At 46.5% G+C, this 144,179-nt stretch overlaps 2 protein-coding genes and 1 pseudogene across 2 annotated transcripts; 1 reads left to right on the forward strand and 2 right to left on the reverse strand.

The window, feature by feature from the left end:
• Positions 1-11,314: 11,314 nt before the first annotated feature.
• Positions 11,315-77,131, forward strand: LOC8026853. Its single transcript, XM_029980455.4, has 15 exons — positions 11,315-11,555; positions 29,664-29,755; positions 29,823-29,897; positions 31,281-31,323; positions 31,390-31,694; positions 37,305-37,369; positions 41,192-41,243; positions 41,928-42,057; positions 44,420-44,510; positions 44,583-44,633; positions 45,084-45,279; positions 50,703-50,911; positions 55,176-55,379; positions 60,320-60,491; positions 75,765-77,131. Exons 1-15 carry the CDS (start codon positions 11,507-11,509, stop codon positions 75,765-75,767), a joined length of 1,737 nt encoding a protein of 578 aa, XP_029836315.1. The 5' UTR covers positions 11,315-11,506; the 3' UTR covers positions 75,768-77,131.
• Positions 77,132-77,756: 625 nt separating this feature from the next.
• On the reverse strand, positions 77,757-118,229 carry LOC115320353 (cell surface glycoprotein 1). Its single transcript, XM_029980457.3, has 2 exons — positions 118,117-118,229; positions 77,757-80,605 (listed from the first exon to the last, which is right to left on the reverse strand). The coding sequence occupies exons 1-2, from the start codon at positions 118,129-118,131 to the stop codon at positions 78,563-78,565; spliced, it is 2,058 nt and encodes a 685-aa protein (XP_029836317.2). The 5' UTR covers positions 118,132-118,229; the 3' UTR covers positions 77,757-78,562.
• Positions 118,230-128,137: 9,908 nt separating this feature from the next.
• LOC8026850 lies at positions 128,138-129,249 on the reverse strand (annotated as a pseudogene).
• Between the last annotated feature and the right edge of the window lie 14,930 nt (positions 129,250-144,179).

Genomic DNA, 144,179 nt, shown 5'->3' on the forward strand with positions numbered 1-144,179 from the left:
TGACGTGCTCTGTCCTAGTTCTCATGATGTTGCCTTCAATTTATACATCTTACATTGCCAAAGCACCTTTATTGATCGACCGAGGAATGTCCTAGGGTCTAATGTTTTAGAGTTCATTGGAAAGTAATTATGCCTGTTATAGGTTAACTACATTCTTTTAATAATATATAAAAACAAACAAAAAACTAGAGTACAGCCGTTAGTGTAAATCTCTTTTCAACTATACGCTCAAGTCAGTGCGCAATACGGGCTACGATTATCTGCCTCATTTGCCCTCATGTCTTTCGCTGCTTACTCGCCTTCCCTTGTAAGCATCGGGAAACGAAATTGGCAGAAATTACTCTAGCGCAGGCGAGCTGGGATGTATATAAATAATTTCGATGATTTGCCCCTAGACTGGGGCGAAGAAACAAAAAATATCAACCGTGGAAGAGAGATACCTCATTCTGTCCCTTCCACGGTCGATGTTTCTAGTTTTCTCGAACCAGGCTCCACTAATTTATCAAAATGGAAAATTGTCGGGCAAGAAAAGTAAGCTTGGTTCTCAAATTTAAGGTAAAAAAAATGGTAACTGCATATTCGGGTTTATTTTGTCGACAGCCACGGGGAACCATCGTAGGTATTACATTAGGAACATCCACCATTCCAAAACACGATCAAATTGGTCGACGCAGGGATGTTCTCGTATCTAATTTTGAGAGGCCTTTGGAAAGTAATTGTACCTGTTGTGGGATATCTACATCATTTTAATAATATATCGAAAAGCTAGAATACAGACGTTAATTTCTTTTCAATTATGCGTTCAAGTCAGTACGCAGTCGGGGCTACGATTATCTGCGTAATTTTTCCGAAAGTCTTTTACCGCTTACCCGCTTTCTGCAACAATACTTTAAAAAAAAAAAAAAAAGCGAGCTGGTGGTGATTCATGGTAATAAAAACCCCAGACTCAGGAACACAGACATTGTGTTGTGTTCGTCCCCTTCTGTGTTCCTGTGAGTCTCGGGTTTTTAATACCATGTACCCGCTTTCTCTTGTTAACAGCGCGGGGAACAAAATTGGCGGGCAAGCAAAGTAAGCTTGGTTCTCAAATTTAAAGTTTAAAAAAATGGTAACTGCATATTCGGGTTTCTTTTATCGACAGCCATGGGGAACCACCGTAGCTATTACATACGGGACTCATCGTAGAACGTCAGCATCGGATTGCGGGCACCACGGGCACCAGCTCAGTGCGGCCTCAAAGTGACGGCTCCCCCAAAATATAATAATAATAATAATAATATACTTCATTTTCTGGTGTCCAAAAACGGCCACGAAGGCCTACTTATATGACTGAATTAAAAACCTGCTAGAAGAAGCACGTCACTCAGTACACAGCTTGTGCCTCTAATTTTGTTCACGAGATTACTCTAACATGTGGGTGCATTTATAATACTGTGCGGTGTTTTAACGAAAGGGCGCGTGAACATCGTCTAGCGGTTCGTAACAAAGCGGGGAGACACCTTGCAGTACACGGCATGCGGTGCGTGTGCACGATCTTCTTTTAGAATTAACAAAATTTATTAAAAGAGCAAATAACAAGACAGAGGGAAATAGTTGAAGCGTATTTTATAAAGTCTTCGGGTGAGAACTGCGTTAGCACGCCTTCGATTTTACTAAATGACAAGGAAGTTTATTTTCTAGATGGTTGTGTGTAGTCATGTTGAACTGATACGATTGTTTAAATCAATGTCATCTCTCGTTTGCGTTTATAGGTTGCTTATATCACATGGGGTTTGCATGACGGGAAACAGTGTTTACACATGTGTGCTGGGTGGTTTGCCTAAATCCCCTAAATTCGTTTCTGAGCCCAGATACAATTTTTTTTTTTTTGCAATTTCTTTTTAATAACCAGGGGCTGTTACGTCAAATATGTGTGTTACGTTTCCAGATCGTTCCCTGAAGGGAGTGCGAAGTACAAATTCGTTCGCTTCAATAGGTACGTGTTTTGCGTTCGTAATGGGTCATTCCATGTCAAATGTCCCAGACGTTGCGCTCGGCCACCTTCGATTTCTAAAAAAAAAAAGTTCGTGGCCTTTTGCCGCAATGTTCTTAGCCATGCCCTGAAATATTTTTGATGAAAAAAAGAAATGTTTGATGGCGTGAGCGCGGTTTTAACTTTTAGAAAGAGCTTGAAACTAGGCATCACTCAATAATGGATGAAAAATCAGGTTTTTGATGAAACACCCAACAATATTTTTTTTTCTTAAATTTGCACAGCTTTTGACTTACAATGTGGTTGGGCTTGTGCAGTTTTGTTTAATTTAAATATTAAAAATAACTAAAAAAATTTGAAAATTTTAACATTTTTGTAATTTTATTAAAAATATATAATTGCTCCCGGGGCTTAATAGACCTTTTTACCGGCTGCCCTGCAGGTATATAATCTATAAAAAATGTTTAAGACCGCTCAATTAAATATGTTGCAGTAAACAAAAATCCTGAAGTTGCAATGCGTTTTGACGCATAAACAGCCGTTTATTTGACCTTGACGTGGTTCCAGTAAAAATACAAAATACCGTGGGTTTGATTGTCTTTTGATTTTGAAAGTTTAATCAACAATTTTTGAAGTTGAACTCTCGCACCACAACCGGGCGTCGCTTCTTAACGCCTCATCGCCGCACAGCACGCCACCTGCTACGATAGCTGACACGATTAGGTCCAAAGAAAGAAGGGAGTTGGCTGCCACTTCCTCTTGTCCGTCTTAAATTTCCGGCTGCAAGGGAAGAAACGGCGGGTATCGTGTAATAATCCGAGGTGCCGCCAGTGCGTAGCCAAGGCAGGCCCGTTGTGCCCTTTGTACCCGAAACGCGATGCCTAATACGGGCGACATCAGCTGACGTGGACTTCTCCTAAAAGGGAAACGCGATAATATCGCTGCGAAATCTAGCTGTCACGCGTACTGCAGTGAAAAGCGGAACTATTCAGCGACGAAACAATTTGCCGTTTCAAAGCCGATTTAAACACAAACGAAGCGCAAACGAGTCGTGAGCCTCCAACGGCCCGCATTCGTTCACACCACATCGCCTCGTCGTTTGACATTGCCCGTTCACGGGGCTTTGGCGTTGCTCTTTACATCTGTCCTGACGTTGACGAGAGAGAGCTTGATTGCGATGTGTACGTAAGATACAGCTAGCTTACTAGTGGATGCTCTGACCTGGCAGCGCTAAGCATTTGCTGATATCGAGAGTGGAAGACCTCAGAAGGACACCGCCGCGCAAAACAGTCGAAATAGGAAAAGTCATAAAGCAACAAGAGTGGAAAAAAAGCCACTTCCTAGAAAGATCTACCAGACAACTCGACGTCCTGCTGTTTACCTTCGTGCGCACACCGTGACACCGTCGCACGCTTTGCCGGGCTCGACGGTGGCGTGCTGTGCAGAGAAGAGGCGCAAGAAACGACGCCAAGTTGCGGCGCGAGAGCTCAACTTCAAAAGCTTTTTTTTTCTTTTTAGAACAAAATTATTTCAATTAAACTTTCAAGAAAAGAAGGCAATAAACTCTTCTGTAAAAATAATCATGTTTGGTATTTTTCTTTAGTCCACCTCAAGGCAGAATTGACGGCTCTTTAAACGGCAAAACACAAAATTCGCACAAATTGAGTTTTGTTTCTTTCTTTTTTTCTTCAAGAAATTTAGTTGTACGGCCTGAAACCTTTTTTTTTTTGTGTGTGCACAGTATACCTACAGGGCTGTCAATAATAATTTTTTCAGTAGCTTGCATGCAGCAAAGATATAGTTTGTAACAAAACTAAAAAATTGCTAAAAAGCTCATATATTCTTTATTTTTTAAAACTGCTTCGATACCAAATTCCATGAATTTGGTATGCTTGAAACTGAATCCAAAAAAGACAGTAGTAATGTCCCTTACCAGGAAGAAGGGGAGCATAGTCTTCGACTACACTATATTTGAAGATCAAGTGCTGCGGGTTGTCTATGTACGGGATCTTGGTGTCTTTGTGGACTCGAGATTGGATTTTCGCCTCCACGTCTCTCGCATTGTTGGCCAAGGACTTCGCCAACTGGGTGTAATTTCGCGGATGACAAAAAAATTTCGTCGCTCTGAGTGTTTTTTATGTCTGTATTGTGCATTGGTTAGATCACGCCTCGAGTTCGCGTCTGTGGTTTGGAACTCTGTAACGATGTTACATAGTAATCTTATTGAAAACGTTCAGAGTAAGTTCATAAGAATCTTTTACGACCGATATATCGGCCGCCGCCGTTTCTACAATTACCATTCCCTGCTCACTGACCTCGGTCTAGTGCCTCTGCACGATAGACGAATTGCAAGAGACCTGCATTTCCTGCGTCAAATTGTGCATGGTTCTCTCGATTGTGCCCAGCTGCTGATGTCGCTGAGGTTCCGGGTACCGTCAGGGAGGACATCAAAATGCAGAGGTACGTTTTACCCTGATGTGCAGGCCACTTGCCCAATGACACGTCGGCAACAGACTCACGATGCCTTTTTTGGTGAAACAGACATTTTCGCCTGATTGTGTTTTTATCTCATACTTTTATGTATCTGTGTGCACGGCAGTGCACTGCTGCTCAGGCCACTTGGCTGTTTGCAGGCACGCAAATAAACCCCATCTATCTATCTATGATCCTTATTGCATAACAATCCAAATACCGTATGGTTTTTACGCAAAAATATTCCAGTGTTCCGCAAAATAATCTTACTTTTTTATGAATTATTAAATGACTCTTAGTTTCACTCCCTTTTTACGAATTTAAACCGCCATCACCCTATGAAATTTGCTTTTCGTAAAAAAATATGTTAGGGTGGCACCACAAACATTACAGTGAAGAGACAATGTTATTTTAGGAATCGGAGGTGGCCGCGAGACGTTTGGCATGGCACGGAGAAGTCCACGTCGCCTGGTGCCGCCTGTCGTTTGGGCGCAACGGGCCTGCTATGGCTACGCGCTGGCGGCACCTACGATTATTACACGATACCCGCCGTTTCTTTCCTTGCAGCCGGAAAGACGGAAAAGGGGAAGCGACAGCAAACTCCGTTCTTTTTTTCGACCTAATCGTGTCAGCTATCATCGAAGTTGCATGCTGTGCGGAAGAGGCGTTAAGAACCGACGCCAGGTTGTGGTGCGAAAATTCAACTTCAAAAAATTGTTTTCTCACTTTAAACAAAAATTACTTTTATTTAACTTTCAGAATCAAAAGACAATCGATTGTTCTTCCAAACCCACCATATTTTGTATCTTTACTTGAACCACTTTTTTGCAACTTCAGGATTTTTATTTACTGCAAGATATTTGAACATTTTTTTACAGATTATATACCTGCAGGGCAGCCGGTAAAAAGTTTTATGAAGTCCCGGGAGCAATTAGATATTTTTTAATAAAATAACAAAAATGTTAAAATTTTCAAATATATTTTTTTAATATTTAAATTAAACAAAACTGCACAAGCACAACCACATAATCGAAAGCTGTGCAAATTTAAGAAAAAAAATATTGTTGGGTGTTTTATCAAAAACCTGATTTTTCATCAATTATTGAGTGATGCCTTGTTTCACGCTGTTTTTAAACGTTAAAACCACGCTCACGTCATCAAAATAATCTTTTCGTCAAAAATATTTCACGGCATGGCTACGGAAATTGCGGCAAAAGGCCATATGGAATGACCCTAATGTGATTAAAAATTCCGCTGGACGTCAGGGCCCACTCCTTGAACTTTAAATTGTGGTTTCCTCATACAGTTGGCTTCTTCAGAACCAATATGTCATTAGTGTTTGAGTGAGTTTCGATTGCATCTGCCAGATTTTGCAGTTCTTAGGATGCGGATTGAACGGCTATGCCGTTACGAATCTCTTTCATGTTGACCTCACCGAGACCGCTATGGGGTTTCAGTATTTCTTTAGTAGGATTGTTATGTCGTTAGAGGGATTTGCTGTCGGGCAGCTGACAGTCAGCACTAAGTTGTTTTTAAATGTATGGTTCCGAGCATGCACGTTTGAGGGTTCGTGTTTAAAACTGAAACCGATAGGAGGTGTTGCCATTATTGAATACAGTGATATATTTTTCCCAGTGGTGTACTGGCGTCTTATCATATATACACAAGTACTTTGCTGCGGTGAGTGAGTGCCTTTCCTCTCCAACTTTCTTATTGCTTGGCCTAATTAAAATAACAATGTTTTTAGTCTCTTATATTTGAACGGGCCCTGCGTTTTGCTGGCGACGATGCAAGGACAGAAGAGAAAGGATTACAGTCACAAAGAGGTGATTAGAAGTTTAGGGGAAATTATCTAGGGTAAATTGAATGATGCACAACTAACTAGCACAGCTGCAGGGGACAGGCGGGACAGAGAAAAATTGGGACTCTCTCCAGCGTGGCTCCGGCCCAAGGTCTCAATCCTGTCCCCAAGTGGGTCCGGTGCTGGGATAACGCCGACAAGGTTTAACGGAGGGAAAAGTGGCTATGCACAGGGGGAACAGCGCACCCGCAAAACAGTCATTCAAGTCCACATACACAAAAGAAAGTGACTCTAAAGCCTGGTTCAGACAGTTGCGTTTGACTGGACATCCCTGCTGCTTATATCGCGTGCCAAGATGATTCCTTGAATCGACCGATCTCACCAGCCAGTTTGACTACGCCACCGCTGCCGCATTGGATCGAGGGAGCTTTAGTCTTTCTGCACGTGCGACAACGTCACTGGAGCTCTGCGCGTGTGGAGCATGAGGCGGCACGAGCCGTCTTGTGCACTGCTGCCTGCCTCCTGCGAACTAAAGTTATGGCGGCGTCACGCATGCGCTGAACGCTTGGTGAGATCGGTCTATTGGATTCCACGCTTCATACGAAGCACAGATGTGCCGGTGACTTGCTTTCAGTTCTCGACGCAACGCAGTCAATCGCACTCAATTAAACGCAAGTGTCTGAACCGGCCTTTATGCAGCGCTGACCAGAGGTCGGCATTTTAGGTCGCCCTCACTCACCCTCACCCTCACAGCTACACTCACCTTCAGCCCCTCACTCACCCTCATCCTCACAGTCACACTCACCTTCAGCCCCTCACTCACCCTCATCCTCACAGTCACACTCACCTTCAGCCCTTCACTCACCCTCACTGAACCTCACGCCCCTCACACACTCATGGCCCTCACGCACTCACCGCCCTCACGGCCCTCACGCACTCATACCCCTCACGCACTCATGGCCCTCAAGCCACTCACCGCCCTCACTCCACTCACCGCCCTCAGGCCCTCACTCACTCATACCCCTCACGCCCCTCACGCATTCATGGCCCTCACACCACTCACTGCCCTCACGCCCCTCACTCACTCATGGTCCTCGCGCCCCTCACGCACTCACCGCCCTCACGGCCCTCACGCACTCATAACCCTCACGCTCTTCACGCACGCACCGCCCTCACGGCCCGCACGCACTCATACCCCTCACGGCCCTCACGCTACTCAGGCCCACTTCAGATGGGGCAATTTTGGCTAGAAACTTGACGTCGCAACACCAGCAACACGGGCCGCCTGCGTTCACACGCAGCAACCAATTGCAATTTGCCATCATCATCATGAAATTTTATTTTCCTTGCACAATTTAGACACACGATTACGCGCTATAAACGTGCTTTTATGCATTTAAATCTCGTTGAGAATACTAATGCATCTTTCTGAAACAGTTAATTTCCAAAAACAATCAATTTCAAATCAGAACCAAGTCTTTTGTTGTCATCGATCATCACCGGCACGAGGTATCACGTGAAAATATCGCGTCCCTGATTGGATGCGGCCACTTCAAACGTCTTCGAATTGCTCTGAGTTGCTCGCTTGTTTCGAGTCGGACCCGATCTCAGCGATTCGTGTCGACCTAGGGAAAACTAGGGAACAACCCACCAGCAACACCAAAATTGCTGAGAAAGTTGCTCTCTATGAAGGGGGCCTCACGCACGCACCGCCCTCACGTCCCTCACGCACTCATGGCCCTCACACCCCTCACGCACTCACCGCCCTCACGGCCCTCACACCCCTCACGCACTCATGGCCCTCACACCCCACACGCACTCACCGCCCTCACGGCCCTCATACCCCTCACGCACTCATGGCCCTCACGCCACTCACTGCCCTCACGCCCCTCACACACTCATGTCCCTCACGCCCCTCACGCACTCACCGCCCTCACGGCCCTCACGCACTCACGGTCCTCACAGCCCTCACAGCCCTCATCGGCCCTCACTCACCCTCACACTCATGAATTTTACTGATTCAGAAACTCACTCACCTTCACCTCACCTGTGAAGATGAGGGTGAATGAGGGTGAGTGAGGTTTGCCGAGGTATGACGCTGACTAACAACTCTCTAGTATTATTACTTTTTTCTCGCCTTCTTTTTGTTTGATGGACTAGGGTCAGAGAGAATAATTGGTCCTTTTCCGTTTCCAATGGATAGCTAAACAGTAAACTAACTAAAATTTAAAATAATGTAAGGCAGGTAGTCTAGTTCTTTTTGTGATAAGGTTAAAAGGATACTACAACGAAATTTCGGCGCTCATTTTTCAGTCTCTATGTGTTCAAAAAGGCAGCATCACCTCGAACATGCCGATATCTTGTTAAAAAAAGTCACGAAAAGGAATTTTAAAACGAATTAAACGATTAGCAAAGAGCACCTGGTGGATGTCGCTAACACCTCGCTTGTAATGCCCGTCTAGGAACCTTGACAGCTAGTGACGGAGGAGGAAGTGGCCGAGTGGGCTAACGCGTTTCAGCTCGGAGCGTGGAGCGAAAGCTTGCGCTAGGAACCTCCTGGGTTCGATCCCCGCCGCCCCCGCTTGTTTTGATCTGGATGAGTTTCGTACCGGCACGCGTTCGTGTGATCACTACTGCGTGATGCACGTTAAAAACCGCAGGTTAGCGGTTGTACCGCACGGGCTCAATAGGGAGTTTTCGTAGACCGCGCTACCCCCTCCGCTAAGCGTTCCGCAACGAAGAAGTTGCTACTGCGCCTGCGCGTCGATAGCCTTGACTGTGGAGTTCCGCTATCGTAGCGGGTTGCGGAGGGCCTTGCGGGACGGCGAAAACGATCTACGAAAACTCCCTAATTTCTCATCTACAGCTAAGAGACCGATTATCCGTTCAGGCGCATCTCCATCAAGGCTGTATAAACATAAATAGCAAACCAATTTTTTTGACAGCTAGTGACGGAGGTTGTCTCGTCTCCGGCCACGACGAGAGAAGAGGGAGAGGGGGAACTCCCCTCTTCCCGAGAGTGCCTTTTGTGTGTCGCAGAAGTCGCTATTGTCCCCCTACAAGATTACAGAAGATTAACCCGTCACTCAAAATTCGTACAAAAGCAGCCGCTTCGGTGGCTGGAACGTCTAGGCCATCCTCTCGACGTCAGTCTCGCCGTAGCTTTGCTCGTCCTGAGACGACCTACGTCACGATTGCGTTGGATGTCACGTGGTCTCCACTGGGCCTTCTCCGAGCGCTTGCCAGAGTGGGCCGTTTATAACGAAAAATACAGCCACCAGGCTCAAACTACAAACGTGCGATTGTCATTTACGGATATTGTGGATCATATTCAACCTATTTTTGAACACGACGGGAGTATTTCAAATTTCGTTGAAGTATCCCTTTAAAGACGGAGTACTAACACATCTATCGTTATGTTTTTTTGCGAAATTCTCTGCCTGCCTCAATGATATCTCTTGTTAGCTGGTTGTGGTTATTGCCAAGCCCGGCGCAGTTGCTCAGCAGAACTGAACAGCCAGGCTGCCAGAGTCTCGACAGTGGATGTCTAAATGTCCAGAGTCTTTGTTGGTAAAAGTGTTCTTATGTTCACGAACGCGATCGTTGAGACACCTTCCGGTCTTCGTGAACGTAAGAACACTTTTACCAACAAAGACACCGGACATTTAGGTATCCACTGTCGAGACTGTGGTTGCTCAGTTCTGATGAGCAACTGCGCCGTGCTTGGCAAGCACCACAACCAGTTCACAAGAGAGATCATGGAGGCAGAGAATATCGCAAAACATAACGATAGATGTGCTAGTACTCCGTCTTTAACCTTGTCACAAAAAGAACTAGACTACCTAGCCTTACATTAATTTCAATTTTAGTTAGTTTACTACTTAGCTATCCATTTTAAAAGGAAAAAAAAAGACAATTATTCCCCCTGACCCTAGCCCATAATACAAAAAGAAGACGAGAAAAAGTAATAATACCAGGGAGTTGTTAGCGCTGCGTAAGTGTCACTTTCTTTTGTGTGTGTGGACTTGATCAGTAACTGTTTTGCGAATGCGCTGTTCCCCCTATACATCATGAGCAACCAACTCGCCCGAGCCTCCGTGTTAGAAAATTGGCGACTCCCTCGCTGGGGTGAAGAGGCGGGGGCCATGTTTTTAGTCTCTTTTTGCCCGATCCCTAGGGTGACCATATTCCTCAAGGTAGAAAACGGGACATCCCAGCGGGCACTTGGAAAGGGCGGGGGGGGGGGGCGGGCGGCTCGTTGAGGGACTTTTCAAATATTGAGATTGGGATAAAAACTTTAATGAAATAACTGCTCCCATTTCAAAACGTTACCAAATTGCACTAAGCCCTAGGGCCTATAGCGAACAGTCCCATTCACGGTTCAGTTGCATGCACTCATTTGGAAGGTCCTGCTTTGGGTCCTTCGTTGGTGTGGGCGTATTTTGTCAACGACTGAAGTTTCCTAAGCAGGACTTTATCCTCCAATTAAGATTCGGCTGTAAAAGTCTGCTCTCATATATAAAAAAATCATGTCCCGAAAACGGGACATGATTTCTTATTGGGACAAAAAGACGGGGCAGCAGAAGCGGACCTCAAAAACGGGACTGTCCCGGCCAAAACGGGACGTCTGGTCACCCTACCGATCCCCCAAAGGTCATCCTGGTTAGAGTGCACATGAAGGCTCCCTAATCCTGGGGATATCCCACACTGTCTGGTGACAGGGAGAGAGGAATCATATGTTTGTCTCTTTAGACTTAGGCTAGGTGTCGCAAGCTACCGCCCATTAAAATGAGTATATCCGTTAACATTTATCTATTTATCTAAAGCGAAACTAAAAGCGGCACGAGATGGTATTTTAGCGGCAAGTTTTGAAATCACTGTTACGCTATTTAATTAAACTGCCTTAATTGTGTATACATTAATACATTGAAAATTAATAAAATATTACACAACGACTGCAAACGCGTCAAGGTGGTCAAACCCATCGCAACTCACAGGCATAGCTCATAGGCCTCATAGGTCAAACTTCAATGCACGACAACTTCTTTTTTCAAATCTGGCAACGCTGTACCACTTTCACTTTCGGCGGCACCACGGTGTGGCACCAGCATTCCCATTTTCGCATTTCAGCGATTTCTCTGGCGGTGTGGTGTTTGATTTGCATTGAAATGATGAAAAGACTTGTTTTAGGGCTGGCATAACAACTCAGCGTAATAGCCCGTTCTTTTTTTTTTTTTTTTTCATCGTAAAACTAGTTTGAAATGATTTCTAGGCGAAACGCCATCAGAATATTGGAGTTGGATGGAACAAGTGAGTATTGACAGCTTTTCCACGTCTCTCGCGAAGCTTATCTTGATGAGAAAAACGATTTATCGGTTGTGCGGTCCGAGTAGGTGGCTATTTTTGGTGTCTGCATACGAAATAAGAAGTGCATCGATTGTCACGGGAAGTTTTAAATATCCGAAGTTAGGGAGGCTTTTCCGAGCACGTGAAGACAAAAAAAAAAAAAAAAAAAAAGTCACGCCGACATGTTCAGACTGCCAACTGCTGCAGCGTATCAAACCCGCCATCCGGTCGCACTCGCACCGTCTCTAACCGCGGGTATAGGAGAAACCGCCACATATGTGACAGACACCAGTTTGGTGCTGTTCTGAGTTGCCCCGTTCGCGCTGTTTCCGGACACGTCTCCAAGTTCTTTTGTTTAGTTGCAGTCGGGCATCGTGTTTCCAGTAGATCCACGAGGTTTCGTATTAAACTAGTGGAAACGTGCCTTTTCTTTCATCTGTGCACTCCTGGCGCTTATTCGAATACAGGTAACCCGACAAAATAAGTTTAAAACAAAATGATCAGGTGTAGAACGACCGCAAACGTGTGGTTTGGCGTACTTTCGGAAACCGCCTTTGCATGTCGCGCTGCATTTTCTTTTCGAGTTTTCCCCATTTTCAACACCTCTAATTTGGGTGTGAACGAAGAATAACGTCGTCCTTGCTTCCTAACAGGCAGATACGGAGGCGCGGGGTGCTGATCTGTAAGAGCAAAACACCGGTGTTGGATGAGACCGAGCGGGTAGCGGCACTGCCCTGCATTGATGTCATATTCGATTGGGGTGCAATATTTTGCGCAAACTGCTTTCACAGTATTGCTTCCACGTAGTCCGATTGATCCTCGGAAGGCAATCACTTGCATTTATGATGCAGCTTGCAATATTATGAAGAATTAACATCTCCTGATAACAGCTGTGTGCTAAACTTTGTTCCTGTAACAAACCAGGTAGCATTAGAAAGAAATGTTTTGAGCCTAGAAAAGAAACGAGTTTCGTTGCTTCAATAATTTACCCATGACACGAACCATGAAGTGTCCATGATAATGTGGCACAAACAAACAAGAAAAATAACTTCGTACCAGGTGGGACCTGATCTTAGGGCAGTCTACTTAAAAATTACTGCTCCAGTTGTGCAGAGGGTCATCAATGTTTGCAGTGAGCAACTAGTGCTCTTTGGAACTTATATCCACCACATGCTGGCTAGAGCTTGTGTTGTTGGGTGGCATACATGATCTCTTTCACACGCAGAACAGAATCATACAGATGGGAGCGGTGAGCTTTTCATCACAGTTGTTTCTGAGCTCTGCCGATGCGCCTGGTCAGTGTTTAGGTGTTGGCACCACCCCCGAAATTTTACTTTGGTCTATATATATATATATATATATATTTATTTATTTATTTATTCTTAGATGGATAATGGAAGGTTGCTCTTAATGTATAACCGAGTGGGTTGAGGACCAGGTTCCAACTGATTCGGCCAGCATGCGCCGCGCGAGTCGATGACGATCACGGTGGTTGTGAATGAAGACGATGACGAAGTATGAACGTCAATCTTCTTAACATTTTCCCCCTCTATATGAAGGACGGCACATTGGCGTCATAGGGGTATCGCAGAGCTGCGGTTGGTGGGTAGTACTTTTTGAGTCTGGCGACGTGAACGGTGTCACGGTAACGATGGCGGTGGTCCACGGGAACCTCAAGAGCTTCTATGACGTAGTTCACTGGGGATGTTTGGGATATCACCCGATAAGGTCCGTCATTTTTATACAGGAGCTTTTCAGAGAGGCCTACTTGGCGTTGTGGGATCCAGAGCCACACTAAGTCTCCGGGATTAAATCTGTTTGGCTGATGACGAGAATCATATCAGCGCTTTTGTTCAGCCTGGGAGTTGATGGTTTGCAGACGCGCGATTTGCCGGCACTCTTCTGCATAGGAAGCCATTTCTGAAAGTGTCTGATTTTCAGTTGCGTCTGAACGGTATGGTAAGATTGTGTCCAGGGTAACAGAGGCTTCCCTGCCGAACAAGAGGAAAAATGGTGAAAAGTTGGTGGTGGCTTGGATGCTAGTATTGTAGGCGAAAGTTATGAATGGCAGAACCTTGTCCCAATTGGTTTGGTTGGCTTCGGTATACATGGCGAGCATGTCGAGAAGGGTTCTATTGAGTCTTTCAGTTAACCCGTTTGTCTGTGGATGATATGCAGTGGTTGTAGAATGAATGGTATTGCAAGCTGCGAGAAGTCCTTGAACTAGAGCAGAAAGAAATACGCGATCGCTGAGCAGTGTGTGTGGTGCGCCATGGCGGAGCAGTGTATTGGTTAGAAAGAAGGTTGCCACATCTTCTGCGGTCGCAGTTGGGAGGGCGGATGTCTCAGCATATCGGGTGAGATGGTCGATTGCAACTATAACCCAGCGATTTCCAGAAGATGAAGTGTGCAAAGGTACGATCAGGTCAATTCCAACTCGTTCGAAGGGTCGCAAGGGACAGGGTAAGTAAGGGCTGTAATAGTCCAGATGGCGCTTGCGTGGGACGCTTTCGTCTTTGGCACTCAGCGCATGCTTGTACGTAGCGCTGCACGCTGCGATAGAGTCCGGGCCAGAAGTATCGCTGGGAGATTCGAGTGTAGGTTTTTGCGAAGCCGGCATGGCCACATGTTGCGTCTGAATGCATGGAATTCAGTACTTCGCCGCGAAGGTGTTGGGGGATGTAAAGTAACCAACGTTGGCCATGAGGCAGGTAACTGCGTCGGTATACAAGACTGTCCCGTAGACAAAAATGCCGAACTTTTCTTGAAAACGTGCGATCCATAGATATTTGAGATCCGTTCAGGTGATTGATAATTTGAGTGATACTGGGATCTGACGCTTGATCGCGGGTCATATTTGTTAGGCTTAACGATTGAAGACAAAGAGGATCCTCATCAAATAAGGTGTTTGGTGACTCTTCGGGAAGAGGGCAACGGGATAAGCCGTCCGCGTCACCATGCTTCTTGCCGGACTTGTAGCAAACTGTGTAGTCGAACTCTTGGAGACATATATATATATATATATATATATTTTTTTTTTTTTATTGTGTGTGTGATTGCACCAGCACCTTGAAACACCCCCCGAAAATATTTTCTGGCTGCGCCACTGCGCCTGGTTACCATTGGTCTGCCCTAGCAATTAATGAATATTGTTGGTCAAGGATTGAAGTGGAACCATTTTTTAATTTGTGACAGCTCGGGTGGCTACCAAGGCATGCTGACACACCTTGAATACTTATTTCGTGGCCTAAAATTATAATGACTAAAAGAAAACTATGCTTTTGTGTTATGTTGCGGCTATTCCTAAACTGTTGGAGCATTTTCTCATGGCACATGTTTGTCCATTCTCCGTGGTGCTCGATGAACTTTGTCCTTCTGTTGCTTGAACATGCGTGCAAGTGTTGTGTGTTCCTGTTCCCAACTACTCGATGAATGTTTGCCTACAATCATTTGGATGCAACTAAATGCTTGGAAGAAAAAGCAAAGCATTGAATTGTGTGAATAGCAGCACATGTTGGCGAACTAATCAAGAACTTCTCCATTCTTTTTCTGTGCAGTAGCTGCTAGTGCATTTTTTTATTAGTTGAAAGCTTGAATAAGATTGCCCTTATTCTATTATTGTCACCTCTTGCCAGGGCTGGTGCTAGACAGTGCTGGGCACTGGGCAAAAAGTATGAAAGAGATTGTGTCCATGTATGAAGAAGTATGCATAAAAGTTTCATAAGGTAGCAAAAGATGCCCACTAATTCAGTAGTAAAGCAGAATCAGGGATCTGCCGCCTATGTGATGCCCATATTTGGTGTGTTTCTGTAATTCATAAGTAAGGCTGTGCACCTTTAATGCCTGTAGTGGGGAAAATAGAAAAAATTAATGCCTTCAGTTCTTTAGTTTGTAACTCAAGAAATGCACACTTTAGGATTGGGGGGTTTTCAAATCAAAACCAAATATCTTCAGCACATATTTGGCATTATTTAGGCACAATTAACTATCATTAAGCGGGTTAATTTTGGGAACTTCTGGATGTGGCATCAAGCATTTCAAATTAAGTTGCTCTCTACAGTTCTTGATATGCAATTCCTTAATCCAAAGACAGATCCACCTTGTCCAAGATATTGAAAAAGTTTGGGGATGCGGCCAGAAGTATCCACTTGCTGAAATTTCAATGACTGTAGCCTTGGTAGACATCATAACCAAAAATGCTTGTTACAGGCTGCTCATATCCTGCATTATTAAAAAAAAAAAAAAAATGGCAACCTCTAATAATAATAATGGGTTTGTGAAAATCAATCATCTTGCTGCAATTCTGTTTGCTGCTCCGGAGTCTTTCTCAAAGTGGATAAGATGTAGGGACCAATAAAATGCTACAATGTATCTGAAAAAAAAAAAAGCTGTATAAATTGAAGGTCAGATGAAGGACCACACAAGCACAGCACTGACTTGCAACTGAATTCTTGCATGAAACAGCAAGTGAACGAGAGACGGGAAAGATTGAAACGAAAACAACCAACCCGATAAAAAGCCCTAGCAAGCTGATGCATCTCGGCCTGCTGGTGGTGTTTTGTTGGGTTGTTCCTGTCTCTTGTTCACTTGCTGTTACGTGCAGGAAATAAAATTTTCAGTTGCCAAGCAGTGCTGTGTTTGTGTGCTCCTTCATCTAACCTTCCATCTATTTGCAACATTTTTTTCACTTGAAGGGGCAATGCAACTATTTTTGTACTTTGCACAAATACCGCTTTGAACGGATCCCTGACGTTAATGACCTATGAAACACGCGTTTGTTTTTCACCTCATGCATATGCTGCCAATGTTGATCATAGCCACGCGCTGGGGTTGGCAAAGCACAGGACACACGCTGAGTTCCAGACATTGTTATGGCTCGGCTATTGTCGTCGTTGCAGCGATTGGACACGGGCCACTACTCGAATGCTTCTCGAGCTAGTAATTATGACGAGCCCAAATCGAGTGCCCACGCAATGCTCGGGTCCAATCTACAAAACGCATTGAAATATCGTCATTGGGGTGTACTGCGATCCCCACGTTACGTTGTCAAATTTTGCAAAGGAGAGATTGAATGAAATGAGGGGGGGGGGGGGGGATCGCCTTTGTCCTTGAAATTACACCGCTACAAAGGAGTTTCTGGCCCAGTGGCGTAGCGTCCGAGTGTCCTTGAGTCCCACTAGTGCCAGTAAGCTCGTGTAAAGTGAAAAACATTCCAATTGAATATCGTTGCAACGCATAATGTTTAAGAAAAGTGGTGAAGGAATTTTCTCCAAGCATGTATTTTGACTTTTGAGAAGCACACACTTCCAGAGAAATCAAAACAGGGTACCTTAATTGCCACATCCGCCCTTATGTCCCCAACCCCCAGCGGTGCTTCTGTTAGCATTTTGGCCACTGATCGCGCAGCTGTCGAGAAAGAGAGACATGTGCAAAAAGTGGAAGTCAAGGCATGCGCGAAGGGCAGAAGTCAAGGCCACGTCTCCGACATATGCGAGGCTGTGGCCCATTGGCGCTAACTGTGGTGGACTACACCCCACTTACTACCGCAACTGTCCCTTCTTTCAGCAAGAAAAAGATATTCTTGCCATTAAACTTGAGGAAAACCTCACATACATAGAAGCAAAGAAGCATTTCTTCTTTTTGTCAAAGGGAAGTTACACTGAGGCGGTGAGCAGGGGCCCTGCACTGCGCTCGGGAATCGAGGGCCGGCCAGGTCTCCCTCGAGATCATGGCGGCCGACCTCGGGGCCCCGGCTCCCCGGCAGGGGTAGCAACAGCTTCCTCCAACCCCTGGGTCCATTTGCTCGATGCCGGTTAACTCTAACCGTGGTTAAAAGTGAACCGCATTTCCCTACGAGAGGGAATTTTTGGTCACGTGACCGGCAGAGTAATGGCGGCAGGGAAACATAGCGGTGCGTCGGTGAGTAAGCGCCGCTCGCTTTGGAACTAATACGTCGTCATAGCTGCAGTATTGGGCGCGTTAGTCAGCAACGAATGGTGCAGGAGGCTTTCGCTCTGCCTTACCTCACTTAAATCGCAAAGCATGAGCAATGACCTCGCCACATTTTTTAGATAATCTTTCTATTCTGGTCATTCCTAAGCTTAAATGAATGTAATAATTGTTGGCATGGCAACGTCGTTGGAAAGTGGATTGCCTTGACTCAATCGGCCAGGTATTGATAGCACACAAAAGCAGATAGCGTCCCAACAGACCTTTTGCTAAATTTCCTAAGCACCAAGGTGCATTCTACGAGTGTAGTTACACGCGCTGCACGTGCTGGCGTCTGCAGTAGTAACTGTTCTAAAGCAAAAAGCCTAAAACAAAATTTGCCTTGCACGAGCGTTCGTCAAAGCCTTTTTATGATTATTTACTTTGAATATTTTATAAGGGAAGGCCAGTGTGCGCGGACTGTAGAATTACACCTCCAGCGTTCTCCTTGATGCTCGGGTAATTTACTCATAGGTCTATTTTCACTGGAGCCGAGTTACAGGTTTTTCAATTTATGATGCTGTTATATACAGTTTTTACATGCTGGACAACCATGCTGCTAGTGTATTGCCCACCTTTCACTGCTTACTTCTTCCTTATCGTTTTTAAAACTGAACTTCGTCGTTCTCTTTCGAACTTGGAAGGAAATTTCAATGAGGCTTGTCTTATAGCAAGTTCGTTTCACGGCACTCGTGTCCATGCGTGCCCACTCGCGGCGTAAAGCAAGTTCGTTTCGGCAGGCACTCCACGAGTGGTCGCATTCTCAGAGTTCGTTTCAGCGGCGGCACCCCATGCGTGCATGCACTCGCTGCACCGAGAAAATCGGGCGTGCGCCGAAATGCAATCCCGCCATGCCTCGCTCCGGCCAAGCCGGCGAGGAGCAGAGCAGACGACGGGGGTTCGTCTGACGATGTGTCGCGGAACCGAAAGGGAAAAAAACTAGATTTTCTGATAGAAATCGCGTCCCGCGGGCAACGGAATCAAACGCGAGCTTGAATTGTGAGCGTCTGCTATTTCACGAAAGAAGCAATTGACAACCTGTGCTTTATTTGGAGGTTTTAAGTCGTTCTGTTTCCATACAAACGCTGAAATATACCAGTGTGTAAAGAAATGCTCAGAATAAACGCATCAGTGGCCCCCGAGATGTTTATTGCTATCCGTGTGCGGGTGAAAAATTGAACATTTGTCGACAAAACTCCCCCAGCAGAAACCTCTCACTGGCCAATGAGCATCAGAGAAAGCTAAACCTAGTGACTTTACCCGAGGATTGGGCAGCATCATCATGTTTAACATTTACCTTCGTCAGCTAACTTGCCCCGTCGTATTTCGGTCGAGAAAGCTCTCGTTGTCAACGCCCTCACCAAGGCTAAAATCTGATCCACCTGTAATGACAATCGAAATCGAAAGTCCCACGAAAAGTTCTGCTGGATATTCCAACAGACTAGTTTTAAGCCGTACCATCATCAGTTTTCTTTAGTGTCAGCAGTTATAAAGAGATTGCAACCAGCTGCTGTGTAGACAGCTGGTTGCGGAAATTTACGCCGTCTGTAACTATCTCTAAAACAACCGAGTTGCTTGAAGTCATCGCAGATATAAACTACAGGTTCCAGCGACTAACTTTTGTAGATAAACGTTGGTAGCGACTGCACTCTTGCATTCCCACCGATCACTCCAAACAGAAAGGCGCTAGTTTCGGTTTGAGGTCGGTACCTTTTCTACAACATAGATGGCGGCAGTATCAGTCTTCTGCACTCGGTGCATTTGGCGAGTCCGTTTTAATCCAGTTCTCCGTGCAACCCGTGCAACACTCTGCGAGTGGGGATGCATTCTGGGAGAAAACTCGGAACGGTGCCAGTGCGTGTGAAACGAACTCGCTATTAAATTCAGACAGCCAAGCATTTAGAATTTTCCAAACAAGGGTGAATTTAGTTTTACCTTGCCCAATATCTGTACTTTACGTGACTTTATTTGTGGTAAAAAGGAATTCACTTGCACGACTGCTACCTCCTTCTATCTCATATTCTCTTTACGCTGATGTACAGTTCTCGTCTTCCTCTTGTAATTTTGCCAGCTGTGAGTGCTTGTTGCAGATAGTCTTAAGCAAACCTTTCAAGTGTGCTGAGGAGAACTGGCTTAGGTTCTCTGCATCCAAAGCAGTCTTTTTGCCTTTTTCTTTGCGTCGTGGGCTGTCATTAGATCCATCGCTGGAACTAAATGGAAACTGTGCACCTGTCAGGAAAGAGCACAGATTTCTTAATGTGACATTTGAAAAAAAAAAAAAAAAAAAAAACAACTCAATTTTATTTTACACCTGAAAGCTTTGAAAACTAGATGTCTTTTGTCTAGACATCTTTTGAAAGTTCTACCTCAAAAGTCATGGGTTGTGACAGAAAATGTATTCTACAATTGTACAATGTCCTTGTAAGATCTCGTCTTGACTATGGTGTGGTAGTGTATGGATCGGCCCAGCCATCTGCCCTGAGGATGTTGGACCCAGTTCACCATCTTGGGTTGAGACTAGCAATTAGTGCTTTCTGGACGTCCCCTGTCCCCAGTTTATATGTGGAATGTAATGATTGAGCTATCACTGAACAAACAACATACATATCTTAGCCTAACATATGCTTACAAGATTCTAGCTGACCCTCAACACCCGACTTACTCTTTACTTACAACGTCGAGGTTTTCTTGTCTCTTTGACAACTAGTAAGCATCGTGACACCATTAAGCTCCCGCTTTGAAGACCTTTGCACTTCGCTGCATCTTTCGCTGGACCAGGTCGGCCTCGTTCGGAAAGCCGACGACGGTATTCCTCCCTGGAAGACACTGCCAGGTACCTGCGACTGGTCATTCACGAAATTTAACAAACATGGTATTTCCCATGCTGCAAATCAGCGAGAGTTTTGTGAAGTACAAATCAAATATGGTGGTTATCTTCATGTTTATACAGATGGCACCAAGACTTCATCTTTTGTTGACTGGGCTGTGTATTCAGAATGCTTCTCTAAAGTTAAGCGACTTCATTCGTTTGCCAGCATTTTTCCTGCAAAACTCTATGCAGTATCAATGGCGATTGACTACTTCATTCATAAAAAAAATAATAAGGGCTGTTCTGTTGGTTGATTCCCAGAATGTGATTGTTGCATTTGCTCTCCTAACGATATTAATACATGCTTGTACAACAAATTCAGCATAAACTCGACACTGCTCTACACGACAGTCAAAGCATAAGATTTTGTTGGGTACCTAGTCACGTTGACATAAAAGGCAACCAGAAGGCCAACAGGCTTGCAGGGTCAGCCTTCTCCAATCGTCTTCCTGTGCAATAATATCAGGATATAAAGTCTTTAGTAAATTCGTCGCTTTTTCGTTGTTGGCAATCGGAATGTGACAGGGAGTGTGAAAACAAGCTCCACGTTACTAAGCCTGCTCTTGGAGCTTGGGAAAGCTCTTCATGCAAGAGTCGTCTTTATGAAACCTTGCTGTGCCGTCTGAGAATTGGGCCTTCTATAAGTACCTACTTTTGGGAAAAAATCCACCACTTTGTGATCAGTGTGGTGATACTCTTGCTATTTTACATATCTTGTGGTCCTGTCCTGATCTAGAGCCAAAGTGTCGCGTTCATTTTCCTGAATTTTTTTGACAACAGGATCCCATTTCATTTGGCCCTCCTGCTGAGGGAGAATCCCATAGTCCCTTTTAGCAGAGTAAAGAACTTTCTTACTAGCATTGGCCTTTTACAGCAACTATAGTTTTACCAAGTTCTAGGTTGCACTTTTGTGAAACCCTTACCAAAGTATGTTGATCGTTACTTTTGTTTGGTGCAGATGGCCTCGTTTATACAAAAGTATGCATTTAGTTAGAAATTTTTTTTTTTTTTTAATTTTGACAGAAATAATGGAGAAAATGCAGGCGAACTGGTGAACTTTCAACATCTTGAGCACTCACAGTACGGGTTTGTTTCTAATCGAGGCACGCCATCCCTGCTGGTCGTGTTCTCAGATTCTTTGCATTCGTCGTTTGACAACCACTCTTGTGTCTGTGCACTTTTTCTTGATGTTGCAAAAAGCACTTGATTCAGTGAACCATGACATTTTATTAGATAAGCTGTTTCAACTTGGGTTCAGGGGTCCTTTTGCTTGTTTGCTTAGAAATTTTTTGTGCGCACGTTTTCAACTCGTATCTGTTGGAGAAGTTCAGAGCATTAAGGCCAAACTTGGCTCTAGAGTCCCACAAGGTTCCGTGTTATCCCCTCTTTTATTTAATGTATATGTTAACCTTTCTCAAGTGGTTACGTGTAACATATTGCAATATGCAGATGACACTCTGCTTTTTTATTGTCATACTGATATCGAACATGCTATCTTGGACCTGCAGAAAAATGCCATTACTGTCATGAATTGGTTTAGAAATAACAGAATAAGTGTAAACGCCTCTAAAACAAAGCTGGTATGTTTCCGCAGCCCGTGGAAAAAAGTCAAATTGTTTCCGCCTTTGTTTTTGCAAAACTCCAATTCTGTATCATGTTGCTGCAACCCTGTTCAATATGTCTCTCTTGTCAAGTATCTAGGAATATACTTTGATTCTGACCTGTCTTGGACTATGCGCCTCTCTTTTGTGTCGAAACGACTAAGTGTATCTTGTCAGCTCTATAACCTGAAAGTGTTCCTTCCATTTGCAAGTAGAAAAATGCTCATGCACTCTTTGGTGTAGTGTCCTTAGGTACAGTGCAGAGTTGGGCAGAAATACTCAAAAATGTATTTGGAAATACAAATACTGGGATACATTGAAATAGTAGCTAAAATACTGATACTAAAATATATCTGTAAAAATGTATCGCGATACATATCGAAAATACATATTAAATAAAGACAAAAAGTATTTGAAAATACAAATACAGAAATACTGATACTGCGATACATTTTTCAAATTTGTTTGAGATGCCAACTGAGATGAAGCTTGAAGTTTGAAGTGGAAGTTTTTGATCCCGAAATTACTTTTCCTTACGCTTGGCCCTTTGCCTTGAGGGTAGTGGTTTTGGACGACAAAAAGTCTTCAATGGGCTCAAAAAAAAAAAAAAAAAAAAACGTTCTATCAATGACAGACCATGGTCCCTTCGCTGGCTTTCTGTCTGTCTGACGAGGGATGCGAAAATACTTCGACCTCTAAATCAATTCAATGTCACCATAAATCCCATCAAAACGTCACCACGCCCCTGTCCAATAAGGACGCCCCTGTCAACATTGATCACGTGACGTCACGGTAGAATGAACTGGTATTCTTTATGTATAGGTGTGGCCTTGAACATGAAACTTTACCACGCTGCTGTATGAAAGTACAATACGTATTTTCGTTGTAGGTTACCTCGTTGAAGATCGTGCAGGCAGTGTCGTTTGGAATTTTTGAGAATAGTGGACCACCTAAAGAATCCTGGAACACGTCTTATCTTCTGTTATGGTTGAAAAAACAATACGGTGGCATCCCTGTTGTGAAGGTTCTTCTTGCCGACCCTCTGCCACTGACGCATGAATTGCAGTCGTCAAATCTCGCCTAGCATCATCCACGCAAAGACATCGTGGACTGCGACCTAACATTGCCGGCACAGGTGCGAGCTCCAAGAAACAGCGCGCTCGAGACAAGTCGCAAGTGTACGAAGTCTGGGTCGGCACCGCGAGGCCACGTCTGTCCTCCTTCCTGGGTTTTGGATCACCAAAGCAGCGGGTCACGTTCACGTCGACTGATGACGTACCCTTGACCCTTTCAATATTACGGGCGCAGCCGCAGACGCATTCAATTCTGTGTTGAACTTCACTGCGTGAGTCATGCGACTATTTCAAGTCAACCACTACCAGGCTCATGCTGCAACGGACTGTGACTCAGCTTTGCCACTGGGTGTACTGTGTACGCTAAAGCAAGAGAGACTGTTAGCAGTGGGATTGGATGTCAGAACACAATGACTCAAGAAATCCCTACCTAAGGACCTGCGACAGAGGATGCTCTGACTCCTCCGCTGGCACGCCACCTGGTTCGAATCCCCAACTACGCAACATTTCTCAGAAGAGAGAACAGGACGCATAGTAAAATAGTTTTGAGAATCGAAAGGAACCTTCGTCAGCATAGTCATAATGCCCCAGCAACACCTTGAACCTAATGCCCTCAAAAGCAAAAAAAAAAAAAAAAAAAGGGTTTGGACCTGTTTTTGTTTTTTCGGAGAAGGGGGGGGGGGTGACTAATCCTCAAGAAATGTAACGAAATACATTTCATCCTAATTGTATCGCGATACAAAGAAACTTTCCAAATGTATTTCGATACAGGAATACAGATACTGGTGAAAAAAATGTATCGCGATACAGAAATACAGATACGAAATGTATTTCTGAAATAGTATCGCAATACATTTGTATCGCGATACTGCCCAACCCTGGTACGGTGTTACTCTATTTTTTTACTGCTCTCGACAATGGCATGCCAGAATTGATAGCATTCTGAGGGGAATGTTAAAAAGTGTTGCTTACGGTTCAACACCTTCTTCAAATGATAACTTTAGTTTACTCAAATTGCCTTGTTTCTACTTGTTGTTTATTCAGACGGTCGTTTTTCGTCACTTTTGGTGCAGTGAATTTAAAACTGAGAGGGTGGCCCCACATACGTTTAGGAACACTACTCGCTATGAAATTCCTCGTATTTATGCTCATTATGGAGAAAGCATTGGGTCATTCTATGTACCAAAGATTTTTAATGAACTACCAGACTACTTATTCTTAACTAATTCTAACCATGGGCTCAAAAAGAATCTGAAAAAGTTATTTCACGATACCACCAAGTGATAGATCTACAGTTGATATTTCGTGAGTGTTTTCTACTTGGTTTTATCCTGTTGTGACCTGCAGTTTCTGTAAGGGTCGGGCTCTACTGCCAGGTCATGCCACACAAGCCTCCCTTGGCTTAGGAAGACCTGCATATGTATTTGTCTATTCCTATGAATAAAAATTTATTATTATTATTATTATTACTCGAGACTAGGATCAAAAAGTGGACATCATACACATACACCTGCGTGTTTAGTCCACTTTTTGTTTCTAGTCTCTGATGCTCAAGATATTTAACTTCCATGTAACTTTTTCCACTTTTTATCTTTAGAGGCTAACAGGTGATCATTTACTATGCCAAGTGTTGATGTTGGTGAGACTAATTTGAAAGGCAATTTGGTTGTTTAGCTGAACAGTTCCCTAATATTGCAAACAGTCGTCTTAAAGCATGCCCTCATTGTTGACATTTCCTCTTGGCATCAGTTTCAGCCGGCTTAAAGGAGCTGTGCAGCAATATTTGCGACTCGAGCTGTCTATTGGTGACTCCAGCGAAATCGATGCTGTGTAGCGGCAAGCAATGCCGTGTAGTGGTAGCGGCAAGCGAGAAGTTTAAGAGAAGAGGTTGTTTCGATTCTGTTGTCTGCTATGGCTGCTTGGTTCTCAGGCAGCATGAAACAAACATTGTTTCCAGTAAATATTTTTATGCTTCCGCTGTTGCATTCCTACGTACTGACTAGAAGAAGGTTTCTGCCATCAAAAAATTGCTTTGCTTTCATATGTAACACCAATTTTACGCTGCAGTGCAAAAAATTTATGGTGGTCCACGTGCTGAATGATGAAAACTACCTCCTTTTGTCCACCATTTTGCCTGCCCTGGCCTATAGCTTGCTTGAGTCGCGAATAGGTGGCACCACTAGTTTTTCAAAATGGCAGATATAGTGAAAGTCGGAGATGCATGATAGTATATCAGTTGCTGAGCCTGTCTGGTGCGCTGGCTTTACTGAGCGACACATTATTCCTGCATCTACGAGGAAGCTGGGCAGGTCAACTTTTTCTCCCCCCAAAAAAAAAAAAAAAGGTGTCTCGTAATATTTACGCCATGAGACATTGTCACTTTCAGGAGCGAAACCGAAGCTTCTATTTTGGAGTTAATGTCTCGCTATATACATTAATTTCAGTTTTACTGCTAATTCAAGACAGCGTAATTATTGAGCTAGAAAGGTTTTATTTGGGGCATGTTTATTTTTATGTTCATGTTTAGGGACATGGGCCTAAATTTCAAAATGTTATGAAAAAATTCATTTTTCAATTTTGAAGTTTTTGGTTTTAGAAACTAAATATACACCCTTACACTAAATTTCATAACCATGCGCCAAATAGTTACGCTGATATAGTATATTTTCAACACACTGTGAGGCAGTAACAAAGTAAAGGAGTTTAATGTTTGAATGCATTTTTCTCAGTTCTGCTTTTTGCTGCAAATTTCATACAAAGGAATCTTTTGTTCAAAGGTAAAAATATTCTGATACCACAATCAAGATGTTTCTGAACTGAAATTTACTGGGGAATCGGGCTATCTACTTTATTTTGTTTTACATTAAAGCCCTCATTGAGAAAATACTTTTCAAAAATTGACATAGGACCGATATGCATGTCATATTTTGAGGTAATCACTCTTCCTGAAATATTTACATTTGAGTTATAAAAACTACATAGCCCAAAGTCCCGCTTTGCCCGCTTTATATTCAAGCAGTTAAATGATGCTTAATAGCTTCATTTGCATATAATAGATTTCTTAACGAAGAGTGACACATCTTTTTATGTGGGTAGATTAAATTGTCCTAGAGAGCTGAAAGTTTGCACATGACACCTTCATCTGAAGTTAAATCTCCTATGCAAATTTCATTCCGATCACATGAGCAGTTAAGAAGTTCAACCTCTAGCCAGTGTCCCCCCTTAAGCACTAACAGATTTTTTTAATTTTTTTTTACTTTAGTGTTGGTTTTCTCACAGGGTTTTTCATACACCCAAGAGGCAACATGGGATGTTGTTTTAGAGCGCAGCATTTAGGTGCCCATTTCCGGCTTGAGTGGTGTCGCCGTCGGCGTAACCACGCGTTGCATTATGGGATGTTTCCCATAACGATGTCACATGTGACGTGACAAGGGTCGCAGCTTGAAAAATACCTACCCGCTTGCATGTCTCTTTGCTGCAGCATTTTTTGTTGGCCTTGGAAAACCGGTGAAACAGTAAGATTTAATCCCACACAGGCTGCAGCACTACATTGGTACTGTGAATAGTGTTGTTTGCCATCAGAAATGACTGTTTGTGAGCCATGATCACGAGCTGTTCTGCCGTGCCTGCTGAGCAGGAGGACCAGGGGTGCTCTGTGCTAGAACACTCCTATTCCTGCTGCTAGAGGGTGAGCAACGAGCTGGAGACGCAGACGGGGTTGAAATGTTTCTTGGCTTTTCAACCTTGTCTGCATATAAAACCTGAAGTATAAAATAAGTGAAAAAAATTTGATTGATGTGAAGCCAATATATGAGCATAGCAGGACTCTGAAATGTGCACCCTATGACAATCGCCAAAATCTCAGGATCTGCTTTCGGTCATTCGAAAGTTAACAACTCGAGAATACATTTTTTTTCTTCTTCAAAACCTTTTCCGATTTTGTTTTAATGAAGATTTTGCCTACAACATATCTTTTTTCCAGAATTTTTTGAAGACCCAACATTTTTTCTTGCACGATTTGAGGTGAATTCACCCGAATGCATTTACACTCCAGTTGTTATGCAGCTTTTGTGAGAGGCATGGACTCGAACGCACAGGTTCAGGTTTATGTGCTCTTTTGGCACATGTTTTTGTACAAAACTTAGCACGGTGCTGTGCCTGTGCATCCGGACCTTTGATGGCACTCTGCACGCAGCCTGTGCGAGTGTTCTCAAAGGGGAACTGTTGTATTCCGTAGTAGTGGTGAGCATACAAAGAAAGCACAAAACACATTGGGGTGGTCGCTCTTGCACAGTCGGAACATGTGTCTAAGTTTGTTGTTTGGTGGGAGCTCTCATGCAAATGATAAGTAGTTACACAGTCTCGTAGATGCACAGAAAACACTATTTACAATCAGATCTTCCAATTGGCTTGCTTTTCTCCACACATATATGCTTCCAACCACATTTGGTGGCTGCCTGCATCCCTTGATCCCTCTGACTTTTCACATTCCTTGTGCACCAAAAATAAAAGCAGCGAAAACATGGTCCTAATCGAAAACAGACCAATTTGTCTGTTCCCGTCGCTCTCTGATTGGCTCAAGTGCGCGCATTGAGGGAAAAATTGGGTCCAGAGACGATGTCCCCCGCTGGTAGTCCTCTTCGACGCATTACTTTTTTCAACACATGAACAAGCAAAAAATGCACCCCTCGACGTGCGTTTTCCCTCTGTGTGATTGCGTCGTAACGTTTGATGGTGCACAGCTATTTGTAAACACCAGTGATGTGATTGCTGCTCCAATTGTGCGAAACTGTGCCAATGGGCTAACCCTGCTACATCCTGCTACATTTTGCCAAAATATGGGTAATCTGTGCCAAGTCTGCGCCAAAGGACCAATTTTGGTCGCCTTTGAAAACCGAAACTAAACTGAGTACCGTAATCGAGCACACATGAGTTAGGTGGCGCAAGCGGCCGCCCAACACAAAGTACGCTGCATCAATCGTTCATCTGGTCTTGCATGGTTTTTCCCGCCGTCTCTCGTCTCGCGTCTTTTTAAAATTTTTTCAATAATAGACGTGGGCGTGTGCAGACACTCCGATGCTAGCGTGCGGGTACCAGCCATGCCGTCATGCTGTGAAACGAAACCATGTTTTTGCGCGGCGGGAGTTACTTTATGAGCTGAAGCACTCGCTCCTGGCAGCAACGGCCGTGGAAAAACTATTTGGTCCCTGCCTGCCTGTCACCGTGGTCGTGCGACGTCGGGTGTTGCCGTCCCCACGTCGCTGCAGAAATGGCGCTTTCTAAACTGAAATAAAAGGACTGTCGCATGTTCATCAACATTCCTGTTCTTGTTTAATACGCTACCACAAAAATCCCTTTAGCTCGAAGACTGCTGTGTCGAAGTATTGATTACCTAGGTTTCTCTCTGTAGGCTTTCTTTCGAGACAGACCCCGGTATGTGAAAAATCTGCCACGAAAGAAAGTTGGTGAAGAGAAATAAGCTAAAGCAAAGAAGGCAATGTCTGCACGCTGAACCCGCACAGTGTGCTTGTTTGTCTCGAGTTCAGTTGTTGCATAAAGCGCTCAAGAACTTTTTGACCCTGGCTCGCGATGTCTTGCATCAATGCGCTCAGGTTCTTTTTTTCTGTGTGTTTAGCTTGTACCTTGCCTGCCGGCCTGGCAAGCACGTGCCGATGGACTGTTTTTGCCGTATGCTGGACAGTTACATTTTGCGTACAATTTTGGAAACCAGTTGGCGACAAAGCGGAGTGGCATGGTTTTGATCAAACAGCCATCTTCGCTCGCGCGACAATTTCGCATTGCACGTCAGTAGTTACGTGTTTCATCAGTTGGAGAGTGCTTCCATTTATTTATTACTAACAACCTAATGCTGTGATTTTTACTACTAAGCTGGTCATTTTCAAAGAAATTTTAATATGTGCAGTTTGGTTTTTATTTACCTATAGCGGGTACATATATATGTATCATTTAACTGAAGCATTGCAAAATGTGTCATGTCATTGGCATTTCAGTTACATGTTAAAAGGCTCCCAGGTGGTCTAACTTCAAACTATAATTGGTTTATTGTGGCGAGCAATGTGTCCTTGGTTTGTCCACCACTTGAAATTAAAATTTTATTTTTCTAAGAATATCTGCTCCAAAAGCCACTTTTGCTGCTCCGACACACTGTTTTAGCTGCTCTAAAAGCCACTTTTGCTGCTCTAAAACACTGTTTTGGCTGCTCCAAAGGCCGCTTTTGCTGCTCTAAAACACTGTTTTCGCTGCCCCAAAATGTGCTCCAAAACGGCTTAAGCCAATCACATCACTGAAACACCTTTAGATGGTTTTTTGAAAAGGTCTCAGATAATTGACAGTTCATTGGAGTTTTCGTAAGGTGGAGTTTAGGCCAAGGAACCCTGCTAAAAGTGGTTCGTATTACATAAAGCAAAAAGATGTGAACGGCATTTTAAGGCAATTTTATGTAGCTCAATTTTTTATTGTTAAACCAGTTTGAGTTATAGATTTTTTTTTTCTTTCTTTTTGCCTTTTCCTTTTTTAACAGATCCATCACTGGATGACATCAAATTGAACTACCAAGAGTTGGCCTTGCAGTGGCACCCATCCAAGCATCGTGCTAACAAACCAACTATACAGGTATGTTGCTTTGGTACCTTAGTGCCACATGAGACCTCAGACTTGGCACTTCTCTTTGTCTTTTCAGAAGTTCGAGGAGCTCTCGCGGTCATACCTAGTACTCACAGAAGGACGAGAATCTATGGACACGATACTGAGTCCAGTAAGTTTTTTTTGGGGGGGCTAGGGGTGCTAGTTAGCTGCTTGGGTCCCGTATCGCTGTTAGACCTTTCATGTCCACAGGCAAAAGTTTTGCCCATAACCATCGTCGTAAAATTTATTTATGGATTGAGAAATATTTTGGCCTCAAATGCATCCCGTAGTATCCCGAGTCATCGCCCATCCCAGAGTCATCGCCCACCCTCTTTTTGGACGAATATCGACTTCCCAAAAAACGCCGAGTGATTGCCCACCCGTACAAATACCCCAACGCGAACTCTGCGATCACTCATCCTACCTGAATGATGCGGCCGCAGACCTTGCGGTTGGAGGACGTCCGTGACGAACTAAAACGAAGGAGGGAAAGACACTTCACTTTGTTTGCGCATTTCCTCCCCGATTTGCGTGACCCCGAAGTCTGAGTAGATGTGTGCAACAGGAAAATGATGGAGATAACAAATATAAACTTGTTTTGATTACAAAATAGTTTGTTCGGACAGAAAAAAAAGTCGGAAATATAGTACAAGCAGTAATCCATTCATGGATCGCGAGGTGAGCGAACACCTGATATCCTTGAATGTAACCACAAAGTGATATCCTTGAATGTAACCACAAACCTAATGTCACGAGAACTGATACTGCAGATTGCGGACGCAGCAGATTCACATTTTATGGTGCAACATACACGCGGGAGCAACTCGAGTGTTACAGGAGCCAATATCACGTGAGCAGCTTGTGGACAAAAACGGGGAAACCCGCTATGAACTTGCTTGTCAGACATGTTGGTACAGCAGATTGCGCGGTTGATGAGATTCCCGTTGGACATCGCGTGACATCCGAAGGGAATCGGGGGGGGGGGGGGCGGGCGGTCGGGCGGGCGGGCGGGCGGGCGATGATGTTTCAGAATTTTTATGTTAAAGATATTTGGCCAGAAAAACGGGATAGGCAATCTCTTGGGGGTGCGCATTCTCTCGGAACTTTACAGCATAAAGGGCATTACATTAGGGGGGATAATAATATACAAATAAAGAAAAAAGCAGAAAACACAGAACAAAGGTAAAATATATTCAGGAGAGCTCAGCAAACTTAAAAAGTGATAACAAATGCCATTAACAAGGAAAATAAACCTGTAAACTTCAATGAAAAACAATCTGATGCACAGTGGAGGATTGCAGACTGAGTTAGGTATGGTTTGAGGAAGCAAATATTTATTACATGCGTGGAGAAAAAGAAATATGTTTGACGATATAGGAGTTGTTCATGGTTGTCAAACAAGCAGAAAGGAGGAAACCGCCCATAAATGTCTTCTTTCTCTCCTAGAAGGATTTAAAGCTCATCCCCATTACTGGCTGTTTGAATTCTAAGGAGAGCCGCGCTTACTTTCTAGGCCAAGATGTGCGAGGTCTTCATCAAAGCTTTTGACCTGGAAGGTGAGTACCCTGGAGGTGTGGTCACGGTCACATGAACACTCTAATGGCCTCCTTGTTTTCGGGCAGACTGGTACAATGCAAACCCGTTAGAATGCTCATGCTCCAACACCTGCAACGACAATGTTGGCCAGGGGCGGGACACGGGGTGCCAAACCTCCAACTCAGCTGTAGCAGCCAGCCAGACCTCTCCTGTTAGAAACAACAAGGGCAAGAGCACGGCGGCCGTCCAGACCCTCCCTGTGGAAAACAGTAATGTGTGCAAGACCACGAATCACAACGAGGGTGCCACTGCTCCCGGCAGCCACACGGGAGCACTTCCCAAGAAGCCGCAAACCCCAAAGAAGCTCTCCAAGAAGGCTGCTAAGAAGCAAGTAAGGGCTTGTGAACTGGTAGTGTGCAGTTTGTCAGTCCTGACTGCAGGAACCAGGTATATATGAAGGACGGACTCCTGTTGTTGATGGGCTTCTGTGTCAAGCAGATAGAACTCAGTTCTATCTGCTTGACACACAAGCCCATCTGTTTGAAATCACTGAGGAGCTGGTAGAGGCTCTAGGGGATTTAAGTACACGTGTAATGACAGTGTGCATAGTGATAGGGTACAGTCACACATATCTTGGTAAGAAGCAGGGTGGAGAATACAAATCAAAATTATATAAATCATGATTTAAGTTGTGATTTAAATCATACCAGTTTTACTACGATGATTTAAATGATGTGTTTCCCGTAAAAATAATTTCGAAAGTAGTTTTTCTTAATTGTTTGTCTATCATTTGATGCTTTCTATGTGTATTTAATTTGCATGTAAATGAAAGAATTATCAAGCGAGAAAGATTATTATCATGCTGAACACAAGCAAAAAGCATTGCTCTTCCGAGCAAATTGGATCATGAAGGTTTCTTTCTACCTTCCACTTCGTTCATCAGTTACAAGCAAATCAAAACGTGAAGGAAACAAAAACTAGCAAGGTAATGTCTTGTTGCAAGAAATTAAATTGCAGAAAAAATCACAAAGGATTTTTAGCTAAATAGAAAAATCCAGCTGGTTTTGTTCTACTGAAAGGTTTTTAATTAAAATGTCCTTTAAATTTACAGTAATTCTGTCTTCTGCATTGTTATCAGTGATCGTATGGATTGGTCAATCAAATCTGCCATGTTTAAAAACACATGTAGTGATAAGGAGTCAGTAATTTTTGGCTACAGTGATTTAAGTCACATAAACCTACCGTAAAATACCGGTCAAGAGCCCACTCAAAATTTAGAAATAATCGCGAAAGATTGGGGGATGGGCGCTTGTCCGGTCATCAATTTCACATACAAATGTATTCTGCGTATTTCCTTGGATCTTACAAATTTGGGAATGGGCGCTTAATGTGTACTGGGCGGATGCCCGGTATTCTACGGTAAGTTATTTAATTTTTTGAATTTGGGATGTTCAGCTTCCTGGCTCTCACTTGAGGCCCCTCAATTGCTGAAGTTTTGCTGAACAGGGGAGAAACCTAGCCTCCGTATGGTCTTTTTGACACATATTGAGAGACGAGCTGTGTAGTGTCTTGCTTTTTAGATGCCGCTGGTGTGGAACCTTTGTCATACGATGGGAGAGCATTCCCTAAGGACAAACTGACCTACCAGGGTACGCTCTCGCCATTACATGAGCCGACCGGGAGAACTAGACTGTCAGTGCCTTCAGCGTTTAAAGTGACTGCATCTATACACCCCGTGCAGTGCGACCGGCGTGCCGCCGCGAGGCCGTTACTGAAGGTAGGCAGTGAGAACCCCAGCTAAACTGAGCAGGGGTTCTAGCTAAAGCTAGAACCCCTGCGAAGGTGCTAGTAGGCACCTTCGCAGAAGGTGCCTACTACACCTTAGGTGTTAGGTGCTTGGTGAGTGGCGTCATTGCGGACCCCAGCCACGTGGGTCACCATACCCGCACGCAGGGGGACTTGCTTTAGTAGGTGCTTGGTGAGTGGTGTCAGTATGAACCCTGAGCCGTGTGGGTTCGCCCACCCACGTCTGGCTGTGCATCGCTTAACCCCGGGGAAAGGGGGATCCTGGTGGTTGAGCTGAGCCTAAGATATATTGGACCCTTCAACCCCCCCTCCCCGGGCGAGACAATATACCACTTTGGCCCCTGCTTCTTGTAGACTGGTGTCCTGGCTTGGCCCGACCAGGATGATTCAGTCAGTCACCTTTTCTACCCTCGTCTTCCTTCTTTCACTTTTCCTTCCACCTCCCTCTTTTCTTCTACACTCTCTTCTTTCCTTTTTCACCTTCTTCGGCAGCAAGGGCCAACCTTGAGTGGAAACAGGTCCTGTCCCTGCAACCACACTTGCAGGGGTGGAACGGCTGTGCCATTTGCGCCATGTTGCGTAAACTGTACCACAGCCAATACCTTGTGCCATTATGCGCCAAATCGCAAAACGTGCGCCCAAAAAATTGTATTTTGTCTTGGTTTCGGTTTTTATCGACTTGATTGGCAACAATGAGCGTGTTTAGCTTTGTCGGCCTTGCAATCCTTTGTTCTGTTTATTCTTCTTGTGTCTCCCGAGTCGGAAGCGCACGAAAAAACTCGGGGGTCGGATTCCAAGCGCTACACAACCTGCGACTGGATTGTTATTCTTCAAGTATAAGCGGTTAAGCAAGTTGGCCGAGGTGAGGTCGAGTCGTTAAGCGTCAGATTGCCTGAGGCTCTGAGGCCCGGGATCCGGACGTCAGCCAGTTGAAAACAAATAAGCAAAAGATTCCTTTTAGTACTTCATCGTTAGAAGTTGGAACCACATTCTCGCAACCCAGGTGAAAATTTCTAACTGGGATCCAACCTGTCCCAGTTCAACTAGTTTAAGGAACAATTCCCAGTTGCAACTGGTCCCAGTTGGGTCCCAGTTAAACTAGGACCAGTTGGGTTCCAGTTGCAACTGGTCCCAGTTGGATCCCAGTTAGACTGGGACCAGTTTGGTCCCAGTTGGATGCCAGTTGCAGCTGGTTGCACTATAACGCTAGATTATGCTTCTGGGTCCCGTTGTGGTTCCCATTGGAACCACAAGCAGTTGTGTTTTGGAGCTCCCCAAATGGCATATACCAATTGGTATTTTTGCAACTGGAACCTCAGTGATACACACGTGACAAAATGTGCATACAGCGTGCAATGCATGACGAGTGTCAAAATGTTACTGTCGACGAAACGTATATCCATGAAAAGTTGTCCACAGCAAATGCACAAAATAGAACTGGAAAACGCATTGAGTACTTCACAGATTCCAATTAGAAACTGGTTTATTTTGTACTATCGGTACAATGGTAAACTACATATCTCATCAGCCTTCTCAGGTTTTTTTTTTTTTGTTTGCTTCTTTAAAAGGCCTTGGTACCTATTTGCATAACATTAGTCTCGTATTACTAACGATTGCACTTTTACACTCAACGAAAACATACTTTCTATCAGCACTAAAAAAGAAGGAACAGAGGGATCGGAGATAAAAATAGTTTCCACTTGCACAACTTCTGGGACCCGGGCGCACATGTAAACTAACATTAAAAACAAGCTCGACTACTAAAAAAACGCTGTTCAAGAAAAAAAAAAAAAAAAAAAAACCTTGTTATGTGTTGTTGAAGATGAGCTGTCGCCAGTCTGTTTCGGTCGGCGGCCCGATGCCTGGAAATCGAACGATCTAACCCGATGGAGGCGGCACTGGCGATGGCCACAAACAAAGGTGGTCGGTCTCGGCCACCAGTTTTTCACCTTGTAACCGCCTGGTCATAATCCGGACATCCCGCAAATGCCTGTAGATTCGCGAAGGCATCCGGCGCAGCTGCCCGACTGTCAGAAGGCATCGCAAAGTTACACGAGAGGTTCCGCTAAGGCTGGCCAGGCAGGCGGGAAGATCGGCGCCATGTAGATTTTGCAGCCGCATCATGATGGTAATCAGCTCCTCGGCTCTTGAAAAGGCATGCAAACGGCCGCGAAACGTACCGTGCGCCTTACTCGCACATTCATGAAGACTTCCAAGAACTTTTTGGTGATGGTTAGGGTAGTTTCCTGCTGAAAGACTCGGCTACAGCTGGCACGCCAGTGGCGGGAAGATGGCAGCCATGTTGAATCGGCCGTCACTTCACGACAGAAACGTGCACCTCAAAGCTTGAAAAGCTATATGCACGATGGAAAAACTTGTCGTATGCGTTTCTTGGAACAGTTATAAAGCACTTCAGGAACTTTGCAGCGAGGAGGCAGATGTTTCCCGGCCAAAGACGTGGAACTCGCGGGGTTAATGGTAGACAACAGACACCTTTAGATTGATGAACTACAGGGTGATACAAGGAGACGCCAGGCTCTTTAAATCGACCGGAAAATTCGGTTTCTTAACCTATCGCACTACGACTTTGTGCAGCGTTGCCCACAGATGGTGCATTTTTTTTGCAAAATTGGCAAAGAGGGAACTTACCTGAGGAAAAAGTAAAGAAAGAAAAAGGCTTAGCTCCTATGGAAACGAGGCTTTGTAGTCGCATGTGCTTTTTATGCTTCTTTCGATGCGAGCTGCGCTGCTTTCCCCCGGTGCTGCGCTTTTGTAGAACTTCCGCCGGGTCCTCAAGGATGGGGTTCACGCCGAGTTTCAAGAATCTGATTTGTCGAACAACTTCAATCAAGCATGAAATATCACCCACGGTACAGTGTACTAGAACCACGCTTACTTTATGGCAGCCTGCCGCCATTGCGCTGTCCGCCATATTACTATGATGGCTAGAGATAATATAACTCTACCAAAAAGATGGCCGACCGTGACCGCATTCCCGTCCATAGGCGGAGCTCGTCAAACGTGATCCAGCAAACAGACATAGAGATCAGTGGTCCCCTTAAAGTTCCCACATGGAGTGTATAGCCGACATCTACGCCACCATTTTCCAAAACACACTCAAAGTTGCAGACATGCACTACATGCTGCTACTGGACTCTGCTGCATGGTGAAAGTGAGGCTTAGCAGTTCGACCGTGTAAACAATGTTAGCAAGATTGGAGGACTGACTGTGTCATTTGTTGTAACTCAAGTAGTTGAAATGCCTTCCGTCTAAACGAGCAAACAAAATGCCTTCGAATCGCTATAAAGTATTAAAAACGAGCTGATAAGTTTTCTTATTGGGAGTATTTAATTTCTTGAAAGATTGTTTGCCTCCTACTATGATCAACGAGGGCAGAGAGATTTCCTAAAGCAGAAGACAGCGGAACTTCCAAATTAGGGAGAATCTAAGGGCTGTGGCGCTATTAGCCCTGCCTTTAATTCCTGAAATCATTTTCTTATGCCAAGAGTGTATTAGACAGCATGTCCATTTTTCATCAAACATTTAAATCTACACTTCTTAAGCATGCTGGAACTGCATTTTACTATGAGCCCGAATGTCTGTTAACTTCGGCACAGTGTGCACCAGTAATTTGTTACTCTGTGGTCAAGAACTAAAATAATAATTCTACAGTACAGTGAAACCCGTTTATAACGAACGGCACGGGGCGCTATGATTCGTTCAATATATCAAGTCGTTTGATATAGCAGTAACCGTGTACAACAGACTTCCGTGATAAGTTTGTTATACAGTCTCCAACCGTTTTTTCGGACGCCGATAATTCTGACTTGTCCTATATTTCGGACCTAAAGGAGGAACCATGACCTACCAGTTTCCATCCTGTGCTACTTTAGCACAGGATGCAATCTGGTATTCCTTTTATATTAAATGAGCCAAATAAAAAATTTTGTGCGAAAATAAATGTGTTTTCAGTGGAAAAATCTCCACAAACGCATGGTCGTGCGCCCAGAAAACTTCTCACTTAACGAGTTAAGGTAGCTACGAGCTCCTTGTATTGTGATAGTAGCCAATAATTATTTTCTGCATCTTTTTTAACTAGCTGTTTAATCATCCTCATGAAAGGAGGTTGGGGGCGGTGTCACTGTTTCAAAGTTAAGGGTATTTCGTTCATTTTGTGCAACATGTCTTTTTACAGCGCCGCAAACAGAGACAAAAGCAGCAGAATGCTGGGCATGAAGACAAAGACGACGACAAGAAGGGGTGAGTGCTCCCTCCCATATGGCGCGTTCACACTGGAAGCGGATCCGCGCATTCTCGACCGCAAAGCAGCTGGGGTCGAGCGGTTGGAGAGCGCTTTTGCCAACAGCATCGGGACCGCTTTACCCCAATCACTTTTACGAACCAATCGCAATGCGACGCTGATGTGACGTTGGTGGCTTTCGAAACAAGATGGCATCTGTCACTGGTGAGGCGTCCAAGGCGCTGTGCTCCTAGCATTACAGCAGACATATCAATGACAAAACGTGATGTTCACGCCTGTCACTTGTCACCTGTCACTCGGGCCCCATGCCCCCTCACACTGGATATGTGCCTGCCTCGAGTGTGTGCGTTCAGCCAAAGTACAGCGCAAGGCATGGTGTGCATCCAAAAGTCTGAGCATTCAGAAAACTCCGAGTTCTCATTCTGTTAGTGACTACTTCAGAACAACTTCCTCCAAAATTCCTGAAATTGGTATAATGTGCTTGGGCTTGCTTTTATTTCTGCTGGCACATCATTCAAAATTCTGAGAAGAAAATTAATGTGAACTCCAAACACTCTAGAATTTTTTCTGCGGCCCATGTTTTGCCACTGGTTCGTCATCAAAATAATTATTGGCATACATATTTATTGGGGTTTTTTTGGTATACAGTCTAGCCCGTTTATAACGAAGTCGGCGGGAATTGAAAATCACTTCGCTATATCCACTATTTCGTTATGTCCAAACTAAAGAAAAAAAAAAAAAAAATTCACCTGGGGGAACGTGTTTATTCCTTCTGCAAGAAGCCATCTAGGGTTCCCTGCACGCTGTTCGCGAGCGAGCGTTTAACGATCGCGGCCTCAAACTTGTCAAACTGCAGATCAAAGCTCGGATCGGAACCTCCGAAGTACATTCGAAGCACGTCAACCGCAGCAACGGCTGCTCTCGAGGTCACTGGCTGCGAAATGCGACCGTCGTCACAATCGTCGTCGGAGGCAGTGTCATCGGCACTTTCGTCCACGACACTCTTGGCAAGGTCCTCGGTGGACACGTCCTCCGTAGCGACGATGTCGTCGTCGGCAAAGGCAAAGTCTATGTGATCCACGCCGGGAGGCACGAGGTCGACCTTGCTTGCCGTTTCCCAGAGCCGCCCCAAGCATGTCGCTGCTGCGTCACCATCAGCGGCTGCTGCTCCGTTTCCGGCAGGACTCTCGTCAGCACTGCTGCTCCTCGAAAAGCCACCTTTCTGGAAGCAGTGGAGGATGGTCTGTGGCTTAATGTCCCTCCAGGCTCCGCTCGCAAAGAATATGGCCTTCTCCAATGGGACCTTCAGGCTGGCTGGGTCAACGGCGGTGCGGATGTCAATCAGCAGGCGCTTGATCGCTCGGCGCCGGTAGAGGACTTTGAAGTTTGCAATGACCCCTTGGTCCATCGGCTGTAGCTTTGCGGTCGTGTTCGGGGGCAGGAACAGCACCTCGACAGCACTCAGATGAGCATTCACGTGATGAGCGCTGCAGTTGTCCAACAGAAGCAGCACGTTGCGCTTCTTTTTGTCCATCGCCTTGTCGAAGTCGGTGAGCCACTTTGTGAAGATGTCTCGCGTCATCCAGGCCTTCTTGTTATCACGGTACGCTACCGGCATGGACAGCACCTTAGCGAAGCCCCGTGGCTTCTTCGCCTTTCCTATGATCAGCAGATCGCGCTTGTCCGAGCCGTCCATGTTCGAACAAACGAGCACCGTAATGCGGTTCTTGCTATTCTTGCCTCCCACACACTTGTCAGTCTTGGCCGCCAGTGTTTTCGCTGGTAGCAGCTGAAAAAACAATCCGGTTTCATCGGCGTTATAGATATCCTTGTCGGTGTACGTTGCAAGGATGCGGTCCAGGTTCTTTTCCATCCACTTCTGGAGTGACGGATCGTCAACAGACGCGGCCTCACCGACAATGTTCTTGCACGTTATGTCGTGCCTGTCTTTGAACCGCTGCAGCCATCCAGTTCCTGGCTGGAAGTCGTCGTAGTGGAGAACGAAGCCCAAATCCCTTGCTTTTTGTAGCATGAGTGGTCCACTCAGCGGGATGTTCTTCGCGCGGGCATCCACGAACCACTTGTAAAGCGCCGCTTCTATGTCGGGGTAGGTGGCACCTCGGATTCATTTTCGGTCACCGCCACCAACGTCGCCATCCAGAACGGCGTCGATCTTGCCGGCCTTCTTGATAATCGTCGACAAAGTAGACTGCGCGATATCATACTTTCGCGCAATATCGGTCTTCTTGACGTTCCTACGGACGTCATCCAAAATGGCGCGCTTCAGCTTCAGGGACAGCACTTTCCTTTTTCCGGCCGACGTCCCGGGGCTCGCGGAACTCGACATGATCGACAAAGCGGTGATTCAGAAGAATCAAGGGGCAGTCAGAGTCTTTTCCGTGGAATTCTAACACTAGTGTAAGTCCGTTGTCCAAAAGTTGTCGGGGGGAAGTCAGGATGGCAGAAGCAGCGAAGCGGTCAGTACGATATGAAAAGCAGAGAACGAAGAAGAATGATAACTGTGATAACGACGAGCGCCTCGGCGCCCCCTTGCCCGTGTCGCGGTGTGTTCGAAACTCCAAGCGATGCGACTCTGGAGCTGGCATTGCACGACGCCTGCACCTTGCGCGAGAGTTACGAGTGTCACTCTCGAGTACACGAACGACGCTACTGTGCGTTAGCTACCCCAGCCGACTCCGAGTTAAACGGGCGGCTCCAGCGACTGTACCCGTCACGTGACAGCAAAGGGAGAGAGAGAGAGACAACGACGATTGGCCGCATGAAAGTGCTGTCGTCGGAAATTTTTTTTTTTTTTCTTTCTTGTTTGTTTTGAAAAGTTTCAAGGCCACGGCGGCGCATGAGGTGGTGCGGTGAAGCAATCTTATAGGAGCTACGCGATAGAGAGAGCAGACGACGCTGCGGAGGCTGCTGTTAGCCGAATTTTGACTAGTTTTTTACTCAAAATTTGCAAAAAAAAAAGGTCGTAAATTATTGTGATTGCTAGGTATTTTATCTGCTCGGCACGAAATTTGTCTTCGTATTACCCCCTGAGGCTGTTTTATTTACTTCGTTATAACTGAACCCAAATTGCATTAAAAATGCAGAAATGGGAATGGGAAATCCATATCCCTTCGTTATAACCGCTATTTCGCTATAAACGGGTTCGTTATAACCGGGCTAGACTGTATATCGAGAGCCTGCGTAGTATGATGCCTGCTATCTTCGAAATTATTTTTGTTCCTTGAGACTGTGGAAAAGCCAGCTCTCTTCCCTGTTACATTGCCTTCCTTACCAAGGTTTTGATTCACTGCAGGGTGGAGAATAAAAATTAAGATGATTTAAATTGCGATCTACATCAAACTAGTTTTACTATGATGATTTGAAACAAACTTTTCCCATAAAAATAATTCGGAAAATATTTTTTATTTAACATTTGTCTATCATTGGATGCATCCTATGTGCATTTGTTTTGTCTCTAAAAAAAAGGATCATCAAGTAAGAAAGGTGTATGTGACTCTGAAAACGAGCGAAACGCGTTGCTTTTCTGAGCATATTGGATAATTGAGCTTTGTTTCTACCTTTAGAAAAAATCTAGCTGTTTTTGTTCTAGAGAAACGTTAATTAAATGTGTTCTAAATTTGCAGTAATTCTTCTTCGTTATCAGTGATCGGACGGTTTGGTCAGCCAAATCTTCCACGTCACAAATTTTTAGCTACACTGATTTAAATCTAATAAATCAGATTTAAATTATATTTAAAAAAGTTGTTTTTTTTTGCTTTTATTTACTGTTGCTGACATATGAACTTTCTGTTTTCGCTTAGGTCGGGAAGCTCTAGTGACCTGGAAGATGAAAAGACAGAAGTGGAAGAAGAGGTAATACACGCTATAATGGGTCCCTCGGTTGCGTGAGCTGTACCTGTTCGGGCGTTCGCACACTTTTTGTAGTTCTTTCTTTTCTACCGTTTTGGGGGTGCCAAGACAATGTTCTCACAGGCTGTTGAAAAACCGTGAAAATTTTATTTTAACAGCCTTGCAAACTCTTCAGTCAAGACAGTGATTGGAGAGGGAAATACTTTTACGAAAACTGCAAAGTGTTAAAGTCAACAACTGTAAAACATTATTGGTGATATTAAAAAGAAGCTGCTACTCTAAACACCACTTCAGAAGGATGCTCCTCCTTGTCATGGCATGCAGTAATGCGTCTTTTCTCTTACAAGGATGAAATTGTATAAATTCTAGCTACATGAAAAAGTCTGCATGTCATGAAAACCCTCAGTTTTTTTCTTTTATCAATTTGGGGGCAGTCTACAAGGGGAATTCCACCCTTGTTCATTTCAATCTGGTTGAGCATCGTACCAGCTTGCAGTCGTGTATCACCACTGCCTGATGCACGGCCCCCAGACTAGCAGTGGTAATGCAATGGCTAAATTTCTCATCTACAGCGAAGATGGCAGATGCCCACTGGGTCTAATTTCCCACTGTCTAAACAAACACAAAATGCAATGATGACTTTTTTTCTTTTTTTTTCTTTTTTTTTTTTTCTCCTTTGTTTTTGAGGACTTGGATCTCAACAGTGCCTTTGTGGTGATGTCCCTTGCCCGGAAGGCTGCAAAGGCTAGTGGAGCAGTTCCCAAGAAATCTGTGAAAGTGCGAGAGGATGCTGTAGCGCAGAGCAGGAAACTGGCCGGTAGGTTTGACCTTGTGCTGTAAAATACGGAGCTGTCATGCCTGGTGCTCTATTACTAATAATGTTCTGGTGCCATGGCAGGAGGGCGCACAGGTTGGGGTATCTGTCGGTGACAGAGATTGGATTCCAGAGTAACTATTGTACTGTTTTAATGAGACTGCGTGAATCTAACCGACCCGACGTACGACACACAGTCTGACACCTTTATAACTAATTTAGCTGGACCGGCAGAAATATTTATTGTACGAGCTGCTTCGGTGATAGGCTTGAGTGGAAAATATCAAACGTGAGAAATTGAGTCATCGTGCACGACATGGCGCCGTTTCTGTGTGGTGCCGTCAGTTCCGCTTTGATGTTGGCATCACAGGAGGGAAGTTAGAGCTCGGTCGAGAACATGCTTGTCGTACTGCAGTCCCTAGATCTAGACCCGGGTGGAAGTGGGTGGATACGTTCATGCACTCTTTGACCAGTACCACTTGGAAAGAGTCGACAAAGTGACACGCTTGAGAAGCAGTTGCTCAAACGGGAAAGTGGTTGTGGCAGCCTGCAAAGAGTCTTGTCTCGTTAGAAAAAACTTTTTTTTTTTATGAGTGTGGGTGTTTCAAGACTGCCGAGTTGCATGCAAAATAAATTGCACAAGCATTTCTTCCCACATCTATTAGCCAGCATAGTGTGATTGGTTGTTACATTTACCCGGGTCGTATTTTTGTTTCGCAGTTTGTTGGAAAATCTAACGAGATTCTGTTGTGTGCCATTCTTTACAAATGCAAGAAGTTTGGCTATGCGATGTGCAACAGCAGTACTATAGTTTGAGTCACCTCAAGTCCAGATGCAGCCGACGCTACGAGCTGATAGGACCAATCGGACGATGTCAAAAGCGCACCATCATTTGTTTCCTCATGTTTTTGTATGTGGTCTATCATCGCGCCAATCATAAAATGGAAAGGCCCAGTGACTTGCACTTTTGACGCTGCTTGATTGGTCCCATTACCTTGTGGTGTCGGCTGCGTCTGGACTTAAAACTTAAACTGAAACGAAGTATAGCATGGAAATTGCGGTGACAGGGAAAACTTGTAGAACTCTGTCTTTTTTTTTTTCTCTCGAGCCGCTGTGTGGTTTTTACTGAAACTGACCTGATATGCTCAAAATGCACGATATGCTTTGTCAGCATTTCATCCATAGATGACAGAAATGATTCCAGCTATTCACACTGTCCGTTGCCTCAGTTGCTATTGGAACAGGTTCCCTCGGCTCTTCATTCCTGCATGTGTTTCCTGTCTTGCTTGTACTATGCTGGACCAGAGTCGCATTCCTGCATGTGTTTCCTGTCTTGCTTGTACTATGCTGGACCAGAGTCGAGCGACCGAGCATTAGCAAACAAAGCCATTGTTACTGTACCGAATAATGTTGAAACGAAGCACAAATGATACGAAGGTTATAAAAGGATGAGTGCACACGGATGCACATGCAGGAGCAAACTTGCCAATTGGCAGCTGCAGAATTTGGAGGCCAGCTAATTTCAGAGGGTGGCACCGAGAAACATCTCCTAGACTTGTCTGAAGTGTTGCTCTAAACGAATCTGTGATTGAGACATATGCATCTCGGAATAAACAAAAGAACATGATCCTGGAAAGAAGCAGAGAATCGAGGAGATGCCGATTTTTGTTACGGCTTGTCTTTATGAAGAAAAAATGCTTTGCGCAGCATCATGCATATCTTCATGCAGCTGTTACTCTGCACACGAAGCGGGCATGCTGCGAGACAAAGTTTGTTGGTTGTTCGCCGCTCATTAGACAAACTCAAATGGCCGGTCTCAGCTTATTGAGAGTTTGAGTTCAAAATGGTCACAGAAATAATATACATAGCTTGCACGTGACGTCAATTGTGGCCATGCCAGTATTTTATGCACTGCGAGTGTTCGGCTCGCTGTGTTTGTTTCACACCACAGAAGTGGTAGTTCGAAGAAACCAGTACATAAGTAGAAATAACCGTCAGCACCTAGCAATGGCAACACTTGCAAGCTACATATTCGTCCTGCTACAACTGCCTGAGCAAGGTACATTTCCTTCTGAATCTCAGTACTTCTGATCTCACCTGCTCAGCCTTTTGGCAAAAACCCAAGCATTTCCCATGACATTTTTTTCGGTTAAATTAAACTGCTTGTCATTATTATTTTAGAAATAAAAAATAAAGAATCCTAAGAAACAAAGCTCCTAATATGCCACCAAAACGTCGAAAGTACATTGTACTTTCGATGTTTTGGGGGCGTATTAGGAGCTTTGTTTCTTTGGATTCTTCACAGATGTTGCTTACTAAATACTATATGCCTGTAGTCCTATACATGTGTTGTCTTTTTTTTCAGAGGAGGGATTTGAGCTGTGTCACCTCTCCCGCTACAAGGATGCCATTAGCATGTTTAGCCAGGCCATCAAACTGTGTCCAGACGATCACACGTGCGTCTCACTGCAATGTCCGTTCTGTGCCGCAATAAACTCCGCTGCCAACTTTCTTCTTCTTTTTTTCAGTTCCTATGGCAATCGGTCTTTCTGCTACTGCATCTTGGAGAGATATGACAAGTAAGCTGGGGCTATTTTTCGCTTCCTTCCTTCTCCTTCATTCATTCCCGAGGCCGACTGCAGGCATCAGTAAAAAACAGACTGGACCAATCAATCGAGCACTGAGAATATAGCATTTGACTTCGTTTGCCCTGCCTGCTTTCTAGATTTTTCTAATTTCCATCATTTCAACACTGAAGGGGGTGTTTTTTGTTTTGTTGAATTCTTTCCTGACTGGATTTTTTTTTGCATTGCTCGGCGGATCTGTTATCTTTTTGCCTACAATCGCCAACTTGAAACTTACCATTGGAAGGTGGCCACAGTAGATATACATTACTAAAACATCATCTGGCTTTTTATTGCCTCCCCCTCTCCCTCCCCCTCCAAGAGAAATTTGGATAAAATATGCACCCAGAGGTGTGGGTGGAGAACTTCCTATTGTGGATGACAATGCCACACGTCTGGCTGCAGGGCCCTGTACGATGCCGAGAAGGCTGTGAGCCTGCAGCCCACCCTGGCCAAGGGGTACTTTCGCCGGGGCAAGGCCCAGCTGGGACTCCAGAAGTACCGCGAGGCCGCTGAGTCGTTCAAGACCGTGCTCAGCATCGACCCAGAGTGCCACGAGGCTTTCACCGAGCTACATAACGTGCACATCTATGAACTGATGGTAGGCATGCAAATGGGCATATGCTGCTGTTGATTCCTCTAGACCAATGGTGTGTTGTTAGCACAGAATGCATTATATGACTGGCACCAAACCATTTCTGGTTTTGCGCTCTTAAAACAGAAGAAGAAAATGCGAGTGCCAGCCGACGCAGTGTTCGTTTCTTCACTGAGTGGACACGAGTGCCAGCTGAACGTCTTGCTCGAGTAGATCGGAGTTACTCACTTGGGTCACGTCACATGATCAAACAAACAATGCCAGCGACACGCTCCACTCCTAGCAGGCGCTAAATGAGCAAGCTTCGGGCTTTCAGCATTCCCGCGAGTGGCCACGCTACGTCAAACGTGACATCATGTCTGACGTCACACGTGACCCTCTCCTGCATGCGCTCCTCTCCTCCTTAAGAGCTGCGCTTTAGTACAGCATTACAGAGAGTTGTAAACATCTTTTTTTTTTTTTTTCACTTTGGTGCGTTTAATGAATAGAGCTGTTCATTAGGAAGCCACAGCAGGGCGCGTCTCTTTCATCTTCTCTGTTCTGGTATGGCCTGTTCCCAGAGTTATGGTGCCGAAGTTGTCGTGGCACCAGAAATGGTGGCGCTGCGATTGTGTCTAGCTTGACGCTGCATCACATTTTGTGTTGCAGTTTCTTTATGGAGGGAGGGAGTGGGGGGGGGGGGGGGGGGGTTGTTTTGAGCTCTAATATTTTGGCCCATGATGTCTATGTGGGGAAGACCTGGGAAAAGAATTTTGTTTGTAGATTGGGCACATTTTCGGTACTATTGCTTGGAAGTTTGGCATGGGAGAAGACAGTCGGGTCAAGCTACAAAAATACAGTAGAACCTCGTTGATACGTTCTTGGTTGATACGTTTTCCTGTCCGTTGCGTTCAAAAACGCCGGTCCCGTTTTACTTCCATAGAGATACATGTATTAGTTTCCTGCCTGTTACGTTTGCTTTCCCGGTTGTTACGTCCAAAAGTGCCGGAATCGCGGCGCCTCGGCGCGCCGTGCGCCAAGGTGCCACGCAGCCGAACCACGCAGCGCGGATCGCGCGGCCGCGCGGCACGCGGGCGCCCCCCTTCCCTTTACCTTTACTACTTTCACCCTCTTTCCCGGTCTCCTCACTAGGCTTTGCTGAGCTCTGCGAAACGCTCGTTCTCTCTTGCTCTTTCTTTTCGTCTGTCCTCTCTCTCCGGCGCGAGTTGTTTACGCGCCGCACGCACGCCGGGACGCTGCACTTGCAGTTTCTGTTCCGCTCGACAGCTCGACTGCGTGAACAGTGCCGTTTCTGAGTGCGTGCGCGTTGACGACGGCCATGACATCCCGAAAAAGAAAAGCACTCTCTTTTAAAGAGAAGTTTGACATACTTCGCACGGTGGATCGAAATCCCAGCCGGAAGAGGTCTGAGGTCGCAAGAGAGCTTGGACTCGCGCCGTCAACTTAAACAGTGTCGTCGCGAGACGAAAGGAGATCGAGGCGAAGGCTCCTTTCTACCAACCAGGCTTTAAACAGGCTCGGGGGGCAAAACACGCAAAGTTAGAGGAGGCCCTGTTGGTATGGTTCAAACAAGCCCGGGCATCTTGTGTCAACATCGACGGAGGCATTCTGCGAGAGAAGGCGCAAGAGATTGCTGATCGTTCGGATATCGAGCATAGCGGACATTGTGGCCGACCTCACTACTGCCGACAACGAAGAAAGTGATGAAGAAGACGAACAAAAAACCAACGATTACGCTGCACCCACGTTTGCGGACGCGATCGCTGCGTTGGACACCTTGCGCCGCTACGTAAACGTTCATGACTGCGCGGAGAGAGAGGGGACTGCGGCTTCTGGAGAAACGACTTTTACTGCATACCATTAATTCGAAGCGGCAGGTGGATATTACGCGTTTTTGTGAACGTGTCTGAGTCCAAAAGAGTTCGGTAAGTGCATAAAATAAACCATTGCATAAGAGCTGCTTTCTATCTTATATAGAGTGCCTTTAAGTGCGTTATCGGTTGCTGCGCTTTCCCGGTTGATACGCTTTTTTTCCGCGGTCCCCTGAAAAACGTATCAACGAGGTTCTACTGTACGTAAGGATCATTGAGTGCTCTATTCTTGAATCCGGATTTTTTGTGACCACTCATCTCTATTGTAGTAGGCTGGATCGTTAATTGGTGGGCCTTTGGGGGCACCACAGACAGCCATTGCTTGACACCAGGACACGCAGGTTTTTGGAGGAAATGCATGAAAGTAGGGAAATTGAACCTTGTATGCAGTGCTCGACTGCAAATATTTTAGGATGCTTTGCGACCACTATATCGAATGTTTTGCTGTCAAATTGGTATTCGTCGAGCATTATAACTCCAATTTAAAAATAAAGTTTGATAGAACACCAACAGCTGTTCCGGCTTAGCTTGATCTTGTTGCAAAATAAATGGTATGTTTATCAAATAAATTACATGCTTTAAGTTTTAGTTTGTCACAGAAGCCCTCACTGAAGTTCAAAGCAAACACGTGCACCGAAAGCACTCAGCACAAGCATTTGAAATCGTCTAAATCTGCCAAGTTGCATTTCTTACCCTGGTGGCCACCAAATCAAGGATTGATAGAGGAAATTACTAGTAGGCATGTGCAAATAGTTATTAAACCGAATCAACTACAAACTTCGCTCACGCGTAGTGGCGGCACCATTGCAGCCAGTCATCAGTTTATAGACAAACACGTCGCCATGTTACACTTGCTGAAACTGCAAGTTTCAGCTTGCAGTTTCAACAAGTGTAACATGGCGAAAGTATGCAGTTAACCCTAGGTGTAGTCGTGGACAGGTGAAACAATACCATATGAATAGAGACAAAGCAGTACTGCTGATGATGGTCCTGCCTGGGAGGAGGTGACATCTTGTAGAATGCATGGCAGGCACATGGTAAAGCACCTGTGAAAGGGAACTTGCGGCGCTAAACCATTGCGACTTGAGTCGAGTCCCACTCTCTCGTCTCTGGTTTAAAAGGTTCTAAAGGGAAGAAACCTCGTGCTCTATGCTTTTTGTAAACTCCCAGTTGTGCTAGAGACATCTTTAGATTTGATTTGTTTATATGTCTACTTTGGGCCCTGACCTGATGTGATAAAAAGAAGTAAAATTATACTGCCCCGCCAACGTGCTTCCATTTTTTAATAGAACAAGAGAACAAGTACACTGTCGTTCCCGTTGCTCAATTCACTCGGGAATTAACCAAGCTCCACATGCCTCTAAAAAAACAGTCAGTTAATTTGCAGTTCTTGCTTTCCTGACGATTTTTCTTACAACGCTCTAAACAAATACTTGTCTTTTAATGGTGGTATTTCTTGAAGCCGAGAATTCTGAGCTCGTAGCTTTATCTTTAGCAGTCGCTCCTGCTGATCGAGAGTTTGCGCAGCCGAGATACATCTTTCAACGAATTGCTCGCGCTTGCAGCCTAGTAGCGGAATTGTTGTACATTACATAAACCTGGGAAGCAAAACATAAAACGAAACAAAAGGCAAATGAAAGCAGATAAGTATAAACAATGGGAATATGTTGAAAGAGCAGAGCTACTTTTTGAGCGAAAATGAATCAACGAGATGAGATCACTATGGCGCATGCTATTTCTAGCGCTCGAGACATTGCAACCGAACTCGTAGCCGGTTGCTTGCAGGCCTCATCTCAGCGAGTCGCGGGCCACGTGTTTGAGACCCCTGATTTGTAATATATTGTGTTTTGGTGTCGGTAGTCGTTTCTGGGTGTGGGTCAGGGAATTTAATTAAAATAGTCAGGGAAAACTTGGAAAAGTCGGGGAATTTGAAAAAAAAACAATTTGGTAGATGTTAACGTGCGCCCCCGTTATTCGCTAAAACGTCATTCGCTCTTGTGATATGGACCCGCAACTGCAAGCTGCCGAAGCTTCCCTCACGTGCATGCAAACATGATTGCACGACAGAGGCACCAGCCGTGACGCTTGCAATCCATTTCTTTACATTTGCTTACTTTTGACGAAAACCTGACACGTCAGGAACCAGTAAAGCGGTGGCAAGCGGTTTTTCGGAATCGCTCGGCGACGCCTACAGCACTGTACACTTGTGGGATGTTTCAATGTCTCTGTGGAGACATTGAAAGTGGGCATTCATTACTTGCCGAAGGCAAAGCAAGGCTTGCAGCAGCTTTGCAGAAAGTTTCGAAAAACAAAACGAAAAGCACCCGCTAGTCGTAATGCACCCTTGTGTACAATTTCGCATTGCACTGCAGTAGTTACGTGTTACATCAGTCGGAGAGTGCTTCAATTTCTTCTATAACTAGTCAACCTAATGCTGTGATATTTACTACTAAGCAGCTCATTTTCAAATAAATTTTAATATGTGCAGTTTGGTTCTTATTTATTTATAGTGGGTAAACATATATACGTATCATTTAACTGAAGCATTGCAAAATGTGTCATGTCCTTGGCGTTTCAGTTAACATGTTGAAAGACTCCCAGGTGGTCTAACTTGACCATAATTTGTTTATTGTGGTGAGCAAAGTGCTTTTCATTTGCCCAGCACTTAAAACAAAATTTTTTTTTTCTAAGAATCTGCTTTAAAAGTTACTTTTGCTGCTCCGAAACTCTGTTTTGGCTGCTCCAAAAGCCACGTTTACTGCTCCAAAACACTGTTTCGGCTTCTCCGAAAGGTGCTCCAAAACGGCTTCGGCCAATCGCATCACTGGAGCCTGAATGCAGCGCAAAGTTTCTCCTGTGTACATCAGTGTTGAAAGAAATTAGTTTTTATCCGAAACACAATGACATTGTTTAGGAAAATTATTGTTTTGAAACTAATGTGATACCCAACATTTTTCTTATTAGATACGCAGCAAATGCCTGGAGGGTGCAACTGTGATAACAGTTTCCAAAAAGTAATGTAGTTTATGCTAACATCGCACCGAAAAATAAATTTTTTCTCTTATATGTTGTAGAAAAAAACTTGTTGCCTTGCCCATTAAATTCCGGTTAGGAGAAACAATGAGTGAGCCTTTCTTTTTGACCTGTTACCAAATGATAGTTTTCCTAAAGTGAAGTAAGTTCATGCCAAAAAGTGGAACAGAGAAAAATGTGTTCAAGGTGCTCAAACATCTACCTTTTCTTTAACATCAATAGACTGAAAATAATTTATGAAAAACATAACTGTGCTGTGTAAACAAATGAAACTTTCTCTTGGAATACTCTGGTGTTGGTGGATAGTGTCCCCCCTTAAAAAGCTCGGAGTAATATTGCTAAAATTATGAATTGATTTTTCAGATGCAATTTGGGTGTCTTTAAAATCGTTCTGGTTCCTCCTGTTTGTGCAGATATGGCCATGTTTCTGTGCAAGCGATGGAAAAAGCGTGGCACGACTCCTACTGGATTCTACTTGTCTTCTTTTGGCTCGTAAAGCTCAGAAGGAAGTATATGTACTTGCAGGGCATGGGCTTCACCCAGGAACAAGCAGACTGGGCCCTCACGATGGGCGGCGAGGACATCCAGAGTGCTGTGGATGCCCTGTGTGGTAATGGGAATTACAAGGCGGACACCAAGATGAACCCGGGCAACCTGGACGGCCTTTGCTCGATCTGGGTGGGCAACGTCAGGCCAGAGGTCACGGAAAAAATGCTACGCAACCTTTTCCACAAGTGAGTCCACGCCTCTCAGTTGTTGTTAGGGAAAGACCCTTTTTGTAACGCGCATCATGAGGCCTTTTACGTGTGCTGGTGGGCAGAAGCAGAAGCCTCTGATTACCAAAATATGTGTTGGGGTAGGGGATGTGTAATCTATGCTCTTGGGGGTTGCCAACCTGGACCTCAAGTTTGCAATGTCTCATGTGGCGGGCCGTTCCCGTGTCTGACTGGCTGCTTAGGGTCCATCTCTTTACCATTCTTTCGACCCACTTTCGTTGGATAAAGGCCCGTTAACACACTTGTGTTTCACTCCGACCAACTGAGACAAGACCGGTTTTGAAGCCTCTTGCGACGGCTTACGTAAGCCATCGCAAGAGGTTTAAAAACCGGTCTCGCCTCAGTCGGTCGGAGTCAAACCAAGCTAAAAATGCCCATTGAGACCAATTGGCTTTTCAATTGGTACCAGTTTCCTGAAACCAGTTGTTTTTATTTATTTATTTATTGGAAGGATACCAATTGGTCCTTTTTCCCAACTGGAACACTAACCGTTCGTGTTTTGCACAGAGATTAGAAACTGGTTTATTTGTACACCGTTTGTGTTTTGACAGTTAGAAACTGGTTTATTTTGTACTATTGGTACAACGATAAACTATATCCCATCAGTCTTCTCAGGTTTTCTTCATTTTTTTTTTATACAAGGCCTTATATTTACACATTATTTGCATATCACTACAGAATGCACTTTTACGCTGATCAAAAGACTGGCACTTTCTACCCAACGCTCACACGTGCGGTGAAAAAAGAAACAGAAACGGAGATATCTAGTTGCACAGCTTCTGGGACACGGACGTCGCCCGGACGCACATGTAAACAAACCCAACTACTAAAAACACATAAAAAAAAATAAAAGAATAACGCTTGTCGTGTACTGTTCAAGATGAGCTGTTGTCAGTCTGTTTCGGTCGGCGGCCGATGCCTGGAAATCTAACCCAATGGAGGCGGATGAGCGTCCGGCACTGGTCATGGCCGTAACAAAGGTGGTTGGTCTTGGCCACCAGTTTTTCGCTTTGTAATCGCCTGGTCATTATCCGGACATCCCTCAAAGGCCTGTAGGTTCGCGAAGGCGTTCGGCACACCTGCTGACAGTCAGAGAGCAGTGCAAAGTTCCACGAGAAGTGCCGCTAAGGTTGGCCAGGCGGGCGGGAAGATCGGCGCCATGTTGATTTTGCAGCAGCATCATGACGGGAATCAGCTCCTCGGCTCTTGAAAAGGCACGCAAACGGCTGGGAAATGTATCGAGGGGCCTTACTCGTACATCTATAAGGACTTCCAAGAACTTTTCCGCAATGATTAGGCTCTTTTCCTGCTGAAGGACTCGGCTACAGCTGGCCGCCAGTGGCGGGCAGGGGCCAGCCCTGTTAACCCTATCACGGTCACTGACGTACCTGTACGTGAGTGCGGGTGCGTCCCGCATGGTTGCTGACGTACATGTACGTCCGCAACTGCTCATTCAAAAATTCCCGAATCTGCATGAACGGGCGCGCTCGCGGGGACGTGCTGCCTTCTGGTAGGTTTGTAGGAAACTACGACCACATATCTCCCGTCGTGTTTGTTTTGGAGGGGCTTTTGAAATTACGAAACTGGACGCTCTGTGCACTCGAAAACTTTCAAGATGGCTGCGTGTGCCGGCTGCTCCGGAAGTAGCGGAGATTGGAGCGATGGCTCTTCAAATTCAGAATTTGAACCCTTCTCGCGCTCTGAGTCGGATGACAGCTCGACATCCAACGAACAACTGCGATAATTCCCTTTGGACGCTGCAGGATAACTTTAATTCATAAATAAACTTTAATCAGTGGCATACCAACTGGCTTATGAGTGGGGGCAAAGCAGGGGGGGGGGGGCAAACCAAACCCCCCCCCCCCCCCCCCCCTTGGTGCCCTTAGTATCCCTTGGGCACCGCCGACCAGTGTTTGTCCTGCCCAGTGGCGGCTGTTTCTGGGGGGGGGAGGGGGGGGGGCAAAACATGCCCTGCCCCCCTCCCCCAACTCTGACAACTGGGGGGTTGGGGGGGGGGGGGGGGGTTTGGTTGGTACGCCCATAACTTCAATTCACCTTATGTGCGAGCAAAGTCAAAGCTATAAGTCCGGGAAAAAATTGGCATGTGAGGAGAGAAAAGAAAGTGCTTTCGTGATGCCTATAGAACCACCACATGCGAGCGGAAAATCTCATACCTGTGAATAGTTTATAAACATGGTGTTTATTCCAAGCTTAAGTAGTAGAACCATTTTACTGTGCCTGAAGAAACGTCTGTCATATTGAAACTTAGTGCCATTTCATTCCACAAGGAAGGACAAGTGCATGGCAGTCCTATAACCGCTCGGTAAATATCAACCTAACTCAAATAGCCAATTGGCTGCATCAGTACCATTTGGAAAGTGTATTGCTCCAATTGGGAAATGCACCCAATTGGAGCAGCCAATTGAAAAGTGTGGTTCTAATTGTAAACCAATTGGAAAATGCACCTAATTGAAATAGCCAATTGAAACCTATGGTTCCAATGAGACAACCAGCTGGAAAATATGCCCACTTGGGATAGCCAATTGGAAGTTATAGTTCCAATTGGTTCACCAATTGGAAAATGCACTCAATTATGATAGCCAATTAGAAATGCACTTTCCAGTGTGCCTAGCCAATTGGCTGCCTTAGTACCTATTGGAATCCACTAGATGCAACTGGCACCAACTAAAATTCCAATTGGTTTCAATGGGCATTTTTAACTGGGTACGAAGGTGTGTGAACAAGCCTTAACATATGGGCCTTAACGTCCCCCGTCCCACTTTGAGGTTTTTTTTCTGGAAAGCTTGGTGATAGCTGCACTGTCAATAGTTGCTTCCTTATTTTTTTCATGCGTGTTGTTTAAGCATCTTTTTTTTTCTTTTTTTTTTTTTTTTTAGCGAAATGCAGTGTCAGCATATGCTTCGTTGTCCGGGGTTGGTTGCTTAGTGGGGAGATTAGAATGTTTCATACAAAGTGCATGGTTGGTACATTTCTGTGTTTTTCTTGTTTTAGGCCTGCTTCAGATTGGCCGATTTTTCCACCTTTGATCTCGCAATACTAGCAACACAGGCCTTCTGCCTTCACAAAGAGTAACTGCTAAAACTCGAAGTGCCATGTTTTGTCATCATTATCATTAAAATTTTCATTTTATTGCACTATTTACATACAAAGTTTTGTGTTAATAACAGGTGTTTACATTTTAAATGGTGATGGCAGGACTAACTTATCTCCCTGAAACCATTTAGTTGCAAAATCACTCCATTGGAAACAAGAAGCAAGTTAGCCTCATGTTCAGTTATCATCATTACCCTCCCAAGGGGTTCACATGAGAATATCGCCCACCTGATTGGCTGCTTCCATTTCAAATGTTGGTGAATTGTAGGAGAGTCTCGCTTGTTCCAAGCCGGACATGACCCCAGCAATTCGTGTTGCAGCTTGAGGATCTAGGGAACAACTCGCTGGCAACCCTAAAATTTCTGGGGAAATTGGCCCATCTGAAGTAGGCCTTTCCTGTCAGGCATACGGCAGTGACATGAGTTTGGGAGGCTTTGACTCTTAGGCAGAATCCCGTTTGTTTTTACGAGGACCGCAAACTATGTGAAATGAAAAATACAGTTCGTGGAAATCAAATTGCTAAAAGCGCTACCAGCTTGAAGGCAATGCTGGGACAACTACTACCCCACAAATTTTGCATGGTTATTTCTTCGGCTGCGGAGATTTCTGACTGCTTGCCGTTGCATATTTGGTAAGTTGAGGGTACAGTACAGCCACACACAAAATTTTTTTTTAATTTTTTCATTAGAAAACTATTTCAGAGGTGGTAACAAATGTTCAAGAGTCACAAAGGGAGGTTTTAGGGATTTAAAATCTATACTTTACAAAGAAAATTCAAAAATCGCTTTACAGTTCCTTTGAGGAAAAAATGGGTAATTGTTCACAAATAGAGCAAAGTGTGTTGTGGGGCAGTGCAAAATGTGCTGGGGTGACAGTTGGGTGATTTGCACAGGGATAATATTCGGGTAAATGTACATTATCCAGGTACTTTCCTCGTCCATGGCTAGGTTTTCCTGCTTGTAGTTGACTCCTTGGATGTAAGAGTTTTTAAATGAGGAGCTTGCTTTAAGGGGGAGGGGGGGGCGGCGGCGGTGTAGAGGTCCTTTGGCGTTGAGTAGCGAGCAGTTTGTTATCACTCTGGCCTCAATTGAATGATGGGGTGGTGCAGGTATGGGGACATTCAGAGCATGCGGCTGCTGCGTGACAAGTTCTGTGCCTTCATCAACTATGGCAACAAGCTGTCGCCGAGCAAAGCCATGGAGGCTCTGCAGGGCTACGAGCTGTGCGGTTCCAACCTGCTCATCCGGTTTCCGGACAACCCCGTCACGGACAAGAACGGCCAGTTCACTGTGCTCAAAAAGTCCAGCTTCCGGTGAGCTTCATGTCACGTTAGGTCACTTGTGTGCAGGGTTCAGAGAGTTACTGTGGATAGGTACCTAAGGCTCTGTTACGCAGTGATGGAAATGCTGCACCCTTTGTGCCAAATTGTGCCATGAACAAAGGTTTGCTACATTTTGTGACAAAGTGCCATTTTTGCTAAGAATTGCGTTACACATGCGCTGAGATAAGCTTAAGCAAAGCAAAAAATAAAAGTATTTAATTGCTCGTCGAATTCAGAGAAGTAGGATGAAAGAAAAATTGTACAAATATGTATTTAACAGCATCTCTACTCAACATATAGTTTGTTTCATCTTAGGTCAGAGCACAGACAAAGGCTCGAACACATTCAACCACAAACACACATATTAAAAGCGCAAATCACGGGACATTCGCTGCACTTGATTGGTTTAGCCGGTGAAAGAACACATACAAGGAGATGACGAATGCCATGATGTCGCGCTTTGATGCTGTTTAGTTGGTCTCATTGATTCGTAGCATCAGCTGGGCTTTGAATTAAGGTGAAACGAAGTATTGAGATTGCTCATCAACCGCACTGGCCGGTTGATGAGCTGGCGAGTCGACCACGGATATCGTCTAAATTTCCAGATGATGTCAGCATTTCAAAGTCCCGAGAAAGCATTGTTAATTAGTAGGGTGGCAGCGGTACAGGTCTGAGACTCGTCGCACTACACCCGAGGAATGTGAATTATACAGTAAAACCTCGTTGATACGTGTTTCAGGGGACCGCGGAAAAAAAACAACGTATCATCCGGGAAAACATAACTGATAACGCTGTTGGTGGGGCTACAGATGTGACGGGAAGCAACCCTCACACTGGGATTTACTCCAGAATAACTTTTAGGGTTCGGAGAACCACCATTTATATTTGTTTGTGTTCTCGCACAAAGTCCATACTACCTTGGCAGTGAAAAACGAAAGAAAAAAAAAAAAATCCAGTGCTCTTGAGAACCGCCGTGTGTCGCTCCACAATGCTGCCCCGACATGGACACCGGGCTGTCTTTTGGGCGAAAACTGGATACAGCGCGATGCATTTGGAAAGATATTGTCACAGTTCAGGGTCCAACCGTTGGATAAAAAGAAAAGAGTGCACAATGATGAAATAGATAGAGGTATATTACATAAAGAGGGAAGCAAAAAGAGCACTAATAAACTAATCTACAAATGTACAAAAAATATCAATAGTCTCGCGTATTCGTATACACTCGACAATCTGGTGCTCGGTCTGGGCTGTTGATGGTAAGCCCAGGTCAGTCAGGTCAGTTTGCGTTTTGAAATACCCGGTGGTGGTCTCTTTTCATGTCACTGCCGGGATTCGCTGCCACTGGTTTTGGTCACCATCGAATCTGTCTCTTGTAGGTTCAACCCTTGTGGTTGCTCGGGTCGCTGTCGAGAGTGTGCCAGCGTCGCGTCAATGTTGGTGTCTCCTTTCCTTTTCTTCGGCGGTCGCTGAGGCTTCCCCGGGTCGTCGATAGGTTCCTTTCATTGGCTTTGGGGCACCTTCCCGAAGCTGCGCCTTTCTTCGGGTCGTCGCCGAAATCTGGGCTCCGCTGCTTCGGATGATCCTTTTTTCCTCCCGCCTCTTGTCTGCTTCTTTGTCCTTTAGCTTTCGGACTAGCAGTCCATACGTCAATGGCACCAACGGCAATCAGAGCGGCCGGATGGAGTGTCCCAGCGGTGCTGGAGCGTGGCCAGCCGCTGGTGCACTTGCCCCGGAGCGATGCCAAGGTCCAATCCTTGCGCAGAATGACCGCCTGCCGTTCTTCGATGCTCGCGCTTCTCTTCTTCTTTTTCTTCGTGAAACGTGACAGATATCCTTGCCGTACGTTGTCGAAACTCTAAACACTCAAGAAAAACACTTTTGCCAAATATAAAGCGTGCGTAAGCTATAACGAAACACACCTGCGAGCTCCTGTTGATGTCCAGGACCTTGGGCTGGAGTGTCGCTGTTAGAACTAAAATCTGACGACCCCGCATTGTTACTCGAGTCATCACTGCTGCTTGAGTCATAAAAATCAGCAACAGAAGCGGCCGAAGTGCTTGCTAGAGCCTTCCGCTTTTGCGGTGCGCGTGGCAAACGTGATGCTTGGCTCCCGACTATGCAGTTTTTTTTTTTTCGGTTTTGTTTCGTTTTTTTCAGCGCCGTCTCACATCAGAAGAGGAAAAACAAAACCGAAACTGAAAGAGTAGATTTTTATGAGCAAACTAGGTGCCCTTGTCTGTCTGTGACGCGCCAATTTTTATTTTTCCAGATGCTTTGAAAGTCATCATGGACTCCGTGTTTGGTTTTTTATGGCACGGTACTGAAAGAGTTCTTGTGTAAATAGGACGTGACTGTTATGCCTTTAATAGCCTAACCTCTTCTGTGAACAACTAGCAATAATTTTGTGTTTTGATCCGTTATACTCTATACTCCGCGACAACTTTTCTTGGCAATGCAGTGGAAGGTACAGGCCCGCATCCCCTCTCCCATTTTGAGTGTGCGCGAGCTCTCCTCCTCTCTCCGGAAATGGGGGAGGAGGAGAGCCTGCATACACTCAAAATGGGAGAGGGGACGCGGGCCTGTACCTTCCACTGCATTGCCAAGAAAAATTGTAGCGGAGTATAGCAAAACTTCCCTTGGCAATTGAGAAAAATGTTAAATGTTGAATGAGCGCATTCAGCTTTTACCAAAGTACACGAGCACAGGGACTTTGGCCACATTGCCATACATCTCCGAGTAGAAGAGTTGGCAATGCCCTCATGAAGGTTCTCTACTCCCATGTTCATTTCAGCTTTTGCTTGGAATGTCTTAGAACTCTACCTTTGTGACTTGCGTAATAAAAATGTTCTTGGTTTCAGGCATACTATTTCATTCTCTTACTAGCCTCAGTAGTAAGCAGGTATCCTGTCACAACAAACAGAAGTCAGTTAGTCGGGTGGGGAGGGGTTACATAATACGCTGTGTGAATCTAGGCGATATTTCACATTTTCCTGGGTATTGCGGAAGTAGAAGATAAAAAAGGTCTGCATAACATGGTGCCCCAAATGCGCACATTCCACCTTGCATCTAGTTTTAGTGGCAGGAGAAATGTTGCAAGAAAAAAAAAGAAAAAAGGAGAAATGTTGCAAGAAAAAAAAAAGAAAAAAGAGCAATTGAAATTCTTCTTGCAACAAGGAGAATTTCAAATTGCTTAGCTTGAATCAAGGCGAACAATGAAGACGGCCGATAAAGTAATTCCTTTCAGGGAGGTTCCAATCTCCTTGTGGCAAGAGCCTCAGCTGTCCTGCTTTTTCCCATAAAAGCACGCTCGCCAACTATGGTGCGGGACTCAACGCTTCGCTCAATCAAATGAACAATATACACAGACATCACGGGGGACAAAATAGAGTTCTTGCTACGACACTCGGTGTGGTGGTCTTTCAAGAAGACCTTTAGTAACTCCAGAAACGGAACCACTGGGCTGCCTGACGGCAGTGTCCAGATTCTGTGGTTGGTCAACTGTGGTCACATTGAAGGGGAGGGAGAAAGGGAGGGGGGTTATATTCCTAAACCCCTTCCCTCCCCCATGCCTATGCCACTGCCCTTTATAGATGCTGTGCTTTGTCCCGTCTTTGTGTGTAGTAGTCAATGTACTGTACAATTTACGGGTACGGACAAAGCAGTCTGCAGCAATTTGGTAGTCATTCAATATTTGTCTTCCTTTTAAAAAAAAGAAAACGGGAAGAAGGAAACTCTCCTTCAATTCATCTTTCCCATTCAAGAAAGAGGGAGACCTTTCTCCAAGGAGTAGCTTAGAAACCCGCTCTTGTAGAGAGAGGAGAAGTGTGCGAGAGGGAATGGAGAAAAGGAGACTGGAAACCGGTTTTCTGCCCGGCAAAGGACTATTTTGTAGGTCGGCCTTTAGCAGCACGAACGACGGAACACTGGTATAAAAATAAACAAAAAAAGTAAAAGAGCAGTACATGTGAAACAAAAAAAGCAAGCAACCACAAAAAGTCTAAAATCATACAAAAATAACCTTCCCCAGCCCCCCCGGCACTTTCTCGCCTCCTTTCTGGTCACACGAGCACTTCCCTAAAGAAAGAAATAGAATGAGTATTAAATCCAGACAAATTGCGGTTTGGTAGTCTTGTGCTACTGCTACCTTACGTACAGTTGGACTGCTTTTGACACTAATAGATTGAAAGTAGTTCTAGTTTTGTCTTATTGCTCTGGAAAACATTTGCCCTCCCCCGCAGCTCTTGGAAGTTTCGTGGTTTTGTTGGCGGCTCTTAGGTTGGGTCACCCTGGCCACCCCTGGTATATACCCATGTTTTCACATAAAACCTGCGCTTCAGACCCCTAGGAGGCCATCACAAAATTTTTATAAAATAGTTGAAGAAAACCTGGAAAGTCGAGGAATTTGAAAACACCACTTAAGTAGCCACCCTGGGTTGTAAATTAACCTGTCCCCATTGCCTCAGCAGAGCCCCAGGGCCTCGGTCCTGCCAACAGCAAAGCATGGTATATTACATGATGTTAAACTCTGGGGCTTTTTTTTTAACGTCTCGGCAAAGCCAAAAGGCCATATTTTGGTATATACTGAAACCCAAAGCATGTCTTAATTTTTATTTTCTTAATTTAATGCAAACATGGCACCCTGGGGGGAAAGTGACACTTCTCATTTAAAGCTTCAAATTAATTTAATATCTAACCAAATATTAAGGGTGTGGTAAAATAAAGTAATGCCACTATTAAACCGAGTTGTGAAATTGGTGCCTTGCTGTCTTTGAACATGAGGAAGATACATAGAAAGGAGGGACGTACAACAAAGACTTTCTTCGTTGTCCGTCCCCCCTTTCGTTTTTGCGCACCTTAATTGTGAGTTAAATGTAAGGTTGTACTTATGCCTTGAAATCAAAATGATTGCTCTCTCTGGCTTGTGCATGCAGAGTCGGCGAGCAAAATCAGTTACCGCAGCCCAAGATCAAAATGACAGGCCCTGTGAACGGGAAGGAGTGCTATTTCTGGAGGACCTTTGGGTGTGTGTACGGCAGCCGCTGCTTCTACGAGCATATTCCCGAGCACGAAGGCATTGACAAAAACTTTGGTGGCAAGCCCAAGGTAATGCTTTCTTCTCTGTGCATGACCTTTTGCTTTTATTGCATGCTTTGCAATGATCAAGTGCAATGTGGAGAAAGTCTCAACTTTTCTCTCCCACTGCCTCGACAAGTCTTGTCTGTCCCGAATTCGTTCCGCAATCTATGAAAGCTGTGACCGCAAGTTTGCAGATTGCAGTTTTAGTATTCGTTCACCGTCAGGTTGATCATCTCTAGGGTTCTGTGTTTTCAGAGTTAATTTTTGAGCAAAATCGGGTGGTGTCTGGTATGTTTTACTTTTTTTACCTCAAATTTAGAGTTTTACCTTAAATTTCAATAATTCAGCAGAATTATTGAAACCAAATTTTTATAGACAACACTATAAGAGCTTAGCCTTCCGTGATACTAATAAATTTGTCCGAAATAAATACGTACAGTTAATTAAATACGCTCGCCTGTCTCGAGACATCTTTCCAGCTGGATCTGCCAAATGGAGTTCCGGTAATCAGCAATGTGGAAGATGCCTTTTTCGTTTCTTGTGTTGTTAACTGCTCAGGTTTGGCTTAATTAGCAGAGAGCTTTCACCTCCCGCCATTCACGTGCAGGTACTGAGAAGAATGCGGATATAAATTTAATCAATCAACAAAAGGTGGCAGTATAAAGGCCAATGAACTTAGAACTTTGAAAAAAAGTCACCAACTAAATCCCACAACGAGGTCTTGACGTTTCAAAATGGCTGTTTTTTCTTCAGGGACGACTATTCCCAGGTAGGGGACAGCAGCTTTGTTTTCTTCTATGATAATGGTCTCTTTTTTCACTTTGTTAGGTGGCTTAGTCCATTTACGTATAATGATGTTAATGTGCCAGTGCACCCATTGATGTTTCCTGGTGTTGTATGAATATGCCATTACTATAAAAAGCCTCTGGCAGAAGTTTGTCTGAACATTTATGATACGGGTGTTTGCGAAGTCAATTCTATGGTCATTGTCCTCACAATGCTCTGCAAGAGCGCTGCGCTTGCAGTCGAATTTGCAGGCATCGTTTTTGTGTTGCTGAATTCTTTTTGAGAAGTTCTTTGTTTCGCTGATGTAGGTGGCAGGGCACTCTGCTCATGGAATTGAATATACAACATCCTGCACTCTTTCTTTAGAGGGGCGATCTTTTGGTCGCACCATCATTTGTCCAAGTGTTGATACCAGTTTGTGGGCCACCTGAATACTTTCTTTTGCCAGCGCTTTGCTAGTCCCCTGTATGTAGGGAATACAGATGTGGGTGTGTGGGCAGAGCCGTGTGCTGCACTTACTTCGCGTTAAAGGGATACTACAACGAAATTTTGGCACTAATTTTTTGGTCTATATGTGTTCAAAGGAGCAGTATCACATCAGACATACCAATATCTTGTTAAAGGGACCATGAAATGACTTTTTTACTTTTTCCAGATAACTTTTACATTAAACCGTCAATGTTCACGGAATGCCGAACAGGCATCCGTTTTCGTCTCGGTTTATTAACTTCTACACAAAAAATTAATGAAATATCGACTTTTTCTTGACCGCAAAACAAGCCGTGACGTACGCTGCTTCCGGAACCGGAAGTTCTCTCGGCAGTTGGAGATGGGAGCGTTAGCGGCGACTAGTTAGGGTGTGCCGGTAGGTTTTACTGCGCCGATGTCACCGACGTATTTTCTGAATCGGCACCTCTCATCGCCGCATCGCAGCTGAGCGAAATTCAATGAGATACGTTGCGCTACAGCGACAGCTTGGGACTAGTCCCATACGCCGTTATGCCTGTTGGGAAGTGCAGCGAGTCTTCCGGTGAAGACTCCAGAAGTTAACCCAATTGTCATTGTTGGTAAAAGGCGGCCAGTGTCAGTCGTTTGCAAAGCGACGTAGATGGAAACAAATAGCCGCGGCGTTTTTCGCGGTCTCGGAGATGCAGGAGCGAGCCGACATTAAAAAAGATACGTTTGAACTACGAGTGTCAGCAAGAGCCACATAAATACCTGTTCACACTCGGAGCGGACGCGCGCGTTTAATGGAAGTGCTGTATTCGCGCTGTTGGTAAGCGCTTCGGGACCGATCTTTTACGATTGCAACTCGATACTGACGCGACACTCGGCAAAGAAAGGTTGGACCGGTATTGCGCGTATACCTCCCACGAACTGTTACAGCTCGACAGTGACGTGCAGTCTGTCAGAATAAAAATGGCACACCAATAACAAAGTGTACATACCGTGTTACGAAGGTAATCCATACAGCGTTTATTTCAGCTCTATATCACACAAAACAAGAAGAGAGAATTGACGAGGGTCCCTTTTCGACGAGTGTTCGTCAACCCTGCCTCGGAAAACAAGGGGAAGAGATTGACCACACCTCTTAACCTGAAATCGAGGTCAGCGATCGAACTATAATACGGGAAGGGTCCACAAGGGTAGCGCGGGCATATTCCATTCAGCACGCCAGCCGGTCGTAGGCAGACAGACGGTCTTGCGACGAAGCAACGCTGCGCCGAGTCGGAGTGCCTGCTAGGCCTATATCCTGAGAGCTTCGTCGGAGCGGGATTCGCGGCTGTTGTCGCTCTTCTCGGGTGTTTGCGGATCCAGCGTTCTTGTTCGTCGTGGTCTGTTTTAAGTACATTTTTTTCTTGCTGCTTGAAGTCGGCACGCGCGAGATGAAGACGTAGAAAAATAAACGTTCAGTCAGTCAGAGTTCTGAGAGGAAGGAAACCAAATGAAATAACCGTTCTGAAGTAGGCCCTGCCCTACTGCGCACGCGCAGTGGTTGCTTCGTTTACCACACGATAGATGGCGCTTGGCTCTCAGCATTATCAAATTTGGCAATTTTCGCCACAGATCTCTAATTATGCTACAAAATGTGGATCTGAATATTATTAAACAAAACTTTTAGGAAACATTCGCCGGCTATTTATTGTTTACGATCGCGGTGCTGGTGAGGTAGGCTCTTACCCAATAGGCGACCTGGATTTGGCTGACGTGCTCCATTTCCGCGGATGCATCGTAGTGAACAGGCGAAGGAAGGAAGGCGCAAAAGAGTCCAGTTTTCTTTTCGGCGACCTGGATTTGGCTGACGTGCTCCATTTCCGCAGATGCATCGTAGTGAACAGGCGAAGGAAGGAAGGCGCAAAAGAGTCCAGTTTTCTTTTAAAAGTTCTATAGCAAATAATTTTTTTTGGCTCCCTAGTTTTGTGTTTTTGTGTTTCGTTTCACACCTTTTACGACGTGCGGTGGATGAAATTCGATTTTAAAATCATTTCATGGTCCCTTTAAAAAAGTCTCGAACAGGAATTTTAAAATGAATTAAACGATTAGCAAAGAGCACCTGGTGGATGTCGCTAACGCCTCGCTTATAATGCCCGTCTAGGAACCTTGACAGCTAGTGACAGTGAGTGTCTCGCCTCCGGCCACGACGAGAGAAGAGGGGAAGGAGGAACTCCCCTCTTTCCAAGAATCCCTTTTGTGTGTTGCAGGAGTCGCTATTGTCCCCCTACAAGATTATAGAAGATTAACCCGTCACTCGAAATTCATACAAAAGCAGCCGCTTCGGTGGCTGGAATGACTAGCTCATCCTCTCGACGTCAGCCTCGCCGTAGCTTTGCTCGTCGTGAGACGGCTTACGTCACGATTGCGTTGGATGTCACGTGGTCTCTGCTGGGCCTTCTCCTAGTGCTTGCCAGAGTGGGCCGTTTATAACGAAAAATACAGCCACCAGGCTCAAAATACAAATGTGCGATTGTCATTTACAAATATTTTGGGTCATATTCAACCTATTTTTGAACACGACGGGAATATTTCAAATTTCATTGAAGTATCCCTTTAAAGGAAAGTTTTATAATCAGACCAACGGAACCGTCGTGGGTGTGTGAATCTCGGTCACCGCATCAAGTCTTAAGATAAGAGTCCATTGAACAAAGGGCACTGTAGTCATTCGCCAGAAGCCCCAAAATGTTTTTGTGCTACGTTGAGGGTACCTCTTCTATCGCTAAGAAGGCGGAAGTAGACAACCTTCGAGCGCATTTAAACACTGTGAAGCCGGCCATCCAATTCACGGTGGAATGTGAGAAAAACAACACCTTGGCGTTTTTGGATGTGCTTCTGAAGAGACAAAGCGAGGACCTGGATTTTACAGTATATAGAAAGCCAACTCGCACAGGACGTTACCTCCGGTTTGACTCAAACCGCTCAGTGAGTCACAAGGCTTGAATGGTCACGACCTGCTGTCCAGAGCAAGAAACATCTGCTCATTAGAGATGGACCGTAAAAACAAAGAAAAAACAGTCGTCATCAATTTAAAACAGAACGGCTGCACCAGTAGCTTCATCTCGTGTTGCTCGGCATCAAGATTGCAATCATAGACACCTTGAGTCACAGAACAGCACGTGGCTTCACCCACTGACCCGCATCTGTGTTCCTACATAGAGGGAACAAGCAAAGCGCTGGCACGTATGCTGGCAAAAAAAAAGTATTCAGGTGTCCCACAAACCGGTAGCAACACTTCGACGTATGATGCCACGACCGAAAGATTGTCCCTCCAAAGAAAGTGCGCAGAGTGTTTTGTATTCAATCGTATGCTCAGAGTGCCCTGCCACCTACATCAGCGAAACAAAGAAATTCTCAGAAAGAATTCGAGAACACAAAAACAATGCCCGCAAATTCGATTGTGAGCACAGCGCTGTTGCAGAGCAGAGCCGTAAATTGGGAGAGTCTGGCCAGTGGGTGTGGCGACAAAGGCGCTGGAGAGGAGAAAAGTGGAGGAGAGAATCGAAGGAGGAAGGAGGGAGCAAAGAGGAGACAACCTCCATTTTGACACGACACGCTTTCCATACAGAGCACTGTTAAAGCTACGCGTCGTCAGCTACGGGCCAACTTATTTTTCGCCTGAATAAAGGTTTGCGGTTAAGGGGATACTGACAGGGTATTTATGCCCGCCGAGGTTTTTGCTTGTACGTGACATATGAGAGCCCAACTATCCAGAACAGAATTTGCGGCTCGAAATTCGGTTTCTTTCTGCCCGAAAACCGCCGATCGAGAACTGGCCAGTTTGAGTCGTGCTCACTCTCTTTTCCGTGGTCACGGGCCGTTTTCTAAGGCTTCGACGCGACCACCAAATTTAATCAAAGTCGTGGGTCATTGAAGGCACACAGTCAATACTAAAAATAGAAAAAAATATGAAACCCATTTTTTGTGGCTTCCAAAAAACTGCCAATATCTGGATTGAAAAAAAAAAAAAAAAAAGTTGCACAGGCAACCGGAAGCATTCTGTGCGTTCACTGCATAATTCTCAACATGGCGTCATTTCGCGTGACTCGCGGGTGGCAGCGGACGAGGGGCGTGAGACCGGGGGTGGATCCAGAACTCCGTTTTGGGGGGGGGGGGGGGGGGGGGAACTTTGTAAGGATATACTATCCTCCCATTCTTTCGTGTGCACCGGGGAGTCTACCCATGTCAAATTGCCCTCCGAGAAAGGGGGAGGGGGGCGGTTGCCCCCGTCGCCCCCCCCCCCCCCCCTTGGATCCGCCCCTGCGTGGGACCTCTACTTCAGAATTATTGTTCACGGTATCGGCGAATCTGTCTTCCTTAGAAAGAGAAATTTTGGGCCGATCAAAAGAATTGATATTCATCCCGTACAACACGCCCGACCAGCAAGCTGATTGCATGAAGACGTCGCCGAGCCGTTGTCCCTTCTCGTGGTTCAAGACATGGCTCGCTCAAACGTCAAGCACGAAGTGCGTACTTCGAGTTGAATACGCACGCGTATGGTTTCTTTACTTGGTGTGAATGTGGCCAATGCGGGGTGCTGCCCGACTTCAAGCCGGGAGTGCATCTATTGGAGGGAAATCGGCAGCAAACTTTCCGACACACAGTCGACCGGATGCATTACTATGAACCAAAGAGTTCCTTCAGTAGCTCAGTGGAAAGACGTCCCCTTCACACGCAGCGGACTGGGCTCAATCCCTAGGTGGATGTACCATTTTTTTTTTTCAAACATTTTGCTATGTTTACATTTCTCTTCTTTTTTTTTACAATTACCACTGAAAGAAAAAAAAACAAAAACAATTGTTGTGGACGATACGTCGCTGGAACTCAATGGCATGGGATTCCATTTTTGACACCTCTGCCGCACAATGCCACTTTCAGATGTGAGGCAGCTCATCACGCAACATCTCGGGAGTATTCTTTTCGGAGCCGATCGTGGGAATTCCCCACGGGCACTCACTACCAATTGCCAACGCTTAAATGTACAAAACAACTCATCTTGAAGTACAGAACAGCGAGCGGAACAAACATAACTGCAAAGGAATCGCACGGCGAACGGATCCCGAACGAATTTCATCTGCTGCACCCAAACGAAAAAAAAAAAAAAAAAAAGAAATTTGCACTGTCGGGTGTAGCCACGTGACTTTTGCCACTCACTCTCTCCTCTCCATATCTCCGTGCGGTGCGTGAGTTACGGTTTCAGTTTCGAGCAGTTGCGTTTTTTGGCTTTATTAATAAAATATGCGACTCTGTAGCAAAATATTAATTGGGTAGTATTCCGACACCATAAATAATAGCCTGGCAAAAAATGAAAAAAAAAAAAATTTGGGAGTGTCAATGTCTCTTTAAACGTGGAGAAAACTTTGTTAGCTTTTTAACCCACTGGGGAACAACAGTATATCATTTTCTTGCCAGAGCCATCGATATAAAAGGATACAACCAAAATTTAAATGCCGATTCCTTGCATTCCATCTGGCGAATGAATGAAAATGGGGGCCCTCCCCGCTCAGCTGGGAGTTCACGCTCATGCGCTCACGCTTCTCACTCTGCGCCGCGGGATGATTGGCTCACTCGGGAAGGGGGCGTTGCAGTGATGAGATCATAAACTGGCCAAACTCTCTCAATATATGGCTCTTTTGCGGAGCACTGTGAGGACAATGACCATCAAGTCGACTTCGCAAACACCTGCATCATAAACGTTAAGACGAACTTCCGCCAGCTGCTTTTTATGGAGTAATGGCATATTCAAAGAACACCAGGAAACATCAATAGGTCCACTGGCACATTACCATCATCCTATGTGAACGGACTAAGCCACCTAACAAAGATAGGCTTTATTTGACCCCGGAGGGTCGCAGCGTCCCAGAAAAGCTATTGGCCCGTACCTGAGGCCTGTGGTGCTGCAGTATTACAGGAACTTAACACAACAGTAACAAGAACATTAACAGTAATTAATATTTAACGCACAGGTCATATTGGATGGTATGTGTCAGTCCGAAAGGGAGGTGTCCGTCACTGCCGGAGGAAGCCTGATGCCTCCTTGCACCAGGTTTTCATGTCCTCTTTCTTTTGGGGGAGACACTCGGTGAGCTGTCTTGGTAGTGGGCGCCACAAAGAAGTGAAAAAAGAGACCATCAATGTAGAAGAAAACGAAACTGCTGCTCCCTATCTGGAAATAGTCGCCCCTGAAGAAACGACCGAGCAGGTTTTGAAACGTCAGAACCTCGTTGTAGGATTTGTTTGGCTTTCTAAGTTCTAAGTTTTTTTTTCCCCAACCAGGCAGACCTGGTTGGGGAAATGTTGGCGAGATGTTTACGTTGTAAGAAAAAGACTTCTTCAAGTGGACAATCCGATACTGAGTGACTAGAAAGGCCACACGTTTGACTATTGTCCTAGAGGAGTTATCCCCTTTTTGTGAAAAGGATTCAAGTCATTCTTTTGTGACACATTAACAAAAGGGAAAATTAAGGGAGGATATGGCCTGGGAGGGTCAGTTTTTGAACCTTTCACTGAAATTTATTCGAATTATCGGGGTGAATTGAACCCGATTAGGTAGGATGACATCTAAAGTTTGTCTTGTATTCCAATTCTACAACGTACTATGCTTAAAGAAGCTGTGCAACGATCTTAACGTTGAACGAATTGGCATCTTTTGGTTTTGATATTGTTCACCTTGTCACAAATGACAGAAAACACACCTCCTTTTATCGAAATGTTGCGATTCCGCCGCATAATAGCGAGGCAAAACTTAGAATATAACCGGACCTGCAGCCGCGAGCGCGGCCATGAGAAACACGTCTCATGACGTCAATGGGGAATCTTGAAGAAAGATAGCAAGTTGTGCGAATACCTGCTCGATAAAAGGTAACTTTTCTATAAATCTTGTCGTTCCAACATATATATAAATGCGTCAAAAACCTGTATCATCTACAAAACTTTAATTATACGGAGTTTTAGTGGCACCATCTATCCTAGGTCCACAAACCCATCAGCTCTATCTGCTACCGCGAACAGAAGCCGGAGGGGGAGGGGGACAGGGCCAGACGGGTATGGCCGGACCCGGATGAGACTTTCCTCCTTTCACCATATTGTTTGCGCGGCGCCCGCCAGCACGTGGTCACGCAGTCACGAGCGGATGAGTTCTCCTTGCTCACTGATGGCTCTAATGAGAGAACTTTACCGGAACCCCGCGCCTACCCCATCAACGTCACTGCGCACATGACCCGGAAGATGATGTAGGAGTTGAGAGGCAGCAAAAACCTGGATCTTTTTTATTTTTTTAACTAAAAACTAGGGTATCCAGGCAAAATCTGTTTTCTGTAGTTCACTTCAGAAGTGTCAGGCATCAACTTCCACAATTATTTAACCACAGCCCTGAAATTGTTGCACAGCTCCTTTAAGAGGGGGGGGGGGGGGGGGGGGGGGGGGGGGGGGGACCTGAGTTTCTAAATTTAAAAAAAAATTCATTTTTCAATTTTGAGGTTTTTGGTTTTAGAAACTAATTATACACCCTTACGCTAAATTTCATAACCATGCGCCAGATAGTTACGTTGATATAAAATATTTTCAACACACTGTGAGGCACTAACAAAGTAAAGGAGTTCAATGTTTGAATGCATTGCTGCAAATTTCATACGAAGGAATCTTTTGTTCAAAGGTAAAAATATTCTGATACCACAATCAAGATGTTTCTGAACTGAAATTTACTGGGGAATCGGGCTATCTACTTTATTTTGTTTTACATTAAAGCCCTCATTGAGAAAATACTTTTCAAAAATTGACATAGGACCGATATGCATGTCATATTTTGAGGTAATCACTCTTCCTGAAATATTTACATTTGAGTTATAAAAACTAGATAGTCCAAAGTCCCACATCCCCCTCTTTATACTCAAGCAGTTAAAATGATGCTTAATAGCTTCATTTGCATATCATAGATTTCTTAACGAAGAGTGACACATCTTCTTATGCAGGTATGTAAAGTTGTCCTAGAGAGCTGAAAGTTTGCACAGTACACCTACATCTGAAGTTAAATCTCCCCTTTAAATTTAATTCCAATCACTTGAGTAGTTCAGAGGTTCAACCTCTAGCCAGTGTCCCCCCTTAATAAGCTCCAGAAAAAAAGTGACTGCTAGAAAAGGTATTACAAATAGTAATACCAATCCACAAATTTTTGTTTTAATGGGAAGTTAAATACTCCTAGTGCAAGTTACAATAAACATTATTGTAGCAAATGCAATTCTAGAAAAAAACAATAGCACCTGAAGAAATAAAATAAATTGCAACAATTTTTATGTTATCAAATATTTAGTTTTCATGATGAAGGAGTCAGCTTTCTCACATTATGAGTAGTACCTTAACTTTTTCCTCAGGAAATTTCATTCCAGGACACTACTGAATGAAGTCTTCACACTTTCAAAATGTCAAATGATGCATTTGTTCATACCGCATTTCCTGCCAAAGAGTGAAACTGAGAAAAATGCATTTGATGTTTAATCTTTAGGTTTCTTTATTTTTTATGAATCCCAGATATACAAACTTCACCTGGACCATTGTTGGCACCTTGCTCTTTGAGACTTTGTTGTTCCCCTGGCAATAGCTACCAGTTGGCATTGTTTGTAGGCAAGCTTACTTTGGTAGCAGGCATTTCTTGACAGATAAACTGCCGACAACTAAGTGGCAAATGACACTAAGGAAGAGCGGCAAAGCAGCAATATGATCTGAAGTGGAAGATACTGTCAAAAGGGCATTACTGAAGGTAACACAATATGTCACTGGGCAGGACCAATTGTAAGCCTTGGCCGGGTCTCAACCAGTAAGATTGCTCATACCATATTTTACACATTTTTTTTTTTTTTAATGTATGGGGTTCTTTTGGACACGTATACTTTTAAACTTTGAAAGCTTCTACGGGCTAAATCTAGAGTAATACCCCTGTCAGACGGGCACCTAAAAGGACCTTTACACCAAAGGACCTTTAGTGTAAATGTTATTTAGGCAGTTCCACACGGCAACTCAAATGGCATTTAGCGTAGAGGTCCTTTTCCTGAACCTGAGTTCCCGCAACTCCTTTACGGCTGCTAGAGGCCTACTCTCGTCAACAGCGGTCTACACTAGAGAAGAGAATTGATATAAAAGGAAATGCAGAATTGATATTCTGCATTTTTATTATTATAAAAGAGGGTGTTTCACGTATATTCTGTACAAACCTCGCTCTACTAATAGTTTTCTCTACTCACGGCCCCAGCTATCTAGTAGGCCTCGTCGTCGCCTGCTCGCGTTGTCCGCTTCAGCACTTCGGTTTTTCTCCTCTCAATTTCCCTTACAACCATAGTTATCTAGCTTTTATTTCTCTACTTTAAATTTTATCATCCTTTAATAGTGTATTGCTATTCGTATTGTATATAATGTTTTTTTGTACACATATATTTCTGTATCTCACTCTCTCGTTGTGTGATACGTCGAACGACGGAGGAGCGTCCTCAAGTAGGAAGGGGTCGCCGTGCTTCCATTGGAGCATTGAGGCGACCTGGGCGCTCGTACGGCTTTGGGAGGATCGGCTGGAGGGCCTCGGGACAGTTGCAATGAAACTCAAGTGCAAGCACTACGCCGAACCGAACAGCAAAAAAGTGTAGCAGAAGCATGGAAAGGAGCGGGAGCACTGATCAATGAGGAAGGAGCGCACACACTAAGGTTGGCGCGTACCGAGCAAGACGCTCAGGGTTACCGCTAATTGCCAAAAAACTACTTTGCTTGGGCTTAAAGTAGACTTTGTTGTAATCACCCGACTGAACTCATTTCGTCTTTTTTAATATGTTGTTCGCTTAAGAAATACTTCAAAAATGATTTATATCGCCAAAATATTATTCTTTTAGCATGAATGTGCTTTATGCGTTTGAACGAGCTACGAAACTTCAATCGCTGTAAACATTGTCTAAATGCCATTTACTTGCGCTGACTGGCACAGCAGAATGTAATGGTCGTTTGAAAATCCTAAAGGCTTTTGGCATAAAGAGAAATATTTAAATATTGAGGTTATATTCGCTTTTGCTTATCTTTGATGGCATACTGTTTGTTGGGCTTTAGTCAATAAAAATGACCAGTTTAGATGGCGAGACGTCCTCTATACTCACAGCAATAGAAATACATTGGCCCTATTTTTTCTTGGGGGTCCATCCTCTGGTCCCCACCACATTCATAAAATTTGGCCAATGAAAATAGTTAAATGCGTGGAGATTCTGAACATTACTATTATTGCTCTTTTGAAGCGCGTTGTGTAATTTTGACAAAAACTAATATTTTTGGATGTAGGAGACGTAATACAACAATTGTTTCTTGAAAACACCGTCCGACGGCAGCCCCTGGTGTCTGCTCCAAGACACAGAAAGAGGGGCCTGTCACAATCTTTGATTAGCTTTTTAATAGGGATATTAGCCACACATAAGTGTAATTCTGTTTTTTGTTTAGTATGCTTGAGCTTGTAGATGGAGTTATCACCATACATAGACAATCTCGGAATCCACTTGAGTTCCCCTTTAAAAAGAGAATGGGGAAAGTTGTTAGGATTCCTTGAAAACATAAAAATCCTTTTACTTTTTTACTACTGGCAGTCTCGAAATTCCGAGTTTTCCAGACAAATCCGCAGCTGCAATATTTTTACTGGCAAGCGTTTGTAGAATTTGATTGGATTTATCCAAAACGCAAAACCCTGCAGTCGATGATGGGTTAAGAATTCAGGGGAGGCACCACCCATTAGGTTTTTATCATGTACGCTAGAGGTTCAACTGGCGCTAGTGTGCTGTTACAAATTGAAGCAGACAGCATCCAGTCTGAAGTTGACTTCCGGCACTGCATTTTTATGGGAAAAAGTGCATGAGTGCATTTTCTCCCTGCGCTTGATTACAAGAGCAAATATCTCTAATAATTCATACATACGAAGTGTGATCAAAAAGTTTACAGACTGATTTTGTAGCGTTAAAAGAGAGGGCAGCACGGTGATGCATGCGCAGCAGTCGAAGGATGGGGCCTTCGTGTCTCGTTATACCAAAGGGCGTCGCTCTGTGAACATTTGAAGCTGCGCTACACGAGTTTTTGTGACCACGTGCACGGGCACTATGGCGATTTCACCTTAGACTGCAAACCAGAGCGAGAGCAAACATCAGTTCTGCGTCATAATCTGCAAATATAAAACAGAAACCTTTGACATTATTCAGCAGGCTCATGTCAAAAAGCAGTGATTTTTGCAAAGTGTTTCAATTGGCACTCGCACTTCAAAAACGGCAGAACATCGCTGGAAGATGGAGAGCGGTAGGGCGACTTTATGCGACCTTTCCTTGACTTCAGTGACGTTCTGCCATTCTTGAGGTGCGATTGCCACACAAAACACCTCGCACACCTCACTGCATTTTGACATAAGCCTTCTAAACCATTTCAGAGGTCTCTTTTTTATATTTCACGAGTTTGACGTAAAATTTATTTTCGCTCTCGCTTTGGTGTGCGGTCTGTGTAGAGATCGCCATTATGCTCATGCACATGGTCAAACAAACTCGTATAGCGCAGTTCCGAATGTTCGCAGAGCAATGCCTTTTTGCATAATGATGCAGGAAGCATAATGAGCTTGGAACATTTCTCAGTCACGCACACGAAGTAATTCCTCAGTTATGGCGTTCTTCTTTCAAATTCTTGGCATTAAACACAGTGCTAAAACAGCTTCATACATGCATTTATGTGCACTGCGGACACTGTTAGCGTGAACACGGCATCGGTGCTTTTCAGCATGGGGGTATACGTGCCAAACGAACGAAGGACATCTGGAAAACCAAGAGAGATGGCAAGAGCTGCGCAGTAACACTGGAGCAGTAACTCCCTATGTATGTTGACAATCAAAACTAATTGAAGACCACGTGATATAGTCCGGTTTGCAATAAATAAATACTGCTTTATTCTTTCTGCTCATGAATATGTGCGAATATGTTTGTTCTACGTTCAAAACAATACCCTCACGCTCAAAATCTTCGAAAGTAGGGAGATGCCAGAGAACAAGTGCGCGATAAAAGCTGCATGGTGTGAGAAATAATAAAAAGAAACTCCTTTTTAACCCACATACTTCATACTTTACGTTTGGAATCTTTTTAACCACTTGTAAAGATGTACGGTGTGGTCATATATAGTGACAGGACGGGCATATTAGCAATATATAAGCGCCCCTGGAATGCTGGCGAACCTTGAACACACTCTATGTTCCTTTTGATTGTTATTTTGTTTAGAATTGTCACTCGTTTTTACACACCTGCTATGGAGCAGAGGTTTGGGCCTTAAAGGGATACTTCAACGAAATTTGAAATATTCCCGTCGTGTTCAAAAATAGGTTGAATATGATCCACAATATCCATAAATGACAATCGCACGTTTGTATTTTGATCCTGGTGGCTGTATTTTTCGTTATAAACGGCCCACTCTGGCAAGCGCTCGGAGAAGGCCCAGCTTAGAGCACGTGACATCCAACGCAATCGTGACGTAGGTCGTCTCAAGACGAGCAAAGCTACGGCGAGGCTGACGTCGAGAGGATGGCCTAGTCGTTCCAGCCACCGAAGCGGCTGCTTTTGTACGAATTTTGAGTGACGGGTTAATCTTCTATAATCTTCTAGGGGGACAATAGCGACTTCTGCGACACACAAAAGGGATTCTCGGGAAGAGGGGAGTTCCTCCTGCCCCTCTTCTCTCGTCGTGGCCGGAGACGAGACAACCTCCGTCACTAGCTGTCAAGGTTCCTAGACGAGCATTACAAACGAGGCGTTAGCGACATCCACCAGGTGCTCTTTGCTAATCGTTTAATTCGTTTTAAAATTCCTTTTTCGAGACTTTTTTAACAAGATATTGGTATGTTCCATGTAATACTGCTCTTTTGAACACATATAGACCAAAAAATGAGCGCCGAAATTTCGTTGTAGTATCCCTTTAAATATAGCAAAGTTTAACATTGTTCACCGGTGAATAAAAATACTGTACTAAAGCAATTACACTCTTACCATGATAAAAGGTACACACTATTCGGTACGACCGAAGTAACATAAGTGTTCCATGTTATTTTCCGGCGAAGGGACAGTTCATGCACGTTTTTCCATAGGAATGCACAGGGGAACTGCAAAAGTAGACTGGTTGCTGTCTGCTTCATTTGGCATCCCGAAGTCGCATAGACACTAGTGCCAGTTGAACCTCTAGATACAATATAAAAATTCTCTGGCTCCACCCACCCGTTTCCACTTTAGCAGTGGGAATGCTGAATAGGGGGTTGCCTCCTCTCCAACATTCACTCTGCTCAAGTGAAACAAGGTGTGAGGAGCTTCCCCTGAGCTCTTAACCTGTCACCAATTACAGTTATATGCAAGGCCGAGATCTTGTGGCATATTTGCTCATAACTATGGAGGCCTTTGCCTTGCAGCATTTAGCAGAGTGTGAATGGAGTAATAAATTTGTTTTTAAGTGTGGCTTGTTTATGGTACTGAGAGTAAGTTTCAAAACTTTTGCTTTGCCCATCTTTGGCTAACGGGCTCTAGCTGTAACTCTTCACATCGTGTGGTGGGTGTGGAGGTCTGCTGAGCTTCTTTGTCGTTTTGTGACTGCCTTTTTGTTTTTTCAGCGAACTAAATGTCTTAGTAAGTATTGTGGACGTCATGGCCCTCTTGTTCTGCTTGTGTGCGCACTGTACCAAGCAGCCTATCTGCTAACTTCACAGTTGGCATTCAGGCATATACTACCAATAACACTCCTAAACCCACATTGAATCAGTCTGTCTGGGAATGTGCTTTCGGAGGTTTATTCAGCTCCCCGACTTTTGCCACGTTGGTGACTTGCTTGCTGCATTGTGTATATGGCTAATCGATGTTGAGGCATCTGAACCACGTACTGGCGGGCAGATCACTTGTCGGACCCTTTCACTGCAATGCATGCAATAGGGGAAGCAGGGTTCTCTTAAACTGGTGGCCTGGGCAACAGACAAACATAAGTGCATGATCATTTTTCCAGTGAGCTGGGGTGGCCTCTACTCATTCCTACCAGCACTTCAGCACTGTCTTTCATGTGGAGCAGACTGCCTTCTCTTGGGACCAAGGGTGTGAACGGGACCAGTCTTCTCCTCGACTTTTGCCTGTTTGTTTCGTCGGTGCCTTAACAGTTGTTTACCGGCCATGCCAACTTGCCATTTTTTTTTAACCCAGAGCTTGTGGTTGACAAGGTTGGGCGTCTCTCAAGTGCTCTGGCAGTGATAGGCATGTCTGGCAGAAGGGAAATAGCGACCTACGTTTGCCTTACATCTTGTGGTTCACAGCACAAGAGTGCAGAATACTTAACACATCCTAGTCCATGCCTGTCGTTTGTTTAAAGTGTTCTGTTTTGTTTTCAAACGCCAGTGCAACGAGGGCACTAGGTTTTTGTATGGGCGCTAACAGTGGTGGAAGACTTCCACTGCTATACAAGACAGGGTGCATTTTCTTTGGTTTCTTTGTATGCCTTGGAGTGCATGGTTTGAACTTTAAACACTTACTTTCGGTTTAATGTCCGAAGACTTGCAGAGCTAGCAACAAATTATGAAGCAAATAATTATTGTCTTTTCTCCCTGAGTGAGCAGTCCCTTGATACTGAGCACTGCAGTTTCATTTAGTGGTGCCATTTTGTAGTAAATGGAATATTTTTAAGTGTCATGATCAAGGTATCTTTAATGAAAAGGTAAAATAGAAAGAATTTCTGATTTCTTTACTGTAAACTTGTTGGAAGTTGTAGGCTTGCTTACTTGCAAAATCCAGAAAGAGAATTACAGAGTAAGAGTTTTGGAAAAAGAAACTTGTATCTATAATTACCTAATGTGCTTTCTTTTGTTGTTGCATTAAGGTTAAGAAGGACCTTCTCTTTACTGTCCCGCTAGTTGCATATGTCCTACTTTTGATAAGAAAGGTTTTTTTTGTTGTTGTTGTTTTTTTTTTGCAATTTACATGATTTATTTGAAAGACAAGGGGTCGACATAATTACTTGTTGCATGTTTTAATTTTATTCCTGAAGTTTATATTTCTATGTTTTTCATTGTGCTCACTCTGTCTCCTTGATTCATAAAAGGCAAACATTAATGTGATGGCATGGATTAACACTTTGCAACGTCACGCCTTAACTTCGTGTGCTAAGCACCAGTGTTTTCAGATGCAGTGGTGTGAATCGGAGCAGCTTTGACTCGGATTTTAACTTTTAGTCATTCTGGATGTGCCGTTTTCACTTATTATTTCAGTTTATTTTGTGTGTACATTGTTTTGGTAATCGTGCAGAAAGTCAGCCAAGATGTTTAGTATTAATCATTCATTCACAAATTCATGTGGTTCTTAAGAAATAAAGAGTTTTGACACAGACTTGGATGTGTAAAGCTTTGTACAGAGTAAACACAACGTGTCCAAAAGATAGTCATTCTTTGTTGTTTTTGTTACAACTGGAAAGTTGTGATTAAAACTATTAGTATAATGGAATGTACAGCCATGTCCAAGCTCAATGTGGCCATGCGCGGCATTAAGTTTGGAGGCTACTGCGGCTCTCGTTCAGACTTGTCTACCGTAAAATACCGGGCAAGCGCCCACTCAAAATTTAGGGATAATGAGGAAAGATTGGGGATGGGTGCTTGTCCAGTCATCAATTTTACATACTGTGCATATTTTCTCGGATCTTACAAATTTGGGTATGGGTATTCTACGGTAGTTATGTGACAGTACAACACGATTGCTCGGTCTGCAGTGAATGTTGAAATTGTCATTGCGACCGAATGATAGCCACATCTCCAGCAAATGCTCAGTATTTGCCGATCATGTGGCAGTGTCGGGTGCGAACATGGCTGTATTTATGTGGGGTACCACCCCACACGATAAAATTTGGTGTTCGACACTTGCCTATATTTATAACATGCAAAAACCTGCCAATGTATTCTTTTTGCTAACTTTGTCACGAGGTTCATCTAGACAAAAATGACTTGTGTTTTTGGTAATATGTAGTATGTAAGAGGCTGTTTATTTTAGATTCCTTGGTATCCACAAAAAAAGTTGAGCAGCCGGTGCATACTAACACCCACCACCACTCACTGTAGTCTTAGAAACACCCATTCTTGGTGACTTGAACAGTGCAGCAAGCTGCATTCGTTATATGGCAGCGAGTTCTTGAGTAGGAATTCTTAAGCCCCCAACAGCGAGTTCTTGAGTAGGAATTCTTAAGCCCCCAACACACACAACTTGGCTTGCATCTTTGTCGTAGGCACACTACTCCAGAGCAGTATCCAAGAGTGATCACCCAAACACCGACACAATGAAACACCAAACCCAGATATTTACAAAGAATATTGAAGCTGAACCAAGCAAAGCCCTGTGTGTGTAGGTTCACTGTCAAACCAACATGAGAAGCATGTGCCCTGCTTGTTCAGAAGGATGGCATGAAGGCCTTCACAAAAGGCTTTGAAAACAGTCATGCGAACCCTGTGGCTCATCTATGTGGAAGCAAGTCCTTTCGGCAGCTTGTGCCATGTTTATCAGACGACTGATGTTGGTGGGGATGTTTTTTCCTAGTATTGCGAGAAGTGGGCTGTCCGACACCTTTGAGAGGTATCACCATGAGCACTTATGGCAGGTGGAGTGGCCCTGAAAGCCAAGGTCCCTGTTGGGACATGTGGTTTTGACTTGTCTCAGAGCCATTCATGGTAGTGCTCAATAGTAGTTCTTAAACTCATTGACTGCCCTGGCCACTGACCCTAAGACGTTGTGCCAGTGACGTGCTTCTCCATCACCCACCAACATCGAGACTAGTCATGCATTTAAACCAGCTGTGGATACCTCCTCAGGGCTCGATGCATCTGCAACAAGGGGCAGCTCCTGGTCGGTCTTGCTTGGCTTTGCACTCTCCTCCAGTTTGTTCATGGGAACTTCATTGTGGGCATCGAGCTCTGTTGATGTGGTTTGCACTGCTGCTGGAGTGCTTCCTTCAATCTCTGGAGTAGGTTTCTTTGAAGTGGCCTCTTTGGTCCTGTGGCTCTTGGAGTGGTGCTTATGATCCTTGCGTGAGTGGCTGTGCCCTGTGGCACAGTCTGAGCTCGACGCAGTTGTGACTGGCGTTTTCAACCTCTTCCCTGGAGGGGCGCTAGCTGCAGTGGTCACAGGGTCCCTCGATCTCTTCTCTGGTAGCAGTGAGGGTGTGATGCCACCGTGCTCTTCCAGTGGCTCCGTGTATGCAGTGCTCCTGCCAGTGGTAGTTTCTTCTCGAGGGCTGATGCTATGCTTTGTCGTCGACTCGTGATCCGTGGGTATGCTGTCGATTGGGATCTCGGTGGTAGGCCGTGATGTGGGTGATTCTCTCTCTAACCCTCTCGGCGTTGTGGTGCCAACGTCTGGAACGTCCAGTGTGTAGAACGTAGATGTAGGTTCTGCAGGCTCCTCACTGGATGTTGTTGGCTCGGGACTTGCATTGGTGGTGGTTATTTCAGTCGTAGTGGACGGGGTGGGGGTGGTGGTGGTGGTGGTAGTGGTAGTAGTAGTAGTAGTTGTGGAAGGTGTGGTTGCGTCAGTCCGGTCAACTCTATCTTCAGGACTGGGGTATTCTGGGGGATCACTACGAGTGCGCAGGCTGGACGATGTGGGCGCTTCAGTGGTTGTGGTAGTTGTCGTTGGCGGAGGATCGGTCACGATGTGGGGATGAACCTTGATGCGAAAGTGTGGGTCGTAGCGAGGGTAATCGGGCGGGTAGTGCCGGTGGTGGGGCTTGAAGTGGCGATGGTGAGAATCGTCCCAACTACTCGGCTTGTGCCAGCCACTTGGTGGTGACGATTCCCAGCCACTCGAAGGCGGTTTCTGCCAGCCGCTGCTCGAGGCATATTTTTCCCACCCGCTTGAGGAGGGCTTCTCCCAGCCACTTGAAGAAGGCTTCTCCCAGCCACTTGAGGAAGGCTTCTCCCAGCCACTGGAGGAGGGTTTCTCCCAGCCCGACGAAACCCTCTCCCATCCTGAGGGTTTCTCCCATCCTCCCGAAGACTTCTCCCATCCTCCAGAGGGTTTCTCCCAGCCGCTCGAGGCATAGCGGTCCCAGCCTCCTGAAGACGGCTTTTCCCATCCGCTCGCATACTTCTCCCAGCCCGCTGGAGGCTTTTCCCATCCGGAGCTCGGTTTGTGCCAGCCCGTGCTGGGCTTCTCCCAGGGGAAGTGCTCCTCTGGTTCAGGGGGCGGGGGCCGTTCTAGGGGGTCCTTGGTGCCACTCACGATGCGAATCTTGGGGCTCACGTGGAGGCGGAACTTGACTGGTGGAAGCCGAACTTTGGCGTCGACCGTCTTGTAGTGAGGTTTCTTATCGATGCTCCAGGCGTGGCCGTGCCCGTGGCCGTGATGGTGGCCGTGGTCATCCCAGGAATGGTGGTGGTGGTGGTCCTCTTCAGGTGCTGCTGGCCGGATCTTGATGGTGAAGGCGCCGTGCTTGGGTTTGGGAGCCTGCCAGGCAGGAGGCTCCCAGTGGCTAGGGGGAGGCACCCAGTGTTCTTCCGGAGCTGAGATCCAGGGGCCCGAGCGGGACTTGCTCCGGACCTCGTGCGGAGGCGCTCGGTACGGAGATTCGGGCCGGTGGTGAGCCTCCGCTCGGTGGTAGGATCGTGGTGGGGTTAGGCTGTAGCTCGGCTTGTAGGGATCTGGCTCGTGCACTGGGCGCTTGACGTATGACGATTCGTACAGAGGCTCGGACGGTGGACTGCTCGGCTTGTTACCGAAGGGCGCGAACAGCATGCCCAGGAAGGACTTTGTGGCCTGGTCAGCAAAATCGGACTGGCCCTGGGCTGTGCAGGCCAGGCCCACGAGCAGCACGAGATGAAACTGGAATAGTAGAAAAGGTGCAGTGTAGTTTAACTTGTGGGCATTCCAAAGCGACGTTTTTCTTACACGCAATGACTATGCCTGCTGTCGGCCAACTGTTACGCACTACTGTTCACGTAACTATAGGATCGTGGTGTAAAGGAAGTTCAGCATGTCGGAACCGGGGGCCGCGAGCTAGCCTCTGAACGGCAAGCTTAAATTTAAAAACCCCGCCAAACGCAGCGCCAAAAAGGTAGCGATCGTGGGACTTCTCTTTTGAATGATTGATATAACGTGGTTGTTTTTAAATACCCGCCTGGCTCGCGTTCCCTACTTTTACCGCGAATTTGTCGCACTCGTACTTTTCCCCGCATGGCGCCAGACTGGTGACAGCTGGTTAACTAAACTGCACGGCACGGTGTTCCTATCGATGCGCGTGAGGGAGGTCTGGCAGTTATCGACGAGCTTCTGTGTATCAACGCGTACCACTTTGTTGGGGGAAACAAAGAAAAGCTAAAGTGCAACACCTAAAGAAAGAACTGTCTTCCCGCGAACCTGCACGTTATCACCTGCGATAATGCGTCGGCGATTATTGCACACTCCCGTGCCCACTTCCTGACTACTACTATCGGCAAGGTGACAAGATTAGCACTGGCCGACTCCAGTCAAGTGCTCGGTTAAGCTATCCGAGTCTTCAGCGTTACATTTGAAATTATACGCGCTCAAGGGCCCGCGAGTTGATTAATTCCTTCTCATTGAAATCGAGTCTAACTTCCAAGAGGAACACAGTCGATTTTATTTGCGTGCAGCAGAAGCAGAATGTGAACTAATTTGGAGTGGCGTATCGACTAATGATTGCAGGGTAGGCTTCGCCTTACATCAAGCGTGCATTGTGTCAATGCCGAATTGCGGATATATGCGCAGGTTGGCACCCGTTTTGGGCCGAATTTTTGCAACTGGTTTGGGCCCGGCCGGGGTGACTAGTCGCGCACCCTGGTCCGAGCTCACCAGACGGTGTTAAAGGTATACTACAACGAAATTTCGGCGCTTATTTTTTGGTCTACATGTGTTCAAAAGAGCAGTATCACATCGAACACACCAATATCCGGAACAATTTTGACTAGTGATTGCTTCGCGAAGCTACCTCTTGCATCGCTTGCCACGTGTACGGCGAACACTTGTCCCGGTTACTTTGTCATTGCTGTCGCTTTGTTTTCGAACGCAACCGACGCAGATTTGTGAACCAGCCTTAATTAAAGTGAGAGTGCCTTCCATTGTCAGGATGGTGAGAAAGGATCAGGATAATGTGCTTGTAATGGGGATATTGAATATTTTATCATGACTCCTGGAGGTCATTTCCAGATTGATGGTTTGAATCTCCATTCGACTTGTTTCGGAGCATCTTAACACAGTAGATCACTTCTGCTGAACTGTTGTGATAAGAATAACACTACCAGTTTTGATGGTGTTGCCAAATAATAAAACAGCCAGAACCAGCTTGGAAGGACGTTCCTCCGCATCCAAGTGATGTTGAACCTCTCATGTCATACTTCCGGAAGTTCATGACGCTGAGATGCTCGCAAATGTTTCTGATGAGACAAGCCCTTACAGCACCCAGAAAAAACCAAACAAGGTGATCTGTTTGACCCAGAATGAAGTCTAACAATTGCTTGGGATAGTGATGACTATGTCAATCAACGAGCAGCCACAAACGCGACTGTATTGGTTAGAACAGTGTAGGGTGTCGCAGATAACGGACGTCATGAGGCGTGACAGGTGGGAGTTCATCAAGCGATCGCTCCACTTCAATAACAACGAGCACGCCCCGGATGCTTCTGAAGCAGACCGAGACAAGAAGATTCGACCTGTTGGTGATCACCTTGTGAAAAAGTTTCAAGCGATTCCTAAAAGTCGGAAACTTAGTGTAGATAAGCAGCTAGTTCCCTTCAAAGCAGTACCTTCCAAAGAAACCAAGAAATGAAGTTAAAAAATTTTCATGTTATGTGATGCATCTGGCATGGTCTATAACTTCGAAATCTACACAGGAAAAATCTCTCCTCAACCAGGAATGCCGGATATCGGAGCAAGTGGGAATATCGTCCTTCGGATGGCAGACGTGGTGCCTTGGCACAAAAATTATATTTTGTTGTTTGATAACTGGTTTAGAAGTTTAGACCTTGAAGGTTACCTTGATGAAGGTTGGAATTCACTCTATCGGCACAGTTCGTGAAGCACGACTGAAAGGCTGTAAGCTTCCTATTGAAAAGGACTTGAAGAAAAGCAGCCGAGGGGCATTCGAAGAAAGGGAAGTGACCGTAGATGGAATCAACGTCCGAGCTGTAAAGTGGTTCGACAACCGCTCTGTCTCCCTGGTTTCCACCTTCGCGTCAGCGAGCCCTGAACATAGTGTCAGGCGCTTTGACAAAAAAGCCCGATCCATGGTGGACGTCTCATCCCCTCCATAGTGAAAATACGCAACCAGTCTATGGGAGGTGTGGACCTTCTCGACATGCTTGTGGCCCTCTACCGCACAACGCTAAGGTCCAAGAAGTGGTACCTGAAGCTGCTTTTCCACCTGATAGATGTAGTTATCGTACACTGTTTGTTGTTATACCGGCGAGATGCCGACGCAGCAAACATCACTAAGAAAGGGCAACTGACACTTCTGAAGTTTAAGGCTGAGATAGCCTAGGCCCTCCGAGGGGAAATAAAAGATCTCAGCACCGACAAGAAGGAAGGCGCTGTCGGATGTGGAGAACCAACTTGAAGCCAAAAAGCGCCGTGGGCTGATGGCCGTCATCCCAGTCAAAGAAGCTCGTCTGGACAACGTTGAACACTTTGCAATGTACGCCGACAAAAAAGGAAGCTGTAAATTCCCTGACTGCACTGGCATAACCCGTGTAATGTGCAGAAAATGCAAAGTACATCTGTGGTTTTACGTCTGGCAAAGACTGCATGTTTCAGTTTCACAATGCGTGAAACACTGGGTTGTGCCTGTTGTTGCCTAGAGGCAACAATGCTGTAACATCTAAACTTATACTGTAATTCTGAAAACCTTTTGCTGGTGATATTTTGGGGCCTTGAACTCCAATTTTTGTGTAAATAAAGTGATGTTATGTTTTTGGTTGCTTGTCCTCAAAGGGTTAATAAGTTATATCGCACCGTTATCAAGCCCCTCCTAAAAGTTGGGGCTGTCAGTTCGACGCCGGTGCGCTGTACGTCGAACAAGTTTTGGGGTGCATTATATAAGACAAAAAGTGTAAAACAAAACTTTTTTTTTTTTTTAGAGTGCAGGCATAGTTAGGTCTCCTGAGGAGCAGCGTGAATACGAGGAGCGGCAAAGGGGCAGAAAAAAAAAATAAAAAACGGCAGTATGACCAGCGGCGGCATTTGGTATGTGCAGTGGGAAATCGTTGCAGGTGATACCACAGCTTCGCTGGCCAACCACCTTCACAGCGTGGATTGGAGCCCCAACTTTTTTTGTGCCAAGTTTCTAGTCTCTCTCTCTCTCTCTCTCTCTCTATATATATATATATATATATAACAAATACGCGACGTGATTGCGCAACGCTGTGTAAAGCCGCTTTCTTAGTTTTAATTTGAGTATGCTTTGTATAATAAAAGAAGCACGTACATTATTTTTTTAAGCTATAACCACGCGATTATTACTAAATATTAAATTGTATTATTATTATTAAATGAAAATGTTCATGTTCGTCATTATACTCCAGGATGCAAGGAGACCTGCAGTATGATAATGTTTTTAACCGAATTTTCTCTGGGAAGAAAACCTACACAGATTTCTGTCCATCTTATCGACCCGAGTTTTTATTTCCCGCGTTATAGTTTTTATTGTGATCGTGACGTCGAACACTGGGGGCCGGTAGTGCTCTTTTGCGTCCGAAAGGCAAGTTCCCCGAACCTAAACAAAACGGATGAACCGGTTTCGCTTTCCTCTGTGAATGCTGTCCGGCACGCTGTTGTATAAATTGCACCCGATTGCAAGATTTCCGTCCGAGAGTAAGACTGGTTTAAGAGCCGCTTTTTCGTGTCACTTCCTCTTGGATCTGCGCACTGTTTGTTCCCTTCGCGGATCCCTGACTGCGGCGAACGCAAACGCTATGAGATGCCGTGACTCGCGGAAACGGGAGCTCGCAGTTTGAACGGCTAGCGTCTTCTGTCGAACAGCGTTCTTGGTACGCGGGTGATATCGTAATCCTGACCAGCTTTTTACTCAAGAGCTCGTTCCAGGCCGTCTGTAGCGCACTTGTCGAGGAACTCGCGCAGTCGTATATGGCGTTCGCAGCTTTGGACTTCCGAGGTTCTCGGGTGGTAAAACTTGAGAGTTTCGGGATTTGCCTAATGGAGGCCAGTTCTAATCACTTCAGTTGCGATCAGTTCGGAAAAGTCAGCTTATGTTGTTTTATCGAAGCTTGGATCACTGCAATGGCTGCGAGCGCGAGGTCAAAGCCTTGGTAGCCTCTGACCATGCGCGGTATACAAAGAGGCCCTCGGGCCCCTAGCCTCGTGTGTGTGTGTGTGTGTGTATGTCAGTATGTGAGTAGCGTGGCTTTCACTTCACGTGTGAGAACGGGAGGTTCGGCCCATGGCGGTCCATAAACAGCGCGTGTGGACACATGTGGCTGTCTATGAATTCTGTGGCCCTCGATTTACATGAAGACATGAGTATTTGAGCGCAACGTGCCCAACCTTCATTGGTCAAAGAGCACGAGCTTGTCTTCCGCGGCAGTCCTATATAGCTGTCTTTTCAAACTCGCTGCGCTTCGTAAGAGGAGTATGTACAGTTAATCTAGCTGCGCTCCTTGAATGCTGGAGACGTTTTGTGTGTTGTCCCCTTTTTCGTCCGTCGTCTCCGGTTTTTCAAAAAAAGGGAATGGATTGTTGTATTAATTTTTAGTTCGCGCAAGAGCAGTTCGTAGCTGGTTCCGTGAATTCTTACTTTTTTCCCCCGAAGAAGATTATTTGTAGACAGAAAAAAACAACAAAAAAAACAATGGGAACAGGAAGAGTTAAGCCTCAGAGCGCCTAGCAATGGACTTTGTGCAAAGTGATTGAAACACCAGGTAGCAGGAAGGGTCCCGAGTTTTCGGTAGTAAATTTTGAAAGCAAGCGCCGAATGCAAATTAGGGGTTGCACGGTGCACAGACAGTTTCACGACATGATTTGGTAAAGAATAGGTCAACACGTGCTGCGTGCGTAACTCATGCGTACACAAGCACGTGTGAGAGCTCTCTTGGCGACGGAGAAGGAAAAAGTAGCGCGGTGCACACCATCGGGATAAGAAGCACAGTGCGATCAAGATGAGGCTGTGGTTGAGCGTTCGGTGCACACGGTATATGTTCCGATGGAACTCGTGTTTCTGTCATCAGGGAAAGAATGTGGCGCTGGCTGTCGAATGGCACATGCAGAAATGATTCGTGCTTTAAAAAACGGGTTTCTATGCGCAATGCCCATGCGGAGCGCAAGTTGGTCTGCTTCGTGCACATTGGTTGCGATGATTTCAGAACGCCGAGCTTTTATTGGCTGATTGAAGAAAATAATGAATAGACCTCAATGTATCCAGCATTGAGGTCTACCCACTGTCCTTTCAATCAAAGCCAAACAGAACTCGGCGTCATCCTGACGTCACTGCAACCCACTGCGCAAGAAGCAGGCGACTAGCTCTCGAAATAGTTTACGCGCGCAACTACCCTTCATTACAAACAGCGAGCACGTGTATAATGCAGTCGAAGGCTGCGTTATGCATTTTTTCTAGTTAAGCGAAGTATAGTAGGACGTATCCTTGTAGTGCTCTTTTTTTTTCCTCTACCATTTAGAGTGTTACGGGGTTCCATTATGCTTAAAACTTGAGTTTGGGCGAGTTGGTTCAGACTGATTTAAAAGCGCAAACAAAACAAGGACAATAAAGACACAAAGACCGCCCGTCCTGTCGTCTTTGTGTCTTTATTGTCCTTGTTTTGTTTGCGCTTTTTAACCTTTTAAATCAATTCTATTAGGACTTTTCTTTTTTGAATAGTTTTGTTATGGGACATTCCATAGATTGTTCGCCATTCGCATTTTTCGCTGTTCGAAGGCGATATGGAGATATCTCGAAACGTCTTCCCACGGAGTGATGGACTACCTATCAATTATGTCTAGGCCACAAGTTTTATCTCGGATGTGAGAAAACAAATGTGATATTTGTACTATTTGAGCGTGTTGGTGGCTTTTAAACACTTAGAAGCGACACATGCTGTGTCGTCTTCTGTGTGTCCCCTCTTTCTAATTGTTTAAATGTAATATCTATCAGGCGGAATGCCAGTCCCCATCTTATTGTGTGTACCACTGAGAAGGGTCGTTATATGTAATCAAAGATATTGAAAGACGTGTTTGTCTGTAAACTTAATTTCAAATCACATGTGTATTCTGTTCTGAGCTTATCTTTTAGACTTGGCGTAATATTTCGATTCAGTAAGAGTTTTTTCAGGTGTTTTCCTTCCTTTCGTGTTTTGTCAGGGTTTAGTTCTGTTAAAACAGGTTTCTTTATCGATGATCTAAAGCTGTCTCAGTATGACTTGCTTCCAACAATGGGAAACAAGTACCAAGCAATTTGCTATAACTGTTTGTTCAATTTAGATGTATGTATGCTAACTCACACTGCCTGTATGTGCACGATGAGGTACTCAGATCATTACGCACTACAGACTTTGGAAAAATACAGTGCGCGCGTGACTACTTCTGCTCCAAGTGCATTCACGCAACAGTTATGTTGTCTCATACATCAGCGGTCATGAACCTGGCCGAAGCGTTCGTCACCAGCGCACATTTCATGTAAAAAAAATAGCTGAGTAGAAAGGGTACATTGTAAATTTAAACTTCATCCGTCTTCTTTTTTTAAGTATTGCATGAAACACAATGCTGTAAACAGAAGGGATTGACAATTTTATGCTTTATGATTATTAAGAGTCTATTCTAGCATTAGTGTTTCATCGTCCCTTTCACTGAATGGCTTCTTGGAGTACGTTCGTGCATAGCTTTCTCTACAAGGAAAGGTTATGGTTTCATGGCTGATTCCAGTGATGCGACTGCTGTGCCAAACTGCGCCAAAACACCATGCTGTGCATTTCACCGATGTCCAAATTTGAGTCAACAGTTAATTTCACAAGCTTATGCAAATAACAAAAATACTGTAAAGTAACTTACAATTTCATTTTGTCTTCGTAAGGAGCACTGACCTTACCAGGGTTTCCCCGGGAATTGAAATTAGGGGGGGCCGAGTTTTAGGTGTGTGAGTGTGTGTGTGTGTTTGGGGGGGGGGGGGGGGGGGAGGGGGGGAGGGGGGGGGAGGGGGAGGGGAGGCGAGGCATTGAGAATAGAGGAGTCTGCGAATTAAGAAGGTGCCTTCAGAAAAACAAGGAGGGGGGTGTACACATCCCGTGTAGGGAAATCACTGCAGTATACGTTTCCCTAGTAGTTCCGTCTAAATTCGGGCAGGGGTTACTTTGCTCCGTTGAGTGCGCTTCTCACTACGCACTGGTGCGTAGTGAGAAGCCCTACTCACCAGAAGCACGTGCTTCTCCCCTAAGCACGCGGCTGCTTAAGCCGCTACTGCGCCTGCGCGCCGATGGCCTTGACTGTAGACTTCAGGGTATCGTAGCGGGTTGCGGAGGAGCGTTGCGGGACGGCGAAAACCATCTACGAAAACTCCTTAATTATGTCCTGACGCGTTCTGTGCTTCATTCATCGTTATTTTTTATTTTATTTTTTTTAATTGTGTTTTGGGACGGTATTTGGTTAGATGCAAAAGAATTTCTAAATAGCCTTGGTTAGATATAGCTGGGCTGCACTCTAGGTTTAATTTTTGTCAAATCCATTGGTTAGTTACCACCTTAGTGGAGGCCTCCGGGGCACGATCAATAAAGTTTATATGACAGCTAAATGGGTTTTAACAGTGGAAAAATTGAAGCTTGAGAATAAACTTAAGCATTTTAGCTTTATTGTTTATAGACGGCATATTTATCGCTCACATGCTGATTTTGCATCATCTCTACGTTTAAAGGAATAGTGAACAGAAATTTGGATTTTCCCAAAATAAGGCCGCAGACGCGTTCAACAGGACGCCACGAACTTCAAAGCACCACTGATACATCGATATCTTAAACGGATGGCCGTACTTTTGGAAAAGAAGGGCGCGATCAAGCGAGGGTTATGACGTCACGATCCTCCTGGCTTCGGCAGCTTCGGTTCACCAGGTCGACGGGACGAAGCGAGGAGGAGGAGGAATCGTGACGTCACATGTCTCATCGGCCGTGTTCAATCGCGCACTTATTTTCCAAAATTACGGCGATCCGTTAGAAACATCGCGGTATGAGTGAGGGTTTGGGGTTTTGCAGCGTCCCGCCTATCAGTCGAGCCTTATTTTGTGAGCTCGAAATTTCGGTTCAGTATCCCTTTAAAACGGCACTGATGTGCAGAACTGAATGACACATGTTTTATTTTGAACTGAATAAACAAAATTTATGAAGGTTCCAATGAAACAAAGTTTCATTGCAACCTTCAGATCTTAGCAAAACATCCAAAAATATTTTATTCTAAAATTATGCGTCAATGTACTACTTTTTAGCATATAAAGGGGCAATTTAATACGACTGCTACTATGAGCAGTAATCCACCGATGCTTTTAGCATTCGGAAGTGTCTGTCGGTGGTTTCCGCAAAGTCGGTTTGGCGTCCGCTTCAATATCACGATATCAATATCAACTTAAATCTAGTACGTTGCACTAATTGAGATTTGCGATATTGATTTCGTTTTGCCTTCGTTTATTACGTCGTCCTTTAAATTGATAAACAGTTAAGATGAAATGAATCGAAATTACATGAGCTTCTTACGATCCAACTTTTAACTGCAGCAAAGCTGCATGAGAGAGAACCTATTTTGGTCTCTTTTAGTTTCAGTGCAACAGGCAAAGAAATATATTCTGCACAAGCGTTCTCCGTTAGACTAAAACAACTTCTAGGCATATATGAAAGCTTACTACCCAATTCTTTTTTTTTTTCTCAGAAACAACCGTCGGCAGCGTTTGCAAAAAGTAATTTCACCTCATGGAACAATGAACGTCTTTTACTGCCTTAGGGTTCCGTAGTGATCGGGGACTCGCCTCTTTCTACCTTGTCAACAACACAGTTTGACCGATAAATGTTTACACCGAGGACTTGAAAACACTCGTATGAATGTCCATCGTAGAACCATGTTCTGGAGCTAAAAGCGCTTCGCAAGAATCACGGTTCCGCTCACCTGCAGAAATTCGCACAACCTTAAAGCTATTTTTTTTTTTTTTTTTTTTTGTATAGACACGTCTGTTGTCAAGTAGATTCGACGCGCGCACGAAAACTCTCGGGACTGAGTCAATTAAGCGGGACCGGTGGACCGGCTATCCAGACGGCTGGAGCGACCCAGTGAACTTGTCCAGTGCGACGAGGCTTCCCTGCTGCGCCACCACAAACAAACAAACAAAAGCCGACAAAAACCGCTCCGGGCGAGTCCAATTTCGCGTCCGCTTTGTTCTTGCTAGCGTGTTTCTCGCGAAGATCCTTGAAGGCTGACACCGTGAAGAGGCCTGCTTATCCGCGGTTACGCTCAGCGGCCCTGACCATGCAACTCTCCCAAGGGGAAGAAGAAAAGGTTAACGAAACGCATCGCGTCGGCGTGCGTTCCGCGAAGCAACCCCCCTCCGCGAAAAGAAAGTCGCCGTCCTTTGATGGCGAAAGTGGACTTGTGACAAGTGTAACGCGCTGCTTTCGCTCTGTGAACAGGTACTCGGGCACGCGAATGGAGAAAAGCTCGTTCTCAGACCCTGCTCTACTCGGTTTCGCTTTCAAGATAAACCCCCCCAAAAAAAGCAGGCGCGTTAAAAAGAAAAAAAAAAATGCAGTGTTGTGGCCATTTTCTAGGCTATAGGGTTGGTTCAGTCGGCCGAAGGCCGCATCGACACGGCGAGCCTACAATTAGTTCGTTTGGCTTCCGACCGCGTGTACTGAAGCGACGCACTGCCACGAGTGACGCCCGCTGGTTCGCGGACTCGGTCAACGCACGTGCAACACGGCGTGGCGACTCCCGAGCATATTAAAGGGACACTGACACCCCCCAGAAAAAATCGTTTATATTTGGCCAGGCGATCTATTATGGTGCCAGAAGACAACCCAATCAGTATTTTGCTACAGCGTCACGTATATTTTTAATAAAGTAAAAAAAAAAAAAAAAAAAAAACGCAACTGCTTAAAATTGAAACCGAAAGTGGACTGGGGAGGAGGAAGAAATATAAAGAAAGTAACCGGAGGTCACGTGGCTGTGCTACTTTTCTTTCCTTCTTTTGTTTTTCAAATCAACGCATTTGCAGCTTTTTAGAAGCCACAAAAAATGGGTATCGTTTTTTGTCTATTTTTAGTATTGAGTGTGTGCCGAATTCGATGACTCACGACTTTGATTATCTTTGGTGGTCGTTTCTAAACCATAGAAAACGGCACGTGACCACGAAGTAGAGCGCGACTCAAACGGGCCAGTTCTCGATCGGCGGTTTTCACGTGGAAATAGCACGAATGTCGAGCCGCGAATTGTATTCTGGGTAGTTGGGTTCTCAAATGTCATGGACAAATAAAAACCTTGGCGAGCATAAATACTCTCCCAGTGTCCCTTTAACATCGCTCCGCAGTCCACGAGAATTAACAGTGCGTAAAGTCGGGAGGGTCTCGGACCCCCGCCAAATATAAAGCGCTGTCCGAGACCCCCTCCCCCGGCCATATATCTCTGGCGTTGGTGAAAACACAATCGTAAGTACTCCATCTTGTAATAAGAAATGTTAGGATTTTCCCCATTTAAGTTCGGTTGAGTAGCCATCTCCCGAGAGAGAAAAACGATGTTGTGTGTATATGTAAACTTGGCGTGGAACACGATGGCGGATGTTTCAGGGACACTATTAATTTTCGACGAGAATAATAATCGGAATTCACGTTGCAGGTCGGATTCGTTTCCCCAGAAACAGGCCGGGTTACGCATACGTTTTAATCAAGTCGGTTTTGTGTGCATCTATGATGAACCCACGTCCCCCTCCCCTCCCCCTCGTCCTCCCTTTACTAGAAAGACCTCCTGCAGCTTGCGGGAGACTTTTGAGCGCTACCTCGATGAAAACGCCGAAGACCGAAGCGTCAAGATAGTAAGCCACTCCCTGCGTGCGTCGGAACGGATTGATATGTCCACGACCGGTGACGTTTTTGAGCCGCGTTTCCTTCGTTGACGAGGACAGCTCGCGAGGAAACGTCTTTGACGGGCCCGTCTTGTTCCTGGATCAAAGATCTCCGACGCAATCTGCGGTTGGCTTCGCCGCGAATCGAGATGGGGACGCCCTGTCGCTCTAGCTACGTGCGCTCACTGTCCGATGAGAAAAAGCTCTCCGAGCAGGCGTCGAATTCGGGCTACCCAGAGCTGTTCGGGCAGGAAAGCGACTACGCCGATTTGGAAACAGATAGAGGCGACTCGCTTCCTTCGCCCCGTCGCCTGCGAGGATATATGTCGACAACGCCGAAAGCACGGACGCGGTTCGTACAGCTTTCCGATAGGCGCATTTATATTCTTTGCTTTCGAGCCTAGGGGCTTTGATTTCCAGAGGCGCCAGGCTTTGGGGAATGAATTCCTCACTGCGATTTCAGTTCGTTGCCTCAAGTTGATCGGTCTATATAGATTGACAATGCTTATCGCTTATTTTCTTTTTCCCGCGTTACGCGATATGGTTTGAGATTTGCCAAGAAAACATGACCGTAGGGTTATTTCGCGTCGTCGCTTATACTCTGAAGAGAGCCAAATAGAAAGAGCTCCACGCATTGACATCTCACACCACTCGGAATAGCCGAGCAGGTACCAAGAAAACAAGTTGGAAACCATGCACGTCGCGTCTTGTAAGAATACATCCCTGTGCGCCTTACTTCCTGTCTCGAGACGGGCTGGCTGTATACGAGTTTCCGTAGCTTTAGCTCGCCTCATTCAGACCGGTTATGTGGCGCTGGTATGGCAGGGAAGCCGACAAACCAACTGTCAAAGCAGAATGCGGTGTCTGCATTGCTTCGTTTCAAAACGCAACCGCCAGCGCCGTCTTCGAACCTTGCTTTCTTCACACTGACTCCCAGTTATTATCGATACATTGCATCCCCGTTATAAAACGAAGTCGATCCTTTGACGTCGCGAACAAATAATAAACTTTTTTTTTTTACTTTTTTTTAAATTTAGAAGTGACGTCAGTTTTTCGAGCATACCTTTTTGGCAAAACTTACGCCAGCAACATTTTTCGCGCGCAGCACTGCTCTTCAACAATAGTAAACGTGTGAAGCAAACGCACGAAACAAATAGCTCTTGGGATGTGCGTCCCTGGTTTCCTGGTGAGAGTTATTTCTTTTGGATGTAAGTACGGACTGCGCGCGGAACTCTGGATACACTCCCCTCATGCTCCTTGCTGCTTAGGTAATTCTGAAAATAGTCTATGAACATATGTTTGCACATACCGCAAACTCAAAATCGCCGCGCCAGTTTTAGCAAAGTGCCAATGTCATTACGTGTTCATTGTTTCCTTTTGACAGCTTCATACTTTATAAAGCCGGCCTCGGTGTCATGGCAGAAAAGCCGGCGTCGGTGGCGTGAAGCGAAAATCCTGATTGGTCGACAGGGTCATGACGTCACAGCCACATAACCTGGCGTGGGAATTTCAAACAAGGCTCACGTGAAGCGTGACGTCACGCGTGGAATGAAAGTGATTAGAAAACATGACATGTAATGCGAATTAAAGGTCGCCGCATGTCTCAAATGATATCACTTTATAAAGTAATTCGTTTGCCCTAAAGAAAAATGTGAGGAATTTTAGGCAGGATTGGAACCCATGACACTTCGGTTGCGAGCCAGGCAGGCTACTGACTAGGCTCTGTCCGCCCCTTTTTTCTGCTCACTGCCAGGAAGAGCATGAGAAGCGAATGAGAACGCGATGCGAACGGGGCCCGACAACGATATCGTGTTAATGACATTCCCTACTTGTCTTCTTTTTTTTTTTATGGTGGTTACTGTTATGTACTAGCGCCTCCTATCAGCTTTAACATAACGGGACAAAGACCAAGCCTACAGAGCGTGCCATTCGGATTTCTCCGCTCCACAAACATGTCTCGTATCTTTGTGACATCTACCCAACAATAATTATAACAGTCAAATTAGCGGGTTACTTCAGAAAACCTCGTAGGCTAAAACTCCTTCATGTGATGTTTTTTCTGGAAGGGGGGGGGGGGGGGGGGGGGGAGGGGGAGGGAGGGAGGGAGGGCTTTATTTTGAGTGTCCGGAGCTCGCATTTCCACTTTCAGGGGTGCGGCATCCCGTCTGGTAGTGGCGCGAAGTTGGAGCGCGCTGGAAAAGTCCGTCTTCAGCGCGCTGAAGAGGTCTGCCTGCGCGGCAGTGTTGTAAGCACTAGTGGGCACCGTTTTGAGCACGCGGCTCTAGAAAATGCTCGCGCGAGACGCCGCGAGTACTCCTGAGGCCCTAATTTACACGGCGTAACGAAGCGGGGCCGAGAGACCGGGATTTCGCAGCCTGCTGTTATTGGCCAGCTCCACACCGCTGACCAATCGCAGCAGGCGGCGATGTCTCGGTCCCGCTTGGTCCCGCCGTGTAGGTTAGGGCCCCTGGAAGGAAACTAGTGACTTTGGTAGGCGAGGAACTGCGGGCGCCGAAGACAGCAACATTCCTTTCGCAATGGTCTTGCCAGTTTGCCTTGCTGGCAAAACGGCAAGACCATTGCGCGTGTCATTGTGCGTGGTGCGCTGTTCCCTTTTTCTTTTTTTTAATAAAAAAAAGAAAACTTAGTTAATAGTTTGTATCTCTTTCGACCACTTCTCCAACTTTTCCCGTCCCTTTTTTTCTGTTATTGTAGTTTTTATTCAAATAAGGAATGGCACCGCGAACGAAATGAAATGGTGGGCGAAACGAGCACTATATGCAAAGAGAAAGCAGCGAGCAAAGACGCGATCAGCGGGCGGTTGGACTGACCTAAGGTCTTAGACTGACCGACCTGAGTCGGTCCAGGTTGGAGTAAAACACCATTATTCTTCGATCGACCATTCGCTCGCCCAATGCATACACGAGGGGCTAATCATTGATGCTGAGGACGGGTTATCGCCGCATTGCTCTCGGGCCGAGTGTTTTCTTGGTGTTTCGAACGACGACTATTTTACGGTGAAGTAGGGCAAATTACCTGGCACTGCGATACTCCGTTTACCCCAAGGGTGGCGATGCGGTGGGAGCTACGCGTTCGCCGGACCTCTCATCACCTGACTACGCTCTCGGCATGGGTATGGGCTGGAGCTTGATCACGTGGCGAAAGGTAGGCGGGTACTGGTCCAACGAGCACCGAGCTCACTGTCAGCTTAGGGGTGGACGCAGAGTAGTGCATCGCAGTGCCTTATGTTTCCGGCAGGCCACGTGGAAGTCACGTTCTCGAGCTTCTACCCCCAAAGCATTCCCACGCTAAATGCAGTTTCGGCAGCGAGCTAAGTGCAGCGCACATAAACTGTCTTTGAAAAGAGACGGTCCATTGTCCAGGCCGGTCGTAACAGACACGCCGACGGCTTGTTTTATGTCGGAACAATCGTTTTTGTCTTCTTTTTTTTTTCTCTCTCTCGATCTTTTTCTCTTTGAAGGCGCACTTATACTGCCCACCGCGTCGTCGTTGGCACCGTTTTCTCGAGCACGCATCCCAACGTCCGCGGAGAAGAGCTCGGCCGCGTTGTCTCTCGGCCACAATCGGGGATGGGGGATGCGCGGCGAGGAATGACGGCTGCTACCTAAACCACTAACGGCGTCCGCCGCTTCCGCCGGGAGGGCGAAAGTGGCGGCGGCAGGATCGCCGTTGCTGCGACGAGAGCGCGCGTCCGAAAATTGTCATGCTCCAGAAAGCGTTGACGCGATGGTGGCGCCTTTCGCTTTCCCGTCGCCTCCTATCGGCCAGTCGTGATCCGGTGTACTGGGTGTACTTCCGCGATCCTATCGCCGGCGTCCGTATTCGCGGCGCATGTTTCTCTTTGCCTTCGCTTTTTCCTGATCAGCCGTAATGAGGCCGGGAAGCCGGAAGCATCGCGAGCGCACTAGGAAGTGCCGCCGGGGTCGTCAGACGGATTGACTCCCGCTGCCGCCGCCGCGTTGTTTCGGTCACCTCGAAGCGGAGACCTTTCGACCTTTCAAGTGTCGACGGCGACGAGGGTTAGACCCTTTATCATCTGCCCCTGATGCTCACCGCTGCTTTGCCAAGACTGGGAGGGATTGGAAACATGCACCGCGCGTACAGGCTGCCGCGTTGTCGAACTTCCCTTCGGGTCACCCCGCTTTGCATGTGACACCTTCTAGGATTACGGGATCAGGCAAGGCTTCTCACACGCGGGCGGAGAGCCGTGTTGGTTTTCGCTCTCGGCGGGCGTGTTTCCATTTCGACCCGAGGAAGCTCTCTCGGCGTCGCTCGAGCGTGGCGGAGGCCTTCGCTCGATCGGGCGTTCGGGCGAAACAAACGTTCCAGCCGCGACGGGGGCGGCGTTCGTGCGGCGGCTAGCGGTCTCCGATGTCACGGTCTCGCCACTGGTTTTCCGGCGTCGCTGGATGGGAGTCGCGGGGGAAAATATTTTGCGTCCTCACTCCTGGGAGGGAGAGACTTCCTTCTGGGAAGGAACCCGGATGGGCCGCGTCGTTTTCTCCTTCGCCGTTGCAGGATAACAGAAACGTTAGGCTTTTCTTTTTTTTTTTCTTTATCAGATTGCGGGTGCAGAGTAGCCGATAGCGCTGTTGTTGCGCCGGACAAAGGGAATAGTGTACTTTGGTACTGGGGCCTGTCTGGAAACAGTGGCAACGAACTTTGAGGACTGACGTATTTTTCGTCGCGGTCTTGATGGAAGAAACCCGCGTCCTTAGTTGCCTCGCGTCCTTAGCTGCCTCGTGTTCTTGACGTCTGGTGACGTCGAAAACCTAATGCAGGTGATACTCCGCTTACGTTTTAGTACAGAAGGTAGAATTTGTGGTCATCAAATAGCTTATTACGATGGCAATGGAGCTTTGAAGAACTAAAAATAAATGACTACGTTTAGTTTACTTTTTTTATTATTATTATTTTTTTTTTTTTACAATACATCGGACACGACATATTCTTGTCATTGTTTCTTATCTCTTCATCGCACATTCCCGCATTGAAAAATTTGTCTGTAAAGGCTGCAGCACTTTTGATTAGTAAAGTTAACAAAATCGGATATCGCAACCTTGAAAGCTCGTCGAAAAATAGGCGGATATGGAGCCATATTTTGTCGATTTGGTCGCACTTGAGCTGATTTGTACAATATACAAAAAAAAAAAAAAGTAATGGCGATTTCCGCTGGTCGTTTTGGAGCGCGCCGGAATCGGGCCAGATGCGAGATGGAGCACGCGGTCCGAACGAGTCGCTCCGCCTCTGGATCCCCAGTGGAACATGACCAGCCCTCCGGGGGATCGGCGGATTCCTTCCCGTCATTCACGTTCCCGGGCATCCCCTTCCCGCGGTCTCGGATCTCGAAGCCCATGTTTTCGCAATCGCGGCGCGAACAACACGTGTTCAACGCACGAGCGAAGTTAATCATGATGTGAAAGATGCGTGTCGTGTCAATAAGCGATCGGCATGAGCATATAGCCGCGTAGCCCACTTGCCTCTTCATCGGAATACTCGTGAACGGTGTCCAAATACGTCGCGATTTTCAGCTTTTTCTGCGAAGGTTCGAAAAGGCAGTCGAACTTATGCGGGACATATACAGGCAGTCCTTGTCGTCGCAGCTTCTCGAGCCGCTGCTGCCGGAGGAGCTAGTCGAGCAATTTGACGACGAACTCGACTTTTCTCGGATCCGGATCGAGATCTGGAGTGGGAGCTGGTCCAAAGCGATGAGTGAACACATCCGTCTCGATCCACATCGCCCTGTTAAATAGGCGCGCTCCAAAACGACCTGTGGCATGGCCCATAAGTTAAGGTACCGAATACTGGGCTAAAAATAACTGGATAGGGTACTAAATACCCAAATTTGAAAATTATCTCAGTAGAGCACTAAATACCCAAATTTGAGAATTATCTGAGTAGAGCACTAAATACTCATAAAAGTAACCCGTTACTTCCAATATACCCTCAAGTTACAAATTGTTATAGAAATCAGTCACACAGCTGTTCGAAAAAAAGAAATAAAAAAGCGCATTTACCAAAAAGGTTCATTCACTCGAAAGAACAGTTTTCGTCGGTTTTCGTCAAAGTGTTGACAGGTTTCCCCTTCCCTCCAATCAGTGTAAGAGAAAAGATGTCCTCTTGTCCCCACCCTTAACCCAGGGGCGGGGCGTGTCGGAGGATTATCTTGGGTGGAACGAAAAAAAAAAAACGCCAGTGGGACGGAGAGGGAACAGGCTTCTTTGTGATAACTTGGGGTCGAACGATATGCCATCATGGACACAAAATCGATGTCTCCGGAGCTGAGTCTAGTTCACCGTCGACCTTCTGAAAAAAGACGGAAGTAACTTACAAGTAACATAAGAAATGAGTACAAGTTACTCGCGAAAAGTATCCAAGTTAGAGTACATGAGTACTGACTTGAAAGTATTTGCAAGATACAAAGTTAGTCCAAAAGTTATTTAAGATACAGTAACTTGAGTAGAGTATTTAAGCTACGTACAAGTCTGCACTTGAGACGCTCCGACCAGCGATACACGCGGCGTGCACTCATGACTCGTGAGTCATGAGTGCGCACCGCGGGGTCAGATAATTGTTCCCCAAAAGCCGCAGAATCGACTGATCTGTTTTCAGTGCTGAAATATCCGTTTCACTGAATCGCAGGGGCGGAGTTCGCTGCCGCGCTGCACACTAAATAGTTTACACCCTTGAGGGTGTAAACGGCCTTATCCCAGGACTAATATCCCAAAGGTGTAATGGGAACACTTTTCAGGCCATTTCACATGTATATACCACAGCGCAATTTGTCAGCGCTGAAGATAGCGGCGACCTTGCTGATGCAGCACTGACTTTGTGCTATATTAGTGAAGGTCGCTGACACGGGGCTATATCAGTGCTGTCACGTTCCAGTCAGCTCTGTTTCTGTTGTGTTGGTTTGCCGCTGCGCAGTATGTATGAACCGGAGTTTAAGGTGCTAGGGAACACCCTAAAAATACCGTGCATGCTGGCGAATACTCTAAAATAGGGTACTGGCGAACGCCCTACAACGGTGCTGGCGATGTTAGCAGCATTTTAGAGATACTTATATTTTACGAGCATTACGTTTACAAGCAGCACGCACCACGTATACATTTGCACATGCACAGAAACCAGGAATGCAGACGCAATGGAGCGCGCGGGTCTGGCAAAAACTGAAAGATGCTCATTCACGGGTGACCGCGCCTCCGCGTTTACGAAGGTGCAGATATGTTTTTTTGGTCCTCGTCATTATTTCGCATAGAGCGCAATACCTGAAAGTAATGCTTCTCCAAGTAAAAAGCATTCGCAAAGGCAATAACTTTACTCGATATAGTTGCTAAAACAACCCCTGCTAAAACTGTTTGACATGGGTGTAAGGTCGCTTCGCCCCACTGCATCGCAGCACCCTATCCACACCCTTTTTCCCCCGTTCGAAAAGTGAGGGTACTACGTGCAACAATTCCATATTTTAAGATTAAAAAGGGTGTATTTAAGATCAAAAAGGGTGTACTTAAGGGTGCTGAAAGGGTGTAGCCTTTTTACACCCTTCAGGGCGCAAAACATCTCAGAGCGTGATATGTTCTGCCTGATGCGGGCACATCCAACTCGTCGTTTGGCATTTACGCTCTTGCGCTCTATGAGGGTGATATCTGTGGACCTTCAAGCCTGGCATACGCACATCCGTACAGGCACGTATACCAGGATTTTGTTTGGGGGGAGGGGGGGGGGGGTGGCATGATAAAATGCTCTATGAGGCGGAGGGGAAGAGGAGGCCCCAGCAAATTGGAAGATTTCGGGAGGCCCATGCCCCCCCCCCCCCTCCCCCCTCCCCTGGATACGTGCCTGCCTCCGTAACTGGTACAGTTTGCAGTCGAAGAACGAAGCTCTAAGTCGTGCCGAAAGTTTAGATGACCATTCGGTGCGATGGCACAACTAGCGCAGGATCAGGCCGCTTTGTTAGTGTCACTCAGTTAATTGGGAAGGAGACGGGACGGACGAATGCGTTTGAATTGCCAATGGGCAATCCAAACGCGCTTTACACTAGTAAATAAAAGCCCGATCGTTTCGGCCGAACGAGTGTCATTAGCTCACAGAAAAGAGCGATACTTAAAAACAATAAAATACACAAGGCACTTGGAAATTGCACTTGCACGTTGGCGTCAACGAGGTCAAGGACATACAATAGCAGAAGAATAAAAATTACAACGACAAAAGTTTTTTTTTTTTTTTAAATGGTGTTAGTTGCCGGTATAGATTAACTCGCTCTTTACAAGCAATCGCGCGTTTGCCTACATCATGCGTGGGCACTGCGCTTGCGTAGTAACCAGATTCGCGTCTGCGCATGCGCAGGGCCGACAGCAGCGCCACCGCAGTAGTGTGACGTGTCACTTCTAGCTGGTATGCGTTAAAACATCGTTTTGATTTCTTTACGTCTCTGGAAGGTGTTCACGAAAAATGCGTGATTGCACACGTTTTTGTTTTGCCTCAGCTATATATTCTCGCATATTCCAGGTCCGAATTTTTTTTTTTTTTTTTCTTTTCCTCGTATACCAGATACGGACGCTCCCAGCGGCCCTGGGAAAGAGTGTAAAAGCAAAGCGGAGGTGGAGGGGAGGTGGATTGATTTTTGGTTGAGTGTTTGGAGCACGAAATTACCACAAGACGGAAGGGCGTCCATTGATCGGATGCTGACAGGTCAAAGTTATGCGTAAAACTGTGGAAAAAAAAAAAAAAAAAGAAGAGTGGATTTATTAGTCCCATTTAATCCCGGCTGTACCTACTTTTCTTTTTTTCCATGTGTGTATTATGTGGTTTGAAACTGACACAGTGTATTCAAAATTCGAATATATAAAAGCGCCAAACCCCAAAACGACAGGGGCAAAGAAGAGTGGACACAACACAAGGCGTCTTGTGTTTTATCCACTCTTCTTTGTCGTCGTTTTTGGCACTTTTATATATTTGAATACGAACGAACTGGCCCAACTCTCCACTTGGACACTGTATTCGTTAGGGGGCGAAAGTTCCGTTTGAACTTGGCGGCTTCCCGTGCCGGAGGCTTATCTCCAAGTACGGCCTCTTTTGGAAAAAAAAAAAAAAAAAAAAAAAAAAAGGCTCCCGCGGGGCGCTCGGTGTGTCTGCTCCAGTGGCCGTCTTCAGCGAGCCGATAACCTCTTCTCGGAGGAGTCCGCAAGGGGGGCCCCTTTACAACGTTGGCCCCTTTACAACGTGACTGTTTAGTTAAACCGGAGAGGAAGCGAGACATACACCGAGTTCCGAATTTCTTCGATCGGGAACTCGTCCTGGGACTTGAACGGGGCGAAATGTGCCAAAACGAAACGGGGCTAAGAGACCGTGTCGACGGCGAGGAGCACGTACGGGGGGCGCTTCGGGCGGAACCTTACTTTGGCAGCTTCGCGCGTTCTTCGCGTCTGTCGGCGTTTTCACGTTGCTCGGGGCCCGGAAGTCTCGGCGGGCTTGTGCGACACCAACTGATAAAACGTCTTATTTGAGACAGTACACCGAGCGAAGAACAGACACGTTGAAAAAGGAAAGACTCTTTCCAAAACATGTGTGTGTGTCTTTTGGTATTCAAATTCCTCTTAACGTATTTAATATCGTGTCGAGAAAACAAATTAAGCGGAATTCATGACTCGAACACCAAAAAGCACGCTGGGTTGGTTGGTAGGTACACGCGCTGCACGTGCAAATACCCATTTTGAACCATGGTTAAAGCCCTAAAAGACTAACACAAGAGAGAAGACAAACACGGCCGCTACTCACAACTGTATTTAGAAAAGAAGATAGAAGTCTATATATATAAATATACTCGTTTTCGCTTTCACTGGCAATTCGAGGACAAAGTTGACCGTGTTTCTTTGGCCCTGAAAACACGAGAGGGGCTCTATACCTGTTTGCAACCTTCTTGGGGTTATGCGACATTTTGTGTATATAGGGTACAACCGCAGGCCTCATGTTGCTCAGTGCCGACTGCGTCACTTTCCTGGTTGTGTGGCCTTTTGCCTTCTGTGGGGTGGCCTCTGCCACATTGGTCAAGACCGCACGAGGGAAGCCCGCTGACAATAGTCTAGACAATTGGTTGTTTAAGCTGGCCTGCATACGGTGAACACACGACTTTGTCAGAATTGACTCTAGGCAGAGCGTTGCGATTCCTCTTTTAACCACTTTAGAAAGCGCCGAGTCATATGGCAGGAGCTCCTTTGGGGACTTTGGGGCATACATCCAACATACGTGTCCCTCCAGTAACTTGAGACTGAAGTCTAAAAACTGCAGGTAATCCTGGTTAGGCAGTTCGTGTGTAAAATTCGGGCCTTTACAATGTCGTCTAAAAACATCTAAAACTGAGTTCACCTTAAAGGGGTCATGGAATGAATCTCGGGCTGGGATAAATGATTTTAGATTGGGCTTTACCTAATTGCATATCATTTAGTGGGTCAAAAAAAGAGGGTAGAAAGTAAGAAACCAACTTTGCGGTAAAAACATTTGAAAATATAGCTGACTATTTCGTACCTCCTTTCCTTCAAAATATTTCCGCCTTTTCACTATGATATATCTGCGGTACCAAACGCACGTCAGCGGTACCCAAAAGCAAGTCAGCCGACCCCAGCTCACGCATTGGACGCGAGAACTGCGTCACTCGGACGGATGCGCTCGTCAACAATTCGTCGACGAATATTTGGATTCGCGTTTGTGGCCTATAAGAATGCCCTCACGGAACTTATCATCACTTGCGAATGTCAAGGTTTATGGTGTGCTTGAAAAGCATGATGGAAGCTTGGGGTCATCGCACCGGTGTCCTAGCATGCCGCGACCACGTGATTTCTCAGTTCGCTTTTGAGTTGAGGATTACAGCTAGGGAAGAAGAAGTTGAAAAATTGTTTCATGGCCCCTTTAATATGATAGTCAAAGAAGATTGTTTCCTAAATACAATAAAAAAAGTAATCTACATATCTAAAAACTTAAAAAAAAACATTAAAAGCATTAGTGCCTGTTAAAGCGTCCGATCAATACATGCTGTAAAAAAAAGCCTAATTGTTAAAAGCAATAAACGTGCTGTTAAGATACGCTTCAAGCAAGTTAAAACATATATATATCTGCAGTCACTCCTGCCGCATTCTGGAAAGGAATAGCGCCATTTTCGTCTATGCACACCCTTGCAGCCTTAAAGGGATGCTGAACCGAAATCTGGATTCCACAATACACGGCGGTAAAGCTTGCAACGGGATGCTACAAACACCAAAACATCACTCATACAACGATATATCGAACGGATGACCGTATTTTTCAAAAAAAAGGAGGCGCATTTGACAGAGATGTTTAGGTTTCGTTTTGCCGAGTAGGAGAGGGAACGGCCTCGCGCCTTCTCCGCTTCGCCGCCTTGAGGGGGCGAATCGAAGAGAGGAGAAAACGAGATATCTTGACGTCACGCGCCTTGTCGGCCTGGTTCAATCTCGACCTCTTTTTCCAAAAATACGGCCGTCCATTCGAGATATCGCCTTACGAGTAGTGTTGTAGGGATTGTAGCGTCCCGCCTACAGCTCCTGCATTGTTTTCTGAAATCCAAATTTCGGTTCACCATCCCTTTAAACAATTCACAATGCGGAACTGAATAAAACAAATCTTCCATAGCCAGCCGGCAACAGCCAGGCGGCGCCAGCAGGGTGATAGCCCACGTTATTCCCTGTCTCGTTGTAACTTGGCAAAGGGTGAACGATAAGCCCCACATTGTGTGCCGACGGCTACAATATGTGCTACGTATACGAGCGCAACCCACACATATTGGAGCATGACGCAGCGAAACGCCTGATACTTCGCGGTAAAAGCACACTCCGGTGATGCAGTCACGTTCCGATGAGCCCTCCAGGGCCGTAGCTTCCGCCGTATTGGCATGTTATGCGATCACGCCTTCCTGGCCTACCCAGTATTTCTTGCTTCAGACACTAGGCTAAGCGGCGCCACCATAGTAATAGCTCACGTTTGAACAATGCAGCCGCCATGGATGGATGGATGGATGGATGCTAACGGCTGTACCCTTTATATTGGGCAGTAGGTTGCGCCACCTAACCTAGAGGTTAAGAACCGAAAATATGACTTCTTTCCTTCGCCAATTTGCTTAACCCCCGCCATTTCGTAACTATCACCAGGCGGTGTGGGATATCACCAGAATGACCTTCAGAAAATCAAGGAGGAAAAAAAAAACTTCACCTTTCGGTTTTTTTTTTTTTTTTTTTTTTTTTTTTTTCCGGCGAAAGATCGCTAATTTTCCTCTGGTCAAATTTAGTCGGCATTGCCCCGGCACTGGGCCCACTGGGCGACAGGGTTGAGACTTTGGGTCGGAGCCACGCGGGAGGGATTCCCAATTTTCCTCTGTTTCGGTGGTCCCCAGCCGTGTCAGTTATTTGTACGTCATTCAATTCTCCCTAGATAATTTTCACCAGTCTTCCAATCTCCTCTTTGTTATAAAATGCACTTATCATCCATTCTTCCATTCTCGTCTGCAAACCCCAGCGCTCTCTCTAAATCAGTCGCCCCACCCTTGAGGGCGGGAGCAAGACCTGTTACCTGTGCACCTCAACACCACATGTTCTAGTGCCTCGTCTTCCCCTTGGCATGTGGCACACCGCGTATCCGTTTCCGCATACTTTGTCCTCCACCCCAGACATACCCAATGTTTGTTGCTTCAGTTGCTAGATACCGCCAAACCAAACAGCATTGCAGGTTGCCTATATCAACAGAAAAGGCGTACCCTAGCTGTGCACTGGTTGTCCTCAAGGAAAACAACTGAAAGTCTCTACTGGCAACAACGAAAAAATGACGTCAGTGGAAGGCAGGGGTTCACTCTTTGGACTGTAGAATTTGAACCCAACTGATTCGAAGCAGTTTCATGGTGTCAAATGAATGCTTTGGAAGCTCGCTCCAGTCCCCGCGCTCCAGCACGAAACAAATGATTGGCATATTCTATTTTTCAGACTGCTTGCTCGACTGGCAAGCCTGCCTGCCACTGACGTCACAGCACTGAAAAGTGCGCGTATATTTGAATGTTGGTTTTCGTATCATTTTCACTTGCCGATTTCACCATAACTATTATGAATTTCGCGATACTAAATAGCATACCGGAAAGGGTAAAGGCTGGGGAGTCAGAAAATATAGTTAGTTGAGATAGCTAAAAAAACCTGTGGAGTACCCCTTTAACGCATCGCTTTCGTATTGGAAACATCCCTCGCCAACTTAGTCAGTTCTAAGATCTTACACAAATTGGCAAAACCACTTTTTGCTTTAGACACTTTCGCTTTAGCCGGGGTAAAGTTATTCTTTATCACCTTGGCCGACTTTTCATCAGAAACACCTTCTTGTAAGGCTACAAAACTACCCTCCCTGTCCAACTGAAGAAGACGCAGTTAATTGTTTCTGAAATACGTCACTGCACCCTGTAAGGCATTGTTGCCAACTCGCTCAGTCTTCGGGGGGACACGTCAAAAGGCAGTCACCTTCCAGTATAGGCATCGTTCTCTGTTCTCATTGTCGACCTTGGTCGCCACCCTCTGGAAAAGGGGGCCCCAATGCGTCTGCGACACGTCGATTGCATTGCATAATGCCAATATACTTTTTTTTTTTATTTGTGTAAACAAATTGAAAAATGGAAACAAATTTATGAAACAAAATTGTAAACAAACTTTTATCTTTTTTTTTCAAATACAGTTGTGAGTAGCGCCTGTGCTTGTCTTCTCTCTTGTGTTCGTCTTTTTAGCGCTTTTAACCATGGTTGAAAACGTTAATCGCCAACTAGCCCAACAACAAGTAATTTCAAAGACCCATTTGTTCTGGACTTTCCTACCAAGAGAAAGAAAAAAAAAACAAAAAACGCACTTTGCTTTGACACCTGATCCATCTGATGTGCACCATGGCGCCGATCCAACTGATGTGCACGGTGCACGCCGAATGACTCTGTTGGGTGCCGCACCGCAGCGCCACTGTCTTGTCGCGCGCTTGCCATTATATCACTCCGCAGCCAATCAGACTGCGGCGTTACTCATTATGAAGGCCGAAGAAGGAATCAGGCAGCGCACGAACATAAGCCCTGCTGTCATCATCTTCATGCGCTACCCGATTTCTTCTTCGGCCTTCATAATGGAACGCCGCAGTCTAATTGGCTGCGCTCTGCATGATGATGGGAAGCGCGCGACAAGACAGTGGCGTCGCGGTGCGGCTCCCAGCAGAGTCATTTGGTGTGCACATCAGTTGGATCGGCGCGCCTCCTTTAGGTGTCGCACGCATACCATCTGAAAGACCCGTATGCAGAAAAAAATAAGAAAAGCAGTTTTATCAAGTTTTATTAAGCAGTTTTATCAGTACATTGCGCATTTAATTAAAATATCGCTAATCGAAAAAAGCGCAAGAAAACAATACCATTTATGAGCTATCGGAACGGGGAAAACATGGCGGACAACCATGGTCAAACATCAAACCGACCTGTGCGTTCTTCATTGAGAGAAAAAAAACAAGTGCATGCGTCATATGGTATTATGAGATAAAGTTCATATACTGTAAACGACTAAAGTTTCGCGAATTTCGCGAATGGCCTGCGCTTCGCGTAAAATACGTCCCGCGAACAATTCGGGCAATATGTGAACGCTACGGAAGCTACGCTCGATTCGCGAAAATTAGAACCCGCGAATAATTTCAAATTTTTGCTTTTGGCCCGATTTGCGAAAATTTTGGCCCGCGAAAATTAAATCATTTACAATATATCATTTTTTAAATAAATAAATAAATAAATAAATAAATATATATATATATATATAGATACATATATATATATACATATATATATATATATATATATATATATATATATATATATATATATATATATATATATATATATATATATATATATATATATTAGAGTGCTGCAGACGGACAGTGGAGATTACACGCTGGGCTGTGGATTTGTAAAGATTGGAATTTGGAAAGGTGTATGAAACCCGACATGTTCCTGCGGGTATTCTAGATTACTTCATTTCATGCATACTTTTCAACGCTTTAAGAGCTGCTGGAGTAAGCGTGTGGCTTAATCTGGAGTTTCATTCTCACGCCCTCTCGTGCAAATGAGACAAGGCTTGGACTAGTTAGATAAACATTCTTAAAGTGAAAAAAAAAATATTAATAATAATAAAACAGCTGTGTGTGTGTACTTCAACTTGCCTTACGTCTTTTCCGCTTTTTTTTTTTTCTTCTCGCTTCAGTAATAGATTTTTCTGGAAAGTAGCGCGCCCTCAAGCGGCGTGCGTGAGGCATTATGGGAACAGTGAGGGTCGCTGCTCCGCCGACTACTGTTAACGCCGTACCACCTGCGAGAACCATGTTGCCTACTGTTGCTTTGGGCCCCTGCGTACGGCAGACGGCAATCTGCCCACACCAGAGCGGTGTATAGAGAGAGTTTGATCAATGGGACCAAACTCTCCAGGCGCAGAAAGAGGGCTTGACGTGCTCTCTTGGCCAACTAGAAGCCGAAAAAAATTCCCTTGCGGTGGTAGCGAGAAAGAGTTTTAATCGTACGTATATGGTTTTAATAAGCGCGTATGTATAGTAACCCTTCCTGATTGAAAATGGGGTGCACGTGATGTTTCGATTATGATCATGCAGAAATATGTAAGAAACGAATGTGCCGCCCGCCCGAACTCTTTGTTTTGCTCGGACAGAGTGTTACCTCTCGGACGGCAAATTCCCGGCCCTCGACGCCCATGGCGTACGGATTATGTCGATCGTTCCGCTAGTTGCACTCTTCTACCATGATCTTGGATGGCCGTGATTGAAACATCACATGCACCATATTTTCAGTCACCAAGAGTTACTCCGACGCACTTATTAATTTCGTTTATCGCGATAAACGCGAATTTGTGAAGACCTGGTTGGCCACATTCGAATTTGTGAAGACGCCATGGAACACGCCCAGCACGCTTTCGTATAATGGTGCCTCCTCATTTGTCTCCTATACTTCCCAATGAATGGACAAACTCTATACATACACGGCTCTGGCCCACATGAGGTGAGAAAGCCTCAATCACAGCACGTCTGTCCACTGCGCCCTTTTTGGGTGGGCCACCGTTCTTTGTTGAATGGGCCATCGCGCGTGGGCCTCGCGCCAAAAGAGCGAGGTACCACTCACGCATTCCTCGTGTTTTTCTTTTTTGTTTGTTTAATATTGATTTGTTACGGGAATCGGTTGAGCTAGTTCGTGCATTCTATTTTTCTTTGCCAATTAACAAAGCAAAAAAAAAAAAAAAAAAAAACGCAGTTCGTTTTAACAACGTTTGAAGACCGCTAGCTCGTCTGGATGCGTGAGTGGATTAAGAATAGTGCTGCATTTCGGGAGGTAGCGTGCCCCACCTAGCACGCAAAAGCTCGATTAGGCTAGGCTTGGCTAAAGGGCGCGGCACCCTCACAGTTCCCATAATTCCCCGGAGCGCTCACTGGGGGCTACTGTACGCTGGTGGCGCTGGCGTTTCCCGAAAGGTTCATTCAAATGAGACGTTAGATAAAGGTATTTTCCATCGCCGATAGTTTTGACAGCATTGTAAAGTATGTATGAACGCACGAAATGACGGAGGATCAGTATTCTTCGCGAGCTGTTATCTTCATGCAACTTTGACAATGTTTTTTTGTGTGTTTTTTTTCGTTCACTTAGGTGAGAACTTGGTTTAGCTAATTTCAACAAAGATTAGTTTCTCGCGTGTCTAACGCTTGGTTGCAACTGCGCAATTACTTACTCCAATTTTTAGACAAAAACCTACTAGGATAATTTAAGCATAGAGGGTCCCCCCCCCCCTGTTTCCCCTTACTTTTTTTTTTTTTATTGCGAAAGTAAATTACGCATTGCCGATCGCTCATTAGGGAGTTTTCGTAGATCGTTTTCGCCGTCCCGCAAGGCCCTCTGCAACCCGCTACGATAGCGGGAACTCCACAGTCAAGGCTATCAGCGCGCAGGCGCAGTAGCAACTTCTTCGTTGCGGAACGCTTAGCGGAGGGGGCAACGCGGTCTACGAGAACTCCCTATTATCCACTCAAATGTAGCGCTAGCGGTCTGAACTAGATGCACGAGTTTCAGAACTAACCGTTATTAAAGTTATAAGCGATTCTTTTTTCTTTTTTTATTTTCAATGGGACAATGGCGGCTGACGGAGTTCTCGAATTCATGGATCTTGTCGACCAGTTACCGAAAACGGGCGAACATGGGCCGCATTATCCGATTGATATTAAAAAAAAAATCACTTATAACTTGTGATTGAGATAACGCGGTTAGTTCTGAAACTTCGGCTTCTCGTCTATTGGTTAGATACGCTTTCAGCCAATTTAGAATTTTGTCATTTTTAAGGTAGCATTAAATTTGTATAACAACGTACTGTATGGGACGGTATCCAAAGCCTTTGCCAGATCTAGGAATATAGCGTCAACTTGTTTATTGTCATTGAGTGCGGAAGCAAAGTCGTGAACAGTATGCAATAGCTGGGTTGTAGTGGAATGGCCCATTCTAAACGCCGTGCTGGTGGGGACTCTACATTTTATATGCTTTCCTAGAAAAGTATAGTAATGTGTTTTGGAATTACATGTTCAAAAATTTTGCGGAAGTGAGAAGTTATCGAAATTTGACGGTAGTTCGACAGCTCGTTTTTATTGGTCGTATTTCAGCAATTTTCCAGTCATTTGGCAAATCCCCATTACCCAATAAATCAAAGTAGGAACTTTGGCATGTTCACCTAAGGCAGAAGACTAAAGAGAATAATGGAACTAATGCCGACAATATGCGGTAAATAGATACGACACAGGACACTATAGCAAAATATACATGGGAACAAAAGAGAATTTTAACATACGTAGTTAGCGGGGAGCCACGAAATATCAAAGCTGGGATGTGTCACCGCAAGAGACGCGAACTTCGCACTCCACTCTCTCTGGAGCGCTATGCGGCGAGTAACTGAGAGAGGGGGGGAGAGGGACGGTCAGAACGCCGAGATCTGGTTGGAACGATTAGTGGGAACACCTAAAGCTGGCTGACTTTGTTTGGAAACCCTAGAATTTAACAAAAAAAAAAGTTTTTTTTTTTATTATTATATGGCTTACAAGTATGTCGTTTTGGACCCGGCTCGCCTGCACTCTCTCACTTTTTACAATTCTGACTTTGTCTCCACTTCACTCGTCGAACGCTTTAAAACGCGGAGCGCAGGCGTCCGGCGTTTGGCTTTCGCATTCGAAGGCGTTCTACGAGTGCGGAGGAGACAAAGGCGACTAGCTTTAGATCTACCCACTAATCCGTCCAATCGGAGCTCGGCGCGTTGTGACGTCCTCGCGCGCTCTCGTCTCCTCCTCGCCCTCAGTTTCTCGGCGCGTAGCTTTGGCAGAGTGTTCTTTCGGATACTCTATTCACCGCATTCGGCGGGAGTTGATACGACGGGGGCGCCACAGTATTTCGTGCCCCAGTAGACTTCCGGTAGTGTATTTATTTATTCTTCAGCAACGCACAGCGGTCGGGTAAGAAGAGTTTCTTTCAGAGAAGTATGTGTAGTATGTTGCTAAGAACATTAGTGGCATTGTACAAAGTAGTGGAGATAACAAAAGGAGGAGAGACAAATAGAAAAAAAGAAGAAAACCGGAAGCGCGCAGGGGTCCGCCGATAGGGGGTGGTAGTGAGCTTGTTTGCAAACAAACATCGGTGAATAGGCACGACGATGTGAGCGTCGTCCAGGCATAAAATGTGCATCAGGTTGATCCGTGCAACATCCCCGAAAAGCAATACACAATGCATTCTGTTACCACTGCCTTTGCTATCGACATAGTGAAAAAGTTGAAGGTGTAAACCCTGCACGTTGTTCACCGTTTTTTTTTTTTTTTTGTCAGTTTTTAGTGCGTGGTATTAAGGCTAACCCGCGTTTCGTACGTTACGAACGTCAAGTGTTCATACTGAGTAGTGATATTAGAGTTTTTTGCGCAGGCGAGTTGGCGCACAGTCAAAACATACTTGAGCTTATAAAATCACCTCGAAATAAAAAATAAAAAAAAGTATATAATAAACTAAAGTGACGAAGCGGGCGAGTTGGTTCATGACTTATAAAATTGAAAGCGCTAACAAAGACAAGGACAAAAAGGAAGGCGAACAAGACGAGCGCTTACTCTCAGCTGAACATTTATTTAAAAAAACCGCTAAAGCAAACAACCTCCGATAAAAAAAAAAAAATAAAAAAAAATACACTGAATTGCTCAGTGACGTCGCTCATCACCACGCGTCAGTAATATCACTCTCTTTTTTATGCAGAAAAATTGACGGCTGGCTCACGCAGCCTTCAGTGCCCTCTTTCTTTATAGCATGGGAAGTGCTTGAAGCGCACTTCCCATGCTCTCCCGGTTCCATTTGAAGTGTTCGTGGGTATGGCACGTGGCTCGCTTTCTGAAGCGACGAACATGCGCGTGCTGGGCTGAGGACTTGTCAATATTCGAATGGTGTATAGGACTGAGCCCATATGCACAGGCAGCACAGCTGCCAAAAAAATATTCATAGTTTGAACGCGAGTAAGGGTTGGACACTCCTTCCAACTACATTTTGAAAGATAATTTCAGAGTCGTGCTTGTTTCAAAAGAATGCTTGCTAAACACACGTAAATGTGCACGCCGCACACACGCGCGCGAGCGCGGAAGGTTAGTTTTAAAATCTTTGAAAAACCCTTCTTACCAATTTGTATTAACTGGAAAAATCAATAATAACGCTAAATTATTAGCGTTCTCATTGAATCTTGTAAACGCCATATAGCGCGTTTTTTTTTTTATTTTTTTATTCTGTACATACCATGCTGCGCTTCATGGTGTCCTCATTTTCTCGAATTATGCTCTTGAATACGTGCACTGATCTCAACTAGGGATCAGTATCAGTGGCGTCACAAGGGGTGTGCGGGGGGGGGGGGGGGGGGGGGGGGGGACCGCCCCGGGTGCAGCGCTCGGGGGGGGTGTCGCGGCGGGCGACGAGCCGAGGGGTTGCGGGCAACGAGCGGAGGAGGGGGGGGGGGGGGGGGGTAGCCGCGGGCCACCGCCCCGGGTGCCGCTGACCCTAGTGACGCCACTGATCAGAAGAGATCGGTTAATACGTGCAGTTGATTAAGCTATTTATTCCCGACTGAGGAATTTTGTTCGGCACGGATTCGCAAAATGCCAGGGACTTTTCGCAAATCGTTTTCGAAGGCTCGTTACCGCTCCGATCGCGCGCTTCAAAGTCCGTTTTAACTGCTAGCGCGACCTCCCGCTACAATGTCGTTTAAGAAAAACACGGCCTGCTAATTTCTACAGAACCGTGCCGCGTTTGCTTCCATCGAGTGTATTTCGCATCCTTCAAGTTGTAGGCAGCGCTACATCAAAGTGCCTGAGAACAAGGAGGGCACTTTGCCAAGTGGTGTCCAAAAAGGCCAAAGGGCAGACACTTGCTCTCGCGTAAGGTCAACCGAGTTCACCCTCCTTGACGAGCGAGAAACTAAAGCGTCTGGGGAGGAAAGCCGCGCGAAACGAGACGAATCCACTTTGTCGCGTGTCGCTCTTGAGCTTGTAAGGGCTCCGCGACATCAACCCCGAATAGGGTTAACGTTGGATGCGTGATCCCGCCTACCCGACGTGACCGTGCGCAGCCGCCACACGCTTCACGAGAGCCGCTGCGCTCGAGAGGAAATTCCGGCCCGCCAATTACCCCGGCTAACAAACTTCCAAGCTGGAAACTGGCGCTGCGGATACGTTTCCTCCGGTCCCCTACGAGGAACTACTGCACGGGACGGCGGCCGGTCTCCGTTGCGTACCGGCCCTTACCAAACATCCTTATGCCACTTCGTGAACGAGCTAATGGAGAGTGCGTGGAATCCCAATGGCCACTTCCCTCTCGCCGCGAACAAGGTGTGGTACCGGCCCCGTGCAACTGTCGAGCGAAAGAGAGCGCGCGCGGCGATAGATGGGTCCAGCGACCCGGTTCGACGGCCAACGGGATTACTCAACTGGTCTTCCCGGTGAAAACGAGAGCTCTGGCCTGAAACGGAAGGACTCCGACAGGCTGCCTGCATCTCAATGAAGGGGACCTCCCGATTACCGCACGCAGGCGCCTTCCGGGCTGCGAGCGCCGCGCCGGAGTCTGCGGTCGGCGTGAGGCTGTCACGGAGAGCTGGCCCGAGGGACGCCCCGGTGCAGCCGCCATCGCGTGCTGCAGGGCGGAAGGCCACTGAATGCATTCCGTCAATACAGCGAACGCCAGCGAGGTTCCGCGGAAACTGAGCTTTCGACTTGGTTTCACCATCCGGATGCAGCCGAAGCTACGAGGTGATGGGACCAACGTTCGTTATGTTTCTGTGAATTCTCTCATCGCTGAACCAATCATGTACAAGGAAGGCCCAGCGACTCGCACTTTTGACACTGTCTGATTGGTCCCATCAGCTCGTAGCGTCGGCTTCCTGCGGGCTTAAGCCAAGGTCACGCTGTTTATACCTCATACAAAAAGGCAGTCCGCAGACATCAGACACCGCGATATCCGTGGTTCGGATACCGTGTGCCAAGCATCTCTTTGCAACCTCGTTGCCACGCGGCATTCGAAGCACAGATATCGTGGTGACTCCCCTTCGAACCTGTCAGCAGACTGTATTTTGTATGAAGCACAAGCATGCAGTGTACTTCATACAAAAGATTAAAGACCCCAGCTTTAAGGTGAAACGAATTATGGGCAAATCTACAAATATGGCGCCCCTTGTACTCGTCTTATTTTTCTGTAATTATTATTAAACCCATATTATTACGTCAGAGTCACGCCTAGGTATTCTGTACAGGACTTAGCATCATGCGACGTTTGTGCGCACCGAGAAAATGCACATGTTTGCTCCCTCTCGAAAGCTGCCTGCAGTGATGTGGTGTATAGGCACAGGCTCAAGTGCGTGACTTCGAAAGTGCTTCCCTTGCGCGAATACTAGAGCAACGAAGCATTTTGCGGAGAAACGCTTTCGCGCCCTTACTTTTGGTAGCGGAGGCATACATTTAGTGAAAGGTAGTATGGGCTTACGGTCAGAGACTATCGGATCACGTTCGCGTGCAACTGCCGGGAGACGTAGACACTCGAACGCGAGAAATTCGATAAGCGATTTCTGGTCGATATTTTAATTCACATCACGAATCCCCGTTTCACGGACATAAAAAAGCCCTTACGACCGGAGAGCCTTTATAGATTCGTCAAACCAGCTTGCAATCCTTACTCTGCAGGTGTCACTCCCTCGGGTCGCGCTATCTGAATGTCTATAAAATACCAGTGAAATAAGGGTATAACGATACTTCAACTTTGTCCGTTGTTTCAAGATTCAGGCAATTTCAAGGTAAGTACCTAAAGTGTGTTCAACTGTTATATATAACGCGGGAGCATCGGTCAGAGAGACTGCCTGCTTCATGTGCTGGCGTATTCTAGCAGCTCACGCCACTGTCACACTCGCTGTATGAATATGATGAACGATGCCTGCTTAAGCGGTAACATAAAAAAAAAAAAAGTTTCCTCTTGAACTAGATTCTACCGAAAAACCCAGTATAACTTTTCACTATCTGGGTTATGGAACTGGAAATATGTTTCTGGAAACCCTAAATCCAAATTGTAGACAAAGGAATAATTTCTGATAACCTGAAATCCAGAGAGAATCCAGATAGATTTCCACTTCCATAATCCGGATAGCAGAAAGTTATACTGGGTTTTTCGGTAGGGCTCGAGCTATGTTGAACATATCTAAAACCAAATACGGAGGCTACGAAGAGGGGACAAGCACAAGACGTCTTGGGTTTTAGAAATGTTTAACTTTAACCAGCTCGCCTACCGATATTACGGTATCTTTAGTGTGGACTTTTTGTTTGTGTTTACACTATGTTTGTTTTTATCAGAAAATGATGTATAGCCAAATTTTGATAATCATTGGATGCTTTAAATGCGTCGAATGTAAACATCAACTGCTGAGGTTCGCACCGCCGTATCAATGATGATAGCATAAATACCGTTGCAATCGCCATGCTTTACAGAGTGAAAGAAAAAAATTAAAAATAAAACCGACAGTTAAAAATTAAAAAAAAAAAGAGGAGTAGATTGTGTCGGGGAGTGGCGACAGTATATAAGAAAAAGGCGCTTTATTCTCTGCAGATCATCGCTTTGATCGTTAGGCGGCGGTAAAATCGGTTTCGGATACCGTTCACGTGTTATTTTATTCAACAGTTGAGCGCGCTGTACGCGCAAGCCCTAGCATTCAGGTCCTACAGTTCTAGATTGAAAGGGCCGTAAACACGCGCTCTAAGCGCCACCGCCGCGGAGTGACGTCAAAGATACTATACCCGTTTTCACCTCAAGAACCATAGTAAAAAAAGTCCGGCGCCACGTGGCCCGTTACTAATTTCCCCCTTTATGTGGATAATTAAGAGATATGTAGGTGAATGTTAGATTATATATATGTTATCTTATCCAGACTTACACGTTTCAAACCCCAAAAGCATCGCTTTTTCCTCCGACAACCAAATATCGTAAAAACTATTTCGCGCCGCGTATGAACAATACGCAAAACTTGCTTTTTTCTTGAGGTGAAAACGGATATAGTTGATCTATGGATGTGAAAAAGAAAGAATCACAGAGGCACTCCTGCACCCCACCGCCAGTCGCGCTTTTGTAATTAAGACATACATATGTATAGAGTATATATAAAAAGTTGTCCTTAATGACATGGTCAAAACTTAAAGAAGCATAGTCATGCAGTTTATGATTCGACGACGTCCGGAGCCATTTACAATGAAAGAGTTGGCCAATAGACGGAGCCTGTTGCCCGCTAGAACGAGCCCAATTCATAAGAACACATCGTGGCATGTTTTTTATCGAGACCATACCTACAGGGTCTGTTATCCGTCAGCGACACAAGATGGCGAAGGGAACATACCATTTCCCGGTTGCCAGGCTCCCGACTCGGGTTGCTAGACTGTCGGCATCTCCGAAAGGTTGCCGAACTCTCGCAGTGTAAACGGATCTGACGACGTCAAGGGCTCTGCCGACGTCGCATTATATACGCCCTCTTTGGGGGGAAATTGCAAGTTTGCGTGCCGGCCAGCCAGCCTCACATGGTCCAGTGGACCGTGCAAGTGCTATTGTTACAGTCATGCGCCGTGACAACACGGAGATTATGCGATCTATGAAAACTAGACGTCGCGGTTACTAAACAAATGGCATAATAAAAATGATAAAGAAAACCTCCGCAAATGAGCATAATGGCCTCACCGTGTTTCCTGCGCCTCTTCAGAGATGCACATGTGGCACACGCCGTCATTCTGCCGGCTGAGCGGATTATCTTGGGCGGCACGCGAGATATGTCACGTGACCCTGACCAATCTTTGAGCGGGTGCTCTTGACGGTGCAGGGAAACCAGTGCGTAGACCATAACTGCCGAAATGGCGCGGAGTGTCGTAAACTCCATGATATAACAGTTCATAAGACTTCAACAGGTCGTTTACCGTCTATAGTACAGGCGACCAATATTGGACAGAGAAGATAACATTTCTTCGTGCTTTCGCAATTTCTTTAACAACCTCGTTAAAAAAAAAAAAAAAAAAAAAAACTTGTCAGAGACCGGGACGCAGCTGTGCCCGTCGATCGAATGTATAACAGCTCTTGCTTTAGAGTTGACTTCGAATGAGGAGATCACTTTGCCTTCATACCCGCTCTTCAGAAATATGATGGACATTCGCCCTCACTCGGGCTGTGCTTTGCGACTGCGTTCGTATAGTCTTGGAGTCTTTGCGGGGTTTATATAACAAACCAAGCACATATATAGCGTATATATGACCAAACCAAGAGCTTCTCGCGAGCCCGGGGAGAGAAATGGAACCCGATACGTCTGGAGACGTGTCGAGAGAGGAAAAGTACACCGTGACGTAGAGGAAAGTCGCGAGACATCTAAGGCCATGCGTAGTTACACATTGTCCCTTTGTTGGCGACACTCTCATAAGTATAATCAAATCGCTCCCAGTATTCCCTCACGAATTCGGTTGTTTGCGCCTCCTACTGAAAACCCCAACATCATCCGAGGCTTCAAGCAGCAGCCAAGTACGTCCAACAGTACTTTCTTTCGTCCATCAATACTCATAGGAAGCACAACAAACCACACAAGTACGCCACGCCATCCCTGCGACTCGTAGCTATCTCAAGGCTCTCAGTAGGAGGAGCAGCCCAAAAATGATCGCTCCATCTTCGTTTGCATCTCAAATGTTTCCCTCTCAATCGTTTACTTTCCTTATGGTCCGTATCGCACAAAGCAGCGGCCCATCATCATCCAGCCACGTGCCATTAGGACGAAAAGCGGAGCAATTATGGCACGCAATGCCGGCACGCGCCCGCTTTGCCGTCAGCAGATAGCGCTCGTCGCCGGCATTGCCAATCGGAGCAGGCAGCCCACAGTCCTGGCGTTAAATGGCCTCAAAGCAGCCGAGCACGACCGGCGTGGTTCACGGACGACAGGGCCCGCGGACCCACTTTTGGCCGTCGAGCAGCCTCGGAAATGTCGCCATGTGTGGACAAGAGCGCTCGGGAAAGCGCACGGGGAAAGGGCGCGCGCGCCGCCGCTTGAAGCCGTGCTCCGCGCGAAGCACGCACGACCCGGCTGTGCACCCGGCGGCTGGCCCCCGCGCCATCCACGTTTCGGCGGCCCAGCGGGTCGCCAGGGGCGCCGTGAGGGCAAGCCGTACGCTATGGCCGGGAAAGCGGCCGGCTAAAAATACGGTACCCGGATGTTTCGCTCTCGGTGCGGTAGACGAGATTCCGGGACGGCTTTGGGCGTCCGATTTCGCTGGATATCCGACTTGACGTTCGCCTTGCATTCAACGACTAATAAGGAGCCACTTGCCTAAGGAAAAAAAAAAAAAATCGTCTGGTTCGGCCCGCTTGAACAACGTTCGGTGAGCGAACCGCAACTACTATCCGGTGGGCACATCCTTCTGCGGCTCCCTCGGCAGGATGTCGGAAAGCTGGTAACATGCCACCATTCTGGAGTACCCCCGGCAGCCCGGTGTCTGGGAGCGCGCTGCGCGTGACTGCCGGCGGGCACGTGCTCACCCCGACGCGCGAACCCCCCACAGACGGGGGCCAGCCCCGTGGTCACCGAGACACTCCGGCGCCGGGTCCCGTCGCGCGCTGAGGCGGCGAGCGGGGGAGCCGGCGTCGTCGTCGTCTCGTGCGTGGACTCACCGTGAGCGCAGCCATGAGCGTCCGTCAGCGTGCCGGCATGGTGGCCAAAGACACGGTCGGCTGGCAGCGCTTTCTTTTACAGCGGGCTTCCCGAAACGTCACCGGGAAACGAGGCCAGGCAGGGGGCGCCTCGCCGGGGGCCGCCTCCCCTCGCCCCCCAAGAAGCGACAGCGGAGGCCGCCGGGCGGCAATCTTTAATGGGACTCAGCGGCCCACCGAGCGCTTCTTGCGCTGGTAGCCGTTGTATGTCTTGATCACGTCCTGCCACCAGGATGCCAGCTTGATGAAATTGTCCTTTTCGCGCTGCGGCAGTCGCGACACTTCGGTGCCGGCTGGTGGCCAGCTGGTAAACCAGTAGTCCTGGTACTGGGGCACTGCGGTGGCCTCCTGGCGCTTGGCCATCCTCCGGAGTGGCACGAGGAAGGCGGGTCCCGGGCGCACGGGCTCCGGGCCGTTGAGCCACGGCGGCAGAATCACCACCACGTCCTTCTTGGCGCGGCGCTGCTCACAACCGCCGCCGGCGCCGCGTCGCTCACAACCGCCGCCGGCGCCGCGCTGTTCACGGCCGCCGATGGGCCCCAAGGGCCCGTGGAACTCGCGCCAGTGGCTCCCGTTTTTCGGGTTCAGTGAGTTGTGGTGCCGGAAGAAGCCCCACGCTGCGAGAAACTTGTCCACCGGTGGGCGCGTCTTGGGTCGCGCTATGGACTTGTGGGTCGCTGGACGTGGGCGGAGGAGACCTGTCGGACACTGCTCTGCTGGAAGGGGCTTGCGCGTTGTGGATTGCACGCTGCGTTGGGGTGTCGTTAGGCGAGTCATTATACGGTACGTAGACCGCGATGTCACCGTCTTCCTTGTCTTGGCGTGTTCATGGGAGGTTCTAGTCCTGACCACGACGGCTGCGCACTGGCCCACGTGGCTAATTTTCTTTGTCGGCTTGTGTCTCCCATGATCCCCGCTGCAGGACACCGGCACCTTTTCGTGGGTCGGACTAGTGTGCTCGTGAGTAGCCCTAGAAGTGGAGGAGCTAGGGGTGCTCGCCTTGTGACTTGGTTGCGGACATTTCGTGGTAGTCGTCGTACGAGTTACTTTGGTCTTGCCGGCTGTCGACTTCATTGAGGAGATTGTCCTAGGCGTGCTCACCGGGTGTACATGGGCCACGGAGGAGGGCGTGAGCACAGGCTTGTGCACCTGATGATGGCAGTGGGTAGTGCATGCGACCTCAAGGGTCGTACTCGCGTGGGTATGGGTGGTGGGACGGTGAGTCTCATGGGAAGTACTCAAGTGCACATGTGTCTTAGTCGTCTCCCTATGGGTAGTGGTTTTATGCTTATGGGTTGTGCTGTGTGGCTCATGGTCTTTGGAAATGGCACACCCTTGGGCTTCCACCTTCTGAGTAACGCTGGGCTTCGGAGTAGTAGGGCTGGTCTGCTTGTACGTACTGATGGTGGGCGCGTGCGTGCTGCTACTTTGCTGCGTGAGATGCCTGTGCGTGCCGTGAGTTCCAGTGCTTAGATGTTGATGCGCCGCAGCGAGCGGCTTCATCTCGCAGTTGGGCTTCGCGGCAGGGGGCGTGCGGATGGTAGTGCTCGTCCTCCGGCTGTGCGGTCTGCGCGTCGGTGTGAAGCAGATCGTTTCGAGCGTTGTGGACTGGGTCGTCTGCTGGCGGGGCCGGACCGTGATGCAGAAGAGCGTCGTCTTGTCGTCGTAGTCCTCGTCGGGATACGCTCTGTGAAAAAGTTTGCCCAGGAAGCCTCTGGGTTGGATCCCGCCGATGCGGTACAGGGCCTCGTCACGGCTGTCATCAGCGTAGTCGTACTGGGCAGCCTGACCTGCAAAGTCGTTGGCAACCTGCATCATGCGCACGTCTTTCTTCTGCGGCCGGCGCCGGCCGTACAGAGCCTCCAGCCATGGGTCGGGCACGGCCGCAGACGCGACCAACGCCGCGACCCAGGCCGCTAGGAACAGCTCGCAGCGCATCGGGCCAGCAGCCGCGAGCCGTTCTTCTGGAAGCGTGGCTACACGGCTGCCCAATAGACACGCGGCTTTCAGTCTATAGTGTGCTTCGTCGTCGTCGTCACGCGGGCGGGCCTCGCGCTGTCGGTATACCGAGGGCGCTGGCCGCGCACGCTCACACTGGCTAGACTCGGGGTCAACTTTCTGTGGCAATGCAATCAAAAGTAGGAGCGCTTGCGCTCGCCCAAGGTGCCTTCATGTGCGCTTTGCTTGGGGTAGAGTGTACTAGAAAGGACGAGTGGGGCCACTGGAGTGCTATTTTGGTACCTCCGCATGTGAAAAAAAAAAGAAAAAAGAAACGGATAATCCAAGGCACTCCGCTCGTAGCGCCCTCTCGGGCGCTACGAGCGAAGTGGTTTGGATTAGCCGCTTTTTATGAAAAACGCGTTTCGTTCTAACGCCAAGCTCGACCGGCACACTGGTCAAGGTCATAGAAACGATAGAACGCCGGACTTTATTTTTTATACAACCTAAACGTCAGGCGTCACGTACATAAAGTCACCGCGACCTGACTTGTCGTAACAACGCCATGCGACATCAGGACGACGCCTTGACGTCAGCGTCGTCATCGACGTTGAAAACGTGCGTTACACGACATTAAGACTGCGTTCTGACGTCATATTGTGTTGACAACGACGACGATGTCAACGCATGACGACGACAACAACGTCACGGGACGTCAAGATGACGGCGTCCTTGTCAGTGCAACGCCATAAGGACGCTTGGTGTCAGTTCGTTGACGTCGTTGTCGCCATGACGCAACTTGACGTCACGAAGACATCCCGACAGCTTCACGACGTCGACGTCGTCGTCGACGACGTTACACGACGTCAAGACTTCGTTGTGACTGCGCGTCGACGTTGATGCTGGCGAAGGCGGCGACGTTACACGCCGTCAAGGCTTCGTCGTGACGTTGACGTTCATGATGACGTCAGGACGACGTTGACGTGACGTCATAGTGATGTTTGACGTTGTGTGGGGCGTCGACGTCAACGTCGGCATCGACGACCACGTCCACGTCGTCCTCGATGCGGCGCGCGACGTCACGACCGCGCCACAACGGCGACTTGATGTGGCGTAACGGCGTCGTCCTCAAAGCGACGTCACGACCGCGTTACAACGGTGATGTCTCCAAACGGCGTCGTCCTCGACGCGACGCGATGTCACGACGGACTTAGGACAGCATCTTGGCGTCGCGTAACGTCGTCGTGTCGTGGTGCTTTGACGTTACTAGACGTTACCTCTGAAGTCAAAATCATAAGAAATACAGCACAGCCGCTGAGGGGCTATATTCCCCAATGACCTTGACCTGTGTCGTTGCTTGATCGCAGCGAAGGTGGCGTTGCGATCGAAGTGGCTTGGTTCCACCTGATCGTTTTCCACATTTTGAGGTGCAACTCAGACTTGTACGTAATCCGTTACAAGTAACGAAATTACTTGTAATCCCTTACATTTATCAGTAATTTAGTAACGGAATAATTACATATTTTCTAGAGTAATTTTAAAGTAATTCCCTTACATTTTTGACGTAACGGATTCCTTGTAATCCGTTACTTTTTTTGTCAGAACCGCCCCCCCCCCCCGCCCCCATTCTAAATAAAGGTTGTTTTCTTTTTTTCTTCATTTTTGCAAAGTCGAACGCAGTGACACTGTCACGCGAATCGACCAGCGCAAAGGGAGGCTTGGCACTCTTCAGTTCCGCACAGCCTTTTTTTGCAACACCAAGCCCCTGAATCTTTCATTTTTTTAGACCCTAACATCAATGTCAAAAAATCCAAATGAACAATTCACGAGAAAGAAAAAAAGGGGGGGGGGGGGGGGGGGGCAAGTTATTTCCGCATTTTTTTTAGTCCCTTTGTCTTTTCTTTGCGATCGAAGACGGGGAGAGGAGGACACCAAGTGATTGTGCGCCTCTTCGAGAAGCTCGAGGCGGTAAATGCACTGAAAAGAATTAACAATGTCCTTCTCGGATATAGTGACTACGGCTATTTTCATAATGTCACAACAGGAGACAAAGGCTCCGTCTACCCTACCCTTTTTGTGAGTCAGCTTTTTGCGAGCATTTAGAAAATGGTAACAGTCTTCCTTTCTTCTTCTTCCTGTTTTGCCCCAGCAGGACGCATCTTATCTCAAGCAGATATTTTCACAAATAAAACATAATGGTGGCTGACGTAGACTTGATATTCTGGGCTTGAGGAGAGAGTGAAATTCGTGAGTGGGACCATAGCGCGGCTTACTTATGGCGAATTCGCGTGGTTCTTTCCGCGCGCTCTCGAGCGCTCCTTCCAGAGCGCGCGAAATCGGGAGGTTGAAAGGGAGTGCTGTGGCCTGATCGGGTGGTTCATTCCGAGGGCGCCTCTCCCTCTCAGAGCGCTCTCTGGCACTCCGACTGTAGCCGTCGGAGTACGGAGCGGCGCAGGCGTCACGTGGTAGCTGGACGGTGATCACGTGGTTTTGTTGACGATGGCCGGCTATGGTCTGTGGTGGTGTGCGGGGCCCGGCATGACGGCGATTGATGTGGGGTTTACAAAGTGCTTGTGCATTCGACGGTGCGAGAATTACAACGGACGGGACGACATTCGTTTGCGACCGTAACAGGAAAAGCCGACGTGTGAAGTGTTTCCAGTGCTTTCACAAGATCGTTCATCTCACGGCGGTGAATCTGCTAAGCCTAACCGACGACGAAACAGCTCGCAGAGCTCGCCGCTGTTTTACCGGATTTTGTAGTCGCTTCAAGAAATTTTTGAGGTTTGGTAAAAGTGCATTCAAAGGTTTGTGTTGTAAAATAAAGGGAGAGCCGAATATAATGCACTGTGATTTGTGTCACATTGCGATGCTTGCACGATATTTCGCCGTGAGAAAAATGCGGTTTATTAACAATTTTATATTCGCCTGCTCAGTCGTAGGCAAGACCGCTGTCGCAGCGCGTTCACTGTCGAAAACGCGATGAGTTGACAACTGTTTCCAAGCGTTGGCTTTCGTTCCGTTCTGCAAAAATCAATTCGCATACTGTTTTCTTTTTTTTTTTTTTACATGCCGATGAGTAAAACAATTTACGTCAATACCGTTATTTCATCACGTTGCGAGCATATATTTTGCTCAATCGTCCACCGTACGCTGTAAGATCGTGTTGTTTTTCATGCATTGCCAATGTCCAGAAATTTTAATTCCGTGACTGGTCTGAGAATCTCGGAGCACTCTGAAGCCAGCAGTTGTGATCGGCTGAAAAGGATCCCGAGTAGCTCTGGCGGCGAGGAGAAGGCGCTCTGCTGAATCGAGGTCAGAGGAGAGAGGCGACCACCCGAATTCACCATTAGTACTCTACCCTTTGCTGCCCGTGGTCCAACAGACGTCTATCTGGAGAATACCGGAGTAAACTGCAGTCGGCTCGTGCTCCGTGTGTTTTTGAACGGCACCAAGAAAGGTACACACGGCGAACGTGCGTTTACATTTCCCTGTTTTAACCGACGTTCTAATTAATTGTTGTTATGAGTGTCTTTTTTTTCTTTTATTACTTATATTTACATACTGGAAACTTTCTTTTATTCACCAACGTCTCAAGTGAGGCTCGAACTGTTCAGAACCAAAGGAAGAAGAATATCGAGCCAAACCTTATTTATTATTTAATTATCACCTTACTGTTACAACTATGTTTTGCTATTGATGACTTCTACAGCTTCACGATTCAGAGAACGGAAAATTTTAGTAGATCGGTCCGATAACGATATCCGATACTTCGCAGCCGTCTTTGCGTATGCATCATATGTTATCGGGTACCGTTATCGCGGGCATCGGAGGTATCGGAAGGATCTACTAAATCTCTCGAATAGCAGGCAACGGCTGCAACGACGAAGCTTTGCTCTACATTCGCGAGGTAAATAGTACTTCCCTTGCTTCGCTGAAAAAGCTCAATGCAGTGCTTGAAGCATTCGTGAGGAACAATATGGCACTCCCATCCAGTGCCTCAGCTCAAATGGTGTTCAGCGTAGCAGTCGACATATTGAGTAAGAGATAATGCAAAATGTCTGACGAGACATTCGAGAGCCAGCTGTTGCTCAAAATACTCAAGGTAATTAAATGGAACAGGTGGCAAGAATAAGAACTTGAATAACCCTCTTCCCTTTGTTTCTTACTTGAGGACAATAATGTTGAAAGTAACGCCACGAAAGTAACGGATTACTTTTTGGGGTAACGGTCAGTTACTTTCATGGGAGGGTAATTGTAATTGTAATAAATTACAATTTAGCCTCGAGTAATTGTAAATGTAATTCCTTACTATTTTTTAGTAACGTGTACAAGTCTGGTGCAACTGAAAGCGTGAGCGGAGCCCGTAGCTCGTCCCACTCGTACACTCTAGTTGGGGTGATGCCAACTGGTCATTTTCTTTCGAGCGCTTATTTTTTTGTTCTGAAGCACGTGAAAGAGCTTGTCTCTGCAAACGCGCTCGTGGCGCTGACTGTGCTACGGCGACATTTGGTTTCCTGCGATTTCTTTGTATTTTTCCTGTGAGCGCGTGCTGTCGGCATCGGGCACTACAAACGATGCCATCACCCTAAACAGAAGGACATTGAGGCACTCTACGCTCGCCCACTTTCAGCGCCGATCGAAGCTGTGCAGGAGCGCGTTTCGAGGTGCGCTCGTGCTCAGCTTCAATCGGCGCTCAAAGTGCTCGAGCGTACGCGCTCTCACTTTTGACTTCATTGCCACAGAAAGTAGACTCCGAGTATAGAGCCCCTCAATACGCCACGATCCGGTGGAACCAATCAAGCGGCGCTAAAAGTGCATCGTCACGGCGTTCGTTGTCTTTGTGCGTTTGCTAGCAGCTGCTAAACCAATCACGCACAGGAAATGTGACGCAATCTTTTTTTAAAGCGGTATGCGGTGTTAAAGCGGTAGCTTTTTAGGGCCAGCCAACCGCAGAAGCTGCGTAAGCACGAATAGTGTAGGTCGCTAAATAATATTGAAATAGAAAAAAAGAAGGAAAAAAAAAAGAAGAAAAAAAAAACGGCAACCGGTGCGAGTAGTGCCACTAAATAAGCTACGCTTCAGATGTAACTACACTTGGCCATATTGTGTCTTAAAATCGTGGTTGCCAGTTCCCAAGCTTTATCTGAAATCACAGGAAACGCTTTTCCGCCCTCCACAAATGTTTAAAGTCTAAACAGTTCGTGACACAGCAAACCAATATTGCGTGACCTTCATAACACCGAATCCTAATGCTGAGGGAGTCGCACTTTTGAATCATGACGATCGGCAGTTGCGTCTGCTCTGCATAAGAGCCAAAATGGCGGCGCCCACAACAATGCTGGGGAACGGAGTGCCGATACTCTAAACGCAGCTCATTTAGTGGCTCTAGGTGCGAGGGATCGAACCTTGGTCACCGGCGTGAAAGCGAGTGCACTGGCAATGCCACCTGAATTCGCAACTCCAGCCCGCCGCTCGCCTCTCTCGCGTACGAACGAAAACCAGAGAAGCGGGGGCGGCGTTGGAGACGGTACAGGCGGTGTCGGCCTTGGTACTGCTATTACTGCATGGTTTTGGTCGGCGTGTTCGTACATCATGCAGTTTTAACTAAAAAACCGAGTGCGTTAAAATAAGAAACGTGTTCCGCTTCTTAATAGCGTTGCACAAAGGGAGCCTGAAAAATACACCAGGCCGAGGGCTGGTGTGACTTGACGTGACACCAGACGTTTTCACAGATGTGATTTGGGACATTTTTACACCAGCAATCTGGTGTTCCGGTGTGACACCAGCAATCTGGTGTTCTGGTGTGACATCAGGGCCGTGTTGTGTTCGTAAGACAGGGCTCCGGTGTGACATCTGCTTTTGTTGTGGTGTGATACCGGAGCACCTGTTAACTGGGTGTTGCTTTACTCACAAAAAGGTTACAATGATAAGTTTGACAATAACGCGACTGTCATAATTACTTTATTAAAAAAGCACAACAGTAAAGCTTCGGAAGCTTTACTGTTGTAGGGAGTTGGCCGTGATCAACTAGAGCTTGTCCGGAGCCACTGCCTTGCGTCGAAGAACCGGACGCCCTGTCGTTCCGCAATTCTTGACCTTTCAGCTTGCGGTTGACTCGTGTCATAGTTACGCTGATCCGTTCCGCGTACCCGTCCGCGCCAGTTATCTCCTCTTCTGGCATCATATTCGACAGATGGCTCGATTTCTTTGCCCAGCTCTTTCAGGGAAGCCTCCTTAAGTAGAATAATATCAAATCTTTCTTCCAGCTCACCGATGTCGATTGGATCCGTGGCCAGCAGGACGCCGATCTCGTTGATGATCTTTCTTGTGGCGGCTCGCAGGGTTGTCCTCATTCGCTTCAGGCGGTCGACGCCCTCCTGGCTCGTAGTAGGCATGATCTGTCCGTTAATTCCCGGGTTTCGGCACCAAAAACTGTAATAATTACTAGCTTTCTTTGTTGTTTTGCTAGCAGATCATGTCTAACTATCTTTAGCTTGTCGGAAGTCAGGAAAGCGCACCAACACACATCTTTTCGGCTTCGACTCACAGAGAAGACTCCTTTATTTTGCCAAACTTCAACAAGAATACTGGCGAAAAGGGAAAGGGAGACCCCCGAAAAGGCGAGCGCCCCAAGCTGCTCAAGGGCGCCAGCAAAGTGCTGGGGACGAGGCGGAGACTTCTTGAGCACAAAGGAGCCCGCCACGGGGTCTCCGGCGACCACCAAGACGGGAGGAAACGAAGCACCACGTCGGGGGAAGGGGCGTCACGCAAACTAATCAAAAATACGCTCGCGGACGGGGGGAAAAGTCAACAAAAATACAACTCTGGTGTCACATCAAACTGCGTGGTGTGCACCCCAGGCTGCCTGGTGGGTACATAAGCCCGTGTGGCGTGACACCAGACTCTCTTGGTGTGCCCACCAGGCTGCTGTGCAGATACACCAGCATTTCTGGTGGGCACAACAGGCTGGGGTGCTCGATACACCGGCATTACTGGTGGGAAAACCAGGCTGGTTTCTTGATACACCAGCATTGCTGGTAGGCACATTAGATCTCCTGGTATCACACCAGGATTCTCTGATGTCACACCAAGATTGCCTGGGCCCGTTTGCTCGCAGCCGGTTAACTTTAACCGCGGTTAAAAGTTAACCGCCCTTCCCTACTAGGTACCTACAAGTACAGCCAAGTTTGACGAGGGCTGGAGGAGCGATAGCTCTGTGTTTTATTATGGGGTGGTATAGCTGGTGTCACCTACTGGCTGTCGTGAATAAAAGTGGCTTCCGTGGAAAGGTTCCAGAAATGGGGGGACCCGAAAATGCGCTCTACCGGGTTTTTGTGACGCAGCGCGGCATACTGTAATATTCTAAGGTGAAAAGGGGACCAAAACTACATGGTAAGAAAAGGTGGTTACCGTCAGGTGACTGAAGCAGACGCCCGGAGGCGTAGAGACGCAGGCCAGCCGAGTCAAGGGTCAGCGAGCTTCTGTTCTTTTTCCGCACCGCGCAAGGCGCGTGCCGTTCGCTCGTGTTTATTGCGCGGTCGGCGTGAGACCGGTAGTGCCATCTTTTTTAATTCAAAGAATACAACATTCTCCCTCCCTTAACATAAAAAGAAAACCCGGGAGGGGAGAATTGCGTTAGGACACTTAGATATTCAAAAAGAATGCACTAAAAAAAAATCGAACAAGTATCATTATCGCATTTCACGGAAACGTCCAGAAGTACTGTGCAAAAAAAATATAGTGATACCTGACACTGCACAAAGTCTTAACACTGGCAGAAAGTCTTAATACCTGCAGTACACAAAAGTCACACGCCACAGAAAAGAAAAATTGCTCACACGATTGTCTTTAAGAGCACAGCTTTCTCAAAATATTTCAGGTAAATGTAGTAACTCCGACTTCCCCCTTCCATAAAAAATAAATTTGTACTTGTAGGTAAATGACTATTTTATGGTATTTCAATATGATGATACATGTTACAACAAATCAAATGTCCAGGGCACGGGTAGATGCATGGACCAAAGGATGTGTATGTATACGCCTATGGGTGGGAACATGCATTGATCCCACTGAAAAGGCCGGGGGTCCCGGCCTTTTCAAGGTCTTCCAGGTTGCCACCGGTCAGCTTGAGCACTTGGATGGTGCATTTGATGTTATCTTTGCTCATGGCCTGCAGAAGAGTGTGCATCATGTCCGGAATGCAGGCTGCCACGTGCTTCACCTTGTACGAACTGTCCCCTCTGGAGAACACCATCTGTGAGAAGAGCTCAGCGATGAACAGCAGGAGTCCCCGCAAGTAAGGGCCGCCGAAATCTCCAGCTTCGAGGTCGCTGCGTCTGAGGCACTCCACGTGACACCGGTCCAGCAGCAGGTTCGTGAAGGTGTCATCTTCGAGGTTCTTGATGTGCAGATTGTTCCCCAGGTGGTTGCAGAGCCGTGCCCCGCTATTAGCGGCGAGATGTTTCGGTGGCGCCCTCGTTCAGTTACCTTTCGTGACGTCATTACCTTGTGAACAACAAGTTCGATGCTGTTTGTAATGGGCATGGTGGAAGCCGGAAATCAAAGCGCTCTCAAAGCAACACTGCCAACACCGTCAAAATTGAAGTTCTTACATTCCTCTTATTTCCGTCGTTCAGACATCCTTTGCCGACGTCGTAGTCAGCATTCAGCCAATTGTGGTGGGCCGACCACAGCGACGCTTTCGATCGCTCACGTCGCCAATACCTGAAGTTTGGCTCGTTCACGCCTTTGTCGAAGATGGCGTCGACGACTGCAGTGAGGCCTTTCACGTCGGACACACACTCCAGAGCGTTTGTGAGGTAGACAATCTTGGCGTCAAACTCGGGCAGGACTCAGGGTCACGTCGTTGATGAACCCCAGCAGCTCCACCGTTGGGTAAGAGTAGGGCTCATTGACAGCATAATGGTTGTCTTCCTTCAGTTGGATCTTGAAGTGTTTCGGCACAAATACAGGTGCGAGTGGAGACAGTGTGCTTTTCTTCTCCACGGAACGTACTGCGCCGCTCTCATCTGTCATCCTGTTTTCACGGCTGGTGCCGCCGTCGGCTTCGCCTGGTTGTCGCGCTGGTGTTGTCTCAACGGATGGTAACCCTCGGGCTTTGCCCTGCGGTGATTCTTTTCCGTTGGAATCCATCGCCGCTGGTGGAAGCGCTTCAAAAAGGAAGACGAACTTGTATGTTTTTTTTTTTCTACGCTCTAATTCGAAGACTAGCGAGTTTGCAGCACTGACTACGACCATTTACTGTAGTTTAGGCTCGAAACTTGCGTAGTTGAGAAGAACGTCGGTGATACCAATGAGCCCGTCCTCGTCGTCATTGTAATCTTCTAAGTTGAACAGGGGACCAAAACTACATGGTAAGAAAAGGTGTTTACCGTCCGGTGACCGAAGCAGACGCCCGGAGGCGTCGAGACGCAGACCAGCCGAGTCAAGGGTCAGCGAGCTTCTGTTCTTTTTCCGCCCCGCGCAAGGCGCGTGCCGTTCGCTCGTGTTCATTGCGCGGTCGGCGTGAGACCGGTGGCGCCATCTTTTTTAATTCAAAGAATGCAACACCTGCATTTGAGCTTAAGAAACAATGTTTATTGCTCGTGGTACAGATAATCGGTAAGGTAAAACTAAATTAACCCTTGTTTGGAAAATTTCTAAATATTTGGCTGTCTGAAGTGAAGACAAGCCTCGTTGAAATTTCCTTCCAAGTTCGAAAGAGGACGACGAAGTTGAGTCCTAGAAACGATGAGAAAGAAGTGAGCAGTGAAAGGCGGGCGGTACACCGGCAGCATGGTTGGCCAGCATGTAAGAACTGTATATAGCACCGCTATAAATTGAAAAACCTGTAATTCGGCTCCACTGAAAATTGACCTATTAGTAAATTGCCCGAACATCGAGGAGAACGCTGGAAGTGTAATTCTACGATCCGCGCGCGCTGGCCTTCTACTTATAAAATATTTGAAGGAAATAATCATAATAAATCTTCGACGAACGCGCGTGCACGGCAAACATTTTTTTAGGCTTTTTGCTTTAGAACAGTTATTACTGCAGACACCAGCATGTGCGGCGCGTGTAACTGTAGCATGCACTTGGGTGCTTCGGAAATTTAGCAAAAGGTCTAGGGGACGCTGTTTACTTTTGTGCGCTATCAATACCCGGCCGATTGAGTCAAGGCAATCCCCTTTCCAAAGACGTTGCCATGCCGACAACTATCGCGTTCATTTAGGCTTAGGAATGGCCATCGAAAGGCTATCTAAAAAATGCGGCGAGGTCATTGCTCAGCGTTTTAAGTGAGGTAAGGCAAAGCGAAAGCCTCCTGCATCATTCATTGCTGACTAATGCGCCCGATATTGCAGCTACTACGCCGTATTAGTTCCAAAGCGAGCGACGCTCACTCACTGGGGCACCGCCATGTTTCCCCGCCGTCCTTACTCTGCCGGTCACGTGACCTAAAATTCCCCATCGTAGGGGAATGCGGTTAACTTCTAACCGCGGTTAGAGAAAACCAGCTTCGAGCAAACGGGCCCTGGTGTATTTTTCATTAGGGCGGGATGTCATTTTGGAGACTTTTCGCAGATCCCATACGCTGTAGATTTCGAGTCCTGCGGTCGCCAGCACAATATGTGCTCAACCTGACGACAAAAGCTCCCGCATGTAGGACAAAGCTCTTCCATACTTAAACAAAAGGGCAACTCCGGCCAAAACTCAAAACGAAATAAATTACTGGTATCGCTGTAGTGACACAAAATACGACCCCAGCCAAAATATTACGTTCGTGGGACACCGCATTCTCAACTAATGTCGATAATAAAAATGCGACCCGCCGCGAGCCGCTGCTCCTTAGCGGGCGGCCAGGGAGGTTGCCGATCGCTAAAGCAACATTGGGCCGTGACGTCAGTATCGTTCTCTTTTTTTTTCCTCCGGTCCGGGCGTTGCGCGGAGTGCGCTTCTTTGAGCCGCTACCACCGCTACTTCGGCTTGTGATTGGCGTGTTTAGCCGTTGCTTTTATCTATAGCCCGTGTAGCTTCGGTATAGCCTTTTCTTTATTTGCTTGTGAGGACTCCGAGACTGGTTTTAGCGAGGAACTCGGTGCGCCCAAGACTGCCCAGCTGGTCCTCAAAAGATGCCAAGTGCAACTTGTAGCGCTGTGGGCTGCTCAAACAACCCGCTGCGCAACACGGAGGTGCTCTTTCACAAGTTTCTAACGGACCGGAAATTGGAAAAGGTGTGGGTGAACGTTGTTCGACGAGTGGACTTTGGACTTCGTCCTTTACGCGCCCGAGGAAAAAAGAACGAAAAAACAGACGTGTACAGCTCAGCACACGTGTGTTCGGGCGCCGCGACCCACGCCGGAGAGCGTCAAAGCTTCGTCTGCGCGACTGACCCTCAACGCGAAAGCGAGTGGGCCCCCAGTACTGTACGTTACTGGCAGCGCGGCGTAGAGCAACGGCGCCCCATCCACGGAGCCCCGATGACAATTTAGGCCTAGCGACGAGTACGGAAGGCCGCACACACGGCGGCAGCCACCGAGTACGGCACCGAACGAGTTCACTCGTTTTCCAGTCGCTAGCTTCTGGGTATACAAGCGACAAGTACGGCATAGCGCACGCACGGCGGCGGCCGCCGAGTACGGCACCGTACGAGTTCACGGGTTTTCCAGTCGCTAGCTTTTGGGTATACGCACTAACTCTTGCTACATATGCTGGATAACTACCACGTATACAGAAATTTAAAAAAATCAGCTTACCTCCTATCCTTAGACGGCTAGCGCAACAGAGGTAGGTGCCGCTCGGCCTGCGTACTCGTTGAACGAGAACGATCCTGACGTCACGTTCACATAGCGGCTGATTTCCAGTGTTGCCGGGGCCTCGAGCGGTTAGTTTCGGTTTTGTTGGGCGTGCCCCAAACAAAGCTTTGAGGCGTCGATATCTTTAAAACTACGCACAATAACGAGAACAAAACTACACCTTGCAATTCAGGGACGCTGACAACACTAAAAACAGTCATAATCCCAAAATCTAAAGTATGGACCGGAGTTGCCCTTTAAACAATCGGAAATAATAAACACAAATTCGGGACGAAAACAGACGCCCATACAACTCTTTCAACTTTCAACAACATTTATTTCGTCTCCGTTCAAACGACAGCCTTCGAGCAGGTTCTGGGGAGGGAGCAGAGAAGGAAAAGGGGGGGGGGGGGGGTTGAAAGAGGAGGACGGGGAGGGGGAAAAACGTGTTATTCGCGGCCTTTCCTCAAGGCCTCTGGTCCCTTCCGCCCAGTTCGGGACGGAGGAATTTCATCTCCCTGTCGGAAAGGGCTAGAGAAGCCGAAGCAACGTTAGTGACCGAGCTCTTAATGGCGTGCGATTCGGCGACTTCCCTGCCAAATCTCTGCCGGTGTTCTCCCAATACGCGCGTACCTTCGTATCTGGGCGAACAACCGCCGCACGTCATACGGTGTACGACTACTGGATGCATGGAGTCGTCAGGGGGTTCGCTCGCCTCCCGCGAGTGTTCCCTCGGGCGGTCATTTAGGCACCTGCCTGTCTGCCCTATATACCCCCCCCCCCCCCCCCCCCCCACACACACACACACGAAAAAGGGATGGTACAAACCACCTCCTTCCTACACTTAACAAACTGCTGTCCGTGCTTTTTGTTGCATTGGGTCGCGGAGGGTGGGGTATTCACCTTTCTGCACATTTGTTGAAGCTTTTGCTTGCAGCTAAACACTACCCCTACCTCGAAGCGAGAGGCGAGTAACTGCAAAACGTTTTTTTGCGAGGAACAGGGGCGGCTGGCGGTGCCCGGGAGGCGGCGATCAGTCTCTTTCGTGTATTTGCCACAAAGTCTTCAGGGTACCCCGCTCCTGTTCCTCGCAAAAAACGTTTTGCAGTTATCCCCTACTCGCACAACACCGCACATCGCCTTACGGGACTCGCCTCTCGCTTCGAGGTATATGGGTAGATCGAAACGGGCATCCATCCCCGCCCTTTTCGATCTGGATGCGTTTCGTACCGGCACGCGTTCGTGTAATCACTACTGCGTGATGCATGTTAAGAAACCCAGGTTAGCGGTTGTACTGCCCTGGCTAAATTTCTCATCGACAGCTAAGAGACCGATTAGCCGTCGTGGCGCATCTCCATCAAGGCTGTATAAACATACAGAGCAAAACCAATAAAAGAGTTGTATGCGTCTGTTTTCGTCCCGAATTTGAGTTTATTCTTTCCGATTGTTTAAGTATATTTACCAACACACTCGGTTTTAATGTTACTCTCCCATACGTTCTACAAACAGTCTGTTCTTTCTCGAAAGTAGAAGAGAGCTGCTCGCTCAACGGTGTGTCGAGCGATTGATACCGGAAATGGGTTCGCATTTTACTTGCTGAAAGGCCTTGACAAGGAACAGGACCGTTTGCTCCAAGAACTTCCAAAGTACAGACTACGCTTACTTGCCTTCAGGTAATCATAAACGCAAATAAAAAAATGGTCGCAGCATTCTTAACCGCGTCTGTGTAAGCCAGCAGTTCGTGACGAGTAGGTTTACTTAGAACAGGGAGTTTTGGCGAAGCAGGCCTCGACACTGCGAAAAAACATGGTACACAGGTGCAGTGTAGGGTATATTCGAATAATCTTTTCTAGTGCAATACATAAAAACCCCAATTACGCTGATGGCATTAATACGCAGTTCTGGCACAGCCTTACCTCAGGATACTGTAGGTACGGCAACGCTTCTTTCACGCGATGAAAAATCATACTTCAAAGATGCAGCGCGAGGCGCCGGTTGTAATGTCGCATCTACAGGGTGTCACAAAAAAAAATATTTACAGGGGCTTTTTCACAGCAAAAATAAACTAGACATCGCCGAACGCCCGTTCTCCGCCCAAAAATAGCGCCAGATGCCAAAGTCACAACCAGATGCCAACGTTTCAGCCCGATCCGATACCTTATTCAAAAGTTATAAGTGATTTTCTGAAAATTTCAATGGGAAAATGGAACCTATTTTCGCCCGCTTTCGGTTTCTGGTGCCATAGAGCCCCATGTATTCGAAAACTCCGTCGGCCGCCATTTTCCCATTGAAAGTTTCAGAAAATCACAACTTTTGATTAAGGTAACGTATCGGGCTGAAACTTTGGCATCTGGTTGTGACCTCTAGCGCTACCTTTGGGCGGAGAATGAGCGTTCGGCGATACTATAGTTTATTTTTGCGGTAAAAACAAAAAAAAAAAAATTTTGGTGACGCCCTGTACAGTGTTCTATCGGATCGTACAGTAGCCTGCGTTCACACTATGCTAAATGAGCGTATTCTCGGGGACAACTTTTTCTCGCATTACCGACAAAGTGAAAACCGCGCGAGCACAGCTGTGATCGGCGCTCAACGTGCGCGAACGCACGGGTACCCATAGCTTTGGCATCATTGCCAAGAAAAGTTGTCCCCAAGTATACACCAACTCAACTCTCCTACGTCACACCGCGGTGGTGGCGCGCCGGACGCACTTCCGGTCTGGGGCGGTGGGCAGAAGTCGCCGTGCCAGACATGCATTCCTGTGTTCCTTTTGGAAGAAACGAGACAAAAAACCTGCCTTCTCGTCAAAATGCTGCGATGGGGGCTTTACAAAGAGAGTCTGGGAAGGTTTGAAGATCAGTTTTCATGTGTTTTTGCACCCTCCGTTCGTCCGAGAACGTCGATAGCAGCCGTGAAAAGGGCAAACCTGACGCTGTCGAACTACGATTGCGTGTGCGGGCCACAATTTGTAGTCGCCAGGTGTATTTGCTTTGTTCCAACATGACCGAGAGAAAACCCCTAAGTTGTCCGGACCACCCACGGATTCAGTGCGTCTTCAAATTCACAATGCCGCCTGATCGTTCGAACTTTCGTCTGCTCTTTCAAAGTTGTCTGCTTTTTGTCGTCTGCTCGTTCAAACCAAAGCGGCCCGTAGACCAAACTTTGACCCGGTGATTGCAATAAGAAGTAATTGCAGGCCTCAAAAGACTTAAGTAGGCTCGGTGTAAGCAGTAGATACAAGATGTTGATCATTGGTACCGGTGGCCATCACCTACGTGTTACGCTTTGTCTGTTCCCGCTTCCGATTTTCAGTATCGACGTCGATCATCGCCGCTACCTTCTACACTTTTGCAGCACGAGGGTCGTCGCGACCGAAAATAGCTAGAAGAGTCTCATCATGGTTTTGTACGTCCATTCTGCGGCGGTCATGCAAATACATCGCCGCACGTCAAATTATTTATGCAAAGTTTAGCAGCGTAACGAGCCTTGATGATTTCGCTCAGGCGATTAAAGTGGTAAGACATTGCGATGTGGACGTAGAATCGACAACTCCAACGCGAAAAAGAGTATGCAGACTCACACAGACGCCGACAACGTGACATTCGAATGGTTTGTTGACGCGGGACGCGGTGCTTCTTGCCCCCCCCGTGCGTTCCAACTGTCGTCTGCTCTTTCAAACTTGGCTGCTTTTTGTCGTCAGTTCGTTCAAACGACAGCGGCTCGTAAACCAAACATTGACCCGGTAATTGCGATAAGAACTAAGTGCAGGCCTCAAAACACTTTTGAAGGTTGGTTGGGGTAAGTCGGCTAAGTGTAAACAGATACAAGAAGTTGTTGATCATTGTTACCAGTGGCCATCACCGACTTGTAATGCCCGATTCTACTTGAGGTTTTCAGTATCGATGTCCACCATCTCAGCTACGGTCCACGCTTTTGCAGTCCGAGCGACGTCGCGACTGAAAATAGCGAGCAGAATCTCGACGTGGGAGTCAGGCTTTAGCGCCCACTCTGCGGCGTCCACGTGAAATGAATCGCCGCAAGTCACATTATTCACGCAAAGTTTTGCCTCGATAGTTTTGCTGAAGCCGCTCAAGTAGTCAGACATTGTTAGCAGGACGTAAAATCAACGATTCCAACGCGAAAAAGAGCACGGGGACTCCCACCGACGCCGACAACAACGCAATTCAATGGTTTGTTTATGGGCGACGGCGGGCTTCTTGCCCACCATCCACGGCGCATGCGCGGCGCCGGTGACGTCCGCTAGGGGCGCTCCGGTTTGTTTGTAAACATGAGTTGGTGTATAGTAAACATGGCGCAGATTGATAACGTGTTGCAATGCACTAAAACCGCGACGTTGTGTTGTGAGTTGTGAGCCTCTGACACAAAGAAATGAATGTGAACGCTGCTCTTCCGGAGCTTGACGGGGACCCTTCGCGGCTCACTTGTTGGTGACCAGGTACAGTGCGAGCACCATGCATGATATGTTCATCATCCTCAAGAATATTCCATAACGTGGCCGGCGCCCAAAAAGTGCTCGGCAATAACAAAAAAAAAAAAAAAAAAAATAGCATGAAAGTGAGGTTTACGCACATTTTAACAATGAATACGCTTGTTTTCCTAACGACGTCAACATCTCCCGCCACCCTTGACATGCTCCTGCCCTGATCGCTTCGTATTTGTAGCCAAAATAATTAATTTAAACACACTGGCCAGCAAGCAGGCGCACGTACAATCCTGGAAAATTTATTATGGTGGCTATAAGGGGAGGTGTGCCGAACAGAAAATCGATAGCATGCCACTTGTACATGACACCGGTGGCACCGGTACCCTGCGCCCGGTGCCATCGGGCGGCGCACAATGGCACCACGCGTAGAAGTGCGTCCTGCGCATGAGCACGCGTAGTACGAGACGCTCTCGTGCCCCGCGCGCTCGCGCACAACACTTGAGACGCTTCACGCCACGCCCCTTCGAGCAGAAATGCACCGGTATCCTGGCTACAGCGTCTTTTTTTCGTCATGAAACGGCGGCACGTGTAACTACCCCAGAATGCGGAGCGCTCAGTACACATATTCCTATAGACGCTTTGCAGCAGCTGTGCATGGGCGCCGCCATAACTGACCTTCAGTTTTTGATTCCTCTAATTCAATTTTCTTCACTTCATCATTACCATAGCAGGCCAGGTTATTGCCATCTTAAATTCTATTGCGTCCTTCTACCCAGCATTGGCCTTTCTGGAGGCTCGTCAGCACCCGTTTGAGTGGCTCAGTATCTTCATAAGACAAAAGAAGGTCAGCAATGGCGGCTGTAATCTGGCGCGTGTGTAAAGCGTCTATAGCAGGCACGTAGCCCGGGGGGGGGGGGGGGGGGGGGCCATGGGGCCCAGCCCCCCCCCCCCCTGAAATCTTCCATTTTGCTGGGACCTCCCTCCTACGAATACTCTATGCCTGTCGTACGGAGGAAAACGCAACGGGGGCCGCCGTCGAAGAAGTTGCGCGCCGCCGCCGTTGTTTCAGTGTGGGGACGTTACCTTCGCTGGGGGAGGATAGAGAGCCTAGATTGAACAGAGGATCCATCTCAAGCTATGGAGAGCGTTTGCAATTTAATGGCGGACACCTCCTGCAGCGATCCGTCGCAAGTGCGCATGCGCTGCGTTATCGCGTGGTGAGGAGGAAGGCTGGTGGAAAGGCCGAGACGCTTGCAGACGATCAACTCTTTCGTCACCTCCTCGCAGCTCGTATTGCAAACGCAGCCCATAAACCACGCGACCGCGATCGAGCAGTTGGAAACTCTCTGTAATACAGGCCCTCAGGAGGCTAACGCCGGGGCTTTGCTCGCGACGTATCGTCTGCACTTAGAAGTTTCTAAGTGCTCGGTCGTGGTCACGTGGTTTATGGGCCGCCTTCGCAATACGAGCTGCGAGGAGGTGACAAAAGATTTGGTCGTCTGCAAACGGCTCCGCCTTTTCTCCTACTTTTCTCCTCGCCACGCGAAAGCGCAGCGCATGCGTATTTGCGACCGATCTCCGCAGGAGGCGTTTGTCATTAAATTGCAAACGCTCCCCGGGGGTTGAGAGTGAGACGGACCCTCTCTTCAGTTGGCGTTTTATATAGCCTCCCAACGTAGTCAGCGCCGTTTCGCGGCACACACAGGCGTTAGAAGAAGATGAGGAATTAGTAAACACGACGGCTTTGAGGAGCGCTTCTGACAGGCATTGCGTATACAGGTGGCATTGGCACTGATGACTGCGCTACGGACCCAGCTTTTTTATTTTTATTTTTTATTACAACAAAGCAGACGGCACAAGTCACTACAATTTGAAAGTGCACTGCAAAATATTGCAGCCAGTGGCGTCACTAAGGGGGGGGGGGGGGGGAGGGGGGAGGGGGAGGGGGAGAGGTCGCACTATCGCCCCGGGTGCCGCTGACCCTTGTGACGCCACTGATTGCACCACGCGTCAAAATCCTCGCATCTCAAGGAGAGGGCCACACAGGCTCAGCCACTTTGAACACGCCTCACGAGGCTAAAAAAAAAAAAAAAAAAATGAAACCATGCTTTTTTTTGCATTTGTATCGGCATGTCTCGCCATGCGCGATCTCCATATACTGGAGAAAAAAAAAGGAAAAAAAAAAGCCTGTCGTATTATACCTTGTCATCGTTCGTCAAACAAAGCATCGCAACAGGAAATAAATACGTGTTCAATGCTCTATAGGTAACTTGCTTGCAGAAAAGACATGCCAACAGACCATAAGGCACATATATACGCCCTTTTCTCTAAGCCAAACCTTCACAAGCAAAGGGTTGCTGTGCAATTAAAAAAAATATTCGGCTGAGGCACTTAAGACTGCTTACGTGTAAGAATGCGAAAGCATTCCTTCACGCAACGCATTCCTACGAGCAGCGCGCCACGTCTTCCTTTGTAACACGGCGCTCCGGCGGTGACATCACCCTTCCCCACTGCGCAGGCGCGGCGCCCCCTCCGGCAGCACAGCTGCCGTGACGATGCATCTTCGTTGCTGTGCTTTTCTTTGTGTTTTATTTCTGAGGCGCGTCCGATTTGACCTTGAGCGCCCCCGCCGGCTTCCGCGACCAAGCATCTGCGTTGCTGTGCTTTTCTTTGTGTTTTATTTCTGAAGCTCGTGCTTGATGACGTATTGGTATGACCATCTTTCGGGCAGAACGCCGCCTGTTTTTTTGCGCAATGGGACAAGTAAAGCGCCGTTCACACATTTACAACCGATTACGACCGAGAGAAACAAAACCGGTTTTTAAGCCTCTTGCGACGACTTAGGACCGGATGCGCTCGTCGGAAAAGGCTTTAAAACCGGTCTTTTCTCTCTCCGTCCTACTCGGTTGCAAATGTGTGAATGGCGCTTAAGGGCGCCCTTCCATCAATGGCTCACTATAACGCCTCTAATGGGCTCCATTCCGCTTTGATCGCGCTGCTGCAGAGGAGATCCTACGCCGTCGTAAGGAGGCTTAAAAACCGGTCTTGTCTCTCTCGGTCGTACTCGGTTGCACGTGTGCGAACGGGCCTTAAAGGAGCTGTGCAACAATTTCAATGCTTTGCTTAAATAATTGTGGAAGTTGATGCTTGACACTTCTGAAGTGAACTACAGAAAACAGATTTTACCTGGATACCCTAGTTTTTATTTTTAAAAAATGAAAAAGATGCAGGTTTTTGCAGCTTCTCAATTCGTACGTCGTCTTCCGGGTCACGTGCGCAGTGACGTCGATGGAGTAGGCGCGGGGTTCCGGTAAAGTTCTCGCTTTCGAGCCATCAGTGAGCAGCGAGAACTCATCCGCTCGCGACCGCGTGACCACGCGCTGGCAGGCGCCGCGCGAACAATATGGTGAAAGGAGGAAAGTCTCATCCGGGTCTGGCCATACCCGTCCGCCACTGTCCCCCTCCCCCTCAGGCTTCTGGCGGCTGTTCGCGGTAGCAGAGAGCTGACGGTTTTGTGGACCTACGATAGATGGCGCCACTAAAACTCCGTATAATTAAAGTTTTGTAGATGATACCAGGTTTTTGACGCATTTATATATATGTTGGAACAACAAGATTTATAGAAAAGTTACCTTTTATCGGGCAGGTATTCGCACAACTTGCTATGTTCTACAAGATTCCCCATTGACGCCATGCCGCGTGTTTCTCATGGCCGCCGCTCGCAGCCGCAGGTCGGGGAATATTCTAAGTTTTGCCCCCGGCTTCCCCGCTTGTTCGCTGCAGCGCAAGTGAAGCCACCGGACGGCCATCTTGCTCGGAAACGATTTTCGGTTTTGCTAGCGTTGCAGAGGCTGGCGGCAGCGTGCTACAGACATGTTTTCTACTCGTTCGTCGTTATTCGCCGAAGGAGCTTATTAAGACGTTGTGTAACCATTGAGACTTGCCATTGTAAACACGTGGACAATTTTACGGAAGCGCAGTGCCGCAGCAATAAGGCACAACTCGTCGAAAGTAAGTTTCGCCGGTCTCGCGGCGGGATCAAAGCTTCCTTGGCACGCCGAAGTGCTGCGCCTCTGTGCCTTCGCACGCTTGTTTGCCGATCAAGAATCGACGCCGTGTGGATGTGTTTTGCTAGTGCAATGTGCGTGAAGCCGCCTGTAAAGGCACAACTCGTCGAAAGCGAGTGTCGCCGGTCTCGCGGCCTGATCAAAGCTTCCTTTTTAAATTACTTTTTAATAGTAATTTTGCCGTCTCTGATCCACACCAGCAGTGTTCCCAACATCGGCCGCATGGTGGCGACTCTGTTCGATCTCGAGGCGAGCTCTAGTTTTACTTCATGATCTATCATCTTAACCTTATCGACATCTAATTTAGATTTCAATCGCTTGTTTTACATTTTAGTTTACGCCCGCTATACACGCTTAATCTGGTTCCACATAGGTTTCAGTTAAATTAACGTTCCACATATTTTTTTCTGGAACAAGTCAATATTTCATGTGGATGGGGTAATATATATGTGGAACGCTAGTTCTCTTCGCTTTATTTTTGCTTTTGTTATGTGGAACCCGTGGGTGTTATGCTGATCAGACGGTCGTTCTACTTACCCTGCTGCACTTTCGCGCCAACCTATTCCAGCTAAAGCCTCGAGAAAGTGTGTTGTCTTGTTCTTCTTCACTTTTCTCGCGTTACAGTTAGAATTCTTTGGCGGCAAATCCGCACAGGCCGAGCAAAAGCGAGACAAATAAACCAAGAACAAATACACACCAATGGAGGCGGCCAGCGTTCAGACAGGCGCCGGCAAGAGCAGCAAAAAAATATACAAAAAAAGGGGGGCGGGGGGGAACCTGATGATTACGTTTTTCCTACGATTAAGAAAACAGTTCCAGTGAAAGCCCTTACTTTGTTTAGGAGTTCCCGTGGTATGGTTCGAGCGGTTCGAGAGTTTTGAAATTGGGCATCGCGCATTATTAAAAGATGAGGAACCTGCTGCAGCATGCAGAGCGTTCGCACGCCCGCGCGCCGACAGTGGCGGCGGTTACGGTCGTTCCGTTTTGTTGATGCAATGGTTACCAAGTCAAGCGAATCCGCCGACTTCGCATTTGTGCCGGGCGACTGCGGTGCGTGATGCGTTTGCGCTGTACTTCGTTGAGTATTTCTAACAGCTTCACTTGTGATTGTGCTGTGTGATCTCAGTGATCTCGGATTACATGTTCGGAGTTCCTTCTTCTCATCCCCGCTTTAGCCGCACGAACCTTTTAGCGACGGACGTTTGCTTTCTTCCTGTCGGTGTTTGTCTACAATAGCCGTGGTGCTTAAACCTCCGTTGGTATGATTATTCGCCTTATGGTTTCTTATTCAAAGCGTGAAGAGTCCAAGTGTGTTTCGCACTTTTATTTCCGTTCAACAGAGCACTTTGATTTTGGCGCATTTTTTTTTTTTTTGCAGCACTGGTTGGGTGTTGTGTATAACCGTATAATAAACGTGTGGCTAATTTAAAACGAATTACTTGTCTTCCTTTCTTGTTTTTTTTTTTTTTTTTTTTTTGTCATTTTACTCTTGGTATGGTCATTTTATCAAATTTGAAAGCGTTCGAAAAACAAAGCGTTATCGGTATTATTAAGTTTTGTCTCGAGAGAAGTGTCGCGACTGCGTTTAGCCTAAATGTAGTGCCGACCATAGAGTTATTATAATAAACGCTAGAGGCTCAGCTGGCGCTAGTGTCTATGGGACTTCCGGTTGCAAATTGAAGCAGACAGCATGCAGTCTACTTTTCCAGTCTCCCTGTGTATTCCTATGGGAAAACGCGCGTGAATTTTGTCTCGTCGCAGGAAAATAACATGAATAACTTTTGTTATTTCGGCTGTACCGGATTGTATGTACCTTTATTAATATTGTGAAAGTGTAATTGCTTTAGTTACAGCGTTTTTTCTTTACCACTGAGCGATGTTAAACTTCGCTATATTTCAGGCGCAAACCTCTATTCCATGGCAGGTATGTAGAAACGAGCGACGATTCTAAGCAAAATAACGATCGAAAGGAATGTAGAGTGTGTTCAAAGTTCGCCAGCATTCCGCTGGTGCTTATATATTGCTAATATGCCTGTCCTCTCAATATATATATGAAAATGACCCCGTCGTGCATCTTTACGAGTGGTTAAGAAAACGTTCGAAACGTAAATAATAAAGTGCGTGGGCTACGAAAGGTGTGTTTTCTTATTATTTTCTATGTTGGGCAGTTTTTATCGCGCGCCTGTCCTCTGGCTTCCCCCTATTTGCAAAGATTTGGAGCGTCCGGGTGATGATTTGAACACAGAACAAGCATCTTCGCACATATTCACGAGCAGGAAGCATAAAGCAGTACTTATTTATTGCAAATCGGATATATTACGTGACTTTCAATTTATTGTGATCGCCTGCAAGCAGAGTTACTTGTCCAGTGTTACTGCGTAGTTCTTGCCGTCTTTCTTTGTTTTCCACATGTCCTTCGTTCGTTTGGCACGTATATCCCCCATGCTGGAAAGCGCCGACGCCGTGTTCGCGCTAACAGTGTCCGACAGTGCACATAAATACATGTACGAAGCGGTTTTAGCACCGTTTTTCATGCCACGATTTTAAAATAAAAACGCCGTTACTGATCAATTATTTCATCTGCGTGTCTGGGAAATGTTCCAATGTGCCTAGTAGGTACGATTTATTCGTGATATTTGCTCTTATAATCGAGCGCAGAGACGAAATGCACTCGCTTTTTTCCGTAGAAATGCATTACCGGAAGTCAATTTCGGATTGCTTGCTGTCTGCTTCAATTTGCAACAGCACACTAGCGCCAGTTGAACCTCTAGCGTACATTATAATAACTCTCTGGTGGCGACTTGTAATTTGATTTTGTTTGCAATGTCGAACCGCCCAGTGCATATCGGCATTGCGTATTAGGGGATATTCTATCAAATTCTGTATTTCGATTGCGACCTGGTGATACGGTGCGCAAAAAAACCAGGACATAGGAGGCAGTAGGTAGGACGAGCGCAGCTTTCTATTTGTCTACAGCCTTCTCTGTTCTTGTTTATTGCGCACTGCATCACACAGCTGTAAGAATGTACCAAGTCGCCTGCATCACCGCTTCGATTCGATTGTGACCATGAATTTATCATAATCTATCACTGGAGCCGAAGGGCTAGGTTCGGTAGGGAGCCCTGGATGCAGGAAAGACCGGATTAAAAATGCCTAATTTAGTCTATAAAAAAGAAAAAAAAAAAGAAATCACCTGCTCAGATTAAATCTAACGTTTGTTCTCACCCAATTTCAGACGCGTACTAGATCCGACATTTTTCATTCCGAATATGTCTGTAAAAACTTGTTTGGGGGATTTCTTTAAAAATATATACTTATACTGCAGCGCTTCCGAGCCCCGACCAGTGAAATCGTGTTTGAAGCACTTTCTGAGACCTCAAAACCACCAAGTAGCGACACTGCAAAAGGTGTCTCGATCTGATTGCCAAGTTTAGTGCCGGAACCTCGGCGGTCTCATCTCGAAGCTCCAACAACTATAAATGAGCTTCAAGCGAGGTTTTAGGCATATGATTAGAGTAACTAATAATGTGTGTGACACTCATGTATACGCATGATTTACTGCAATAGTGTTTATTTTACATGTGCATTATTTCACTCAGGGAAGTTGTCACTGACCAAAAAGAAGCAACGTATTATTCTGGATGTGTTTAAGTCGAACTTGAAGGCCATCACGAATTTTGCCGTAAACATCACGTACAAAAAAAAAAAAAAAAAAAAAAAAAAAAAAGAGCCGCAACAAAGCGTTTTTTTTTTTTTTTTTACACCACAGTTTGTGTTGCTGTC

The sequence above is a fragment of the Ixodes scapularis genome, unplaced genomic scaffold (assembly GCF_016920785.2).
Source record: "Ixodes scapularis isolate PalLabHiFi unplaced genomic scaffold, ASM1692078v2 PGA_scaffold9__187_contigs__length_104089568, whole genome shotgun sequence".
Lineage (NCBI taxonomy): Eukaryota > Metazoa > Arthropoda > Arachnida > Ixodida > Ixodidae > Ixodes > Ixodes scapularis.

Excerpts from the sequence above, each read along its gene's own strand:
- LOC8026853 (XM_029980455.4), top strand. The coding sequence starts at position 11,507 with ATGATTTCTAGGCGAAACGCCATCAGAATATTGGAGTTGGATGGAACA. Across the intron at positions 41,244-41,927 it reads AGACAGAAGTGGAAGAAGAG|GACTTGGATCTCAACAGTGC; the intron begins GTAATACACGCT and ends TTTGTTTTTGAG. Across the intron at positions 45,280-50,702 it reads TGCACATCTATGAACTGATG|GGCATGGGCTTCACCCAGGA; the intron begins GTAGGCATGCAA and ends ATGTACTTGCAG.